Source organism: Asterias rubens, chromosome 11, assembly GCF_902459465.1.
Source record: "Asterias rubens chromosome 11, eAstRub1.3, whole genome shotgun sequence".
NCBI lineage: Eukaryota > Metazoa > Echinodermata > Asteroidea > Forcipulatida > Asteriidae > Asterias > Asterias rubens.
Window position 1 is genome coordinate 9,672,244 of NC_047072.1, and position 138,667 is coordinate 9,810,910.

Sequence of the window (138,667 nt, forward strand, 5' to 3'; positions counted from 1 at the left end):
TACGTAAAGGCTTGAAACTAAAATACATTTCATATGTTTGTGTACACTGTTGAAAGGTCAGTGGTTCTTATAAGCATAAGGTACGAATTAATACTCGAAACACAAAAGTGGTGGAAGGGGGGAGTGACCTTTACGCAAGCGGAAGGCGCACTGTGACTTTGCTCATGTTGCGGATATCCTGAATTATGGTTCAAGTTGTTCCAAAAGTGGGTGGAGGGTTTCTGAACGACAGATTGATAGTAGCCTTGTCGAAACTACGGCTTGTTTGCTTGGACTATGGATAAGGCTTGCGAAACCTGCTTGAAGCGCGGTGCACATAGTGCACGTTTCACAATAACTGATTGGAGCCTGAAGCCGGAGCTCACTGCCTCGACCGTTGGTTTCGAAGGCACGTGATTATGATTCCCTATCGAATGTTGGCTCCGGACGCGTCATTTGTTTTCACTTTGCAAGCTGTGATAATATATCCACATATAAAGTCATGGAAATTCTGCTGTACATGTTGTAGTCATGGGTCCAGACATTAATTGTATCTCATACACAAATTGTTGAAGAATGATATTTCTTATGACACAAAAAGTTGCCAAGTACGGCAAAGACTCAAAATGGGAACTGCACCATGTTAAAAGGTCTGCACTCAGGCGGTTGAAAGTGCTCGATCTAAGGCACCATTTTCCCATCGTGCTCGGTCGGGAGTAAATTCCTTGGTTTGAAAACTGGCGCCCAAAAGACCACTTCTTGCTTTGAGTGAAATTGTCTTCGAGTCATAACGAAATTTAAGCTTTGCTATATGCATGATCAGGGCCTAATTTCATCGAGCTGTTTATAAATAAGCACAAGAATAAGCAAAATATGCTATTCCAAAATAATGTTTCCAGCCAAACTACCATGTCACTAAAAAAGTTGTCCAGATTGTGACTGGCATCCTGCCCTTTATTGCTAAAAAGCAGCGATTTTTTGAAGCAGTATTTTGTGCTTATGCAGTGCTGTGAAATTTGGTCCAGGCCTCCAGGGCAACTGTAATTTCAGACCCGGCCTTTTTGATGAGTGATGTTGACACGTAGTAAAAAAATATACAGCAAAAAAAAAAAAAAAAAAAAAAAAAAACGAGATTTGGCCTTTTGTTTATTTTTAGTTTGACTGTACGCACTAACAATAGAGAGAGGGAGAGAGAGAGAGACCTTAGAGGAAATTGCCTGAAGCAGAATTGCAGAAGGCTCTCTGTTTAACTTTGCTGATTTGTAAAGCAATTTTAAAACTTCCGATGTCGAGCGCCTCTAGGCCAAAAGGTCATCACTCTCTCTCAAAAGGCTCAACACAAAAAGTTAATAATATTTTTTAGCGATAACCTTTTTTAATTGGACTACGTTTTGTTTGGTGTGTGTGTTCTTTCATGTCACTGTGGTGCAGTGGTTAGACTGCAGGACTTGCAGTTGCAGGTTGTGGGTTCACATCCTACCAAGCTAACCACTGATTTAAAGGCAGTGGACAGTGGATAAATAATTATTATCAGCATAAAACCTCACTTGGTAACGATTAATGGGGAGAGGTTGATAGTATAAAACATTGTGAGAAACGGCTCCCTATGAAGTGCCATAGTTTTCGAGAAAGAAGTAATTTTCCACGAATTCGATTTCGAGACCTCATATTTAGAACTTGAGGTCTCGAAATACACCATCTAAACGCACACAACTTCGTGTATGCCACAAACAAAGCACTAGTAAAATACAAACTGTTTGTAGGTGGTTGATGTCAATGTAAGATGATGTTGACTCTCGGCAAAATACAATTTAACTGACAAGGCTGTTTTCTTCTTTCATTATTATCTCGCAACTTTGATGACCGATTGAGCTCAATTTTTCACTGGTTAGTTATTTTATGCATATGTTGAGATACACCACTGTGAAGGCAATTACCAATAGTGTCCACTGCCTTTAAACCAATGACGTCATCCTTCATTCCCGTAGGCCTTTTATCTCAACTGACCCTCAGCACACTAAAAAAGGTCAGAAGTTTGACCCGGAACCGGATCCATTGTGCCTGGCCCAATTCTGGGTCAGTTTGACCCGGAATCTGCGTCAAACTGATCAAGAAATGGGTCAAGACGCAGAATCTGAGTTTAAATCCCCTTTTTGTAAAACTACTTTCCGTGTCATTAGCTCGAGTCCCAGAGCTGGTTTTGGACCCCAAGTCCGCGGGTCATCTTATCCTACTCGTGAGTTTTTATAATGAAAGGATCAGGACCTTTTTGATAAGGGCACACAGTCCAATCATACAGTGCTCATCATTAGACTGTCTGGGTGCACAAGGTAGTGACTATCCTGGCCTTGGATATCCTTGAGAGAACCGTCCAAGAACGTCTCCAGACACCTCGTGGTACAACGTTTTAATTTTGGAAAACAGTGCGTTGCGGATGTACTATGCTGGCAACGAATTGAGACATTAATTTTCACGAAACGTATGGCCTGATCACATTTTGACGAAGAACTAAAAGTGAATACTTGGTGCAAATGGGTTTTTTTTTCTAGAAAGGTGCATTCCTTCCTTAAGGCATTGTTATGAAACCGAGGCTGAGAGGACAAATTCGACCCCATCTTCGATAAAGGATCCAGTGCACCATGGAACACCAGGGAGCACAGACGATGAGGGCAGCATTGTGGGCTTATAGGCAGAGCCGTGCTGAGAATCGTTTTATCTTTCTTTTTGTACCATGAATCAAACATGAGTTGATTTTCTGTGCGTCTGTGCACGCTGCAGTTATTGAATTATCATTTTCCCTCAATTTTTATACTGCCCGCCGACAATAGTTACGTAGTGTTTGCGGGTAGAAAATACTAAATAAATCGGCGACACCATTAATTGGATACAACAATTTGTAGATTAGGCCACGCCTAGTCCATACCTCTGTAGGCCTTTGTAGTCGAAGCTTAATTTTACCCGCAGGGAAATATTTGGGTGCGGGGGGGGGGGGGGGGTTATAGCCCGTCCCCATGGGATATTATACGGAACCAGTCTTGCATTCTGCCTTTAAAATATCTGTTTTCTTAATTGATTCTCAATTAAGTAAATGAGTTAGCTGCACCTGTAAGCTAGGCCTATCTAAAAAGAAGATGATGAAAAACAGCAATATTATGGCATGCATCATCGAGTGACCCACTCCCCCCCCCCACCCTCCCCCTCCTAACACCCCTATATTTTTCGGCAGTTCGACACCAAAAAAATGAGGCTGGTGTTTCTGCCAATCTGTTTTTTTTTTCTCGTAAATTAGTTCTTTGTTTTCAATTAGCTCTCTCTCTCTCTTATTATGTAAAGAAAAAAAATTCACACTCAAACACCACCGACCTAATGGACTCATGAGGGCGCCTTGACGAAAGACTATTGTCTTTTTTTCCAGCCGTCCGACTGGTGCAGTGTCAACAATGTCAGAAGCTCTACTTCCTTAGCGCAAAACAGACCCATTTTACAAGGCCCCGTGAACCCAGAACCCCGGGGTCAGACAGCTAGCGGTTCGAAGGAGCTTCCTGTGATTGGTAAAACGGAAATATGAAATCATCTACAGACGAGGAAGGACAGCAAAGCGGCTCAACAAAGAACGATACTGAAAACAACATGGCGGCCACCATAGCTTCATTACAGCGGGAGCACATGGAGTATAGAAACACTTCGAAGGACGAGGCAAAGGGGGAGGGGTGTTCCTCCTCCAGGCCTGGGGTAGCTGAGGCAGGGAGGAGGCCCTCAGCGGGTGATATTCCGTACGAGGACTTACCGAAAGCACTTATTGCCACAAATGTACCTGATGCAGTTTTCTTGGATGCACAGAAAAAGGTTAGAAAATATTAAAATATTGATTTTTTATTTTTTTTAGTAAAAAAAATCTTTTTTTTTTTGGGGGGGGCCAATTTTTTATTTTGTTTTTTAGCATTGTTAAATAATGTATTAATAATAATATTTTTAATAAAATAAAGGGAAAGATTGATGTCTCCTGCAACAACCTTGTCACTAATTTTGGATAACTTTCCGTAGGGCGCCACCACCTTTTCACTCATTTTTACAAAAAGGGATATCTCATTGAGGTTAATTAGATACAACATATACAATATTATTTCATATCACATGAAAAAGTGGTGGCGCCATAAGGAAACTTTTCCCTAATCTATTTTTTGAGTAAACTAAAAATTATAGAAAATAATTGTTATGGAAAATAATTTTTTCATTATTTCATACATATTCATATCATTAATCATAACAAACAAAAAAGTGTTGGCAGGATACAAACATTTTTCCACTCACTGATTGAAGTGCTGACAACAAACCAGTAGGGCATTGCCATTCATTGCAACACAACTGCAACTGGTCGTCCCTCATTTTGTTGAGGGTGCCTTTTTATTAATGATATTTCTTGCACTTTGGTTGTCATGGTTGTATTTTGGCTAGCATTATCATCAGTAATTTGATGATTGCAAATTATTTAAAACTGGTGGTTGTAATAATGATTTGCAGTGGAGGCTGCCCATCCTTTGCCAACCGGCTGGTTGACAAAACGGATAACTTTCCGTATGGCGCCACCACTTTTTCACTCATTTTTACAAAAAGGGATATCTCATTGAGGTAAATTAGATACTAATTTACTATATTATTTCATATAGAATGAAAAAGTGGTGGCGCCGTACGGAAACTTTTCCGACAAAACTTCAGTTGTTGTGATGATGGTTTAATTAATTGATTGTATTGGTTTTTCAGCCTTCCTGTAAAAAGCAAGGTTATTCAATTCAAGAATACATTTATTTCCATACTCTCATAAAGGAATAACAACAGTTACATGTATGGAGTAAAGCAAAACATATCTTTAAGTAAGAGTAAACATAAATAAATAAATAGAGTACGGGGCCGTTTTGGTAAGCATAAGCTTGTAAAAAAAAAGGCCAGACAGACAAGAAAACAAGACAACCAGACAGACAGACAATACAAACAGACAAATGACGTTTTCATCTGGGTACAAATTCGTTAAATACAACAACAAAAAGGGATGTTTAAAAATGTACATACCACCTGACTCTGAGCCTTTGGCCCTATCTGATTTGTAGCTAAAGCTACACCTGTGTTGGTATGGTAATACTTCAGGAATGACAATCCAACAATATAGATGTAGCTGTAGACTCCTAGCTGTAGCCTCTGATTTGGTTAATGGCCTTTTTCCCCATTGAATTTATTAATAATCACCTTGTTGACAATTTGAATCTTACCCTTCCTCAAACCCTGCAGAAATCCTTTGAAGACCTCTTCTGTGCGTTTGGTGAGAACGTCCACTTTGTCTACCTGTCCAGCTTCAGGAGGGTCCGGATCGGCTACGAGACTCCGGAGCAGGTGGTTCGAGCAAGAATAGGAATGCACAAGAAAGAAATATACGGCACAACTCTCAGTTTATACTTCTTACAGGTTCGTGAACAAAGGAGGTTAATAGGGGATGGGGGTGGGGGATTTCATGGCTCATTCCGACTGGATAGTTCATGGAGCTTACAGAGGCAGTAAGCCACTAACTTAACATTTGCAAGCTAGATTGAATAATAACTGGTACAATGACTTGTTTAGTCAAAGTTCACGCTTACATTTGAACTCCCCAGACTACTATGTCACATGGTTCGGGCAAGCTTTCAGTTTATACTTCTTACAGGTTCGTGAACAAAGGAGGTTAAAAGGGGATGGGGTGGGGGATTTTGTGGCTTTTTCTGTCTTATTAGTTCATGTGGGTAACAGTGGCAGTAAGCCACTGAATTGCAAGTGCATTTGTGAGTAAGATTTGGGTAATGTTTGGTAAAATGACTTGCTTGTTTGGTTACAAGTTGCATGTAGGTGAGGTTTACAGTAACACTATGTGTGTAAATCTCTTTTGACAATTGCTTGTTTGGTTACAAGTTGCATGTAGGTGAGGTTTACAGTAACACTATGTGTGTAAATCTCTTTTGACAATTGCTTGTTTGGTTACAAGTTGCATGTAGGTGAGGTTTACAGTAACACTATGTGTGTAAATCTCTTTTGACAATTGCTTGTTTGGTTACAAGTTGCATGTAGGTGAGGTTTACAGTAACACTATGTGTGTAAATCTCTTTTGACAATTGTTGGTTCTGAGAAGAACCGGTGGTTTTCTGACCCAACTCTACTCAAAAGAGATTTATGCATGACATGGTACATGTAGGCCTTCTACCGCAAATCTCACCTAATTATACTCCCACCATACAAAGTTTTAAATCCTACTTAGTCAAAAGTTCATATGAATTCATCAGACTGTAGGGAAAGTTGCTATGTCACATGGTTCGGGGCAAGCCCTGTATAGGAACCTCCAGTTGGGCAAACTGAGATTCCTTGGCTTAACCAGAATAAATGAAATGAAATAAAATAATGTTATCTTGTGTTTCCAACAGCCCGTCAAACTATCCAACAGTTCATCACTGGAGCCGCCCATACCAACCAAGCAGCACCTTCTGTCTCCACCAGCATCACCGCCAGTCGGCTGGGAGCCAAAGCAAGAATCTGAACCAGTCATTGACTATGATGTCCTGGCAGCATTGGCTAGTCTAGCACCAGGTGAGCCTTCGTTTATACTTACCGAGGTGTTTTTAAAGTCTGTAGATTCTTTCCTGAGAGCTTGTCTTGCTATTTATTCTACTGACGCAGAGTAGATTTCTGAAATTGGCAGACTACTCCGTGGCAGGTAAATAAATAGCAAGAAAGGTTCTTAAAGACACTGGACACTATTGGTAATTGTCAAAGACCAGTCTTCTCTCTTGGTGTATCTCAACATATGCATAAAATAACAAACCTGTGAAAATTTGAGCTCGATTGGTTGTTGGAGTTGCGACATAACTATGAAAGAAAAAAAACACCCTTATCACACGAAGTTGTGTGCTTTCAGATGCTTGATTTCGAGACCTCAAATTCTAAACTTGAGGTCTCGAAATCAAATTCGTGGAAAATTCAATCAATCAATATACATTTATTAAAATTACTTCTTTCTCGAAAACTACGCCACTTCAGAGGGAGCCGTTTCTCACAATGTTATACTATCAACCTCTCCCCATCGTTACCAAGTGAGGTTTTATGTTGATAATTATTTTGAATAATTACCAATAGTGTCCACTGCCTTTAAAGAACAAAATCTACACAGCAAAGTAGATTTTAAAAAAACCAAGGTGTTACTGCAAACTGAATATCTGTACATTGATTGATTGATACCTTACCATGTACATGTAGTGCCTTAAAATCACAGGTCCATTTCACATACTGATATTTTAATGCTTTGTTTTGACAATCCTCTTTATACTATTACAGGTTTTAGCAATTTTTATTTACCACATAATGTTTTCCTTTTATTAATTTCAGGTGCATCGATCAAAGTGCTTATTGGTTGTTGTTTTCTGAATGTTGACATGAAATAAATGTATCTGAAATAAGAATAAGAAATTTGACAGTGATTTATGTCACTTTCTTAACTATGTTGTATGCTTTCTTTAGGCAATGATAATGATAAATGTATTTCTGTGACCCTATATCATAATAATTATGCATTTGTTATGGCTGAAAAGTTTGATGTGTTTTGATCGTTCCACTGCATTTGTACCTTAATTTCTCCACAGGTTTTGGGAAAGCATTGTATATAATACAGTGTGTTTTATCTCATCACATTGTATGGCCAAATTAAATTTACTCTGTTTTTTTCCTTGCTGCATTAACGTGGCTAACCCTTCTGTTTGAAAAAAAATCAGTTGTGCAGTGAACTGTTATAGGCAATGTGTTCTTGCGTACGCAGAGTTGTGGGAAAGAACTTTACCACACAATGGAACAAAGGTCCACACAACGTTTTTCTTTGTTAAATTGGGTCCCCCACACATGCCACAACGGGGTTCTTTAGAACAAAAAAGGGAATAATAGAACTTAACAATATCAAGTTCTCACAACTCTGTGTGCAAAATGTGTGTGTGCTATATTACATGTACATAAAGTTGTTTTTGCATAGGCCTACAGTATGTAACTTCCGCGTTTTTTTTATTAACCATGGTATTTACAATTTAAAACTGTTGGTGATTCAACTTTTAATCGCAAAGTATGTGCACTTCTTACTGTTTTTAAATGTTGTTTTCAATCTTTCAAATTAGGCCTATGTATTAATGTAGCAGTGCACAGCCACAATCATGGGTACACTTTTTGTTACAGAGAGACCAAATAAATACCGGTAAACTCTTTGCAACAGCAGCTAAATTGTATTTGACAAACTTCGGCACTTTTTATTCATCATTGACACAGGATCAATATCTTATAAATACATGTAACACTGATTTTTCAAAAGTTGAGAAAAAAAAGTGAACCTATAACATGTATGATTGTACAGTAGCTGGACAGAGCATCTTGTGGGACAGTTAACCACCCCCGCTTTGCACCCAAACCTCTGTAATAATCCAGAATATTTCTCTATACCGTTACCACTTCAGGTGAAGCTCATGAACTCCACGCGGCGGACGACAACAAACCCGGAATCTTCGTCCTCCCCTGTGAGGATCCGCCCCCAAAGGGAGCAGCAGCCAGAGGGCCCAAGATGAAAATACAACACACCAGAAGACCAGAGCCAAGTTAATCACCCAAAAAAATATTCTGAAATAATGTGCGTTTTTAATTTTAACAATAGTAATATTTATTCATTATTTAACTAAATGTTGAATCAGGTATTCACAACTTATTGTCATATTGGAGAGAGATCCAATGTCTGCCCTGTGTACTTCATCGTTGGAGGCACCCTGTAACTTGGTCCGAGGCTAACTGAACATGATCAGGGGCCAATTTCATAGAGCTGCTAAGCACAAAAATCTGCTTAGCATGACATTTTTCCGTTGATAAAAACAGTATTACATGTACCAACCAAATTTCCGCGTGATTTTCAGGATAAGCAAACAACAGCTGAAAACCAGTAACAAGCAATATGCAACAAATGGAAACTTGGTTGGTAATCCTGTTTTATCAAGGAAGAAATTTCATGCTAAGCAAATTTGTGTGCTTAGCAGCTCTTTGAAATTGGGCCCTGAGCACACTGATCGAAATGTTGAGTTGTCACAACTCTGGTTCTATACAGAACCAAATTGTGGTGTTGTCACTTATGTTGATGCCACGTAGGGGTCATCAGGCCTGGAGTTTCATCTTTGATAGGGCAAGGCCATCTGAAAGTCTTTGGAAAACTTTTAAAGGGGCACCAAATTCAAGACCGGAGGCCATGGCCTTCTGTAATTCCAGGCCTTGGTCGTGGTATTCAGGGATTGAATTGACCTGCATGTATATCACCTTCTGTTAACCCTGATAGATACATGTATACGTGTAACTTTGGATTTGTTTTCACTAGTCGTGTCTTCTGAGGCTATTGTGTAATGATTTTGTATCCGTAAATTGAGAGTGACTGAGCGTACCCACTTTGCTTGTACAGACTCCAGTGTTTACCACAAGTCTATACGAAGAGCAGTGGCAAACTTCCTTATAATACAAAGAAGTTTTAAAAGTTAAAAATGTACAACAAGTGTATGCTAGCCTCGGAGGCCAATAGTGGAAGTCATTCATTTTATGTTACCAGTCCACAGATTGCGTTTTCAGAAACGTATAATGTACTGTTTCTTCTGATGGTACCACCCAGTTGTACCCATTCAGAAGCCGGCAATGTAGTATCCCTTTTGATGGTACCACCCAGTTGTACCCACAAAGAAGCCGGCAATGTAGTACCCCTTCTGATGTTAGTACCCAGTTGTACCCATTTAGAAGCCAGCAATGTATTACTCCCTCTGAGGGTAGGCACCCATTTGTACCCATTCAAAAGCTGGCAATGTACATTTGTAGTATCCCCGTCTAATGGTAGTACCCAATTTTACGCATTTATAAGCCTGCAAAGTAGTATCCCTCTAAGGTAGTATCCACTCCATCGTTTTAATATATCAAAAGCCTACAAATATACATCTTGGTAGCACTCGATTCAGAAGGCAGCAGTGTATGTACAAACAAAAAAACAACCACATTGATTTAGAAGCCCTATGCACTGTAATATCCCTTCTGATTGTAGCACCCATTTGTACCCACCATTCATAAGCCTAAATGTTTGTACCCATTTAGAAGCCTACTACATATGCTTCATTTATCTCTTCTGTCTGTAGCACCCATGCCTATCCTTCAGAATCCTTCAATGTTTACAAGATCCTCTCTGATAACACCCAGTAGTGTCCCTCAGAAGCTTAAAACAAATCTTTTTTATAATACATGTAGTACATGTACCCGATTGCACCCGTTTGGAAGTCTACAATGCACTATCCCCTCTGATGGTTGCACCCAACTGTACCTTTCAGACGCCTAAAACATTGTATTCTTTCTGATGCTAGCACCCAGTTGTACCCTATCTGAGGCATACAATGTACTATCCCCTCTGATGGTTGCACCCAACTGTACCTTTCAGAAGCCTAAAACATTGTATTCTTTCTGATGCTAGCACCCAGTTGTACCCTATCTGAGGCATACAATGTACTATCCCCTCTGATGGTTGCACCCAACTGTACCTTTCAGAAGCCTAAAACATTGTATTCTTTTTGATGCTAGCACCCAGTTCAAGTACCCTATCTGAGGCATACAATGTGCAATATGATACATGTACCTCCAGAAGCCTAAAACATTGTGTACCTTCTGATGATACATTAGCACCCATTTGTACCTTTTAAGAAGCGTACAATGTTTTACCTCCTCTGGTGGTAAGACCTGATTGTACCCGCACTGACTGATGTCTACGAATCTGTCTCTCTTAGCACCCAATTGTACCATTTCAGATTCCTGCAATAACTACCTTCTTGTATCCTAATTGGAGAATCCAACATGCACATAATCCGGTAGCATGGTCTTTTTGTCACAAAATATTGTCACAAAATGTTTAAATTATATATACTACCTATTTTCTAAAGTGATAGTAAATGGTGACCTCATTATGTTTGTTCTCGGGTCATCTCGAAAACAAAACCTTTATTTTACTTTATTTAACTGTCACAACAGGACAGCAGAACTTTAAAATTAGGCCTACAAATTTAACATTTCTTGAGGTTGCAGTGCTAGTCACTTTTGAGGGTTTCAGTGACAGAAAGATACAATCAAGAAAGTACTCTAAAACTGTTCAGGGACAACAAATATATTGTGTCACAACTGCAAAATCATGTTCCTGCATTCAAAATATTTTAAGGAGCGTATTCTTTTGAAAAATTTCACAAATATTTAAAGGGTTTTCTGTGCATACAGGAACCAGTAAGAACTCACTTCCAGTCAGTTTCCGTGGAACTGTCAATTTTGCCGTCCAATGTCATTAACAAGTATGATTGTTAATAAGCCATTTTGTAATAAATAAAAAATTGCTTTCTTCAAGCATTGCTATTCAGTCAATTTTGTAAGAAATCCAAAATCTTCTCCATCATCAATCTTTGACTATGTACCATAACACTGGTGAAGTGAGTGTAGGCTTGCTTATTCAAATGCATTTTTTATTTATTCTTGTTTTGTGTAATGCAAATATTTCTTGTTGAAAGTTTTGTTGAGCATGAGTGAGATATTAACTATTGGTGCCAGTTGTTCGATTGTGTTTGTTTAGCAAGCATTCACATGACTTCTTAAAACACACATTTACCAACATCCCTTGTTTTTAAAGGGACAGGTAGGTTAAAGGTCACGATTGTTCATTCACTAAAGACTTCTACTTATGTACTTGCAGCACTTTCTGTGAGTGAGAATTATGATATCGCCATATTTTAGCAAGGGTACTCGGTTATGTAATCCTTTTTACACTTCACATCATTAACATGGTCTGAATAAAGGAATCAATGTGTGGTGAAGAGGTTTTCAACTTGTGGTTTAAACCCAAGCCTGGTTCTTGATAATTTTACCGAGACAAAGTCGAGGTAAATCATCAAGAACCAGGCATCGGCGGGTTTAAAGCACTAGTTGAAAACCAATTCAACACACTTTGATTCCCATTCATAAATAATACCTTTTCGGTCCAAAAACATCAACACTTTTGGTCAAAGTATGAAATAAATGCAAAAATTATAATTGTTCAATGATTTCTTTCAACACAACACCCCTCCAGCTATGAAATGGTAAGGCCCTCCATGCCCTCGGGTAAACAACTGCTTATAAGGGAATGCTGTGGGCGTCGCGCGTATCGCGTGATGTGGCACAACTGTCCCGGCCATTGCTCTCGACCAATAGGAATGAAGAAACTGTCTTATAAGCAAAGGTGCAAGCTCGCGTGTCACGCCCATGTTTCAACACTTTTTACTGGTCATAAACAAAGGTTTATACACGCGCTCTCCACCAATAGGAATAGCGACACTGTCTGAGGTATTTATGAATCTCTGTTAAAAAATAACAAGGGTTATGGTTTATGTTTTAACAAGGATAGCTTTCACACAGCTATTTTTTGTTTACTTCGATGTGATTGTAGTCGATGAAAGGGCCTATAGTTTTGTATATGATGCTTGTTCTTTTTATCTCAGCCAAATACACATACTTGTGTACTGTCTTTTTCTTTGTCTTAGATTTTCTGTGAACACTATTAAAGGCCAGTGTTCATAGTCCTAGTCCTAGATGCATGTATATTATGCTCTCATTTATTGCAATTGTCTGCCAAAGCAATCGTCTACTTATACATGTAAGTTGTCCACCGTACTGGCAATTTATTTTATAATTTTGATAAAGAGTTTGCAATTTCTGTTTGTTAAATACATATGAATTGTGATGTAATGTAATGAAAGTAAATGTAAAGCTATTATATGTAAATATGAATAATTTGCGGTAGTTGTCCTTTATTTACCTTTTGGCATGCAGAGGGTCTGTGGTATTGGACTCAAGTTCTTATAGCTGAATCATGGGAGTGGGGGTTTGATTCCTAGTCATGGCACTTGAATCCTTGAGCGAGACACTTAAAACCATAATTGTTTCTCTTAACCAAGGTGTATAGTAACTGGGAACCCGTGAGAGCTGAGACAGTATTGTGTTGGACTTATAAGCAGCTTGTTAGGCTGGTGGGTTTTTAATTCTGTAGACAAAGAGGAGAACCGGTTTTAGATGGCATAATTTGTGGTGTTGAGGCGAGTGTGTAAGTCCCTGTAGGTAACCCTGCCATCAACTTCACCAAACTCTTCCTAACTTAGGATTATTCAACTTCACCAAACTCTTCCTAACTTAGGATTATTCAACTTCACCAAACTCTTCCTAACTAAGGATTATTCTTAGAACTTGGGACGAGTTCAGTCCCGTATCCGAAAACGTTAGGATGCATTGAACGCCATCTAAGTTAGAACGAGTTACTCGTCCCAACTCGCGATAGGATTAATCCTAGCGTTTCGTGTATCGGCTGCTCGAGACTAGAGGGCCTATAGTCGTATGTTGGCCAAGTCAAAGCCCAGGACTATTGCCCTTAGAGTCGGTCAAGTTGTACAAGTAACTGTCTTTGTTTCATGGGGCTTTGCCCTCGGATCATCAGAAGGGAGTCTGGGAAATAATCTGAATTGTAACCCCCAGAAATGCCAACTGTCCCTGATTATGGACACTGTTTTCCTGTGTTGTTGAATGTACATATGTAATTCTAAATATCTCCCGTGATTGGTGAACAACAAATCATGATTACGAGAAGCAATGGACCCTTCCCATGAAATATGCTAATTACATTCACGCATGCGTACAGACCCTGTTGGTTGGCAAACGCCATAGAGTTGTGCACTAAGCAGATGCGCAATCGCGTCTGCGTTAAAGCACCCATTAGCCATGTACAAAACGACGCGTTCCCTCATTTTGCCAACCAAAACGTTAGTGCACACGCGCTATGTGCAATTTACATATTTCATGGGAAGCTATGAACACCTCTAGGTTGATCCTGGGGTGGATTTCTCTAAGAGGGAAGAATAGTCTTGGGTGGATTTCACAAAGAGTTAAGACTAGTCTTATCTCGAGTTAGGACGAGTTACTAGTCCTAACTTAGAACTAGCTGTACGTTTTTTATATCTCTAACTAGTCCTAACTCTTTGTGAAATCGATCCCCTATCTCCTAACTTAGGACTAGGATTTTTATCCCCCAGGCAAAGGGCCATTCTGGACCTAGGTGGTGTAGAGGGTTTGGATAGTTCAGTGGGGATTCTTCGCCTGTGCCCAATTTCGTAGAGCTGCTTTTAGCACAAAAAGTAGCTAAGCTTAACAAAATTATGCTAACCAGGATAAGGTTACCAGCTAAACTACCATGTTACATGTACAATTTGTGACTGGTGTCCTGCTCATTTCTGCAGACAATTGTTAAGCTATATTTTTCTGCTTAACCAGCTCTGTGAAATTGGGCCAAGTCCGAGGATAGAGCAATGCTCATGTACCTTAGATCTTCCATTGTGATATGGAGTCTATTCTGACATGTACAGGAGGTGCAAGCTTTGTTCGGGGGTGGGGGGGGGGGATTGGCAATGATTGTGGGGGGGGGGGGTCTCATCCTCTTGACAAAGGGTTAGCTATCCAGGGCCTGACTTTATAGAGCTGCTTATAAGCAGACAATATTGCTTAATAATTGTTTGCTTGGCATTTGATGATGACATTACTATTCTGCAGTTGATATTGTGCATTTGGTTTGATCAGTTTGCAGTAGACGCAGATTGCAGAAAAACCAAAACATGTATCAGGACCCAATTTCTCAAGAGCTGATTAAGCACAAATATAAGCTAAGCAAAACAATTATGCTAACCAGAATAAGGTTACCAGCCAAAATACTATGTCACATGTACAATTAGTGACTGGTATGATGCTCATTCTTGCTAAGCACTGATTCTTTAAACGGTATTTTCTGCTCGAGCACTATAAAATTGGGCCCAGAGAGGACTAACTTTTGAAAAATGTACAATGTAAAGTAGTGTTTAAGAACATGACCACAATCTGGAATACATGTGCTGTAATGATGCATATATATATGCCATTTCCACCTAAGTTGTTGTGTCAAGTGATATATATTGATTTTTTAATTGTGCTTTGGTCATGTTGGTCAGTTGGTAGAGTAGTTGTAAACTTGAAATCTAGTTGAAATCTCAATGTCATAGACCCAAAGAGCTGCTAAAACAACCGATTTTGTGCTTAACTTACACACACGAAAAGGCATGCTAACCTTCCGATGCTTACTGTATGAAAATTAATGACGTCACAATACAAATCCATGGTGAATGCGCAAGATGGCCGCCTAACTTTCTTGTACCCTGTGAAATACGTTTACACCTTAGCAATTTTGTTCTGCTACAGTAAGCACAACAATTTGTTTACTGTTAAGCAGCTCTATATGCAACCGGGCCCTGATGATCCCACCCCCTCCTCATTGACTCTGTCTTACGATTGGTTGTTGATTTTCACTTTTGCATTGCGCAAGTATAAGACTACCATGCACCACCACAACAGTACCAGCTTATTGGCAAAATATTTAAGTTGAGTTCTTAGTAATAAGTATGACAGACAACTCTATTTAAAAAGGAACTGGTATGGACACTATTGGTAATTACTCAAAATAATTATTAGCATAAAACCTTTCTTGATTTTGGGTAATGGGGAGAGGTTGATAGTATAAAACATTGTGAGAATCAGCTCCCTCTGAAGTGACGTAGTTTTCTAGAAAGAAGTAATTTTCCACGAATTTGATTTCGTGACCTCAGATTTAGAATTTGAGGTCTCGAAATCAAGCATCTGAAAGCACACAAATTCGTGTGACCATGGTGCGACAAGGGTGTTGTTTTCTTTCATTAATATCTCGCAACTTCGACGACCGATTGAGCTCAAATTTTCACAGGTTTGTTATTTTATGCATATGTTGAGATACACCAACTGTGAAGACTAGTCTTTGAAAATTACCAATAGTGTCCAGTGTCTTTAAAAGTCCTTCTAAAATTCGTGTAAATATATATACTTTCTTGAATGTTTCCCACTGAACAGCAATTTTGTGCACACCAGTACTTATAATTTCACTGTCTCTCACAGGGCTCGGGAAAGTAACGAGTATACAGTGCTCTATGGGTAAAACACAAACTAATATTTTATCTCAATGCAAATTTCCATCTATTAGTTTTACATTATTACTGACTTTCCATGTATGCTGTTTATACTACCAACCATATATCGTTGTAGACAATTATCAGTGGTTTCGGTGTAATATGCGTTTGGAAAAAAATCATACAAAAGTTTGGAAAAATCGATGGCAGACCCTTTAAACCAGAGCAGTAGATAAGCCAAGGTTGAGAAAAAAAGGCTCTTTGTCTCATCGATAAAAAAAAAACAAGATGGAGGTCTGATAGAAAAATGTCCATACCGTAACCCAGGGCAATGATGTAAATATAGTGATTACTGTGCAATAGCAATCCAATGATGATAACACAGATGTTTAAATGTATGTACAAGTTACATTATGTGATATTTATTATTTATACAGTGTATTTCCAAATAAATTATGTATTCAGATGGACATGTGTTAAAACCGATCGTGTGCATTTTTTTAATGCATGTATTTAGTTGTGACTTACAGTGGCAGACGAATGGCTTTTTTGCCGTTAGTAGGTAACCTGGCAATTTTCGAGATTCCAAGGCATATTTTTTGCTCTAGAACTTCTGTACAACTTGACTCGTCTCCCATGTAACAGGACATCAGGTTGGCTCGTGGTTTCTTTACCAGTGCCTTTTCCCTCTGTGGACCCCGGTTCGAATCCCACTTTAGACGGGAGCCTTGCATGTGAAATGGGTTTTCAGCCCCTACCTGGGCCAAATTTCATAAAGCTCTTAAGCAGATAACTTTGCTTAGCAAATATCTTTGCTAAGCAAGAATTGAGTGGAAAACAAGTTGCAGCAATGTAAACTGTTATGGTATTTTGGCTAATAACCTATTTCTGCTAAGCAATATATTTCTGTGCTTAGCAAGTTTTTATTCTTACAGTGCTTTACGAAATGGACCCTGATTGTGTGGGTTTCACCATTGGGGTTCTCCTCCAAAATCTAAAACTTAGAGGTAGTGGACACTATTGGTAATTACTCAAAATAATTATTAGCATAAAACCTCACTTGGTAATGAGTTAAGGGGAGCACATAAAACATTGTGAGAAACGGCTCCCTCTGAAGTGACGTAGTTTTCGAGAAAGAAGTAATTTTCCACGAATTTGATTTCGAGACCTCAAGTTTAGAATTTGAGGTCTTGAAATCACAAGTATCTGAAAGCACACAACTTCGTGTGACAAGGGTGTTTTTTCATTCATTATTATCCCGCAACTCCGATGACCAATTGAGCTCAAATTTTCACAAGTTTGTTATTTTATGCATATGTTGAGATGCACCAAGTGAGAAGACTTGTCTTTGGCAAATACCAATTGTGTACACTTTAACATTAATAATAACATTCCAAAATTGTTGAGTTATTTACATGTCATTATGGTCGATGTAGAATAGCGCAGTCAGCATAGTTTAAACCCTTTGACAAATTAAAAATCAAAACTGACACAAGATACAATATAAAAATGAAAACATTTTAATTCAGTCATAACGTGGGTTTTCGCTTTTACACATGTACATTACACAGAATGTACACTCATGTATGTTCACAGACAGTGTTCTTTACCATGTTTTTATCGACATGCAACACTGTTTTTGTCTTCTTCTGCATTGTTTAAAACAAAATTTCAGTGACTGCAAAAAATGAATATACCCTTCCCATGCATTGCACATCGCACCTGCGCACTAACACTACTGGTTGACACATGAGGGACCATTGCGTCATGGGCTAATGGTGGCATTACGCGTACGCATTTGTGCGTCTGCTTTGTGTACAAATTTATGTCGTTTGCCAAATAGTGTTTGTACGCATGTTTGAATGTAATGAGGTTCGTGGAAAAGGCTAAATAGGTTTTAAACTATAACATTTGAGAAAATTGCAACAAAGTTCGTACATTTGATATACAACAAATAATAATTCATAATTCATTAGTTATCGGTAAAGCGACCACTGTCCTCTCTCAGAACCATTTAAAGCACTGATATGTGTACTGCCCTCGATCAAGTCTAATGTCTTACAAGGCAATCAGTTCTAAGCAGTCTACATGAAATAAGGCAAACAAATAAAGTCAAGTCCGTCTAGAGCCAATATGGCTCATTTAGCCAGAGTTTAAATCCGGTTTCGTTGGCATTTAACAACTGAGAATATCTTTCAATTCTGGACAGGATACCAGTCCATCTCACCGGTACCCAGTTGTCCAACACCCTAGACCGCTCGGCCACGACACCCATGGCATAGCGTTCGCTGCATGTGTGTGTGGGGGGGGGGGGGGGGGGGTCGGCAATTATTTTGAGGATGAGGGGGGGGGGGGGCTAGTGCTCCTTTTTACCTCCATGGTCTACCAATAACTTATCTTTGTTCAGGTTGTTAGTTGTGCTTAGATTTTTTACAAATCTTAAATCTTGACCTTATGTTTCACCCAAATTAGAGTTATGAATCAAAAGAACTGGACCCTATTTCATAAAGCTGTTAATCAGAAAACACTGCTGGAAAAATTTCTTTTCTAAGTGAAAATTTAGTGGGCCACCAGCAATGTTCCTTATGGGTAAAGGGAAGATTTCTAGCACCCCCCCCCCCAGCTACTCTGTACCCCTGAGCTAAGCTTTGAAGATTCGGTGAAGATGGGCAATAATGGTATTCACATTTGAAGTACTACATGTACATGTAGAACACAATTCATGGATATGCACCATAGTAAAGAAACCAGTTCTTCAAACATGTCAACTGAAGTAATTAGTTTAACTATGTCTATTATTACCGTAAACTTACTCTCCTAATTAATCTATGATTTGAATTGCAATACATTTTATACCAACCAGACATTGTAACATACACTGACCAGTCTACACAACCAAAGAAAAAGGAAAAGTTGTAGGTGACATAAAATGTGGCATGTTTAATAATACAATGGCTGTGAGAAAAATGTTGCTGTAGAGGAAGTTGTGTTTAGGTCTTAGTACATGTCTGTATCAATAGTTATCTTGCCTGACCATTGATACATTTTACATTTCTTACTTAAAAGCGAAAAACAATTTAATACTCATTCAATTTTGGTGAATTTTCAGAGCAGATGCAAATATCACTTCAATAGATTATAATTTTGCATCCGGAATAAAAAAAATATTATTTGTCTTTCACCCTTCACACTGAAGTGTATTAAGCACTGTATACTAACTATGTAGGGGTTCAAACGCACAACCACTGCCCACAACTAAAGTACAAAGTATCCAGTACTTAAAGGGAAGGTACATGTTTGGTAATTACTCAAAACAAATATTATCATAAAACCTTACTTGGTAACGAGTAATGGAGAGCTGTTGATAGTATAAAACATTGTGAGAAACGGCTCCCTCTGAAGTAGCAAAGTTTTGAGAAAGAGGTAATTTCTCACTGAAATAGCCAAAAGTCTTTTTATTCCTACCTGAAAGCACACAAAGTCGTTCAACAAGGGTGTTTTTTCTTTCATCATTTTCTCGCAACTTCGATGACCAATGAGCCCAAATTTTCACAGGCTTGTTATTTTATGCTTATGTTAGGATACACCAAGTGAGAAAACTGGTCTTTGACAATTACTAAATTTATACTTTCCCTTTAATACACTTCAGTGTAAGGGCAATAGCCAACCAAATTAAAAGCATTGCAAGAATTTGACGGCTATTTTTGCTCTTGTAGTGTTGCCTTTGTCCAGTCTTGAGCTATTGAGCTTGACCATTGTGTGTCTGGTGTTGTCCGTCAACCTCACAGTGTGTGTTGATAGCATAGAGTTATATATAAGAACTAGAGGGCGCACTGGTGATGCTTCTTGCACAAACGCGACGGGACCGCAAGGAGACACGCGACGGGACCGCAAGGAGACACGCGACGGGACCGCAAGGAGACACGCGCGCGCCATTCTGTACGCGCGTTGAATATGAAACACACGTTGGAGTTTGCTGTTTTGTCAACTTACAAAATGGCCGCACAAACACACGCTGTGCGATGCCTGTTTTGTCAACTTAGAAAATGGCTGCATGCGCGCATGCCGGGTCACGTATACATGTATGGGCCAGTGCGCCCTCTAGTACTTATACAGTGTATATAACTCTATGGTTGGTAGGGTCTGGTCATAAGGCCAGACCTCCTGTCCTTGCTGCCCTCTCCGTCATGCCGTCAGGCTCGGCGTTCAAGACAGACTCATCGTTCCTTCTTCAAGATTTCCTAACCCTAGACTTTCCCCATCTTGAGATCATGGATGTGTTTCAAGTTGGTGGCCACAACCAAAAGAAGCCAATTTGTATGTAGAATTTTCACCAGGACTGACTTTTGATTGCAACCACCTGAACACACACCCCTAGTTTGGCTGTCAAACCAGGACTACTTTGTCCTCATAACTTTGCTTCCCGAAATCTTCCAGAACTCATTCACTAGTTTTGTCCGATTTTGAACGACTCTTAACAGCCGAAATAGTATGTTTACAAAATATCCAAAGACTTTGGTGTTCTAGCACCATGTTTGGAGTTCTGAATGATTCGGAAAGGAACAATTTTGAGGTTACGATTTATAATCCTGAACAACTGTGCAAGGTTATTATAACTTTGTCAAGACCAAATGCAGCAATTTTAAGTAAACTGTATAAAGACAAACAACCACATTTTAAACAAACTCCTGTCTTTTGTAATAATCTTGCTCCCAGCCTGCTATTGCAACACAACCATACATAGTAAAGCTCAATGATGGCACCAGTCTTTTTGTTTTAAAACAATCTTCATTTTAATTTCAATAGAAGTGAGGGTACCACCACATTGGTGTAGGTAAACCTGTCTATCAAATTAATGTACAGTATTCAAATTAATATTTTCAATTCAAATGTACAAATCAACATGGTGTTGATTTAGTCCTCGAACATTAATGTTTCCTGTTATTTTCTTTTTCAAAATTGTCAGCACCTATTTTACTGTGGCGATAGAGCCACCAAAGTGGTATTTTTTTCAAAAATACTAATAGTACTTCCAGGGTTCTTCCTTTAAGCGACCTTTTTGAAAAGCAGATTATCATGGCCGGTGTGATTTCAAAAAGTCCATAAAATATTTGTTCAACAAAAATCGACAAAAATTTATATCAGCGAGGGCATTTCCCTTTAAACGTTTGTGAAAATACATTTATTCTTATTCGCCAGAAATTGCATGGGCGCACAAGCTGCATGAAGAAATACTATTGAATGAATTAGATAAGACCAAGTCTTGTTCCGATAGTGCGCGGTCCAAGACAAACTGTAAAAATTTGATTTCAAATAATGTTCTCAGAAACAGAATAATTCAAACACAGACATTCAAATTTTTAACTTGTCCATAACACACTCATCTCAACTAACCACAACAACGAAATTTTGACTTTTTGTTGTTTAATACTCAAAACTACAAAGTTTCCCGAAGGAGAAAAATGATACTACTCAGTGCTTATGGCAACTTTCTCAGTCTTATTATGGATGGATTCAGTGCCATTCTCCTCCACAATATCAGAGTCTTGGGATTCATTTGGTTTGGTCAAGAGCCCCACTTCAGTGTCCCCATTATTAGACAGGATTTGAAGGCTCTTAAGTGGGGAGAGTTCGGGGCCTAGTTTAAAACCTGTATTATTGACAGGTTCTGGAGAGTTAGTTCCTGGCGAGAGGCTTTGATTAGGGGACTCTGGTGATTGATTATTCGGTGAATGTTTTGTCTGGGACAGAGTTTGGTTATTCGGGCCGGACGGCTCGTCTACGAAGCCGTCGTTTCCGCCCTCATAATCTTCGTCCTCGCTACTACCCGTGTCATAGTCAACAACTGAGAGGCTGCAGTTAGTAGGCAGCTTTTTGGCAGTCACCTTTACCTCCGAGAACTGAGCCAGTAGAGCCCCTTTACCCGCACCCTGGCTCTCGGACACAACCTTTCCAATCCCTGGTTGGTTGTCAACTGTACTTTTGCTAACCTCAAGTGAGCAGGCTATATCATTGTCTTGGTTCTTAGTTGAGATGTCTGGCACCTCTGGGTTTTTAGTTGAGGACTCTTCTGTCCCCTTATTACCTGGAGAGTCTTTATCCCCAAGATCATTACTACCTGAGGACTCTAAAGATGTTTGATCAGTATTTTGGATATTGTCACCTGGGGTAGGATCAACCCCTAGATTTTGAGAGGTCTGACCGTGATCAAGAGTTGTGGCATTTGTACCCTCATTTGACCCATCTGTCAAGGACTCACAAGAAGCAACTGGGCTAGTCAACTCACCGGCAAAATTACTTTGTTTGGCCTCTACCGTGAGCACCTCATTCTCCCTACTTGATGTATCATTCTTACATTTTGGCGAGTCAATTTCCATCTGCTCCTCTTCCGGCTGCGGTTTCTCCCAGCGATCCTGTAGTTCTTGGTTTTCCTTGTGCAAGGCATCTCGCGGCTCTGCACCCGATTCCTGGTGCGACATCATCTCCTCCTCTTGTAGCTGTGGCGGCCGGCGGTGTGTTTCCGATTCCTCGTAGCTGAACGTCCTATCCTGCTCTTTGATGATCTTAGTAGTCCTCTCTGTCTCCTCCTCAGGAGTTCTGCTGGCAATCTCATGCTCTTCCTCAGTGGAGACGTTGGTCTCAGCTGTCCTTTCATCCTGTTGATTGCCTTCCTCAACTGTCTCCATCTCATCCGGACTCCACAGCCGATGGTCCTTGTCGTCTGAACCATCGACAATGCCTTCTTCCTCGCCGGCTCCTTGAGTCCTATCCCCTTCTGGAGTCCTTTCTACTTCAGGAGTCTTGTTTCCCACAACCTCAATTTGAGGCGGGCTGGACTGGGCAGGACTTAAGAGAGCAGAAACGATACCTTCTTCTGCAAAAGGTGATTCTGGCTGTTTCATCTGCTGTGCTGCTGCTGGCTGTTGCTGCTGCACTACCTGTTCATGCACCTGGTGTTCAGTTGGACCTTGGTCTGTGTTCACAGGCTCGGCCTGTACGACCTTGAGGGAAGCCAAGTCCTCCTTGGCCTCTTTCAGCTGCTGCTGGAGCGCACAGATAGTGCTTTGCATACCCTCCACCTCCTCGTCTAGCTGGATCACAAACTCGTTCAGCTCTGTAACAAAGTAAAGAGATTACAGAAGTTTTAAACTTAGATGTCAATATGGAAATATAAATGTATTGAACAATACAACTTGATAAGAACAAAGAACAGCCGTTTCTGAAGCATCGTTCAAAATGGCAACTTCCTGCAGCAAAACAAAACAAAAACAACAACAACAAATGAAAGCAATAGTTTCTAAATGTGAAATATAGAAGAATTCCTTTTTAGATCCAAACCGGACCTTCTTCAGAGGCATAGACAAGTTGTAGATAAAAACAATGCATTGTCTCCAATCACAATAAAAACCAATTGGTCAAACATTGGTCATTCTGAATCGCCACTTACTTCAGCACCTTTGGTATTATTTTTTTGGCTTGAAAATTGCAGTAGCTGAGTCCAGAGTCATGACAGTTGCCACATACTCAGGATAGTTATTTGCACACACAAATGGAACATAAAACTCACCATCTTGGCTGGCCTTCAGTTCCTCACTGTACTTTTTCTGCAGTGCCAGCTCAGCTTCCAGCTGTGCGGTACGGCCTGTTGAGACTTGCTTGCCCAGTTCCTGGTTTTCTTGAATCAAGATGCGGCATTTGGACATCAGACGTTTCCCTGTTTGGCTGCAACATGGACAGACAGACACAAGACATTCAAACATGGTGTTATTTGAAAGGCAATTTCAATAAAAAGAAGTCATATTACAAAGTACATGTAAATATTTCACAAGTGTTAGTTTGAAGAACTGTATGCAAAACAAATGTGACACTGCAGAGGGACCCATTTAATAAGCAAAGCTTGTAGGCAACGGTCCCTTACGACACATGCATTATGCATTGAGAACCATAACTTTGATAGGTGAACCATGGCGCCTCCATGCTGTATACCGATCATATCGTGTGTAAACATTAGGATTGTGCACATTGACGACCGCAGTACAATCATGCCAAACACTCATCACTATATCCTGCACAACAATTTGTAAATGCTCATCGGCCCATCACAGCAGTCTTGGATGAGATCGGTGGGGACAGACTAACGCTGGCTGAACACAAGAGAATATTCACCAGGACAGGGTTTTCTTCTGAAGACGATCAAAGCATACTGATCGAAACGTTGTGCTGTGAACCACCAGTTCTTTACAGAACGGACACTTCTCAAAAGAGAGAGTATCACAAACCTCTCCTAGTTAAATTTCCACCATGCAAAGTTTCAAATCCAACTCAAAAGTGTTCACTGTCAAACTCCAGACCCGACTAACCTGTCCGGAGTGAACTTCCAGGCGGCCATGTCGTCCGTGGCTTGCTGGAGCTTCTTGCTCTTCTCCTCCAGCTGATTCCGCATCCGCTGGAATAAGAGATTGAGGGCGGGGTCCAGGAGAGCTGAGCGGAGCTGGGAAGCTCCGGGGGTGTTCCCTTTGGTGAGCTCGCCGAGTTGGTTCTAGACATCGGAGAGAAAAAAATAACTGTCTTAGACAACATAGGTTATAGGGTTGGTACACCATTTTTAAAGATTTGTGTAAATTACCACCCCCCCCACACTGTATCTTGATAGTTAAAAACCTCAGCTGAAATTCCAAGACTATTCAAATATATTGACATCTCAAATTTGAAATATTGTGGTGTTCTCTCCATAATTTCCAAGAGAATCATTGGTATAAAAAAACAAACCAACAAAAAAACACCAGTGATCAACACAAGTAAAACAAGTGATCACAAGAATTGAACTTACAGCGACTTCTTGGAGGTCTTGCTCTTTCCTAGTGAGCTGCATCAGGAGAACCTTCTCCTTCCTGTTGGCTTCAGCCTGTTGTTGCTTCAGACGCTCTTCAAGTTCATTCTGGGGGCCTTAATGACAAACACAAGCATTTAACTCTACCATCGGCTGATCAGTATTCTCTATAATCGACCCCTTGCATACGACGTCACATTCAAACAGCGCCCTCAACGAGGTCAAAAGAAAGAGCCATCTTTGGCTGAGAGATGAGCGTGGCGTGAATGGTTCCATTGTTTGACCCCAGCGATAACGGTCTTTTGCAAGGGGTCTATTGGCACTACAGAATGCCAGCCTGCATATTTAATAATGTGATGACCACACTTAAGTAGTACATAATTATTTCTGTGTAGTCAACCCATCACTCAATCAACATCATCAGTTGATGATTCTAAATGCTTTCTTGATGTACCATAAATTCCTAATGGTGTCAATTGACTTCAGAGTCCCAAACATCGGGTATTAAATGAATTTTGCGATAGCCTTTTGGGCAGCAATACCATAAAACTTTACAACACACTTAAAGGCAGTGGACACTACTGGTAATTACTCACAATAATTATTAGCATAAAACCTTTCTTGGTTACAAGTAATGGGGAGAGGTTGATGGTATAAAACATTGTGAGAAACGGCTCCCTCTGAAGTGCCATAGTTTTCGAGAAAGAAGTCATTTTCCACGAATTTGATTTCGAGACCTAAGATTTAGAACTTGAGGTCGCGAAATCAACCATCTAAACGCACACAACTTCGTGTGACAAGGGTGTTTTTTTCTTTCATTATTATCTCGCAAGTTCGATGACCGATTCAGCTCAAATTTTCACAGGTTTGTTATGTTATTGCATATGTTGAGATACACCAACTGTTGAAGGCTAGTCTTTGACAATTACCAATAGTGTCCACTGCCTTTAAACAATGGACAACACAGTTTTAATTAGTTATGAAACAATTCGAGATGCATTGTGCATCTGTTTCTACAGCACCATTTCGTTTAACCCCCCATCACAAAAAGGTTTGAGTGATGAGAACTACATGTATGCAAATGCGCATCTTACCACTTGTGCAATTTCCATCCAGTTTGCTCAACAAGGACGCAATGTAGGATTCTTGTTTCTTGTTCTCAGCGATCAATTGCTCCCTCGACGCCTCCAGCAATCCGTCCCCACCAAGACGCATCTGCAATGATTTAATTTTGATAAAAAAAAAAAAAAAAGGTCAGATTCAAGGATGATGACTTACTGGCAGGCTTACCGTCCTCTTCACCAAATAATTTTTTGCCAAAATTCCATAAAGCTGCATTTGAGCATAAAAAGCAGCCAAGCACACCAATATAAACACTTAGAATCTGGTTTAGAATTTAGAATTAAACCTAAACCAGAATCAAGCTACTCAGACAAAATACCATTTCACGTTATTTGATTGTTATCAGTGAGCAGTGTGTATTGAAATTTAAAAATTCAAGTTGAGTTAAAAATACAACAATTATCATGACTGACTTACAAAAAAATGTATTGGACATGAATAGTTGTACAGAGTTTTTCAGCTCTCCATTACCCCCTAAAAGGAATACAAAAAATTACATTGCTTTGCTGAGAAGTTTAAACAATTCTTTTAAAAGAGGAATAAATTTCATTTGATATAGATATTGAGGTATTTTAATACACAACAAATTTTAACCCCAAAACATGGACAAATTTATTCTTACCCGTTTGGCTGGAGGATCTTCTTCAGACATTATTCTTCACCTATATTAAAAGAGAAGGGAAAACATGTACTACAAGAACTAAACTTAGTAAAGCGAGTGGTGAATACAGTATACCCCCTTTTCACTCGTGGTTTGGTCCAGGGTTCAGTTCCTACCCATGGAGAATTTGGACTAGTCCAGGTCAGTGATTTGTGAACATTGCTGTTCCTAACAATCATGCACATTCTTTCCAACTAGGTTTATTGTTGTCTATGTTGGTCCAGTCAATTTGAACATTACTTTAGAATTCTCTTTTGTTACAACCCAAAGCTTGTTCATTCAGACATTCAGCCCAGTCGTACTAACTAGCTTGACAATAGTTTAGACCTTTGCAATGAAATTCCACTAGTTCTTTGTTTCACAGGCCTGTCCAAGGATTGGTGGGCTGACATGGTGAGTTGGTTATGTTGGGTGTGGCAAAGGCTACTATGATGTGGGTTTTGTGTGGAGGGCTGGCCACTTGTGGTTTGGTGAGCGTGCCGTGAATGGATGGTATTTGTGCTCCACATGGCCAGAAGCAAACAAGAGTAAGTGCACTTAAAATCATTTGAGGTCTTTTTAGGCAATATTTTAAACTGCAAAGTGTAATTTTGTACTACCACCACTGTTTCTGTACTTGACTCACAAGCTCATTTAAAAAAAAATTATTTCTTCATTCTATTGATCGTTTCCACCTGTAAATTTAGTATTTTTTCCAGATTGTTCAAGGACCTTTGATTAGAAGTGAAATCGTTTCATTTTGATAATTCTTTTTTGAACAGTTCCAATGATGAAACCGCATGAAAAGTCGTACCACCTCGCACAACTCTGGACCAATCATAAACATGATAAACTGATGTTAAAAAGAGGGAAATAAGAGCCCACCAAGGCAGACTAAGTCACATGTTAGCTAGGACTCGAAGGTGGTGTGTCTTGGGTGTCTTTTCCCGTTTTAAATTTGGACACCCTGTTTTATCTGTCATTTCCCATGTTGTAAACTTAATTAACATTGTGTGAGAGAACAATTTGGACACCCAGTTTTCAAATTTCCAGCAAATTTTGTTTGATGGCCCCTCAATCAACCAAATCCTGGCTATAAAAGTAAAACCTTGATCCATTTTAATCCAATGACTTTTCAGCACGCGCACACAAAATCACATGTTGATGTCAAATCTTTGTTATTATTATTTAAAACAACTCTAAGAAGTACATGTAGCTCAAACTACGTGCACTTCTTTTTGCTAACCAAACCAGCGTTTTTTTGCAATTATTATGATTATTTTAACTTATAGGCTTGCATGAAAAGTGCCTCACAGATAAATAGGTAAACAGCTCTACTTTAGCATTTACAAACTGGGCCCAGCTAAATGAGAGGAATAGATTTTAGGAAATTGAATCACTCAGCTCAGCTCAGCTGAGAGTTGGTTGGGTCGGGATTCCATTTTCCAGACTATTCACTTCCAGAATCCATTTCATAAACAAACAATTCATCATCATGTTCATTGAACATACAACAAAAAGTGATACAGTATTTATTGATCATGTATAAAATAGATGGCTGATCAACGACACACGGTCAACTATGCGATTACAATTTTAGCAAGCCATTCAGCGCGAACAACAGCACTGCGGATATGGCGGAATACCACCATTTTAATTAAAATGGCCGCCAATTGTATTTTACCGTGGAATTTTCTGCGCACAAAGTGAATCACGTTAAATTATTGCCTCAATTTACAGATGCAATCTCGTAGAGTAGCATTCAATTTCTCACCCCTGTAACGCCCTGTTTCCCTTAAATGAAAATCTCGTACCTTTTCTTGCACCTCGGTACCTAGAAAATGCGCAAATAAGTGATTATCTACGGATCTTTTCGTTGTCCATGGCTGCAGAGTAACATGTGCACTACTTATATTAAGGTGAAAAATTGTTTACTCCAATAATTCACACAGTATTAAATGATGACGCCCTGAATTTAATTGCCGCGAGAGGGCGGACTACTCGAGGTCGTCGAACGCTGTTTAAACTAGTCTTGGTTCAATACGTTACATGGAACAGAACGTGAATTATACTTCCCCCAAGTAGGTCTATTATAATTGATTACATCATGGAGGCTTAGCACTAGCTATGATTACGTGATATTATTGTTATTGACCCGGAAGACTTCAATGTTTTCCTCTGAATCAAGTTTATCTCAGGTAACCGAACGAAGTTGCAAAACCGATAAGAGCATATCAAATTTTTTGATTAAATTTTGAGAAAATAACTAGGTTGCAAAACCCTACTTCTCAACCAACATGTAACAAAACCGCTGAAGGCCTAAACTTTTGTCTTATATTATCTTGTCTTGTTGAGCTATTAGCTTCATTTATTAAAATAACAATCACAAAACAACCGAAAAACAACAACAACAACAACAACTTCAACAAAACATCCACATGTGATTTTTGTATGACTAGAAATCGATAAGAAACATAGAAATAAAATAAATCAAAGGCCAAATAGGCTATTAATTTACATTTAGCGTGACATATCACGATATTTGTTCCAATATTTTTTTTTAATTGATACTCCGTTTATTTAACACTCAAACACAAAACAACACTTGAATGGAATTCCCAACAGATAAATCCCAGAACAAGAAACTACCCCAAAAACATGATGGGAGGAAACTTTTTGTTAAATTTATTGATTTATTTCTGAACTTAATAATACTTTAACACAATGAAAAAAATGTACGCGTTTATTTTTTGAACTCACCCTCCCTTTTTCCGACTAAGGCATACTAACTGATCTATAATGAGTGGCACGGTCGGAACATGCACATGAATCCCATTAATGATTATTTTTGTTTGTTTAAACTTTGTTGTTCACAGACACTGCTGACCTTTAGCTGGAACTGGTACAAAGAACACTCCAAAAAATACTTAGTAAAAACAACACTAATAACTATTCATTATTTTTATGAGACATTTGATATAAGTTAGTCAAAATCATGTTTCAAAATTAGTGCTGTTTTGTTTTGTTTTGACTAATAATAATCCCAGGTAAAATCCAAACTAACATACGCTTTAGTAAATAATGGCTAAAAAAGAAGAAAAAAAAATAGGCATATAGGGTCCTACTTACAAAACCATCTCATCCGTGAAGGGCCTACTTGGGCTTCTTTTTGGATGGCAGATTTCTTGTATATCTGTTGCCAGCTAGGTTAAACCTGATTATGTTACGTAAGACCATTGGAGGAAGAACGACCAAAGAATTAAATTGTAAGGGCCTTGTCACACGAGGCAACGTTTGCAGGCAACTTCGAGGCAACCAGCTGCAGAGCACATAATTTTATACTACACGATCACTTTGGTAGCACACGAGTCCATTTTAAAACATTGTCTTACGATCCACAGAAGAACAATGCCTTTTCTTCTTGGAGATTGCCTGGAACTGGTTGCCCGTAAATTGCCTCGTGTGGCATGGCCCTTAGATTTAAAATGAAAGCAACTAATACACACTGTAGTGAAATAATTGTAGAGCCTGACTCAGAGGCATGGCATTATATCAGGGGAATTCCCTTCTTTGTGTTGAGCAATGCGCGCCTCTTTCATAACCGCCGACTCGCCACTCTGATCACAGCAGAACATTGTCATCTCAGTCAGCGCCGAGTCCGGTCCACCTCAGCCTAAATTTTCGGGGAAGGTGAGAATTTCCTTTTCTTTTTTTATTCTATACCTTCGTCAGCATTTTATTCTGTCCCTGTTTCAACAGAGTGCTAAACTTCACGCAATCCATGTTGGTTAGCACCAAGCGATTGTCTGATGTATATAATTTCCAATCAGAAATTCAACCTTGCAATTGTGACGAAACAAATTAATAAACTTGGCAACCACACTTGGCTTTTTTACAAAATAATTTGCTATTGCCGACTGAAAACAATAAATGCATACACGGATGGAAGTGGTTGCCCCAGAAGCAAACAAGGTTGACAGTTGGTTTATGAGGACACATTTTGGTTAAATGGGATACAATTATTATTGCTCGGTAAATTGAAGGTCAACCAACATTTTGTCAGTTCACTTAACAAAGGAGTAAACCATATCATGCCTTTTATATTTCTTTTTTCTTTTATTCATTTGTATCATTATACATTTCTGTTAATTTTATTAGTACCGTGAACTTGAGGCAATATAATAAGGTTTAATAGTGTTTATTAACAATTTCACAAAAATGATTTATTTTATACATCCCCCCCCCCCAAAAAAAAATAGTGTTTATTCGATTTACCTTTCTCTAACAAAGATTATCAAACTAGGAGATAAAACGTCGTTGTGTTTAATCAGACCATTACACGACAAATTTTCTCAAAATCATGGCACATAAAGTTTTACATAAACATAGTTCACTGAACAAAATTATATCGTTTGTTCAATTATTCTTTCTCTTTCGAATATTATACAAGACTACACGTCATTGTATTTTAGAACATTCATGAGGGGCCTACAAGAAGAAAACAAAATTCTCAATCATGGCATGACACAATTCTACCAAAATAATAGTTCACTGAACAAAATTATATTGTTTGTTCAATTATTCCTTCTCTATTCAAGATTATACAAACCGGGTGACTCAAACGTCATTGTAACTAGAGCAGTGCAAGAACTGCAAGAGTCGTGGGTTCGAATCCCACCCGAGTAACATGCCCGTGATATTTTTTTCACAGGACTCGGGAAAGTACTGAGTACACAGTGCTAACACACATCTGTGTATGGGTAAAAACCAAAATTAATATTCTTTATCCCCGATGCAAATTTAACATCTATTATAACAAATGGGGTGTTTTTGTACAAAAATATATTCATATTAGTATTTATAATATTATCGCCAAAGTATAAAACACTAAGAAACTTGTAATGGACAGTTGATGGGAATGAGTGAATTGGAAGACAATTTTATTGAACTTAAAGCCATTGCACAACACCGGTAAACAGTATTATCCAAGGCCAACACTTCTCATTTCACAACTTATATATATAATATAACAAACCTGTCATCAGAGTCGGGAGAAAATGACGGGAAAACCCACCATTTGTTTCCGCACGTTTCATAACATATTTTAAAAATAAATCCGTAATTCTCGATTTCGAGAATTAATATTGTTTTACTGTTTTTCTCAAAAATTAAAGCATTTCATGGAGTAATGTTTCAAGAGAAGTCTTTCACCACTACCTTCTGTAAACCCTGTAAGTTATTTGTAAATTTGTGAACTTGTTTTTTCTTCTTTCTGTACCGAAAGGGTCCAATGGCTTTAAAAGGAGGAATACCAACTGGTATGCCACCAATTTTACACGTATCTACTCTAAAGTGTACCATGTTGTAAAGTTCATTGCTCCTTTTGTGACAACCTCACAACCTCAAAAGTAGAACACCTTTTTTTATGTTTAAAACTAAACATATGAACACTACAAATTCATTACAATTGGTCTATTATTTTGTATTTCTCTAGTAGATATGCTCAAGATTTCATTAATTTGTATTACGCCTGTTGAGATTTACATTACAATATCTTAAAACTGTTAACTCAAGGCATTTAGGGTGATTTACTCCAGAAGTTAATTACCATAAAACTTACTTGGTAAAAAAGGGCAAAGGAGAGATATTGACATTATAAAACATTATTACAATCCAGAGAAAGAGGTGTAGTTTTTCACTTATAAATTTTCAAGTTGATGAAAGGCCAGTATATCATGTCTTTCAATGGCGTAAGAGTGCCATACCACACTCTAAGCTAATGAGAGGTGTAATGGCAAATATTTTAATGTCCCCGAGGAATTCGAGGGGATATACATTACCTCAATGCATAGAGCAAGGAACAGAATGTAAGTGGATGACAGTTGAAAGTCTCTCACATTTTATTACCCTCTTACTTTTCTTTATGGATAAGAGTACCATACCTCACTCTTATAGTTGATGAGAATCGGCAAAAATGTGCTATCATCCTCTAACGCCTTACGAGATGTTCAAGTGCTTTAACAGCACTGTATTATGTTGATGAGTGACGAAGTGTCTGATGTTCGATCATCCTGAGATGTTTTTAAAGGGATAGATTGCTGTACCTCAATCTTTGGTGATGTCAGGTAAAGTGGCAAGTGTTTTATCATCATCCTCCGACGTCTTTTGAGGGGTTCGAGTGCTATATAAACCTCACTCCAAGGTGATGAGAGTTTAAGCGCCTGATGTTCTTTCATTGTGAGATGTCTCTAAAGGGTTAGAGTGCTGTTCTTCTCTCTCAGATGACTCAATGTCAAGTAGCCAGTGTTTTATTATCCTGTGGTCACTCTGGTGTCTTTCAAGGGGTTTAAGTGCTATATACCTCACTCTAAGTTGACGAGAGTTAAAGTGCCTAATGCTCTATCACTTTGAGGGTTAGAGTGCCATACCCCACTCTAAGATGATTCAAGGTCAAGCAGCAAGTGTTTTATCAACCTCTGGTGTCTTTCAAGGGGCTCAAGTACTAAGGCTTGAGCTTCCACATGGCGCTCGACTTGACGAAGTACTATACTTACTGCAAGTTGATGAGAGGCAAAGTGTCTGAGATTCTAATATTTTCAGATGTCTCTAAAGGGTTAGAGTGCTATTCCTAAGTCTTAGATGAGTGTTTTAATATTCTCTGGTGTCTTTCGACGGGTTCAGGTGCTATATACCTCACTCTAAGTTAATAAGAGGTGAGGTGTCTGAGGTTCTAGTATCTTCATCGGGTTTAGAATTGACAGACCCATACTGACTTCCTGGCCGACTGTTAATCTCTCCTATGGTGAATATGGGTCCACTTCTAACCCGTGGGCTTCTTGTGGGCTCCTGGGATGGGGATCTTTTGCGAGTTACCTTTAAAAGAAAAAAAGAAAGATGTATACAATAATTTAATCAGAAAGAGAACAGGACCCAATTTCATAGCTCTGCTCACCCCTGAATTCTGCGCTTACGATCACGATTCCCCGCTTAAGTGCAAGCGCCAAATTTCTGCGCTAGCCTTGTAAGCATCTGTCATTCACAACCATGTGTGGATGAGACTGAACTATAAAATAGTATGCAGGTTGAAGGGCACTATTTGTAATTACTCAAAAAAATTATTAGCCTAAAACCTTATTTGGTAACGAGTAATGGGGAGCTGTTGATAGTATAAAACATTGTGAGAAACGGCTACCTCTTAAGTAAAGTAGTTTGCGAGAAAGAAGTAATGTTCCACGAATTTGATTGCGAGACCTCAGATTTAGAATTTGAGGTCTCGAAATCAAGCATCTGAAAGCACCGTACAACTTCTTGTGACAAGGGTGTTTTTTCTTTCATTATTATCTCGCAACTTCGATGACCAATTGAGCTCAAATTTTCACAGGTTTGGTATTTTATGCATTTATGTTGAGATACAGCAAGTGAGAAGACTGGTCTTTGACAATGTTACCAATAGTGTCCAGTGTCTTTAAGCACAACAAAATAGCAGAACAAGTTAAACTGTCAAACGGAAACAATCTACCTACCCCTGCTTCTATCTGTCCTAAGTCTTGATGGACAGACAGTTGGCGAGCCAACTTTGCCCGAGCTACTCGCACTCGGCGGTGAACATCTACGAACTCGTCTGTCTCATCCACAATCTCTTCTTGGAGGAGCTCCTCTATGATGTCTTCTAGAGTGATGATGCCAATTATCGCCTGCAGAGAAACAATCAGTATTAAAGGATACTTTCAGTTAATAATAATAACCTGGCATTTATAGAGCGCTTGTTGAAGAGGTTCAAAAGTACTAGGATGAAGAAAAAAAATGAAGAAACAAAATTGCCCAAAATAAAAATTACTTTCAAATATGCTTTCATCTCTATCATCTATTTCCACTCGACTGTTTTTGTTACACCAGTTTAACTGTTTATGTTTGTAGTGTTGTCATTTTAGCCTTTGAGAAAGACTCAGCTAAGGTAAAAAAAACTTGCAATTATACCATACATTTAGGTCATTACCTGGGATGAATTCCTAAGATACCCAGAACACAATGAAGGCACAATAGGACGTGGGGGGGGGGGGGTCGGATTACACAATACATGTACCAACAAAACATGAAGCACCTAATGGTACTATGTAGATTGGGTAGAATGAATGCAGAAAAGCATTATATAAAAAAAAGAAATTGTAAAAGGATCTTTCAGTGTCTTTACCCGTAAGAAAACATTACATACATGAACAATTGCTCATAGGGAAATCCCTATCATTATTGTTTGGTGTTTAGGTTGTACTTTCAGTTTGAATCAGTGTCATTTGCCTTTAAAGGCAAAGTATACCCTTAATTTTTGGAGCAGTTTGATTGTTTCAATCGTATATTGAAGATGAAGATGTATACAACAAAATATACCGTACATATTTTACCAAAGGGATGAGAAACATCTTAAAGGTTTTATACACGCTTGGTAGAGCTGACAAAATGGTCACAGACATTGTCCATGTTTTGTGTGATCAACCATTTCTACGTGAAATAAAAAGACCGCTGAAATATGGTCTGAATCCATTTTGTGAGTTGGGAGAAAATAGTGAAAATCCATATACAAATTCAGCATTTAGACTTGTTGTCCTTTACTTTGGTTGTAACATCCGAGAAAAAGAAAAAAAAAAAGGTCCAGTTTTCTTGAAGTATGACTTCTTGAATATGACTTTTTTTCAAAAGGAAATTATTTCACACATGAAATGTTCTAGAATGAAATTTATAATCAGTAAGCTTTCAGAGTAAAATTGAACAATGACGTTTTTTTTATCCATATCACCACCTTTAACTAGCCTGTAGGACTACTATGTATGCGGCATTGATCGTCGAAAGAATGTGTTTGAGTACATACATTACAAAGACCTGAATAGCACCACTATTCAAGTGCATTCAGTCTAGCTATTTTGCAATACTCTGGACTTTCCCCCGTCAGAAATAATATGTACTGTCACATTTTATATACTATTTTTATCTTTATGTATTTTTTTTTAATGAGAAAGTACCTCAGAGCTCAGGGTGAACTGCAATAATTTCACTAGCCTCCTCATTGTCAAGACATTTGCAGCCAAGGGAAGGCAGAACACAACAGATTGCCGTTGACATTGCTTAAAAATCCCTCCTACCTTCCGCAGTTTTGCCATTGAGTAAAATAAACTTTTTTGTAATTAAACCAGTCGACAGCAGGGTTTCTCTGTACTGTGATGCAATGGTCTGCAGAGGTTTTTTTCATCAGATGATGTTACATTGAAGGCTGATTATAATGTGGATCTATCAAACATTCTTCAAACTAGTTGGATTATATTGACTGTTCATATTTCACGACAGCATTGGTTCATACATGTACAGTGACAAACAAGCAGCTCAGCAGAACAAGAGACTTTACCAGATTTAGTGCTGACTAGTATTCAAAGAAGATTCAACAAGACGATTGAAATATCTTTACTTGCCCTGCCTTGTGTCGACACAGCACTGTCAACATCTTCTCCGTCTGGTGAACTCTGACCCGAGGGGTTCATCATTGACGAGGACACCGCGGCCATGTGACACTTGCCGGTCTGCATCTCATTGAGTAGATCGTAGAGGGGCATACGGCTGGGCACAGCAGGGAGGCTACGGCCATGCTTCTTGAAGATCTCCTCCACGGTGAGCGTGATGTTTGGGTCCAGCTGGAGTAGCGTCTTGACTAGTAGGATACCGACAATGTTGTCTCTCTCGCCGTCGTAAACCGGTAAGCGGGAGTACGGACCTTTCACTAAAACCTGCGAGGAAATCAAGTTTGTTAGTCTTAGTCTTAGTGGGGTGTCGTCGCCGAGTGGATAAGAGCACCGAACTCAAGCTCCGATACTTCTGTTCAGCAGAGTGCGGGTTCTCATCACGGTCATGACACTTGTGTCCCTGAGCAAGACCCTTAAATATAATTGCTTCTCTCCACCCAGGGGTAAATGGGTACCTGTGAGGGCAGAGATGGTTCTTGTGATTGGTTTAGCCGAGTAGCGCATATATTGCGCACAGGCTGTATACTCCCCAGGGAACTGAGATGGTTTAAGAAATGATTTAAGGCCCAGTGACCAGGGGTAATAATGTCGGAAGCGCTTTGAGACAGATGTGAAAAGCGCTATATAAAAACAGGTTATTATTATTATTATTAGTTGGTGAATCCCAGGGGTCGATAGTCATAACTAAGGACTAGTCCTAGAGATAATAAAAATGTAAGGCTAGGTCCTAACTCGAGATAAGACTAGTCCAAAATTCTTTTTGAAATCCACCCCAGCCGTTTATTTTCCCATTCGTCTATCAGGTAAATTGAACACTCTGAACGTCACCTCGAGAGTTGAAGTTTTATCGAAAACACTCAAAGCAGTTAACATTTGTATACTTTCTTAGGCCTTGAATTTGGTCTAAAAGGGGCACAGCAAATTCTCTCTGGTAATGGGGCACTTTGTTAAGGAAATAATGTCTACTTTTATTTGACTTTGCAAAGGGCACCAAAACAAAAGCACAGGGCAACCACGGGTGCACTGGCTGACTTCGAGGCCTGCTATCCTCTTACTTACTCTTTGTATACAGTCGGCATCCATCTTGCTTTTGATGTCCAACATGAAAACGCTCTCCAGTGGCATATGCGCATCCTCAACAACCTTGTTGCGCATGCTGAGGGCGCCCTGTATAATCAGTACCTCGTCCAATGTCAATGGTTCTTCGTTTTGGTCTTGTTTCTCTTGGTGTATACTTACTAAGGCTCCAAGCTCTGTAAATCCAATCAATCAATCAATCAGAAGGAATTTACATATAGCATTAAAATCAACCAAAGTTGTTCAAAGGCGCTCAAGACAGTTGGATGAAATTAATGTTGATACACTTGTTTGAATAGAAAACATTTGAGGAGTTTCTAGAAAATGTGAATAGTGTTAGCATCCTTAATGTGGTTAGGGAGAGTGTTCCATTCTTTTGGTCCAAAACAGGAGAGTGAGCGATCTGCAAATGACACAGCGATCTAAGCTGTCTGCGTTGTGGTTGTAAATACATCAATAGCTTTGTTATGTTTTTATTTGTTTGTGAGAGATTACCTAACATCACAAGGCCCGACAGCCACTTTAAGGCGAGGACTACACTTATAACTGATTTGGGCTGTCGACCCAAATCAACTGCCACCAAGGGCATGTTGCTCCAATGGGAGCCTGGCTGGTGGGGCAGAATGCATTCCCTTCCCAACTTTTTGTTGCAGGATGAAATAGTTTAGTCATCATTTGAAACTACAGTAGATGATACATGTATTGAATGGTCAGACAGTAGGAGGGTTGACTGTGTACTGTGTAGACGCATTCACCACATGTAACCAATAGCAGGTTGGCATAGTGGTGGACCATTCTAAATCACAGGAGATGATATTGAATGGTCAGACAGTAGGAGGGTTGACTGTGTACTGTGTGGATGTGTTTCCTTCAAAACAGCAGTAACTTAAATGGTCAGACAGTGGGAGGGTTAAAAAACTTTACTTTCAGACTAGGTTTGATAACGTTGCTTTAAATTTAATTAAACAAAAAAATGAACAATGAAGCTCCTTATGAACAATGAAGCTCACCTGCTCTTCTGAAGAACGTTCCACTTTCTTTTCCGAGGAGACAATCTAAGACTTTGGAGATTGGCCAAGCCACTGGGAAGAAAAGAACCATCAGCAGGATCACCAATCTATTTATAATATATACACAAAGTAAAACACTTAGACAGAGTACAGTATAATGTGTATTATTTACACAGGCAGTCAGCAGCCCTTATGGTTTGTGCATTATCCAGTTAAGTCCACTGCTTGGAAAAGGAATTACATGGAGATAACAGGTGTTAGTTGAAAAGGGATGTGTTATTCTAGCCTAATTCTTTAATGGAGCTCCCAGATAGGGAAAACCTTAAGACTTACGGTGATAACGTGGCACCGATTGCGAGTCCATGGCGGGTGCAAATTGCCTGAGGGAACACTCTGTAAAAGAAGGAAAAAATGAAATAATGAACAACATTTTTGTACATTAGATAGGTCTTTCATTTTGATTTCTGACAACCTTTTTGTATGGGCAGCCTTGAAAATCACAAATTTTACAACTCAGTTGGCACAACGTTGCCCTCATGTGTTAATATTTAGTCAGTCGATTTGGTTCTCTATGGTCTTGGTTAGTTTCTTACCTACATCATATACATGTACCCAAATGTGGACACTGGTAAGATTTACCCATTGGAATTATTACCTATGGTCTTGATTAAAATATTAATCCAAACACGGCTTCAAAACCAATAAATCAACCCTGCATTATTAACAAACCTGTTGTTACATTTTCTAATTTTACTAAGATCCTTCCCCCTCAACCCAAAGACAACCACACCCCCTTGTAACATGCATTTTGCACAATGCAAAAGTTAAGTATACACCCTACTTATATTGGCCTTTTTTTTCTTTCTTTTTTACAGGTTAAAGATTTAAACCTTTGAAGATTTCCTACAAAACAAAGCAAATGCATATCAAAGGTAATTTGAAACAATTTCTCATTTTGTCAACATTACAACCCAAATATTTTGTTTGCATTTTTTGTAACAAACAAATAAATAGTTTAAACAATATTAGCCCACATTTTTACTTCAAATATTTTGGGCAAAGACATTCCTACATTTAATATGTTTGGGCAAGGCTAATTTTCATTTTACAAAGTGTGTTTTTCTTGTAAAATCTTTGTATGTAAGAATTTGGAAGCACAAAGTCCAAGACCAAGATCAAGTCCAAGACCAGGGCCAAGAGAGGCTGTTGGCCTCTTGAGACTCAGAGCAGATCCTTGTCATGTCTTGTCTTAGTGGATACTGCACCAACAACCGTTTTCAGGGGTCACCCAGTCAGGGTCGGTTGTATGCATGGATTTGCCAACCATGCCAGAAACGCACCAGGGTGAACCCGTTTTCTTTTAAAATGATAAGGTGTAACTGGGTTCTTTTCAGAACCACCCCATTTAGAGATTATCATAACACGGTGTTACCGCAAACCTTTCTATATTGTTACTGGATTGTTTTGCATGCATTAGACAACACATACATTTAGGCTATGCGGCTTTACATAAGTGGTTATGTGTCTTGCTTAAGAACACGTGTCAAAACCAGGACTCAAACCCACACTCTGCTGTTCAGAACACCAGAGCTTGAGTCCAGTGTGCTTGACCACTCGACCCCAACACACCACTGGCTTAAAACAATGTACCAATGTGTCCACTATTCAGTTTTAATACTCACTCCCCGAATAACAGCACAGCAGTGACAGAAACACTAATGGCAATGATAGGGTCAGTCACTCGATCCAAAAAGATGGGCATGGATTCCACGGCCGCTGCATTGGCAAGTAGTAATGTGACCAGTAACAGGTGGTGTCGAGACACGATCGGCGTGATGCGCTTGGCGTACTTTTGCTCCTGAGGTTTACCGCCCTCGGCCAGGACGCGTAGACTCAGGATGTCTAAGGACAGGAGACCCATGGTCAGACCAGACATCAGCCCTTGGGGGGGAAAAAGAATAATGGTTATAAGAGTAGTCTGGACCTTCATCATGGGGAAGCATCTGTTTTTTCTCCTGTTCCAATCAATGTAACCCAAACTAAGGCTAGAATGTAAACAGACAAGGCCCTTATTTTTTTAAAGGCAGTGGACACTGTTGGTAATTACTCAAAACAATTATCAGCATAAAACCTCACTTGGTAACGAGTAATGGGTAGAGGTTGATAGTATAAAACATTGTGAGAAACGGCTCCCTCTGAAGTGACATAGTTTTCGAGAAATAAGTTATTTTCCACGAATTTGATTTCGATTTCAAACCTCGCTCTTACCCCCGATGAGTCACTTTTCCTTGTGTTTACTACATTTACCTGATAAAAGAGTTTTGAATGTGTACTCTTTGGGCTGCGGACTCCGATTAAGCGGGCATTCTAACAGCTACAAATTCATTGTGATGCACTACTCCAAACTTCCAATGGGTCATTTTTGCGCGATGTTGACCAACATTCTTCAATTTTATCAGTATTATTCTATAAAGAAATTGCGCATGTTTTTTTTAAGTTGGCACAAAATATTTACCAGCAAATAGAACCAGAGCACAATATGTTCCGATGTAGATCCAGAACAATTGGTCGTGAATAGTGAGTGGGGCCTCTGGCTCTTTGAATGTTGTGCCATTGCATATGATGGTCTCTGGGTCCACCAACGTGCAGTTAATGAAGTCTCCTTCAAACATGATGTCTTAAGTTTTGCTCTGCAAAAAACAAACAATTTGTGGCATAAGAAGCTTTCCATGTGAAAAAGATGAGAATTGCTTATATGAAACAGTAAACTTGCGAATACATTAAAGGCCAAGTCACACTGCAACGTTAACGAAAACAATAACGATCGCGATGCAAAGAGAGCGCATTCTAATGGTTGAAATGCTCCACGCAGAAAAGGCCCACGCTCTTCATTCAACCAATCGAGGGTGTGCATTCTCATTGATGATCTCGTTATCTGTGTGACCGAAACGCTAGGATTGATCCTATCTAGAGTTACTCGTCCTAACTTGGTTTGCATGCTACAGTGCAGGGTTGGGACCTGTCCTAGTACTAGTACATGTTGCCTACATTATATTGTAGGCCCGAAGAATAGACCTTATGCATTGACGTCATCCAGCCGCCATCTTTGAGGTCAAACGGTGACGAAACAATCGAAACGCACATAGATTGGCCAATGAACCAGCTCCTTTTGACCTCAATGCGGGGGCGCCGTACTGAAATGACGTCATGTGCATAAGGTCTATAATCTTAAGTTAGGAATAGTTTGGTGAAATCGACCGCTTGCCTTTATTATAATTATAGATATATGTAAGCTAATTATGTGAGGAATGATGTTTAAAACACATTTTTTACAAGTGACAATAAAACAATAATTATTAATAAAAACAATAATAATGTAATTTTTTTTTAATAATGTCACTGAAAACTCACTATAATATTAGAAAAAGAATCATACTCGACAAATTTCCCCTTTTTGTTGATTGTTTTCAGTTAAATTTAATGTTCCGGATTCCTATCAATCAAACAACAAACGAAGTCAAAATTTGTGGCTGAAGTATTAATACTAATAAAATAGGATGGATCCTGTATGATGAGTAATGACCGAGTGAAAAAGTGGTGGCAGGCAGGATATGGAAATCTTTCCAAAAGTGAAAAGTAACTTTTGTCATAGTTATTACCTGGAGGAAGGTTATTACGTACTTGATTATTTGTAATAATATGCAAAGCGATCCGGAACTGGTAGTGGCAGTACATGATAGTGATCCGGATTTGTTTATCAACAAAGTTGATTATAAATTAACAACCTGATTGTGATTGTGATGATCATGATGCTGAACATGATCGAGTCGAGATGGGTGCTTTTGTATTTTAAACTATCAAATTCAGAAATGGTAAAAACAAAAATACTTACGTGTTTAGGTAACTAAATGTTTCAACCAAATCGATGAGTTAACCTTATCTTAGCCTTTTTAATTGTACTTAATACTAGATAGGCAAGGCAAGGCAAGCCAAGCCAAGGAAGTTGTGTGTTTTTAGCGGTCGATCCCCCACACACAGTTTACCGTTTTGGCATAGTGTAAATGAGGAAGCGCGCCCTCACTTGGCGGAAAACTTTGAGAACAAAAATAACGGGGGACCAGGCAGGCTTTTGGCGGTGGTAGCGACGGGGCCGAGCCGGGCACCAACGATCAAAGAAATTAGGCCGTGTCCGAAACGCGTTTTTTTTCCTAGGACGAACGTGGGCAATTGACATAAAATGGGCGTGTTTTCGCAAGAAAAACACTCTCGCGCATGCACGAACTTTAGTGATGACCGCAAGGGACCTTGGGCCACTGGTGGTGGTAATGGAATGAACCAGTGTACCTCTATGATGTATCCCAACATGCATAAGATATCAACCAACCTGTGAAAAAAAAACATTATTTTTGTTGCATAATTTTGTGTGCTCCAGATGCATAAGTGTTGTTTGTAATGCAGTGTACTATTAAATTTCATCAAAAAACATTAGCGACCACAACCGTTCATTATGACTGTCAGTCTATTTTCATAATTGCCCTCCCTCCCCCTCCCAACCATATCCAAATGCAGTTTATCGGTCAATCAAGACCTGGCAATGAAAGCAAGCGCGACGCATTTTTATGGACAAAAGGTAGAATTATACAAAAATACGCAGTTTTACATTTTTTACCTGTTTACCTGTAGATTCGGGCTCTGCATAATGAATGCTAAATGAAGCCTTATAAAACGCCCATCCATATTCACACAAAACTTACTGCAAAAGTACTGAATGCAATGGAAGTAGCGAAGTCAAATGTGAGAGCAGAAGAGAATGAACTTAATATTTCCATATATCCTGTGGTGAACATCCTGCAAAACTGTACATGTCAATGTTTTTGGTGAGGTACTCATCAATGCCATTTTTGAAGATGTTAGTTGAATGAGAATGAACAACTGCAGCTGGTAGTTTGTTCCAAACATTACAGACTCTCTGTGTGAAGTTGTTCTGACGAATTCTGGTAGTACTACGTTCCTTGTTTATCTTCAGATCATGGCCCCTTAGACCCTTTACATTTCTTGACATGTCAAATAGCTTATCTGGATGGACATCCTGGAACCCATGCATCACTTTGAAAACTTGAATGAGGTCACCCCGCAATCTTCTGTAGGCAAGTGTTGGGAGATCGAGGAGTAGCAGCCTTGTTTCATATGGCAATTCCCTTAAAGATGGAACAATTTTGGTTGCCCTCCGTTGCACCTTTTCTAACTTGTTAATGTCTCTCTTCAAGTAGGGGCACCAAACGCTGTTGGCGTACTCCAGATGTGGGCGAACCATGGTCTTGTACAATGCCTTGAAAGTCTCCTCATCCATGTAGTCAAAGGTCCGTTTTATTACACCTAGAATTCGAGTCGCCTTGTTTGCTATTGCTCCAATGTGCTTACTGAAAGTTAGTGACTTGTCAAACAGGACACCAAGATCCTTTTCGTCGTCCATTTCTTTCAAATTTCTGGAGTGGTTTCCTTCTGTCATGGTGTAAGTGACTCTGTACATGGTACTAAATATATACATGTACATTGTATATGTAACATGTGTACATGTATGCGTGTATGTGTACATGTTTAATATGCGTGAGTGTATTTCCACAACTATTATTACGTCGAAGTACGCATGTGCATGGGAAAATGTATAGTTAACTACGCCCATTTATGTAAACTGCCCACGTTTGTCCTAGGAAAAAAAAAAGCGTCCGGCGTGGCGACTTCGGCTACAGCTGCGGCTAGATCGCGCGTCTTCAACACTGCTGGTGTAGTAGTCTTGGTGCAAGACGTTTCTCGTTTCCCTTTTCACGCACACCGCGGCCAATTTACCAACAGCGCCCGCACCGACTCAATCCGCACCGACTCACGTGACTTAGTTCACTCACCGCTCGGTGAGTGAACTAAGTCACGTGAGTCGGTGCGGATTGAGTCGGTGCGGGCGCTGTTGGTAAATTGGCCGCGGTGTGCGTGAAAAGGGAAACGAGAAACGTCTTGCACCAAGGAAGACTACTGGTGTAGACGCGCTGATACGTAGCTAGCTGGAGCTGTAGGGGACTTCACCCAGTTGCGACATCAACAATTTCGAAATCGTTTAGTAACCGAGTGTTTTTTGTTTTGAACAACAACCAGTTTTGTGGTAACGGTAGAGGCAATACTGCATCTACAGACGTAGAAACGGTCCTCCAAACTGACTAGAAACATCATGATTGGTGAGTTTTTCGTGAGAGATGTGGACTAGCCGGCGCGGTGTGCTTATCCCACACAATGCACGTTCCGTTCCGCCCGCCATTGGTTGGTGCTGACGTCATTTGATATATGTAAACAATGAAAATCATCAGACAAGTCAGGCACATATTTTTTATGCGTGAATGTTTTAAGGCTATGTGGTGCAGTTGCGGTTGAGTGCCTATAATATAACTAGTAATGGGAAGCAGGAAATAGTGTTAGTGTCACTGGCCAGTCACAGGACGTCCTGTTTTCAAGGTGTGCCTTGAAATGTCGTGGCTAATCTTTTATTTAAGTATTTTTACCACTCTGTTACCCACTGGAGTGTTAGTGTTGGTGCGCGATGTAAACGGTCGCACCATAATAAACATGGAGGTAGCATTAGATTAGAGAACCTCCATGGTCGCACTAAATACCGACAACTCACGACTCCTCACGACAACAATTTTTAAATGCACTTTAACAGAACATTTGAACGTATTTCAACCTATGTGCAGAAGAGTCATATGCATCTAACTAAATCACTTTCAAACTTTTGAAAAATTGTAGTTTTTAACTGTTAGGTGTTTTTAACCCGAATTTAGTAACGAACGGAAATATTCGCCATGTTGTCTTTCGACGTACTTGACAGACTATTACACCGCAGGGGGCGAGGTAATTTCATAGGGCTGAGTTTTATTGTTTTCGTTTTGGTTTTAGCTGCTGATTTTTTTCTTTCTTGTTAGTAACTAAGCCGCCACTCTGGAATTCAAAGTTAAAAGGGGAAACTTAAATAATTTTATAATATTGTTTTAAACTCCATGAACATTAAAAAAAAAAAGGTAAATAATCATCTTGCATAAAAAATGTATCACCCCTGCGGTAATAGCATCGTCCAAGTGTGTCCAAAGACAACATGGCGGATATTACCATTCGTTACTAAATTCGGGTAAAAAACACTTTTTTTACAATTAAATATATAATTTTTTTTAACAGTTTGAAAATGATTTCGGTGCATATGACTCTTGTGCATACATTTAACGGTTGACTCATGTTCAAATGTTCTGTTAAAGTGCATTTAAAAATTATTGTCGTGAGTTGTCGTGAGGGGTCGTGAGTTGTTGGTATTTAGTGCGACCCCTATGGTATATTTAATACTAGTACTACTAGTATTTTAATACTAGATATTATTTCTGTTATTTTTGTTGCCAAGACTCCCTTGACTAAAACTTTGAAACACGTAAGGCCCCACTGGTTAGTTGCACTTTGTAAAACAAAAAAAGGTACAAAAATATGTCATAATGATGAGGCCATATTAAAAAAATTGCCCACCGAAACAGTTTCATCAAACACTTTTTCAATTCACAATTAAATGATGATCAAATCATGTGACTGAACATTCTGCTGAACATTCTGCTGAACATTCTGGAAAAAAGTATGGTTTAAAGAAGCCAAGTGCCTTATATAATTTTCTAACAATCTGGAATCTGGAGAGTTGTTGTTGTAACCCTCATGATCATTATCATTCATTAGCCTATATTAAAATTTAAACATCGGCTTGGTGATTCATTTCACTGTTTATTTATAATACACTTTTTTTATAAATATACAATTAGTCATAAATTCAATTCACTTTATTATCAATTCGAAACAATTAGACAAAACACAAGGTAGTGAATAAAGAATTTAAATACTTGTTCCACCCATACAAAAAGCTATTGAATTGATCGTGGGTCAAATGTTGTTTACAATTACATTGCATTCAATTGTACGACCTTGTGAATACTTCTGGCTACAATACTATTATTCAGATGCCCAACTGCCTGACTGGAGGAAAACAATAGTCCATGTATTGGTTAATAAGCCTTAACAAAAAAGGGCGTTTTCATTGCATATGGTACCTTACACTTGTAGGTTGTAGGGCCCACTTGTTTTCTTTCATTACACTTATTTTTAACAATCAATATAGATTGGTTGGAACACGAATAGATTTGTTACAGTTAGCCTATCTCTGATGAAAATGCATTTAGGGCAATTCCATGGTCAGTCGCATTACACTTTTCTGTGTCATTTCTTGATGTTGGTGCTTGTACATGTAGTTCCACTAGGTTTATAGACTGAGTGATTTGTACTTGACACCCAAGGCTTTGAAGTGGTGATATTAGAAATGTTGTGGGCTATGTGCTCTGGATGTGATAGCGTTGTAAACAGCGTCAGGAGGTGCATTACTAAAAGGACATAGACAAAATACACTAGTCACAAAAAAAAGTTTCCTCAAACTAAAAAACTTTCAAAAGTTTCACTATAAGTTTGTAATCCACACAACTCTTTAACATGTGTATGAGTATTCAACAGGATACTTATAAATGGTCATTAACTTGAACTGTTATGATAGGTACATTTTTGTATACATGTACACATGGCAGAACCATGGTCAGTCACATACCATTTTCCAGTTAATTTAGCCAAGCCTACATGGAGCTCAGGCTGAATTTGGCAAAACTGGGTTCGCCCAGTACTTAAGCAGCATGCAGCATCAGAGTCCAGCATTCTCCAGAAGACGATCAGAGCATACTGATCGAAACGTCGAGTTAATCCAACGGTTCTTTTCAGAACCACCCCAACTCATTGAGAGATTGTTATTACATGGTGTTACCGCAACCTTTATATATCTTACTTCCACCATGCAAAGTTTCAAATCCTACAAAACTGGGTTCATTCCTTGTCAACAACTAAAATAAATTGATTTCGTATGTTAGCTATAACTTCTATGTGGAAAGAAAGTTGTGTCAAAAATTTGATTTTATTTGTGTCATGTCCCTGTTTGCTTGGAATTGCCCGTTTTTCAGCTCATGGTCCAATCTTTGCAAAAAATACCAGGTCATCTGGCAATTTGACATTTTAACTTGATCTGATTTGATTTGTGTGTTTTGTGTGCCTACGTACATAATGTACGGTAGTCATATTTATAACAACAACATCCAATGTTTTTATCTTCTTTCAGAATGTTCTCTTCCTCGACTGCTGCAAGTGTTTCTTAGCTATCGTGATGGAAAAGGGAATTCTCTCTGTTGATGAAGCTACACATTGTGAATCTTCATGCTTAATACGTCTTTCAAAATGTAGGGAAACGCAGAGTGTGTGACAATGAATTTGAATTTGATGTAGGGAAACGCAGTCAAACACAGTAACAAATAAGTTTCATTCATTTGGGGGGGGGGGGGGGGGGGGCGGGGGGATGGGCTCGTAATCAAAACATGCGTTGGTATTATTCATGTATTTCATTCTGGACGGGAATAATGCTAATTTATAATATTGTATGCTGGTAATCAGACCCGTATCCTCTCCCACAAAGCTCACTAATTGTCAAAGCCCCAACATCCAATCCATTCTCCCAACACCGGTAGTGCCACCCCATCGCCCAACACTACCCCAACCCCAACAACCAACCCAACCCCAACAGCAAACCCACACTCACAACACCTCAGTGCCACACCATCGCCCAACACCACCCCAACCCCAACAGCCAACCCACAGACACCTTAGTGCCACCCCATCGCCCAACACCACCTCAACCCCAACAGCAAACCCACACTCACAACAGTGCCACACCATCGCCCAACACCAACCATCGCCCAACACCACCCTAACCCCAACAGCCAACCCACAGACACCTTAGTGCCACCCCATCGCCCAACACCACCTCAACCCCAACAGCAAACCCACACTCACAACACCTCAGTGCCACACCATCGCCCAACACCATCGAAAAACTATTCGAATATCCGGTTAATTTCGGGTAGGTAACCGATTACCAAAATTTAACTATTCGCCCAGCTCTACTGACCATGTACTACTCTGAGTCCCACAACCAAACTCATCCAACCTCCGAATAACTCCGAATACCATCCAAGTGCCACTCTATTACCCAATCCCAATAAACAATCCAACCTTTCAACACCCTCTTGGTTTTACTCCATCACTCACCACTCACCAACCCCCACAACTAACACGAACCTCCCCAACACAATCCAATTCTCAGTGAATGAATATTTCAATTTTCTTTTTACAGTTTGGGAGGAGTTTGAATCTACATCTGATATAATAATAATCGGGTTTGATATTACTCTACCGCAAAGTGGAAAGAGCAGAAATTCCCAAACACTGAGTGAAGGGATTCCTACAGTGAGTGAAGAGATTCGAACCTGGAGAGAAAAACAACGGAAATTACCAGAACAATTTGTTTTTTTCTTCTCTTTCTTGGTTCTCCTTTTACGGTTGAGATCTGCTGTACTTGAGAAAGCCCTTAAGCTCTACAATCCAGTGTTACAGCGATGCTCAAGTGACATTCACTGTCTCTCGCCATTAGGAAGTTTTTCGTGGATCATTGAACATTAAACAACTTGTAAAGCAAAGTGTAAAAAGTTTTATTTGAATTCGCTTTGTAGATATAAGAACATATTAAAATAGACACCAATTAACTGCAGGCACATGTCATGTAAATAACGCACACGCATAAGAATTTTACACGGCTGCTCTTATATTATTCAAACATTCATAAATATTTTTTGCGATTCATCATTGTAAAAACAAAAGTAAATATGTTGTCATATCATGACGAAGTGGACAAAGCGTCTTCGATATATAATGATGCACGGAAGAAGCTTCAGTGTTTTAAGGATATAACAGCAGAGTCCCTGCAAGTGAAAAAAGAAGAAACAACGAGTCGCCTTCAGAATCTGTTAAAAATGAGTGAAAATGAAAATAATGTCATCATCAACAAAGATAATGGTATTATGAATATATCAATAAGTGGAAGCAACAACTCATTGGTAGTGGTCGACAGCAAAGGGGCTAAGAAGCCCCTTTCTAACACGTATGTTACCCCTCCTGGAATGGAACAGGAGGTACTGAGAAGGGCAACCTTCAAAACATGGCCGCACAGCGCCCCTGTGTCTGCTGGAGCACTTGCACGCGCTGGATTCTTCTATAAGGGTTCGGAGGACAAGGTCGAGTGTTTTGCTTGCCGGGGGCAGATCAGGGAGTGGGAGTATAGCGACACTGCTATGGGAGAGCACAAGAAGCACTTCCCTAAATGCCCTTTCGTCCGTGATATAAACTACAAGAATGTTCCTATTGATGCGTCAAATCCACTGTCGGGTTCAACAGAACAGCGGTCACAGGAAAAAGCAGCTGGGCTCTTTAACGCCGGCCAGAGTGAAACCAAGAAGAATCAAACAGGGAAGAAAGCATCTGGGAAGCCATCCAAGGCCGATGGCTTTGAGGAGAATAAGAAAACACACCAAGGAAAGCCGACACGACAACCGACAATGGACTCGGCAGAACATGAAACAAAGCTGACTTTCCGAAGTGAGTACAAGCGTCTTCTGTCTTTTCAAAACTGGCCAAGAGACAGCCCCGTGGTCCCGAGGGACCTGGCAAAGGCTGGCTTCTACTCTTTGGAGAAGGAAGACGTCGTCCAATGTTTTGCCTGCTTCGGGAAGATCAACCGATGGGAACAAGGAGACGATGCTCAAAAAGAGCACGAGAAGCATTACCCGAGCTGCCCGTTTGTGTTGGGGTTTGATGTGAAAAACGAACCCATCTCGGAATTGCAGAGAGTCCAAGCAGAATCCATGAACTATCGATTTCCATCAGAATTTGAGCCTGCATTGCAGAGATTTGCTAAGCACATGGAACCAGCCCTTCCTCAGACGGCCAAGGTGAGGAGCAAGTGGGTTGAAGGAGCCTCTGCTAAGGAGCCTGTAGTTCCACAGCCCAAGTTCCCCCTGTACACTGGAGAGAACAAAAGGCTGTCGACATTTGACGTGGGTTGGCCTGGAGTGAGAGGAATCACACCCCATAATCTTGCCAGAGCTGGCTTCTTCTACACAGGTAAATACACACCTCGCCGTCAGACTGATTACACATTAAACGGACATTTATATTGCGCAATGATACTCAATGAGTACAAATAATAATCAACTCTTTCAGTCCCCACTTTTTTGTTTGCACTTGAACCTGAAATGCCCAGCTTTTTTTTTTTTTTTTTTTTTTTTTTTTTCAAAGTAAACAAATAAGTGTTTCTAACCAAAAAAAAACACACAGATCCTGCAGATTTGTGGGTTTTTTTCCGGTCAGAGTCAATGGTATTTCTTTAGTGATGCCCTCTTCTGATAAAATGTATTATGGGTTGTACACTGTACAAGTACAATTGTGTACACAATGTGTACAAAACAAAATTGTATTAAAATGTGCAATCCCATGGGAACAATCTTTCGCGCCTAGACTATTTCCGACTTTTGAGACGCTCCTTATAAGATTTATCATTGAAAATGAGTCCAAAGTCCCAAGTGTATCGCACTAAACTTATGAAGTCCTTGCAACCTTCTGATTGGCTTCAAGTTTTTCTGACTCAAATTGTATTTTCGACTATTTTAAACAGTCAAATGCTAGCGTGCTATCTAAGCTGACACAATGCCAAAGAAAGTTACATTTTTGCTTTTTGTCAATTTCTTCCATTTGTTGCTGGAAGTAAAATCACACATTGTGCAGCGACATCGTACAAGTGCATATGTAACACCACTTTACATTTTGCAATCTTAACAACAGGCGAGGGCGACAGCACCAAGTGTTTTTACTGCGGTGGTGGCCTGAAGAACTGGGAGTCAACAGACGAACCATGGACAGAACACGCCAAGTGGTTTCCAGCGTGTGCCTGGTTGGTGCAGCAGAGGGGGCAAACATTCGTCACCTATGTCATACGCAACTTCCCTGTGGATTTTGCTCTTGTTCAAAGGACGCTTGCAAATAAGGTAAGTCATTAAGTGTAAAACCTTGCTGAAAATGACTGCACACTTCCATTGTGCCTTCCTTCAGAAACATTTTTTTGGTGTGTTCAGGGCAAACAATTTTGGCCCTGCTTACCGTAAGCTAAGAATCTGCACTGTTTCTAGTATGAAACATTGTGAGAAATGACTCCCTCTGAAGTAACGTAGTTTTTAAAAAAGAGGAGATTTCTCACTCAAGTATTTGAAACTGAGAAAGACTTCAAGCTTAAAGTCTTTCTTAGGCATCTGAACGCACACAAATTTGTGCAAGAAGGGTGTTTTTTTGGTCATCATTTCCTTGCAACTGCGTTGACCATTAGAACCCAAATGTTCACAGGTTTGTTATTTTATGCAATTATGTTGGGGTACGCCACATGAAAATAGTGGTCTTTGACAAATACTGAACTTGTCTGGGGTGGCTTTCACGAAACTCTAGGACTGATCCTATCTCGAGTTGGGACGAGCTACTTACAGTGTAGGATGGGTTCAATGCATCCTAAGTTCTATGAATACAGAACCTAACTTGCCCTATTGTAAGTCCTATGATTAATCCTAAGTTACGAAGAGTTTGGTGAAATCGACGGCAGTGCCTTTAAGTTCCACTTCATTATCTTCTCATCATGTAGGAGAGACAGGAGGCTCGATCGGCGCTCAAACCCAAGACACCAGCCCCTCCAACAGCGGCAGCGGCCCGTCACTTTTCTTCATCTGCCTCTGCACACCAGGAACCGGAGGAGGAAGCAGGGGTACGTTTCAAACAACCGAGGGTCAACAAGCCGAGCATCAAGAAACAGTCACCTCTTGGTAAGCATTTGGTTTGCTTATGTGTTAAAATAAGATCGCCTCGAGTAATAAACTCAGGGCCAAGTTTCATGGTACCAAATTGTTTATATCAAAATTTACATTGGATATCTTTTTTTGTTTTTTAATGTGAGGATACAATATTTAAGAATTTTGAATAATTAGATTTTTTTATATATTTTTGTTTGTTATACCAATGTTTTATAAGTATAGTCTTCGTTGGCGCAGTGCTCTCATTTACGACTTGTGCTAGACTTGCTGAATCTATTGGGACCTTCATCCTACATCCACTTTTCCCATCTCAGTTAACTTCAGAAGTCTGGTTCACGTTTAAGGCTTGGTTTTATTACCAAAAAGGTACAACCACAATATCTATAATAATAATAATAGGTATTTAGAAACGCTCCCCATAGAAAACTATATCACAGCGCTTACAAAAACTGAAAAATAAAAAACCAAATATCTATGTGCCATGAGATCTAATTTGCTTTTTGTTTTTCATTCGCATGAACTAATAGATACAGCAATGAGTGGCCGAGTAACAACTCGTGTTCTTGAAATGGGCTACGACCCTCACTTTGTTAAGAAAGTCGTGAGGCACCGACTGCAGACACGCGGGGTAGAATTCGATACGACAAATGACTTGCTGGAAGCCGTTTGGCAGGCGGAAGAAAGCGGAATGACGTTACCATCTTCAGACGATGAGGAACCAGCCGGAGGAACCGTCGAGAAATTCATGAGTGAGATGCCAGAGAAGAAAAGGCAGAGCGGCCACAGGGAGGAAGAGCTTGAACGACTCTCGGAACAGATGGAAGAAATTCAGATTAGAGCGGGTCCAACGGGGGCCTCACCTGAGAATAGAGGCAGGACGAATAGAGTCTTGGAACGTCAAATGTCTCGTAAGTGCTTGTGTGCAACCTTTTTTGGGTAATCACTCTTAAAATTAACGGAACATGTTGCATTGGATTGGTTGAGTTGGTCTTTGAAAAGAGCTTAAAACCATTGTTATGAAATTTGTATCTGTCTAACCATATGCATTTTATAACAAATAGTTTTAAACTGTTTTCATAGACCAACTCGCCCAATGAAAGGCAACGTGTCCCTTTAATGGCAATAAAAAATGACTTGGTTAGGAGTACAAGAGCTTTCAGACTAGAATTAAACAAAGTTTTTTGGCCTTTCCAATCCCGTAAAATTTAAGGTTCATGGTTTGCAGTTAAATTGAAAGTGTTAAATGGCATTGATGTCTTTTTGTTGCTCTTGTAAACGATTCTGTGACATTTGAAACAATTATTAAGTTAGTTTTATACTCATTATGCTCAGTTGCAATTCAAAATTGGTGAATGTATTGACGTTTTTAAGCGTCATCTGAAGACCTAAATGTACCCTTTGAGGCAATTGTTTTAGTTAATGGAATATAGGTTTCGTGTAAACTGTTAGTGCAGAATTGAATGACGGTATCTTCACTGGCTGTCAATATTTGCGTTGAACTTCCTTGAACATATTTTTGTAATTGTCTTTTTTTTAAATTGTATTCTTCGGAAACCCTCTGTACTGTAATGTTGCAATTTGGTAATTGCTTTTTACCTTTGTATTTAGGGCATTCAGGCCATTCTGGAAACTTGGTGCTTTATAAATATCTTTCTTTTATTATTATTATTAATGTTTGGTTTTTTTTCCCTGTTTTTTTGCCTTCACAGCTACACAATTCGAAGAAGAAATCGAGAGACTTCGGGATGAGAAGTTGTGCAAAGTATGTATGGATGAAGATGCCAACACGATTCTCATGCCCTGCAATCACTTTGTTTTGTGCAGCTCTTGCTCGGAATTACTCAGAGATTGCCCAATATGCCGGAAGCCAATCAGAGAAGTTGTAAGGGTTTATAAGTCGTAAGGTGTGACTGCCTTGGCAGTTACGTAAACCTTTAGGGCCAGTTCATACTCGCTGCGAGCACACACCCGACAATGCGGGTCTTGTTTTAGCTGGATAATAATTAGTCGCTGTTTTCACGAAGAGCCACATATGTCCATTTGCTTGATTGAGATTTACATTTTGCAATGTGCTTCGCTTAAAACTGCAAAATCTGCAGTTTAAAAATAATATACAGAATCCTCATATGAATCTGTATCTGTTTAAGCTATCCATTGACTTGCTACACCTTGAAATGTATTCGCTAATTAGGGAATATATTTCAAGACCGCCATAGTAATTATCAAGTATCAAACAGAGGAAAGTGACTGGGTAACAACTTTTAAATAGTTTGAGTTTGAACAGAGGAAGGGGACCGCCCAACATAGGGCTGGATAGCTCAGTTGGTAGAGCGCCGGTGCGTTAATCCGGAGGTCGTTGGTTCAAGTCCTGCTCCAGTCAATTTTTCTTTGTTCAAATGCATAGTAATAAGTAGCAATCTGTCATAATTGGCTTTTTGTGAAACCTTAAAAAAAAGATTTTTCCCTACATTTTTCTGTTGCAATTTTTAACAATGCATTTCGTGTGCTTGTGGCTCCTCATGAAAAGGCCCCGTCCTGTATCAGAATGAAAAACAAAAAATCTGCTAAAGATATGAAGCTCACTTTGTGGAAACGGTAAAAAAATTGTATACAAACATGCCATATAATTGACAAGTACATGTATAATAAACTTACACGTATACACACACACGTATTGGACTGTTGTAATAATAATATGAATAAAACAGCATTTGTATATTACATTCTGGATCACAGACCCCCTCGAGGCACTTTACAATTTTAAAAAGCTATAATATTTGCAAAGATTCACTGCAGACAAAATTAACGGGTCAGTTGTATAAACATATTTAAATGTAAAACACAAAAACTATAGTAAAGAAAAAATGGCTCCACTCAAAACCTGGCCAGAAAAGTAACAAGCTTAGAGTTTTAATTTTTGTTTTTACCCATACACCGATGTTCGTTAGCACTGGAGCAGTGTCTTACAGTACTTAAGTGTCTTACTAGAAATACCGAGATTGCCCGGTAGCTAGAGGCAGTACTGAGTATACCTGTGCTAACACATCGATGTATGGGTTCAGCTTGGGCGATATCGATTTATTTTATTCACGATATATCGCCGACAATATATCGCAATATTTGATATAATCGCGATTAATGAAATTTGACATCATCAGTCTTCAAACTCCAAGTGAAAGTTGTAGAAGAGACAGTCATAGCTTAAGAGAGGTGTTCTAATGACCTATTCTTCTGCTTTTACTCCAAACCTATGGGGTGCAAGATGTCTCAGCTAGCAAATACATCGCGATATTTAATCGATATCGCGATATATTGCGATATATCGCGATATATCGATATTTCGATTAAAACCAAATCCATCCGATATCGAAATCAGTTCCAAATTAATATCGCGATATTCGATAATATCGTGATATCGCCCAAGCTTAGTATGGGTAAAAACCAAAATTAGTATTCTTTATCCCTGATGCAAATTTAACATCTATTATATAAACTTAGTGTTATATACTCGATACACTAGAAAACTTAGAGATAACTCACTGCTATTGTATTCAAAGAGTTTGTAAAGTGGTTGAAAGTTCTTTTTATCCTTTCAATCTTAGCTTCGACAACATGTTCTGACGAGCCGATGTTAAATAAAGCTACACAAACTCATGTAAAAAATGTAATCGATGCTTTCTTAACCCTTTTGTCCACAGATTAATTTAAAAACAAAACAAAAAAGGCCATGTTCAAAACAAAACAAAAAAGAGCATGTTCAAACGTGTTTTTCTCAAAATATCGTAATAGCACCCTCTGTTGAATACACACCAAACGAAAGTTCAACAATCGCTCCTAACAACCGAATGAGGGGGTATATGTTTATGGGGGTTGTAGTTTTTAAGTTATGACCGTTTTGACATGTTTTGGTGGTCGTTGGCGACTGGCTTGTGCACCAAAGGTTTTTTGGGGCACAATAGTCAGTTTTCAAAATTATTTGTTCTGGTGGAATTGGTGGGTTAGACTGAATTAACTCTTAATAAAAAAACTATTAATAGTGTATCATCATGTATAAAGAGCTTCATACGCTTTGTTTGTACGAGTTTCACAAATGTTGTGCCGTCTTGTAAAGATTGAAAGATGCTTGATTTAGGGTTGTTGCTGCTAACCTTCTCCACGGATTAAATTGGTTACATCCAATACGTATTCTAGATTATCAAAAAACACATATTTTACGATTGCTAACACTTACTTATACTATTTAGGTTATACCCCAGTTGCGTAACCAGGCATTTTCACGAAGGGGTTGGGGGTAAACAGGAGCACAAAGACCTAATTTGTTGTTGATGTGACACCGCCTCAACCTGGGATTTCGCCCTTCATAATTAGAGAGTGTACATACTTAGTTAGGTTGCTTTGTGAAGTTTGGATTTTGCATGCTCAACCACTCGCTCTTCTCAACCATCCAAAGGTTTTGAATGGTGAATTGTTGAAACATTCACCCACTGCAGGCAGTTAGGGTGGCTTAAGTGAATCAACTCTTCTGGAGGTTGTATGGTTCCTATAGGGAGTAGTGGTGCTTATTAGATGAGTAGGGTTTTAAATATTGTATACCTCGGGACATTATTTTTTCAAACCGCTTCTTAGTTAATAAGGCCTCCGGCTCCGGGCTTCATTGGATGAATGACAAATTTTACAAATCAATGCAGAGCCCAAGCCGGAGCTGAAAGCCCAAGCCGGAGCTGAAAACCCAAGCCGGAGCTGAAAGCCCAAGCCGGAGCTGAAAGCCCAAGCCGGAGCTGAAAGCCCAAGCCAGAGCTGAAAGCCCAAGCCAGAGCTGAAAGCCCAAGCCAGAGCTGAAAGCCCAAGCCAGAGCTGAAAGCCCAAGCCGGAGCTGAAAGCCCAAGCCGGAGCTGAAAGCCCAAGCCGGAGCTGAAAGCCCAAGCCGGAGCTGAAAACCCAAGCCGGAGCTGAAAGCCCAAGCCGGAGCTGAAAGCCCAAGCCGGAGCTGAAAGCCCAAGCCGGAGCTGAAAGCCCAAGCCGGAGCTGAAAGCCCAAGCCGGAGCTGAAAGCCCAAGCCCAGGGCCCAATTTCCTAGAGATGCTTACAAGAAAATCTTGCTCAGAAATTAGTAGGATACCGGTCGCAAATTCTACAAGTGACATGGTATTTTAATTGGCTGGTTACCTTACTCTGGTAAGCATAATTCTGTTTCGCTTAGCTTATACATGTATTTGTGTGCTTTAGCAGCACTTTGTAATTCATAGAGTTGCTTAAGCACAACCAAATTATGCTTACCGGAATAAGGTTACCAGCCAAAATACTGTGTCATATTCACCATATCTGATTGGGATCCTGCTAGTTTTTGCTAAGCACAACATTTGTTAGCAAGAGTGTGTGCTTAAGCAGCTCTATGAAATTGGGCCCCAGTTTGGGAAGCAAGGCCTTAGTAAAGCTTTAGCCTGCGTGCTGTTGACATTGTGTCTTATTCCTCTGCTATAGATGCAAGTGCAAGAAAGATAATAGCCAAAATTTATGCTAGATAGCTAAATGTTTCATCTTTTTTTCTTTAAACTAATTTGAAATTTTAGGATTATTTGGGATTATTTACCTTTAAGAGTTAACATTTTCTGTGGACACAAAATGCTTGATAGAATCGACCAATGATATAATTGCATTTTTGATCATATTATGAGTGTTATTTTAGATCGGAACAATTTTGTTGTATTACTTTAAAACGAATGGAAGGCAAAATTCACATACTTTGACCTGGGCACTTTCTATTCGATAGTTTGTCTTTGGAAGAAAAGGAAGAATTTACACTTTGTTGCACTAGTTGTTTCGTGCAGGAATAAAAACAAAATATTGCTAGAAAACTATAATCTTCTTGTTCAGTGTTTTTCTTTTCAACCCGATTCCCCCTTTTAAGAGTAGATATTACTAAGAACTAAAAAAACAAAACATGTGAACCCTTATACCAGGGTGGAGGTCTGCAGTGCCGCAGGTGACCTCACTCGCAATCGACCTTTAAACACATTTGGCTGTTTGGGCTGGCTGCCTAGGATCAAGCTGTTTTCGGCCTGCCCACAGGATTGCTCAGGATCGAGTTGTTTGGGCCGTTCAGGATAAAGTTGTTTGGGCCGTTCAGGATCAAGTTGTTTGGACGGCCCAGGATTGGGCTGTTGGGGGCTGCCCTGGACAAGGCTTTTGGGGCTGCCAAAGATTGGGCTGCCCAGGATTGGGAGGTTTTGGCTGACCAGGATTGGGCTGGGGCCGCCTAAGATTGGGCTGTTGAGGGCTGCCCAGGAATGGGCAGCTGGGGGCTGCCCTGGACAAGGCTGCTGGGGCCGCCTTAGATTGGGCTGCTGGAGCTGCCCAGGATTAGGCAGTTGGGTCTGCCCAGGATTGGGCTGCTGGGGTCTGCTCTGGATTGGGCTGCCCAGGATTGGGCTGTTTGGGCTGCCCAGGATTGGGCTGTTTGGGCTGTGGGCTGCCCAGGATTGGGCTGCCCAGGATTGTGCTGTTTGGGCTGCCCAGGATTGGGCTGCTGGGGTCTGCCCAGGATTGGGCTGTTTGGGCTGCCCAGGATTGGGCTGTTTGGGCAGCCCAGGATTGGGCTGCTGGGGTCTGCCCAGGATTGGGCTGTTTGGGCTGCCCAGGATTGGGCTGTTTGGGCTGCCCAGGATTGGGCTGCTGGGGTCTGCCCAGGATTGGGCTGTTTGGGCTGCCCAGGATTGGGCTGCTGGGGTCTGCTCAGGATTGGGCTGCTGGGGTCTGCTCAGGATTGGGCTGTTTGGGCTGCCCAGGATTGGGCTGTTTGGGCTGCCCAGGATTGGGCTGTTTGGGCTGCCGCAGGTTTTGTATCTCAACAAAAGGTATATGTCCGGTTTAACAGATACTAAATTTAACTTTAGTTGCCTTTACCACTGCTTACCGACAGCAAACGTGTCCGTGTTAAAAAATACATACTTAAAAATGCACAAGGTGTGTACATTGTTTAGCTTCATTGCGTTTATTGAAACCTTACGATACAAAATGAGAACAGGAATGTTAAAATGTTAAAATGTGTCAGCGCAGCAAGGTCGTACAACTCAATTCTGCAACCAATTTATATCTCGTGTAGAAACTGATGCGTGTTATAATGCCTTATCTCGGCATCTTTTGACTTGGTGCGTACATCCAGGTTATTTTAAGAGAAATATGGCCTTTCTAAAATGCAGGTTTTACAAAAACAATATTGCTATGACCATTTCGCACCAACACAAGGAATTTTGAAAAACTGTGAAACTCATACAACAACCATTTCATAACCAACATAGGACATTTTTTAGTGAAAGAACAAAACATGGTTTATGTTACAGATTTTGTGGCCATTTATATCAAGCTTATTTTGACCACGGTCGGCTATTGAAATAAGAAACTTAGGCCTCAACTTCTTAACTTTGACAGTGTTTCTGATGGAAATATTTCATTGAATGGTTGTCAAACTTTATAATCAGCGAGTCGTTATAATGAAATCATTTCATAGCTGAGATAGACTCTGCTAGGGACGAAACAACAGGCACTTAACTATTTAAATATTTATACCACAGCTTATTTTGCTCGGTAAGCAGTTTACAACAGCTAAAAATCTATTCATTTTTGTTTTATTATAGCAGAATTGTCATTTGTCTTTTAATGAAACTGATGCTCACATTTTTAAGATGATAGCGTTGAAATGATCGCATGGAAACAACCACTAACGATGTTTCATAACTTCAACAGCTCTCCAGTGGTTTTTACTAATATTAAGATTTTATGGTCAGTAACTTGTGACAGAATTTCCAAATGTACACCTCTAGCTTTAAACAAAATACTGCTCCGTTAGTTGACTAAACATAAGGTTAATCCTAACCCTTCAGGAAATCTGGCCTAATGGCAGAATGGTTCGTGGTTCGACTTAGCCAGGTAGTTAGGGGAGAGGGTATTTGACGTTATCCCGAATGTTGTTCTCATTCTGTCTTTTCCAGAGCTCCCAGTCTTTCCAATAGCGGAGGGTGAGAGTAGTGCCAGGTGGAGTACAACCAATCGGCTTCCGGGAAGCCGAGGTTGTCCTTGTGGAGCTTGATAAGCGCAGAGCGAAGTTCCGTGGCGCGGCGCAGCGATTTGGCAAACGCATCGGCCTGGAACTCGAAACGTCTACACAGAACGGTCATGCAGAATGATAGCACCTGAGAAAAAGAAAAGAATGATTGGAAACTTTGTTAATAGCAAAGGGTTTAACAATGCGTTGCTTTAAAATCATATAGGATTGTTTTATTGCTTTATTCTGGTTGTGGTGCCAAGGACTCTCAGAGAAGTGAACCTAATCACTGCACTAGGCAAGAATAACCCAGGGGGAGATAAGACAAGGAAGGAAGTTTTAAGTTTCAGTTGTGGGATGAAAACCTTGAAAAACTCTACTGTGCAATCTGGAGCATTCTGAATGGTTTTCTCTTGATGTTTTTTGGTAAACTTAAAAATAATGAAACAAAAATAATTCCTACTTATCATTATTTTGTTTGTGTTTATTAGGCAGAATATGCCTGTTTTTAAAGGCGATTCCTGCTGAACTCTTTTCTCACAATATTTTTTTGGTAATCTTATAATCTGATTGAAATTTTACCTCGTTGTACGGTGAGAACACAAACTGAAAGATGATGACAAGACCAATGAGGGTGGGCTGGCTGGCGTAAAATCCAAACGCCTCAAATAGTTCTTTCTTCTCAATCAGCAGACCAAAGAGAAACAAGCACAGGAACAGATTCACCTGAAAACAGAAAAATAAAAATACTGTACTAGGTTTCAATCTATAAATCGCTTGAGCGCTTTATCACACGCCTAGGGGCTTATCAAAGTGCTCAGTATTTTGTCCAGCGAGATATCTATATATCGCTATAGTGCTTTATCACACACCTACATGTAGGGGCTTATCAAAGTGCTCAGTATTTTGCCCAGCGAGGTATGTAGAGCTCAATTTTTGAAGTGTGAGACGTATTCCTTTATAGTATCATGTAATGGTTAACAAGGTGCAGTGGCACAATATGCTACCAATCCGATCAGACCAGGAACACCGGGGCGAACAAGATAATGACAAGATAATCTTACCTGACTTATGACAAGGTTCTTGAGATTATGACTCAGCTTCCAGTGGCCGAGTTCATGCGCCAAGACAGCCAAGACTTCCTTGTTGTTACAACCCGTCTTCTTCTTCTTCTCATCCTTGGCTGGCTCGCCAGCCTCATCCGGCTTCTTTACCTCCTCCTCTGGCTTCTGACTCTCCTTGGGTTGGTCTGGTTCCTCAGAAGTCAGGCTGGCCTCTGCCTCTTTAGCTTTGTCCTGTTGAATATTCATGAGTTATGGAAATGAGAAGGATTACTCGGTCACTGTGGTCCAGTGGTTAGACTGAAGGTTTTGCAATCGCAAGGTTGTGGGTTCGAGTCCTACCAAGCTAACCGCTGATTTAACAACGACTACCTTGAGTGTTGTCAAACAGTTTACTGAAGCACAATTTCTTTATTTGTGCAATTCATAATCATAGATGTTAAACCAATGTTCGTATGAGAGAGCTTGGCTGTTGCCAGTTACATGTAGGTTTCTTTATTCCCTAATATGGGAGCTTTGCCGAGTTCCCTTAATGGGAAGATAATCTAAACAAACTTTGTAAATTAACATTCAACCTACCTCCTCCTTGTTCACAGGGGTGTAGTCCTCCAGTAGAGTGTCAAACAGTACGATGCGCTTACTCTTGAAGAAGCCATAGAAGTAGGCATTGCTATGTGACGACCTCTTGGAACCTAAAACAGGTAATAAGCAAGAGGGTATAGTCTCAGAAATCAGACATTTTGACGGATTTTCAGAATTTAAAATGGACATTTAGAGAATTTGATGCTAGCCTTCTACTATTTAATTGTTGCGATACCTGCTGCTAAAACATTTGATTCAAATTGCCTCTAGCAACTGGGTTACCTCGGTGGTCTAGTGGTAAGTTATCTACGCCAGAAATGCAAAGAGTAAGGGTAAAACAAAAAGTTGATATAACCTTCTACAACATAGAGCTTGTAGAGCGGAAACGATATACTCTGTGCCAGCTCCTCTATCTTGGTCCTCAGCTCTCCCTCGGGAAGGGGGGTGAACTTATCAAACAGGGGAGCGATGTAGTCCGCATATATTGTGATCATTATCTGAAAGATAAAACAATAATAACTTTAATAATAACTTTCGATTTATATAGCGCCTAATAACTAACACTTAATTCTCTAAGCGCTTTTCTCTAAGAAACTGGGCCTTGAGTTCTACATCTTGTTGGGGGATGAAAATAATTGTCACTGGGTTCTTTTATGCTTGTCACACAACACACGGGAACTACGACCCTATGTCCCATCCAATGGACGAAGCAACTACGCTTGTAAGTGTATTGTTCAATGGCACAATTGTCATGACTGGGACCTGAATGGCCACATTCATTTTCCTCTGGTAAGGGTCACTTCTATATGGAAAATGTGAATTTGTATTGGAACCTTGCAGAGGGCACCACAGGAAAAACGCAGGGCACTATGGCAATTCTTGTGGGTGCCATAAGTTCTGGTTATGAATATTATTTATACAATGTCCTCTCTATTTAAAAAAGTTTGCGTCCTGCCTTGTCTTGTATATTTGGTTTGCGGTAACACCATGTGTGTATCTACTTGTCAGGTAGACTTGTTCTTAGGGAACTGTCTTGCTTTATTCTACTGCCGCTAAATAGATAATCAGAGGTTCGGGAGACTTCTCAGTTCTGAAAAGAACTGTCCTGCTTTTTAATATTACCAGTGCGGATGGTATAGAAATAGACTGGACTACTACTTTAGCTTATAGGATCGTAATTAAGTGAACTATCGCAGAGTCAGTTCTTGCTTACCAAGGACACAGCAAAAGCGAAAGCCCAGGCATAGATGAAGAAATACTGTCCACCCATCTGGATGATGTAGAGAAGGCCAGCTGTGATTGGGGCCATCAGGGCTTGGGATACCAGGAACATCTTAATCTGGTCCTTGACAAAGAATCCTACTGTCTGCAGGTAGAAAAACAAATTGAATATCCCTTTAACCAGGGTCCGATTTCATGGCTTTGTTTACCGTAACATGTACATTAGCAAATGGTCTGTCAAGCGTATTTCACGGGTAAGCAGACAAACTTTGCCTGTGCGCACTTACAAGAGCGGCTCCAGCTATTAGCGAGTTGTATAACAGCAGTTGGGCATGAGTAGGTACACACATTCAAACTGGGTACCTTTAACAAAAGAGGACGATAGGGTCCACGGTTCGGGAAAGGTCTACAGTTGGAAAACGCGTACAAAACCAATGGGAGCTGTTGCCAAAAGTATTTATAAACAAAAGAGGGACAAAAGGGGGTCCATGGTTGCAGGCGTATACACACTTGTATGCAGGGGTGAGCGTGGTAATGTTTCTAGTAATGTCTTGCTCCTAGACTTCACCTGTTTGTTGAAACCATGTTTCTCCTCCAGGACAAAGGTGCTGTACAACGTCCATGGGAGACCGACAAAAGTACCATACACAGAGGTAAGCAGCAAGAACGCTAAAGACTGGACGATCTAAACAAAAGAAAATCATAGTTAATTCACAAATTAGAAATGCCAACCACAACACATTACAACAGTGGTTACTTTGTTGAGAACAATTCTGACATTTTGATGTCATGGACAGTTTTAAGGGGAAGATGTTTGGTATTATATCACTCTATAAAATGTTGGCGTATAGGAAACTTTTGATTAGAAGCCTACACCAGCGTTCGATAGTTTTGTTATAAAGCATTTTGAGAAACATTTCACTTCAAAGTATGTAATTACATGTATAAAAAAGATTTTTATCCCTTGAACTTTGAATCTGAGAAGCATTACTGCAGTAACGTTTCTCAGATAAGGTATTCTTATTGGGGATTATTTTTCCTGGCTGGACTTATTCCCTTCGGATTTTACGTTGATATTTCATTAACGTGACCACCGTTTGACATAAAATTTTCACAGGCTAGTTTTCTTGTTTATATAATAAACTTTTGTATAGGATTAAAACAACTGAACGGTTCCAAAACCACAGACCTACATAAGATGTATACTTTGCGCCTTTAAACCATTTCCCTATGCAGAACTTACTTGATATTCTGGGCCATAGCTGAAGTATCCAAGAACATTTCCAGCTACTCCCCACATGTATGGAATACCCCCAAAAAGCAGAATGGCCTGCATAAGAATATGAAACAAGTTTAGAGATACACACTCAATCAAATAGATTACAAATTTCTATGCTCTGACATCCAAATGGTCCAACACGCCTATTTTCCTAATCCTAATCCTAGCGAATAAACCATAACATAGGGTTTTCAGGTCTGGAAGTTCATCTTTGAAATTTGCATTTTTAGCAAAGGGTACTTCCATTTGAATATCTTGAAGTTTATGTGAACCTGTTGAAGGCGCACGCACCAAGGCAAAGACCAAGGCCAAGGCAAAAGAGACCAGCCGTCGATTTCACCAAACTCTTCCTAACTTAGGTTAATCTTAGGACTTAGGATGAGTTCAGTTCCGTATCCATAGACGTTATTACGCATTGAATCCAATCCTAAGTTAGGAAGGGTTACTCGTCCTAACTCGACATAGGATTGATCCTAGCGTTTCGTGAAATCGGCTGCAGGGCCTCCATGTAATAACAGGCCTGGGTCTTCGGAACAAAAGACTTTCGAAATACGGGGGTGTAAGAATATAGAGCATGCAGTCGCTCATATGTTTTACTGCTTCTGCAGCTGAAACAACTTTGTTGTACACCGCTGGCGAGGCCTTGTCTTCTATTCTATTTCTTTAAAGAACTTTAAAATTATAGAAAACTCATGGATAACTCACAGAAGATTCCAATTGTGAAAAGACTCCATGCCAGAAGCCAAAGGAGCTCTTGTCAAGCTGGTAGACACGAGCCTTCTCAAATGTCTCATGGTCGAGGGTGTCACGCAACGGGGCTGGAACCTGCTTGGTGTTTCGATACACTTGCCTCTGGAAATGGGATTGAAAAGAGAAAACACTTTTGAATTTGAATCCAGTCTTGACTTTGATTTAACTGTTTGCTATTCCAACATTTGGGCCTTTGCTTTCAATCAAAGATGGCAAAATAATTTGCTAAAATGACAACTGATTTCTGAAATAATGTTTTTGGATTGACTGGATGAGCTACATGTACACGTAGTCCTTTTGTACAAATTACAGTTTGACGATTGTATCACCAACCAGACAGTGTTTTTAAAGACCAGCGAATGAAGATGATGATGATGAACTGCAACTTGTGCAAGCATGGGAACAATCTTAAACTACTTTTATATAATAATTAAAGTAATAAACTTATAAAATCATACGTAATTAGTATTACATTATAATAATCCAACTAACTAATTTGCAAACTCTCGGAGTCTGGCTATGCAGCTACATTGTGTAGTTCAGTAGGTGTGACGTAAAACTACTCTCGAGTGAGATAGGTTGGGGCATTGGGCATGTTAGGGATAGGCATCAGGGAGGAAATGGAGGTTGGGGAGACCACATTGCTGTTCTGGGCTGGGGAGGAGGTCAAAGGGCAAGAGGACAGAGGAGAGGGGAGCCGGAGGTGGAGCTGGAATCAAGGAGGGGTCTGATCATCCTGAAGTTCTACGGCATACGCATCCAATTTGAATCTATTGATACTCTTCCTTATTTAAAATAGTTTCATTGGAAGAGATTTTCCTTTTGATAAAGGGAAAGAAACAATCTTTCAACCATTTGACAACCGTCTGACAGTGGGAAAGGGCGCCACCAATCAGTTAACTTTTTACACAATCTTGCTTCATCATCATTCATAAAAAACGGAGGGAAAGTGGTGCCATATTGCACGTTTTTCATCCATATGGTTTTCACTCACCTGTCTGAACGATAAGTACGATTCCCATAGGTACACCACCCAGAAGAAAACGAAGATCGCCTGGAAGATCGTCTTAGGATCAACAGCATAGACCTCTTCAGCAGTGACTTCCATCTCAACCGTGTCAACAAAACGAACCTCACTTTTTCTTGAAAGAAAGGGTTTCTACTTTCGGACGATTGAGGGCGCACCAACATTCAATGCATATTTTTTTCGCTGGTACTACCAGACCAGATCCGTTTATTAGTGTACAAAAAAAACGTTTTGTGCGCGCACCAGCCGAAGAAAAAGATGTCAGCCCACATACGACAGTAAAAAAAGTTTAGACTAGTATAGGAAAACGTGTGAAATTGCTTTTTAATGTAACGTAATAAGTTTGATTTTTATCAAAATTATATATTGAATAGTACACATTCAGCAGTGTGTTATCTATATTGTGTGTAGGGATATGGCGAGCAAACAGAAACAACGCACGAAAGGCAACAAACGGGTACGTACAGACATGATCACGGAAAAGTTTCCGTATGGCGCCACCACTTTTTCATTCGATATGAAATAATATTGTATTTAATTAACCTCAATGAGATATCCCTTTTTGTAAAAATGAGTGAAAAAGTGGTGGCGCCATACGGAAAGTTACCCATGATCACTATTGGACAGTGAACAGAACATGTTCGAACGAAAGTGGATATTATTAAATATTATTATACACTTACTGACTCAGTGTAGCCGCCCCCCCCCCCCCCCCCCCCCCCGGTCCCACGTTGTACCACAATGGTCCAGTGTCAAGCAAAATGGAAAAGTTTGTGTATCCTGCCACCACTTTTTCATTCGTTATGAAATAAATAAAATAGTAGGCCTGTCTCATTTTTAGTTTACTCAACTCAACAAATCAAATTCAAACTTCAAAAGTCTAATGTTAATTGAGATATTCCTTTTTTTCTTTTGTAAAAATGAATAAAAAATTGGGGATTTGGTCAAATTGGTGGCAGGATACAGATAAACACCACCCACAGTTGCACCACTTTCATGACTTTTTGCTGATCATTGCCATTATTGGTCTGTGTCAAATCCACATGCTTCTCTCGTTCAATCTTGTAAAGAATAATTTTTCCAAATTGTTCCTTTCACCAGCCATCCAGTAGTGGGCGTGCAGCAGAGCTCCTGGCACGAGATGGAAGCGGTGGAGCAACAGCGTCCGGATTCATCGGCTTCGGAACAATGTCAGGTGACCTTGGTTATGTTCCTGCTGCCCAATCACTGAGTCTGGAATCGGATCAGGACTCCTCGTTGGAGTCCGACTTCCGTATGGCCCTGAGGAAGCTGACCAAGAGAGATGTGGTTACCAAACTCAAGGTAGGAGATGTGGTCAAATATTCATTATAAAATAATAATAATCAGTTTTTACGTAGTACTTTATACACCCAAAGGGCGTCTCAAAGCGCTTATAACATACAGTTTTTCCTAGAAGGTATGTGGGACTACGTTTGAGTCATGAGATCTACTCCTTGCACTATGCAATGGTTTACAAGGTGCTGTGTATGTTGCAAAAAACACCAGGGTAAACCCCTTCTCTTTTCGATAAGTGCACTGGGTTCTTACTATAAGAGATGTGGTTACAAAACTCAAGGTATTTTAAACTTTGCATGGTGGAAGTGTTTAACTAAGAGAGGTTTGAGATAACAGCATGTGAATATCTCTTTTGAGTAGTGTTGGTTCTGAGAAGGATCGGTGGTTAACAACTCAACAATTCGATCAGTGTGCTTTGATCGTCTTCACTCAACGTTTCTATCAGTATGCTGGGGCACCCTAAGAGGAATATGTAAAATTCTACTGTAGCATTTCAAAGGCAGTGACCAGGGGGCATGGAGAAAATGTCCTTCCTTGCCTAAGTGAAGTAATGGGCCGCTGATAACCACAAGCCCATAGTTATTTTTGGTAATGAAACTAAGGCCGTGTCCGAAACGACGACTTCGGCTACAGCTACGGCTAGATCGCGCGCGTCTGCTATTCTTCAACACTGGTAGACGCGCTGATCTAGACGTAGCTGTAGCCGAAGTCATCGTGTCGGACACGGCCTAAGGATGCCTCGTACAAGTTAATAGAGGCAACATGGCGGCAGAGTAATGGCGTCAGTGGTCTCTGTGTAAATTCCCTCTCTACAGCACAGTTCATCAAATTATTAATTTTGTTTTCAGGCCATACAGGAGTTTGGTTTATTGTGCAAAGAGAAGGACGCTGATGCAGTTAAGGGCACTCTGCCTCACTGGCCAAGGATCTACAGTAGACTATCAACAGTAAGTACAGTCCTTCTGCAGCTAAGGACATTTCACTGTGGGGCTCAAATTTAGGGGGGGGGGGAAACCCTCAAGACTGATTTATGTAGATCCCTAAGGGTGTACAAGGTTTTCAAGGTGCTGTGGCGCACTATTCAGCCACTGCTAGAAACATCCCATCCAAAAGGACGATACAATAATGGTTAAGTGTCTTGCTCAAGGACACAAGTGTCGTGACCAGTGCTCGAACCCACACTCTGAATGATCAGATACCTCCATAAGTTCAATAAGATTACAAAATATATCAAATAATAAAGCACAAGGGAAACTGATTGGGTCATTTTTTGTTCAAAAGATTTGGTGTTGAACAAAGACACTTTGATTTTTCTATGTTTAACACCAAATCATTTAGAATAAATATCAAAAAACTTCATCACAGTTAAAAGCAGCCTTTACAAGTCCTGTAAGAAACCTTCAAAGAGGTCAACAAGAATCCAGCAACAGTTTTAAAGTTATCCACCCTAATTTGGGCTTTATCAGGATCATGACAAGAGAGTTCGTGAGGCCACACAGCAAGCATTCGAGCAGCTCATTCTCCGAGTTCGTCGTAACTTAGCACCCCAGCTTCGCGCCTTGATGGGCTGTTGGCTACTCTCTCAGTGCGATACGTACGCCCCCGCTGCTCTGTCTGCGAGGGCAGCCTTTCAGAGCGCCTTTCCGCAGGGCAAGCAGGGAGAAGCTGTCGCCTTCTGCAAGACGGAGGTCCTGAGGGTAAGGAATCTCATTAGAGCTGCCAGCTCTCCCTGATTCTATAGAAAAAATCCCTGAAAATAAAACAATCTTTCCATGACCTGATGAATTTTTTTTACAATCTCCCCTGGTGCCTGAGTGTGGAAAATTTGTTCCGTCTTATTTTGAATGTAGTTCTAAATATCTCCCTGATAGATGCACAAACTCTCCCTGATTGCAAGATGCAGATGTCGGCCCCTCTGAATAACATGAATATCAATAAGTAAACCCTCTTACTATCAATCATGTTAGTGTGCTTCCCGAGATAACCAACTCATATCTCACTATGTCAGACTTACATGTAGTATCGGTGAAATCTTCTTCGTGGTAAAATTATCAAGGAGCAGGCATTTGCCTGTTTAATCCACAAGTTTAAAACCTCCTCCCACACTTCGATTCTCTTAGTTAATCTATCATCACTCCCTCCAGTCGACCAACATACCTTTATTTCAATTTATTTGTAGTACTTGGAAGATAACCTTTTTAAGGAGACACAAGCTTCTTTAAGTGATCCACGGTAAGTTGACATTTTCTAATGTCTTGAATTCTGATGTCGTTTTGAGCTTTAAAAACTACTGCCATATGGACACTCCAGAAAAATTCTAAAATCTGTACCTGCAGTGGTTATCAGAAAGTGGAAGTACCAGATACTTCCTCATTTTTCGAGATCGGAGGTTTTCAGCCTTTTTTTGTCAGCAAAGACTCTTATTATTAAACACAATGCTGATGATCCAACACTTCAGGCACTTGACTTGGGCAAGCTGGGGTATTTCCAGCCCTGGCACAAATTATATCCCAAAATGACTTTGACCATGAAATGCTTCCCAGGTCCTTCACACCGGAGGAGCAAGAGGAGAGGTACACCCGCTTGCTGACCTGTTCTCTCTTAGCTCTTGGAGAGTTTGCGACTTTGCTTCCAGAGAAGGAACTGCCCTCTGTCCAGGACGTGCTGTCATCCATCGTAGCGGAGGCAAAGTTTTGGAAACTTGCCAAGAACAAATCACCACAGGTAATTTATGGAAATGGAAATGGAGTGTGGGAAATGAGAAATTGTGCTTTCAGAGAAAACAAAACTACTGACACATTAAAGCTGCATTAAAGGAAGAGGCTAAAATAATACATCCTTTTCATCTGGCGACTTACACCTGTTATCTCTGTGTGATTAATTTTACAAACGGTAGCCTTAATTGAATCATGCACAAACCATTAGGGCTGCTGACTGCTCTAGGCGAATGACCCAAGTAATTCAATGTTTAACAAACCAGTGTACAATTCATTTTAATTTTGTTTTGTTTTGAGAATCTCTATTTTAAGGTTTATTTTTAAGCCTTGTTTTTTTCTCCCACAGCTGAGAAATGCCATGTACTCAGTCCTCGGTAGCCTGATCCAAAATACGCCCTCTATAGCCGAAGGTGAACTAGCCCGAGTTTCTACTACCTTGCTAGGGAGTCTTGATGAATCAGACCCCCTAACTGTACAGTGTCTTTGGGAATCGGTGCTGTTCGTCATTTCAACATTTCCAGTAAGTTTGATTCATTTTGTTTTTACACAGCTCCCAGTATCATTTGCCAGTGAGTTGGATGCTGTTGAATGGTCAGACAGTATGAGGGTTGACTAGGATTATGGACAGTATGATATCATGTTTCAGGCTGGCATAGTTTATCCATCATTCAAACAGAAAGTGAATGATATTGAAGGGTCAAATAGTGGGAGGGTTAACTCTGTATTGTGTAGATACAACCACCACATGATATCATTTATTGTAGACTGCTATAGTTTGTTTAGCATTCAAAACTTCAATGGATTATATTTAAATGGTCAAACAGTAGGAGGGCTTAAATGTGTATCTTTGCCCCCTCGCATATTAAAGTAGCGTACATGTACATAAGAATCCACGATTCCTAGATTGTTTGAATTATTGTGAGACTTGTAATAATACCCCACATTTACAAGCACATGTACATACTTAACAAATATTTAAGAGAACAAATGAAAAACAGCAGTGGGGTGCCCAGGAGAGCATAAAAGTTAAAAAAATAACTATCGCCAAAAGGCGTATTTCTCCTAGGGTCAGTACAAAACTAAGTAAGGCCGTTTTGGAATCGGCGGCTACGGCTACGGCTATGCCTGTTGCTAAGGGATGATGCTAAGGGCCCACTAAACTTCAACACACCATGACTTGGAAAGTAAGCCGTAGTCTTTATAGCTGTAGCTGCCAATTCAAACATTGCCTTATATTGTCTCTCGTCTTGTGAACTACAGAATTGTTGGATGCATGTTAACATGAGGAAAGCCGTCCTTCCTAAGCTGTGGGTAATGCTGAGAAATGGAGGCTCTGGAAGTGCTACTGTTATATACCCTAATCTGCTTCCTCTACTCAGTCATATACCAGCTGAGGTCATCGGAACGGGAGTTGAATTCTATCAGGAACTCTTCGGCAACCTCAAAGAAGGGTGAGCAGACATCAGAATTTTCCATGATGTAATTTACTGACTTCCATTCTTGAAAACTCTGCATTCCATTTTTAACCGGTGTTATCTTTTAAAAATTTACTTGATAACAACGGTGCTAATTCACAGTAAAAAACATAATAAATATGACACAACTTCTCATTTGTCTTCCGCTTGCTGACTTACACACTGGAACTGAGCGTGTGCGAGGGTTTAATAGATATTCATAAATACCTCAGACAGTTTCGCTATTCCTATTGGTGGAGAGCGCGTCACGTGGGTGTGTATAAACCTTTGTTTATGACCAGTAAAAAGTGTTAAAACATGGGCGTGACACGCGAGCTTGCACCTGTTCTTATAAGACAGTTTCTTCATTCCTATTGGTCGAGAGCAACGGCTGAAACAGTTGTGCCAAATCACGCGATACGCGCGATGCGCACAACATTCCCTTATAAGGAGTTGTTTACCCTAGGGCGGCAGAGGGCTTTACCATTGCATAGCTGGAGGGGTGTTGTGTTGAAAGAAATCATTGAACAATTATAATTTTTGCATTTATTTTACTTTTGACTAAAAAGTGTTAATGTTTTTGACCAAAAAGGTATTCATGAATGGGAATCCAAGTGTGTTGAATCGGTTTTCAACTAGTGGTTTAAACCCGTCGAGGCCTGGTTCTTGATAATTTACCTCCACTTGTCTCGGTTAAATGATCAAGAACCAGGCCTCGTTGGGATTAAACCACTAGTTGAAAACCTCTTCACCACACATTGAATCCCTTATTCAGTGCTTTTCATCGGTGTAAATAATATCCAAGGAATAATGTTTGGTTTTTAATAAAGGTTGGGATCATCATCAGCGAGGCACAGTTCCAGTGAATACGGTGCTGTTGTCAAGGCATACATGGAGTGTTTACGATACGCCATCTCTCAGACCATCACCGAGGGCGCTGTTACCGATTGTCAGACTGTGCAGAACTACCTCATACAGGATCAGGTAGGTTGATCAACCCTCAATGAAACGTTAACCAGGGCTGGAATTACACAGAGGCAAATGAGAAACCTGCACTGCCATAGTTTGGATAAAAGTTTAGAGTCAATTTAGAAATCCAACAATTATTTTAAAGCCGATATACACTTTCGGAACAGAAAACAAAATAAATGTTCACAGATTTACAAATAACTTACTGGGTTTACAGAAGGTAATGGTGAAAGACTTCTCTTGAAATATTATTCCATGAAATGCATTTACTTTTTGAGAAAACGTTAAAACAATATCAATTCTCGATATCGAGAATTCTCGTTCTCGAGAATTACGGATTTATTTTAAACAAATGTCATGATAAGGCGAACCGTGCGGAAACAAGGGTGGGTTTTCTCCCAACTCCGACGAGCCTAAATTTTCACAGGTTTGTTATTTTATATGTAAGTTGTGATACACGAAGTGTGGGCCTTTACACAATACTGTTACCGAAAGTGTCCAATGGCTTTAAGCCAGATGGAAATATATGTATAATGGCATGTTTTTTAATTTCTCCACTCAAAGCTGATGCTGTTCATTGTTCAATCAATAACTGAAGAAGGAACTCATCTAGCATCAACCTCACTGTTCGTCCAGACCTCCAAGCTACTCTCACATCTTCGTAAGCAGCTCAGCACAAACACCACCTCAGCTCGACATATCCTGGACATTTTCTGGGAAAGTCTCGGAAGTATCTGCAGCGAGCACGTCTCTCTGGCTGATGCTGATGCAACGTCCGGTAGATCTCTTGAGAAGATCTCAATGCTACTTACACAACTCGTGTCGCAAGAGAAGCTACAGAAGGCCAAAATGACCAAGAAGTTAAGCGTGTCTTTCTCCGTTGACGAAGGTAGCGGGCAGTGTCTACCAGTAGAGCAAAAGTCCAAATTAGCTCGGCGACCAACTTCAGCAGATCATCCGGATTTAATGCATCTGGTGAGGAGTCTTGTTAAGAGTAGCTGTTCAGCTGCACAAGGCGGTTCCATTGTGCATCTAAGATTTATGGAAAGGATATTTGACACTTTCCAGCAACCAGAGGTGTTCGCAGAGCTTCTTGGGATGCAGGAAAACGAAGGAGTGAAGGTTGGTGAGACAAAACAAACTCCAGAGGTGGAAATTACCAAATCAGAAACAGAGAGTGCTCAGTCACATGAAGGGGAGACTTCAAAATTGGTGTCAGAAGCTGGAGCTGTTCTCCTGAGGTGTTTCAGACAGATTCTGTTGCCTTGGGTCCAGTCGGCGGAAACTTCTTCATCTGGGTCTAAGGACGATACTGTGTATCATGTCGTTAACATCGTTGAGACAACACTCCATTGCTGTGAGGATGACACGTCCAAAAGAACAATGCTAGATGAGTTTTGTAAAGGGACAAGAAGGCCACAGACGTTGCATCACCTGATCAAAAAGGTGAGAATTACATTGGAGTAAATTTACTAATCAAAGTAGATATACATGTACACACATGGTGTAACTGCAAACTGAATATACAACTATATAATAATACTACGATGTTCGGAAACGACCTTGGTAATGTACACGTACCGCATTTTGAAGTTGTTGCTTCCTTACTAAGAACTTTTGTCAACTTCAGTTTCTAATTTCTTCGCACTATTTTTAGTAGAAACAACTACTTTACTGTCCTTGTGGACCAGCCGACCTTTTGACTTGCTCATCACTGTTTTTCACTTGCATTTAGTGATCGCTATTAAATGTTGAAATCTGAAATATTATACATAATAATTTTTGTTCGCGATAAAATCTTCAGACACTACACACCTCCCATGACCCAGCCATCACTTCCTGGCTGAAGTCGCCCATTTTTGGTGAGAAGCTCCTGGAGCTGTCTGACCAGCTCTGCTCTCAAGCTCTTGATGGCCAGACGGACGGCTCATCATCCCAGAGCTGGGGCCTGATCAACTTAGGACTGTCTGTCCAGCACGATGAAGGTATGTGGATGTAAAAGATGCACAACTTTTGGGTTTGAGCTGTGAGTGACGCCAATATTTTGCTAAGCACAATGTGGCTATGCCAGATTTGCCTAGGTGAAAATGGTGACGATACATAGGTCGATGTGGCTGGCTGCCAAGAGATGCCATTTTATGCCTTCGTCTCAACCACCTTGTAGTCACGTCTTCTGCATAGAGTTTCTCAGTTTGCGAGTAAGGATGACTAGCCTCCAGAATGATTATTAAACTTTTTATTAAACAGAACCAGCAGTTCATGCCAGCTATGCTGAAAAGATCCTGGGCAAGTTCACGGCTACCTTACTTAGATCAAAGGTCAAGGTGGAGGGCAACGAGCAGAGGGTTCACAACTGCATCAGTTTTATCTGTGACGTCGCGACCAATTTCTTCAGTGTGGTCAAGGTAGAGCTCAATTTTGTATCAAATTGTTTTCTTTTTGTTTGAGAGTGTGAATGTAAAGTCTTTTGACCATACAACTGGTTGTGATCAAATCATTATTACATCATAAAGAAACAAGTCTATGCTACTGCAACTTCTTTGGGGCAAGTAAAGTGCGCTTTGCAGATAGCGGTGAAATAAAAAAACATGTGCCATAACATGTGCCATGTTACAAGCCTTACATGCAAAACATGGTGTGTGTGCAAACAAGCATGCAAATTTCAATAGAGGGCAGTTTACTCTTCAAAAAAACTGTTCATAAGTTACTACATGTAGGTTTCTAGGTTAATACAGAACATCAGGGATGAATCACTTGTTTTCACTCACTGCTGAAGTTGATGTAATGTTTTTATTCTCTGGGTGTATTTTTGTGTAAATCCGCAACTATTTTAAAAGTAGTAATTTAATGTCGTTGTATTGTAATTTTTAAATTGTAAACTTTGTAGCAATTTTGCCCCTGGAATACATACACATTGTAGTAATAATAATAATAATAATAACAATGTCAAATTTGGTTGTAATTTGTGTAGGGCTGTCTGCTGATTACGTCAGCAGAGGACCTCCTGCTTGCGCTCTTCCAACTTGGCTCAAAAGAGGCTACACAGTTTCCAGGTAATTATGTTTTAGATTGTTTCGATTTGGAATTAGGCTGTTACCAGGGCCCAATTTCATAAAGCTGTTAAGCAGAAAATACTGCTTAGCAAATTTCTTTGCTAAAAAAAAAGTTTAGTGGGGCACAGTTGCATGTATGTAAACTTTGTTGATTTTTTTGCTGGTAACCAGTTTCTCCTAAAGGGAAGGTACACGTTTGGTAATTGTCAAAGACCAGTCTTCTCACTTGGTGTATCTCAACATATGCATAAAATAACAAACCTTTACAAATTTGAGCTCTTTTGGTCATCGAAATTGCGAGATAATGATGAGAGACAAAACACCCTTGTAGGCAGACTTGTGTGCTTTCAGATAGGAATAAAAGACTTCCAGCGAGAAGTCTTTTATTATTTTAGTGAGAAATTACCTCTTTCTCAAAATCTATGCTACCTCAGAGGGAGCCCTTTTTCACTATGTTTTATACTATCAACAGCTCTCCAATGCTCGTTACCAAGACAGTTTTTAAGTTAATATTTGTTTTTGGTAATTACCAAACATGTACCTTCCCTTAAGCAAGATTTTTCTGTGCTTAGCAAGTTTATATGCTTACAGGACGGCTTTATGAAACTGGGCCCTTTTTATCAAACATGCTGTTGTGTTGTTCTAAATATATCCATTTGAGAAGTATTTAAAGTGTCAATTGTTTTTTTCCTCTCCCCTTCATTGACACAGAAGGGCTGCAGCAGAAAGTCTTATCAGCCTGGACGATAGGGGCGGAGTCACTGATCAAACAGACGGGGGGTTTCCTGAAGGATGAAGGCTTCCTATGCAAGGCTGCGGCGTGGATAAAGAACTGCCTTGCCCAAGGTCCACATACCATACACAGGTACTGTACATGAAGTTGTTACTATTAAAGCCATCATACACTTTCGGAACAGAAGAAAATATAAAAGTTCACAGATTTACAAATTACTTACAGGGTTTACAGAAGGTAACGGTGAAACACTTCTCTTGAAATATTATTCCATGAAATGCTTTACTTTTTGAGAAAACAATTATCAATTCTCGATACGGATTTATTTTAAACACATGTCATGACACGGCGAAACGTGCGTAAACGAGGGTGGGTTTTCCCGTTATTTTCTCCTGACTCCGATGACCAATTGAGCCTAAATTTTCACAGGTTTGTTATTTTATATATAAGTTGTGATACACAAAGTGTGGGACATGGACAATACTGTTTACTGAAAGTGTCCAATGGCTTTAAAGAGGGGCTCCAAGGTCAGATTCAGTATCGTAAGTGATCCACTAATTTTCCAATAGAAAAAGCCCTTATGAAAAATAGGGGACACATTACAAGTCTTCAACCATATGTTAAAGCATTGTAAAGTGTCACTGCGTTTAATACCGGTCAAGTCCAACTTTTGTCAAAATCAAAATACGTTCAGTGACGTCACATAATTCCATGTATCTGCAATGCTTGCTGCACTATTGTGACTTGACTGCGCACTCTGCTTGCGCACAACGCACGACTGACACATGGGATTTGCGTCCTTATTGGTATAGAGAGAAAAAGTATATCTTGGCATGGAGTTAAACAACTAGTTTTGAATGATTCAACCTGCCGATGAAAACCAGAGCTTTTGCCCAATAGTACAGGTCTGGAAAATTTCTAGTGTTGTAACTTTCGATTGATTGATTGATTTTTTGTTGCAGTATTAATTTGTTAGCCAAGCCAGCCGTGACACTCTGTGACATCATATTAAGAAGCCTGCCGTCAATCATGGACCCAGATGCCCCTGGTACGGATGATGAAGACACACCGGGCTCTGACTCTGACTCCCCAAGTATCGCCGAGAGCTTCTTGAACCTTCTGGTTCCCACCGAGACAGAATGGAACCAAAGCCTCAATATGCCAAGTCAGGTTTGTTACCCCAAAGAATTTAAATCCTTGCTTTTAAAGGCACTGGACACTATTGGTAATTACTCAAAATAATTGTTAGCGTAAAAACGTACTTGGTAACAAGCAATGGAGAGCTGTTGATAGTACACAACATTGTGAGAAACGGCTCCCTCTGAAGTAACATAGTTTTCGAGAAAGAAGTAATTTTCCACTAAAATATTTGAATTTCATTTCGAGACCTCAGATTTAGATTTTGAGGTCCCGAAATCAAGCATCTGAAAGCACAAAACTTTGTGTGACAAAAGTATTTGTTCTTCCCATAATATCTCGCAACTTCGACGACCAATTGAGTTCAAATTTTCACAGGTTTGGCATTTTGTGCATGTGTTGAGATACACCATGTGAGAAGACTGGTCTTTGACAATGACCAAAGGTATCCAGAGTCTTTAAAACAGAGTGAAACAAAAACATCCCTTTGTCGTCCAGCTCCCTATTAGTAAATGTATTTTTTCTTTTGAAATTGAATTTGAATTTTACAAACTTCTTGAGCCGAAGGTCAAATACATTACAATTTTTAAAAGGCACACCTAAATATCAAAAATAAATAATATAAAAGTCAGAAGTCATATATTTGTTAACTGCTGTATAGCCAGGGATCACACCCAAGTTGACCTGGACAGCCAGGGGATCACCAACTTATTTTGTTGTTCTTTCACAGTGGATGGCATCATTGTTTCTAGACGAGACCTTAACTTTCACTGCTCTTCCAGAGCTAACCCAAGCTGACCCCATCGTCATGCCGACTGGTCTGGTCCAATCTGCATTCGTGGCTGCTCTTCTCAGCCATCCGGAAAGGGTCAACGAAGGAGAACTGAAAGAAGTGACGGACACAGTGGGCGGAGCCGGCGTCAATCAGGAGGAGTCTTCAGGATGTTTTGCTTTGCTACCATTACCGTGGAGATATGATATCATAGCTCCACTGCTCGCAAGGATGCTGTATAGTTTACAGTGGTGTAAAGGAACGATGGGATTGAATGCAGTGACCAGACAGGTTGGTTTGCATTGGGTTTTGAAAACAAAACAGATAATAAGGTATTTTTCAAATAAGTGGCTATGGCTGCTGATGCACTTTGCTCACCGAGTCGTCATGCGTTAAAACACAGGCTTCCAGTGGCAGCATGCTCAGTACAACAGCAGCTGTAGCCATAGCTAGTTAGTCGGTTGACACTATAGGAGTGCAGTGTTTGGTTTGGATGTATATGCAGACAAATTTACCCAAAGCTAATAGTGTCATAGAATTGTGTCCATTATATCTCAAAATGGCTTATTGGTTTCTTTGTAAAGAGATGTTTGTTTAATATTCAAAACGGGTTACCCAGCCCAATATGAAACTTATTACTAATAGGTGGCAGCACACTTTCCTTGTTCTCATAGGCCTTTTTTCGAATCCACGGCTTCTGCTTTGGACTCGGCTTCAGGCTCCGTTCTTTCGTCTGAAGCCCAAAGTGTGTTCGTAAAGCACGCTCTATTGTCAAAACAATCTGGCGCCGTGGTTTCAAAAAGGGCCATAGTGTCCCGTTAACAATCCCTAAAAGTGCCCTCTTGCTTTGTGATGTGTGAAGGATTAATGACTAGTTCTGTACTGGTTGTAAAAGAAACCACCCTGCATTGTCAATTATTTTACAAATCTTTTGTTTTTTAGATTCCAGTTGAGAGTCTCCTTGTAGCGGCACCGTCCTACTGTTCTCAGGTTGCCATGGCGATCGATTCAACACTGGAAAGCTTGTGGAAAAGCCTGACCGGCGAGAACTGGAAGGCGTTGGTGAAAGAGACTTTAGAAATGTGAGTAGTGTAGAATTTCAGTCATTCAATTTTAGTCATTCCAAATAACTGAACAAAAAATAAAGAAGGCATACTTTATGTGATCTGTTTGCGCTTTGCATAATCTTCATCAAAAATATATTTTGACACCGTCTAAAAAATACAAATACACGTGACAATTTTTTTTTTTTTAAGAAAATTCTGCTTTAACACTAAATAATGTCCTTTCCCTCCGAGTAGGTCTTTGGTAGATGGGCGCCTATGGTCCTCTTCATTAACTTATCTACTTAGCTGCCATTCAAGACATCAAGGCAAACATCAGGAACTAGACGTGTTACAGATTGCTCAGGGAATGGACAGGTAACTTTTAATGAGAGCCTCCAAGTTTAAATATGGATATGTGATCTGCTAATTTAATAGGAAATTGCAAGTCACTAACCTCTTGCTAAAGCGGTGTAAAATGCCATTGTATTTGGTACCCTTCAAAATCCAAAAAACATTTGATGATTGCATTTGTAAAATTAGTTGTCTGTATTTCTTTGTACAGAGAATTTCAAGTTTATTCCTGTACTTTGAAGATATTCAATGGACCCTTCCCATGAAATATGCTAATTACATTCACGCATGCGTACAGACCATGTTGGTTGGCAAACACCATAGAGTTGTGCACTAAGCAGACGTGCAATCGCGTGTGCGTCACGCACCCATTAGCCGTGTACAAAACAGCATGATTTTCCCTCATTTTGCCAACCAAAACATAGTGCGCATGTGCTACGTGCAATTTACATATTTCATGAGAAGGGTCTATTGAAACTGCATTGATTTATACTTTTCACTGGTGCACGCCAAGTTTCAAATTTTGCTCTTGTGTCCTTGAGAGATATTTTTTAATGATTGCCTTCTCCTGCAGATGTGACATTAAGCCATAGGTCCTGATACTATCATTGGTAGGGCATACATAAAAGAACCCAGAACGGTTATCTTGGCTCACATAGCAGGCACCCAACGGTTTCCCTAGGCTTGCGAGCCTAGGTTTCTTTAACAGAATTATATAATAAAAAAGTTCTCAATGTTTCACTTTCACAGATTCTCTGTGCTGTGGTTGTCTGCTATACATACCCTGGAGGCTGCCATACCTTACCTCAGCAAGGAGCAGACGTTGCAGCTGTTGGAGATAAACACAGCCAAGCTGCTGTCAGCCAAGGAAGAGATGTTGGTACATGTTGACGGTATGTAGTCAACTGTTCAAAACTTGAAAATACCCTGAATTCTGAACACCAGTTTTGTCCTGACTTACTCCTGACTCCAGAGATCATAAGAATAAACTATCAATAATAGTAGTAAGCTTGTGGGTACAACCGTGTAATGATTCTCTTTTGAGGGAGTGTTGGCTCTTTTGAGGGAGTGTTGGCTCTTTTGAGGGAGTGTTGGCTCTGAAAAGAGCCGTTTTGGTCTTGACGTTTTGAACAGTATACTCTGCTCCTCTTCAGGAGACGTTTATTCTGTATCCTTCACACCATGCACGCGTTACTCACCCTAACTCAAGATAAGACGAGTTCTAACTATTTGTGAAATTGACCACTGTGCCTTTAAATACTAACGGGTGGATAATTATTTCCAGGTGGCCTTGGTAGCATGTCCGTAGTGACGGCCATCCTCAGACATCCTGATACCTTTGACAGCGTCAATCACTCCAGTATGATGGCTGGATGTATCAATCAACTCGTGCAATGGAGACAGGATTATGCAGACTCGTTCCTCTTTGGCTGGTAAGAATCTTTAAAAAAATTCCTCCTTGGAAAAAAGAAAAAAGAACGAGATTAGAGGCATTGCATGGTGAGGTATCAATATATATTTTGTTTGTGGTAACACCATTTGTATATCTACTTGCCAGGTAGAGTTTGTTCATTTGAGAAATTCTCTTGGTTTATATTCTACTGCCACAAAGTAGATTTTCGGAATTCGGGAGACTTCTCAGTTCTGAAAAGAACTGTCCTGCTTTTTAACAACTACTTGGGCGAAAGGTAGAAAATCGGCCGGGACTACTATATAGCTTAAGTGGATTGAGGGGACTTCTCGTTATTGTCGTGGGGGAGAAGAGGTTAACCGTGGTATTTCTGGTTCATCAGCAAGCACCCATGTTTACAGGTTTCCCTAGGCTTTGGAGCTACAGTGATTAAGCTCACTTACAATGTATGAGACATTCTTGAATTCATTACTAGAAAATTTATAACAATATAATCAAAGTTTCGCATTGACCATTCTCACTGCATGCAGTGCACTTGCGGGCACCTATCCTGTCCGCCACTTTAGGAGTCAAGAAATGAACGTTTCTTTATGGTGTTTCTGTTTGCAGTGACATCAATGAAGCGGTTGTCTTGGATGATGTATTCCTAAACATAAAGATGATGCAGCTGATGAGGCTGGCTATTGAGAAGTTACCCACAGCCCTGAGCGAACAGCACTGGGACTTTGTGCTGTGCTCGATTGTAGCTTGGATTCAGGTGAGATTAGTGGCCTGATGTGTAAAGCCAACAATGCCTCGTCACGTGGACTTTACACGCGCACATGCAGAATTTCCCAGCTAACTTGTGGAATATGCTTAATGTAATCGCAGTTTTCCTTGCCTTTGTAAGCGCCATAAGAGCCATGTAATTGAGCCCCATAAAGCAGTTAAGCAAAGAAAAATGCTCATGTATTTGCTATGCTAAGCAAAAAAAGAGTGTAATCTTGATGGAATTTTGGCTGGTAACCAGGTTCTGCTAAGCAATACTTTTCAGTGCTTAGCAAGGTTTTGTTTTGCTTACAGACATGACAGACTTTATGACATTTGGCCCAGGTCTGATTGAGAATTGAAATAGCACTGTAATCCCACGCTGTTGTATTGCTGATTAAAGTCCCGGAGTAAGGACTGATGGCTCAGTGACTTACCTCCAGGGCCCTATCAGAGAGCTGCTTACGCAGCCAATATTGCTTAACGAATTTCTGCTACGCAAAAAGGAGCAAGATACCAGTCATAAATAGTGCAAGTAACATGATATTTTGGCTGGTAACCTTATTTTGGTAAGCATAATTATTTGGTGCTTAGCTACCTTTTGTTAAGTTTAGCCCTAAGGTTGACTTTGAAGTGGCCTTGTGACGTTAAGCGATATCTCAAAATCTTATCTTTATTTTACTTGTCTTTATTACAGACTTGTAGTCAGAGTATCAAATTTGCCCAACCATCACCCCTGATTGCCACCTTCTACTGTGTAACCTTTGACCTCTTGACCTCTGCTGCGACCTTACTTGGCAGTCGTTCCGGCAGTGTGACCTTGCCATCCAACCTGTACACAGAGTGGAGAGAGTTCTACAGTGATGGCATCTTCTTGTTGATGTTGCCCATGTTTGTTACTATTGTGGGTGAGTGATTTGTCTGTATATGGTTTGGGGGTAGCTTTATAAAAAAGTGGCTTCTTCCTGCAAGGTCTTGTGGAGCTACTTTCTGATGTATGAGACCTATTGCTTTTTATAGCACTATCAAACCAGGAGCACCGTGGCAAAGCCCTTCTCTTAGATATAAGTGTACTGGGTTCTTTTACGTGCATTAAACATTGCACTGGACCTTCGACTTTACATTCCTTCCATAGAGTGAATCAAGTGTCTTCCTTATGGACACAAGTGTCAAGACTGGGACTCAAGCCCAAACTCTGCTGAGATTGTAAAATAGAGCTGCTTTTTAAATAGAGCTGCTAACTGCAGAATTCTGTGCTTATGGCTTAAAAAAAACTATGTGGCTTGCAGGGGAATGTAAGCAGAAAACCGTGTGGTAAGCAGCGTTATGAAATTGGGCCCAGATAATCTCTGATCAGTCATAATGGCTCATTGGTTTCTCACCATAATAATAAAAAATAATAATGAAAATTTATGAGGCGCCGGTATCCGCCATGACTGACGCTCATGGCGCACTAACAAAAAGAAAAGAAAGAAAAGAAAAGAACAACAAATTAATCACAAAAACGTGAGGAAAACAGGTGGGTTTTTAAGCAGGATTTAAATACAGTCAATGAAGAATACGTACGAATTTCAAGGGGTAGATTGTTCCAGAGTTTGGGAGCAGCATGTGAAAAGGACCGATCTCCCCAAGAGTGACTGGTGCGGGGGACAGTCAGTTGCAGGGCGCTGCTTGAACGAAGGCTACGTGACGGTAGATGTCGATTGATGATGTCTGTCATGTAGTCCGGTGAATTTCCTTGAAGTGACTGGAAAACGAGAATGAGGATTTTGAAGGCGATGCGATCGATGATGGGAAGCCAGTGGAGGGACTTTAAGACGGGTGTGATATGGGTGGAGCGTCTGGTTAAGGTGATGAGGCGAGCAGTTGCATTTTGTAGGCATTGAAGTTTGTTTATTTGGTGTTGTGGGAGGTTATACAGTAGGGAATTGCAGAAATCTAAGCGAGATGTAATAAATGCATGGACTGATTGTGACACTGCTTCTATCTGATTGACGTGGGACATGTGGGAGTCAAAGGTGATACCAAGGTTGCGACATTTATTGGAAGGATAGATGTGACAGTGCCTTTCACCTTATATGATATTTTACATTAAGATGCTTTGCCAACTGTTAAATTCAGATTGAGATGTTTCATTCTGACTTGATATTCTTTTTATACTCAGAGAGGACAGACTTGAATGAACTGACAGTCCATAGTCATTGTCTACTCCAGTCGGCCGCAGACGCCGTCGTCAGCATGCCAGCCGAACAGGTGAAGAAACACACGCTTACATCCAAGGCTTTAGCGTCTGGAGCGAAGACTAAGTCAAGGGACAAGGTTCAAGCTAGCGCTGATCCCAACGCGGCTGAGGGCAAGATGCAGATCTTGCTGGAGCGACTGTGTCCAATGCTGATCAAGACGGATAGATCGGCTAAACTGGCTGCCTTTCAGCTTCTTGAAAAGTAAGTCAGTGGCCAAGTCAAATTCTTTCAACCTGAAAATTCAACAGCCTTTCGCTGCTCCGTTTGGGGATGTTTAAAAAAGGTCTGTAAAAGTGAGTATTTAGACATGACCTGTTGTCACACAGAAACCCTGTTGTTTTGTTTTGTAATGCATATTCAGTTGCTGACATGAATATTGATGAGCTGATATGAATATTGATGACCTGTAAACCGGAGTACGAATAATGTATCATTAAACCAACACCTGATCCAGCAATGCCATGGTTGATTGTAGCTGAGCAGGTAATGACAATAGGTAGCAGTGCTTGAAGAATGGTTTAGTTGGGGTTTACTTTTTATAAACAAATGGACTGGCAATGAGGTAGTCTTGGTGCAAGACGTTTCTCGTTCCCTTTTCACGCACACCGCGGCCAATTCACCGACAGTGCGCGCACCGACTCACCTGACTTATAGTCAACTCACCGCCCAGGAGAAACGTCTTGGTCCGTGTGCATGTTTGAGTTATGTGACCTCACATACATATTCAACGTGTGGGTCAACAAAATACTACGCACGCGCACAACTGGAAACAGACAAGCCGGCCAGCCTGGAATGTTGCATGCACCCGATGTGTCGAATAAAAGCCTCGCTGCATCATGCTACGGCGGGAACCCGGGGAAATACACACCATGTTCGTTTTGTTGCGCATGCAAAGGCGATCACTGATCTTTATGTTATTATTAATTAGAGATCAGCGGTTGCGATCGATTGTTAGAGGGAAGAAATTGTCAGTCAATGAAAAAATACTATAACAATATTGCTGACCGCATCGGCAAGACTCGAGGAGTCGAGTGTTTTATTTGCAGATGAGAGAACTTGTAACTTGTATGGGTATATTTGCACATTATTTCGAAAATAAAGAAAGATATCCTGCATGGCTATCGGCACTTAACTATAAAGCACAGTTGATCACAATCGTTCGCCAGGAAGCCTGGCTGTTTCTGGATGCGTTGCACCGAAGATGTACAGATACCAGACTTTGGGAAATTATGCTGATACTGCTACGTGAGAGTTATGCAGGCCTAGCGCAGCACGGCATGATTGGAATGTGCTCGGAATTTCCCGAGCGATCAGCACACGGGCCAAGACGTTTCTCCGGGGCAGTGAGTGGACTATAAGTCAGGTGAGTCGGTGCGCGCGCTGTCGGTGAATTGGCCGCGGTGTGCGTGAAAAGGGAACGAGAAACGTCTTGCACCAAGACTAGCAATGAGGTCGCCAGTGCACTTTTGGGGATACCGCGTGACTGTTAGTGTAAGTGACAAGAAGAGGCAATAGTACAAAAAGATGGAACAAAAATGCACGTTTAATGAAATGGTGTGAATAATTAATGCAGCGTGACCTCCTATCAAATGACAAGGATCTACTTGGTTGTCAATGTTAAAATTGGTTGATAATCTTGTTTAAATAGAGTGATGGATGAAATTGCCAGAGCAGATGAAGAGCATCTTAGAGACAATGACGATAAAGACAAGAGGGAGGAGGAATCATCAATGTAAGAGCCTTATGTCTTGTAGTAATTTGTGGTTGATTAATTTATAATGTATAAACTCCATATGCATGATGTTCAGATGGCTTCACACGTCATATTTCAGACTGTGTTCTTTCTATATGTGGCTTTAACATAGGGAGTGAAATCTAAGCCAGAGCAGGAGGAGCTGGTGGTAGTGCCTAGCATTTGATTAACCCTCAGTCTCTAAGCCAGAGCAGGAGGAGCTGGTGGTAGTGCCTAGCATTTGATTGACCCTCAGTCTCTAAGCCAGAGCAGGAGGAGCTGGTGGTTGTGCCTAGCATTTGATTAAGGCCGTGTCCGAAACGGCGACTTCGGCTACAGCTACTGCTAGATCGCGGGCGTCTGCCTATTCTTCAACACTGACAGACGCGCTGATCTAGACGTAGCTGTAGCCGAAGTCGTCGTTTCGGACACGGCCTAACCCTCAGTCTCACAAACTCTCTAAACTCTCCTCACTAGGAAATCTTCATCAATTTTGTTCACCCACCCTTCAACCAATAAGGACTGCTACAAATTTTCCTTTGTTCCAAGAACACTCGTTGAATGGAACCGACTACCAGTATGTATAAGAGAAGCTCCTTCAATTGACCCCATTCAAGACTAGGCTAGATACAAATGACCACTTTCATAAGGGGAGCTCATCACTAGTTGTTGTCCACTCGCCACACCACACCTGCAACTTCTATATCCTGTGAGGAGTTTGTTGCAGTATTCGACAGATACAGATACAGATACAGATGATGTTGTCTGATTTCGAAGGACTGAGAAAAAGAGGGTAGTGAGTTTGAGGGTTGCGTGTGGGCAAGTGGGCCTAGGGAGTACATGCTAAATCAATATTTTACATTCATTTTCAAAAAGAGTTTGTACATTTTGTTTATACTTTGGTTGATGCTTGTTTTTTTTCCTCAAACAGTCCTCCCCCAGAGCAGCTGAAGAACATCCTAGACTCTGCTTCAGCCTTCATGGAAGCAATCCTCACTGACGTCCAAGTGGGTGAATGCTTAACCCTGGATCCCAGTAGCACCGGGTACTATCAGAGCATGTCTAGTGTCTTGACTTACCTGCTTGTATGGAGACTATACCTCAAGATATTCAAGTCTGCTTCTGCTGAGGTAAAGAGGATTGGGGTACCCTTGTAGCACTTTGTGGCCGATCGATTGAATGCTTTAAAATGCAGGCCTGTGAAATTTCCGCTTTAAGCATGCTCACTTGACAATCATTCTTAGTGATCATGTAGTGTTTCAGCTCTTTTTTTGAGGGTCATCTTACTGGAAAATGTTATCAAGAGTACGAGGGTCAATTTGGCATGCTGAAACAGTTTCATTGACGCAGTTTATGACACTCATTAACCTATGACCTCTCTGCAATTCAAATATGGATGTTCAAGTTTGACGTCCAACTGTTTTTTAGTGAGTGACCCGCCTTTGACCTACATGTAGGCCATAGCTGCTTAATAAAAAAGACCCCTCACCTGACTGAACAAAACTTTGTTGACCTTTGACCTGTATGCAGGTCAGAGCCGAGTACGCAAACTACCTTCGTCTGACTGGCGGGGTACCAACCTTGATGATGAACCTCTTCAGACTGATGCCCGACCCACCGGTAACCAGTCTAGTAGTGGACCAGAGTGTGAAGGGAAGTGCACCACGGAGTATGTTTGGTACTACACCAGTAATGAAGGCTAAAGGTAACACATGCTGAAGACTTGTCATACTTATACATGTACTTTTCATTCAAATATAATTTGAAGTCATTAACTTTTGACCTGAGCTTTTATTATGCCTACTTGTTCTTTATTTCGCAGGTTTTTGGTAGATGCTTTGTTTTTGTACTGTCTGATTTTTTGTCCTGTTTCCATGTTAATTTTCTGATTCTTCTTGCTGTCTTTTCTCTTACTTGTTCTGTACTTTGTATGATTACCCGGTATCAAAGGTTTTAGGATGATCGGGTCATTGAGGAGGATGGAGCCACTCCTCATCCATTGAAAAGTCCCATTTGATCAGCGTCTCAAATAGCCTCTCCTAATTCAAAATTGTAAACAAGGGTGCTTGATTTGTGAACACGAAACACCGTGGTGACCCCCTGTTGTCCACGATAAGACCAACAGCTAAACGTCACACATACTTGTAAAGGACAAAGATATTATGGTAAAGCACACAAGTGCCACTACAGGGACTCAATTCTTTACCCTGCTGATCGGAAACACCAGAGTTTGAGTGTGGTGCTCTTAACCGCTTGGCCACTACACATCAATGGTGGGCCATGTTAACTGTAAATTTTTAAAATTTCTTTTTTAGGTATTTTCCCCAGCCAGGAGGAGATCCACCACCAGGCCTGTGCATTATATTCCACTACCCTGGAAGATCTACCGGCCATGGTCCGTCAGTGGTGGACCAGCCAGGATAAAAAGATTGCTCCCATTGTTGACAGGTAAAACTCATAAATCAAATTATTTTAAGTAGAAATTTCTAGAGTTTCTTAAATAAGCACAATGAATTTATGCTTACCAGAATAGGGTTACCAGCCATAATACCATGTCAAGTGTACCATCAATGATTGTTATACCTCGGTAACAAATTGTGAAGTTTTATTGGTCGAGAACAGGTGATGCAGGTGATACAAAGACGCATGTTCTATGGCTCCATAGCGCAGAGGGTAACATGAGTTTTGTTAACCGGTGAACGATACCTTGATCGTTGCCACCTTTGGTCAATTTCTAGTGCTTTGTACGAAACAGCCGCAGGTTCGAGGGAACAACCATTCATCTGCTTATTAAACTATGCATACTCCGTCTTAATAATGTTTGAAGATGACAACAGAATTTCGAGAAACGGAATAATAATGTTACCAAGGTATAACAAAACAATTGTTGCACGCTGTGACGGAGGTCCATGTTTGAAAGAGCAATAAAATTAACTGTATATATGCAATCTTCTTCTGTCAGGTTTACCACGAAGTACGCAAGCCCCCTTCTCTGCACCCAAGAGGTTCAGGATGTCCAGACCGCCACGCAGACCTTCGAGAACATGACCGTCAAGGCGCGCTCAGCAACGCGCGAGGTCATCGCGACGTACACGATGCAGGATCTCTCCATGGATCTGACAGTGCGAATCCCGGCCAATCATCCGCTCGGGATTATCACCGTGGACAGCGAGAAGAAAGTCGGTGTTGGGACGACCCAGTGGAGGAACTGGACGCTACAGCTGTCAACGTTTCTGCGAAATCAGGTGAGAACTTTAATCATTAGAAGCTTTTGTGTTTCCACCAAAATAATAATAATAATAACAACATTTTATGGAGCGAATATATCCACAAAAGTGCTCAGGGCGCTATTACAAAGAAACGCAAACAAAAAATTACAAAGAACAGATTAATTCAAAAAGAACGGATCTATTGACATGAGGTGTGTTTTGAGAGATGTTTTGAAAGAGTGAATAGAAGTGGATAGATAGCTTAGATTGTAGAAGGCCAGGTCGTTGATTCAAATCCCACTCCAGTAAATTTTTCTTTGTTCAACCTAAAACCATTTAAAAATGTACTCAGTCAGTTTTCCCTGTGATTTTCATGTATAACTTGATCTCTGTAAAAATTTTGTTTGATTTTTGCCCAATAACTGATTAACGTCACAGCTGGAATTGATCAGAAGTTGTTTACATATTTTCCAACTTTATGACACTTTTTAACAAAGGCATTTATGAATTGCAATTAAAGATTAGTGAATTGGTCTTAAACGGCCTTTAAAACCTTCCAGTGTCTTGCTTGTGCAATAAAGGACCTTGCCTGTAAATTGGTCCTTAATTGCATGGCCACGACCCTGGTGATAGCGATTTGAATATTTCTTTTATTCAACCATTGAATAAAATAAAATAATAAATAAATTAATTATACCTCGTTGCCTACTTTTTTATCTGTTATTAAATACCTCACCATGTACCACTTCAAATCCCTTATGCAGAACGGAAGTATCATGGATGGCCTGACGTTGTGGAAACGGAACGTGGACAAACGCTTTGAAGGTGTGGAGGATTGTATGATTTGTTTCTCAGTCATCCATGGTTCCAATTGCTCCCTGCCCAAGCTACAATGTAAAACCTGTAAGAAACGCTACCACTCCGCATGTCTGGTAAGTTGGATCAACTATAATAATAAACAATAATAATTTATTTTTAATATAGCGTCTTACATAAAAAATCTCAAAACGCTGTACAGTATTCTTACATATTATACACTTTAAGTTAAAAAGAGTAAGCAAAGTACAGCAAAATTACATTGTACAATAAGAAGGACATAAACAAACAATGTCATACACCAGTACGAGACAATCAATAATATTACACCACAGAAAAGGCAATGAAAAATATGCAAAAAAAACTGAAAGATAATGTCTTTTAAAAAGAAATGTTTTTTAATTTTATTATAACTATATTATAATTTATAGCAAAGGGCCCTCTTTCCATCTTTTAATCATGTACATTTCCGGAAAAATTCCATTAAAGAAGAATAAAACTTGGAAACTATTCATCCTTCTCACCAATAATATTGCAATAATATGAGTTTACTTTGAATTACATGGGTCAAAATCAGGCAGCCGTTTCTCACAATGTTTTATACTATTAACAGCTCTCCATTGCTCATTACCGTGCAAGTTTTTAAGCTTACAACTGTTTTGAGTAGTTGCCAATAGTACAAGGCCTTTAGAGAATTTCTGAGTCTTGGGTAAACTCGGAAACTATTAATAGTTTTTAATATTAGGTGTGTTTGCATTGAATTTCTTGGGTCATTAAACTTAATGGATGAGCAGTTAATTTGCCTAGGGCATTCAGCAGCCCTTCTGGTTTGTGTATGACTCAACTAAGTCCACTGTTTGGAAAAGGAAGTACATGGAGATACCAGGTGTGAGTTGTCAGACGAAAAGGATTTGTCTTTTTGGCCTCTTCCTTTAGTGGAGCATTCCCGTAATGATTGCTTTTCTATACACTTCTTATTGCAGTACAAATGGTTTAGTACCAGTAACCAGTCTACATGTCCACTCTGCCGGAGTCCATTCTAGCCGCAGTCAAGTCTTGGTGCTGACCATTATCGCTACTACTCAAGGTAACCTAATCACGCACGTTGACCAGCCACTGGACATCATTCAACTGCTCGGAGCTGTGTATGGTGGCACATTTAAATGTACATGACTGTGCAAATCAATCGCTTTCTGTCTTGGTAACATTTTCCAATGAGTTGATCGACATTTTGGAAACCACTGAATATGGTTTTTCTTTTGAAAATACTTGCAACAATGGAACCCTGACTTGATAAAGGAAAGGTGACAGATTCTCTTTTTAAGCTCAGAGATTTGATGTTTTCGTTTTCGTTTAAAAAAAATATGGGTAGGCACTCACCATTAGTCACGCAACCTTGGCCGGATGAGCCAAGACACAGGCAAGACAACAAAGATTCTTGTAGTAAGCACAGAGATTTGATGTTGTCCTGTGAGAAAATTTAAGTAGAGGCACCTACTTTGATTCATAGAATCTTGGCTGTGAGCCACGGCCATGATAATCCACCGTGATGTGCTGGAATTACGGAACGCTCCGACTTGCCTCCTATTTCAGCGGAAATGATAAACAATAGTGGCAGGCAGTCCATTCTTCTATACCACATCTGAACAACAACAACAGGATAAAGGTCTGGAATCAGGGATTGCTCGTAACAACCTACAGAAAAGGGACTTTACGAGGCATGATTGCCAGTCCCTGGTGTCCCTGTTTGTACGGGTGAATTGAAGAGTAGCATGGTATATGTAGCTGCCTGCATGCGCACACTGCTTTATTGAATGTGCAGCTAGATACTTCCGTCAGCCGTCCAGGTTCCCAACATAAAATTAAGGGGGCTCTGTAGTTGTTGCAGTTGAACTTATAATAATAATAATAACGGAAACTTACATAGCGCCAAAGTCCGCCTAAAAGACGCTCAAAAAAATCTTCCACCGTAGGCAAAAAAAAATTTGGCAGATATACTCAGCAACCGATGTGAAGTCGTTATCAATGGGAGATTTTGGAACGCTAGGTGGCAGCAGACTCACCAGGTAAATGTTCATTGTGTTAGTATAGTTCTAAACATGTACGTTCATTTCCAAGAACAATGGATTTACCTGTTAAGTCTGCTGCCACCTTGTTTGCCCAAAAGTCTTTCATCGAAGTAGACATGTACATGAGCTAAAAATTATTTAATTTTTAGCTGTCACATCTTGACTTAACGTGCTAATATAAATTGCCTGCATGTAAACTTTACCTCATTACCTTGTAACTTTAAAAAGTACTACTCATTTAATGTTTTACTGCAAAATCTCTCCGTTGTTAATTTCAAAATCCCTTTGGGGAGGCATCAGGCAATTCCTTTGTTTCTCATGCTACATTGACCTCAGGGATCGACCACAGGGTGTGAAGAACACATTGTATTACTTTTTGAAAGTTGTCAATTGTAATTGCAAATTTACACAAGGGCCCAATTTCATTAAGCTTGTAAGCAAAACATTTTGCTAAGCATAAACATTTTTTTGCTTAGCTAGCAGAAACAGGTGATCCGCCAATGCTACATCAAGATTACATTGAATGCACCCAAGTCGTTTTTTCGCTCAGCAAAGAAATTTCCTCAGCAGTATTCGCTGTAAAACAGCTTTATGAAATTGGGCCCTGATCATACCTAGGATTATCATATCTGATATGACACACAATAGTATTTTGAAAACCCATGTTTATTATTATTATTATGTTGGTCGAAGTCGCAAACAGATGTTGTGAATTTTTATGGTTAATTATTGTACATACATACACATCTTTAATGTGGGAATGAAACATCTGTTACTTACTCTTGATCATGAGAACATTTAAACGCATTAAGTATGTCAATAGGCTTACCGCTGTGTGTTATCAAAAAAATTGATAATCTCATTGCACGTACAGATAAGCTTGTAATCTGTTTCAACGAACAGGTTTTGTTGACCAGGGCCCAATTACTTAAAGCCTGTAAGCACGAAAAGTTGCTTAGCACGAAATTTCTTCCTTGATAAAAACAAGATTATCAACCAAACTTGAATTAGTTGCATACATGTATTGCTTGGTACATGTATTCAGCTGTTGTTTGCTTACATGTATCCTAAAATACATGTGGAAGTTTGGGTTGGTAAGCCTGATTTTATCAAGGAAGAAATTTCATGCTAAGCAAAGTTTTGTGCTTACAGGCTTTCTGAAATTGGCCCCAGTAATTTTACTTGCTCACAGAAGTTCAACTTGTGTAAGCTGGGGGGGGGGGTGAACACTTCTCGTGAATTGTTAAATGGACGTGCAATGTACAGACTCAATAATCAATGTAGAAAAATCTCTTCAAAGGCAGAAAGGATACAATAAAATGAAATAAATCTTTATCACACGACTCTTGATTGTTTTAATGATAAATTTACAGTGATGAGAAGTTTTAAAATTTCATCTGAATTCAGACCCTTTTTTAGTCAACATGGTGAAGAAAATTAACAGCTATTTTACCAACTTACACGAATACAAAAATCCTGCTCTTTGATCTACTTCTCTAGTGTTGAGGATGCTGTTTCTTACAACTTTGGTGAAATCTTAACTCCAGGGTTACCAAAAGGTAGAAGTACATGTACATGTACCATCATTTCAATTACATGTACATGTACATGTATTCTCAACTCTGTTTTAAAAGTTCTAGGTTTACTCTGTTAAGAATGTTTTTATGGTACAGTGTATTTTGGCATGTTATATAGACATGAGATTCTTCCTACTTTAGTCTAATTTCCGGTTTGTTTGCCCTTAAAAATATCAGACAATTTGTGATTTACATGTATATAGCCTGAAGAAAAGTCTATAAAAGCCTCCACAATGTGTACATATATGTAGATAACATGCAGCTTTTTTACTTGATAAAATTGTTTTACTTTCTTTTAAGGACTAAATATCATGCCATGGCACAATTTCATAGAGCTGCTCAAGCTGAACATTTTTGCAGGACAGTGTTCTGCTTAGCAGAAATGCGCAGAATACCAGTCACAAATTGTACTTGTGACATGGTGTTTTTGGCTGGTAACTTTATTCTGGTAAGCATACATGTAATTTTGTTGTATTCATCAGCTATTTTGTGTGCTTAAAGACACTGGGCACTATTGGTAATTGTCAAAGACCAGTCTTCTCACTTGGTGTATCTCAACATATTCATCAAATAACAAACTTGTGAAAGTTTGAGCTAAATGGGTCGTCAAAGTTGCGAGATAATAATGGAAGAAAAAGAACCCTTATCACGCGAAGTTAAATGCCTTCAGATGCTTGATTTCAGGACCTCAAAATCTAATTCTGAGGTCTCGAAACCAAATACGTGGAAAATTACTTCTTTCTCAAAAACTATGTTTCTTCAGAATATCAACGCCTGAGGTAAGACCATATCGATTGAATAAACGCATTTATATAACACCCAAGCAGATCCTTGCCATTTGATTGGAGGATTGTCCGTCACGTGATAGCAAATAAAAGTACCATTGCACGCTGAGTCACTCACCGTGCTTTTTCGTTCCATCCGAAAAGTACCATTGCACGCTGGCAGCGTGCAATGGTACTTTTCGGATGGAACGAAAAAGCTGAGTAAAAACATCACTGCGTGCGCGTGTCTTTGGTAACGCAGCAGGTGTTACTGCAAGAAGGCATAGTAAAATTACTAGCATTCGGCTTCTACAGTTGAAATTGTTTATTTTGAAAGTTGTATCTTTCAATCAAAATGACAAAGATCTACTTGGATGTTATATAAAACAAATAATGAATGTTTTTCATTCGTGCAATGGTGCGAATATGTTCATTCGTTGAAAGCTGGAATGTTCCATTCAACTCGGCTCCGCCTCGTTGAATAGAACATTCCCTCTTTCAACTCATGAACATATTCGCACCATTGCACTCATAAACATTCATTATGTGTATAATAATTCATTTTGGTTTTGACCCATTATAGCACTGATGTGTGTTAGCACTGTAAACTTGTTACTTTCCCCAGTTTCCCCTGTGAACAAAAACACCACAGGCATTTTACTCGGGCATCAGTTGGGATATGTACGATTTTTTTCACAGAACTCGGGAAAGTATCTGTATCTGTTCGGTACTGCACACAAACTCCACTATCGGGATATCAATGGTGCTGAGTATACATTGCTAACACACATCGTTGTATATGGGTAAGTAAAAACCGAAATGAATATTCTATTAAAGCATATAATCTGATTGTGTAATTAATTAATTAGGAGTATTAATGTTGTTTGCTCGTCCCATGACTCAAGAGAAGGTAGTATTAACAACTAATCACCTATAATACCCACTTTACTTACTAAAGATATAATCTCCAGTACATTGCATAGAAACTGAGTTGGTGATGCAATTGCATTTTTAACACTTGCTCCACAAAAGAGGCGTCACAAAGTCTCTGTAGAATCGAAAGTGGAGACAGTCCACTGGTGTTCTTTTTAGAGTTTCACTCTATCAAGGTATGGTATAGTAACAAGTGAAATTCTATATTTGGTGTGCGGTATAACACTATGTGTGTGTCTACTCTGCCAGGTAGAGTTTGTTCTTTAGAGAACAGTCTTGCTGTATATTCTACTACTGTTGAGTAGATTTTGCTAGTGAAAAACAAGTGAAATTGCATTGCAGGTAGCCTTGGCTGTAGAATCTATATCCAACAGTTCGATTAAGGCAGTGGACACTATTGGTAATTACTCAAAATAATTATCATCATGAAACCTTTCTTGAATACGAGTAATGGGGAGAGGTTGATAGTATAAAACATTGTGAGAAACAGCTCCCTCTGAAGTGGCGTATAGTTTTTGAGAAAGAAGTAACTTTCCACGAATTTGATTTTGAGACAATGGCTGAAGTATAAAACAAGTTTTTTTTCTCTCTTGTTTCACAGATTGAGTCCGTCACCACACAACGTGAAAATGGCAACAACACTTAATCTTCCAGTTTTCCTCGCACTAGCAGCTCTCAGCAGTCTCCTTGCCAATGCCGAGCTTAACACCATCGTCTTCACCCCAACGCAAGAAGGCACTCAAGCCTGCCTGATAATCATACCTGGTGCGGAGATCTCCGGTGGGCGGTACAAGCCGTTAGCAGAAGCCATACAGGCCTCCTCACCTCTACAGCTATGGATTGGAATAACCTCTGGGTACAGGAGGGACACCCCGAACCCCTTGGAGCTGACGACTGCAATTGATCTTGCCCTGTCTGATCTGAGGGCTGCTGGGATGGGCATCTTTGTGCCGGTGTTTATGGCGGGACATTCTCTGGGAGGTAGGTTTTCGTTGTTTTGTTTTCTTGTTTGTTTTGTTAATAAGCTAGCATGGGTGCGTTTTATTTGTATTAGCCAATAAGTAACTTGCCATTGATTGATCACTTGCCATTGATCAAAACAGTTGTTGTATACAGTCGCAAAAGTTTTTTCTATAAATTTGTGGTCGAACAAAGAAATGTTGACTAGAGTGAGATTTGAATCTGTGGTCTCCAGATTAACGCAGCGGAGCTCTAAATTATGTAAAACATCCCTAGTCGGTTTCACTTGTGGTCTTGGTTCCATCTAGCCAATTTACTTGAGACGAGCGTGTATCTGCATCTTCTTTCAGCGTCTTTACCATAAGCCATATTGAGATATGATGGACACGCTCGTATGACACTATTAGGTTTGGGTAAATTTGTCTGTGTAACCCAAACCAAACAGTGCCCTCATATGGTGTCCACCATACCCTGATACTCAAAAAGGCTAATGTTCTTGATTGGCCTCCCTATTGGTAATACAAATTACTCAAAATAATTATTAACATAGAACCTTACTTGGTAACAAGTAATGAGAAGCTGTTGATAGTATACACAATTGTGAGAAACGGCTCCCTCTGAAGTAACGTAGTTTTAAAAAAAAAGAATTTTGATTTTGAATCCACGAATTCGATTTCGTGACCTCAGAATTAGATTTTGAGGTCTTGAAATTAAGCATCTGAAAGCACACAACTTCACAAGGGTACTGTTCACAGGTTTGTTATTTTATGCATTTGATGAGATACACCAAGTGAGAAGACTGGTCTTTGACAATTACCAATAGTGTCAAGTGTCTTTAATACTTCATAAAACAAAAGCTACAAACAGCATATTATTTCTTTGTCTAGGCGTATTTGGACAGGACTATGCGGCAAGCAATGCTAACCGAGTGGCTGGAATTCTCTTATGGGGCTCTTACCTTACCGGTGCTAATCGAGACCTGGCTTCATACCCTGTACCTGTGGCCCAAATATCAGGTGAACTGGATGGCTTGACACGCGTCACAAGGTTCATTGATACTTACAGGTATGTCTGCGATGTATTTTAAAGAGAAAAAAAATACTACACAACGGAAAAGCCCCATTTAAAGATTAGTTCATTTTTCGCTAAACAACTCTGAAAGTATCCATCTTTTTCACTGAGTGGGTGTGTTCACGTTGAATTACTTACATGTAAGTTATTAAACTTAATGTTTGAGTGGTTAATCTGACTGGGGCAGTCAGCAGCCCTCCTGGTTTGTGCATGATCCAATTATATAATAGATGTTAAATTTTCATCGGGGATAAAGAATATTATTTGTTGTTTTTTTACCCATACACCGATGTGTGTTAGCACTGTATTCTCAGTACTTTCCCGAGTCCTGTGAAAAAATATCACAAGCATATTACTGGGGTGGGATTTGAACCCACGACCCTTGCAATTCTAGAGCAGTGTCTTACCAACTAGACTACCGAGATTGCCCGGTTATAGCTAGAGGCAGTTTAAATCTTATGTTTTGGCAGCGAATACCGCAACGATCTATATAATAGATGTTAAATTTGCATCGGGGATAAAGAATATTAACTAATGGAACGACTTAATAAATGATCCAATTAAGTCCATTGTTTGGAAAAGGAACTACATGGAGACACCAGGTGTGAGTTGCCAGATAAAAAGGAACTGTTATTTAAGCCCCTTTATGTAATGGAGCTTTCCTGTTATAATGACATTAATACCTGTGGGATACCTTTTTGATGATACTCGTACTTGTACATGGCTAGCAAAATACTTGTACTTGATGTCCATACTCAATACTACTCTGAAAACGTATTCTGACTCCGATATGGTTAAATTACTACTTCTAATTTTGCTTCCTTACATGCAATGCAAGGAGTAGAAGAATGTAGCTCTGGGACACATCAATTTGAAGTTGTCTTTGATGTGTTCATGTTTAGAAGATAGTTATCATAACAAATTCATATTAAGGTCGCCTTCAAATAAGTAAAGAACTTCTAGACCAGTGTTAGTGTTAGAAATTTACCTCATAAACAGCGACAAAGTCCCCGCAATTGTTTTTGTAACTTTTACATTTCAGTGAAATGGAAGCATTAGAGAAGACCACACCAGGATCAAACCTTCGCAAACCGGTCATCATTCTGGAAGGGCTCAACCACGGCCAGTTTGCGTCTGGAGACATGCCCCCGAACGTAGTGACCAATGACATTAAGTCCAATCTGACCTTTGCACAGGCGCATGATTTGATTGGTCGAGTATCTAGTGACTTCATCACGATTACTTTGGAGGCGGAGCTCAATGCTACGGGGAGGGTGTTGAAGGCTGTTGAGGATACTGGGATATTTCTTGAGCCGTTGATGGAAGCAAAGACTGTGGAAGCTGACGGAAGCTGGATTTCTCGTGGTCAGGTAAGAAATATCACATTTACATGTGTATTATTTTTTTGATTTTAGGGAATTAATGTATTGCTTTTGGTTATACCCTTCACGGATGTGTGTATAGCATCGAATTGAGTTTGAGAGTATTTTAGTTTAACTGTTTGTTTTTGGACCCCCTTCACTAAATGCATGTAAGAAAAGTTTTCAAGAAAACAGTGGACCTTGCTTGCCAGTTTGCACTGCATTGTGGCTAAAACAAAAGAAATGTTTCTGAACAATAACTCAAGAATGCGATTAATCTCAGCGGGGCATTTGTGTTTGTCAATACACCATTCTAGTTCTCATTTTTTTTTTTTTTAACAGATGACTAACATATTTCAATCTATATCGTGAGAGACACCATTAAAAGCAATACCCTGGAATTTTGTTGTAATAAAAAAAAAAAAACTTAAGTCAGTGTCTAGTCGAGTTTGAGTGACGAGTCACCAGAGACTGGTTCCAGTCTGAGTTTGAGTCTTTTGCCAGTGGGCGTGTGCCGAGAGGTTAAGTTCACTCACCTGGACTCTCGCTTTGGTGTTTTTGATCAGTGGGGTGTGGGTTCGAGCCCTGGTCTTGACACCTGTAGCCTTAGCTAGACACATAACCATAATTGCTTCGTCTTTCGAATGTAGCGTAAAGCCTTAGGTCCAGTGTGTTGTGTAATGCACGTAAAAGAACCCAGTTACATTTGTTGCTACGAGAAGGGGCTGCCGAGTGCTGCACTTTCTTGAAACAAAATCACAGTCACTTATCTTTTTAAAATTTAATTTGATTTGTTCTAGGAAGCAATCATCAATGTGCCATCAGATCTAGCTAAACGCCTCGTCGTCAAATGCGACCCCTACACCAATCAGCGTGACTTTGCACAATCCAAACCCTCCGTCACCAAGGAATCCACAGGGATCGTTACAACGAAAGCCAAATCAAAAGCCAACGCTCCAAGGAACCTTGGGGATGTTTCACTGACTCCAAACTCTGCGTTTGAGATCGCAGCTAAGATGAAGAGACAGGAAGCCGTGAATGAGATACTCGGAGGACCTCGGTATAATGACACAGTCACATGTAAAGAGATCAACATGGTACGTGTAATCATACTGAGGGCCTTGTCGCATGAGGCAACTTTTACAGGCAACTTGGAGGCAACCAATTCAGTGAATGCTACAGGACCACTTTGGTAGCATTTAAGCAATTTTTCAATAAAGTCCCCAGAATTTTATTTAATACTTTAGATTAAAAAAAAAAAAAAAAAAAACACTAAAATATTACATTTAGGAATCCAGACAAGAGAACGGTTGGAGAAAATCTCCGCTGGACAGACAAAAACAAAAACGACAGACGCTAAACAAAGTTTTGATAAAAAGGCAAATTAAATAAATGGAGTAGGGGTTAAAAGCTGATAAAAAAAAGTATGTGAACAAATAAAATGTGAATGGATTCTCTTCTTGGAGACTGCCTGGAACTGGTTGCCTGTAAACTGCTTCGTCTGACATGACCATTATAGAGGCTATCTCAGCTGTAAAGAGATCATCATGGTACGTGTAATTACCCCTTAATCCCTTTCCACTCTACTCTATTTCTCTGGGGTTGCCCCCGGGGAAGAAAAAGCTCTCTCACTGTTACTGCGCTCTAATACTAAACTGGAATCATTCCAGAACTGCCTAAAATCCTACTCTTCTGAGAACAGTTTCCCACAGACTGCTCTTTCGTCAAACACGTACAGTCTTTTTTTGTTTATAAACTGATTTCTTAAGCGCATTGAGAGCTCCTTTGGTCCTAAAATTCGCTATGTAAGACACTTCGCAAAAACAATAAAAAGGGAGGTTTTGTCTAAAAATCTTACTCTAAAGTTTAGTTTTAATATTTTATTCCCCCCACACTCGATCTTAGATGGCACTGAAGTGGGCCGAGGGTGTAGCATCCTCTGCAGCACTGAGTCGCTACGCAACCCAAGGGAGGCAGATGAAGTTCAATTCAGACATTGCTACTTTTACTGGTTCTAGCTGGCTTGATGAGAAGCTACGTCTGACCTACAATACTAATGGTGATGTTGTGGTAAGCACCTGCTTTATTCGCTTGAGTCTTACCTAATAAGTAAAAATGTCCTTAATGTTTTTGAGTCCCTTTTTTAGACACTTTTTTTCAAAAAAAATCTGAAAACGGTGTCAAAGGGAACAAAGTTAATAAAAGCTGATTACGCCCTACATGTAATTGGTAGAGGCTTCAAAAATCAAAAGAAAATAATAAAATGATGGAGGACTGCATGGTTATTTAATCGTACTTGTAAACAAAGGCCTAGAACTTTACCACGTAAATGATAAAGTTCAAACAGTGAGCCCCACTGTAGTGGCAAACTGTTGGATGTATGTGCTGTCACGGTGCTCATTCACGTCGGAAGGCAGCACGATGATTGACGGTCTGCACCGGGCGCGAACGTGGCGTAAATGACTCTGACTTTCTGATTTCAGACGAAAAATATTACATTCCTAATATATAATAAAACAAGAGCAGCTTGGGTCAGCATCAAGACCTGTGTTTCACTAATCATTTCCAAGCCATCCCTCTCCATTTCAGCAGTCGATTTCACAAAAACTCTTCCTAACTTAAGACTAAGGACAAGTTAAGTTAGGACGAGTTACTCGTCCTAACTCGAGATAAGACGAGTCCTAACTCTTTGTGAAATTAACGGCTGGAATTGTAGACCAAGTCCAAATAGAACATCTTCTTCTACTTTTGTTTCTTTCAGGTAACATCAGTCTCCCTACTAACATCCGTCAGCTTCCCCTTCCAGAGCATTGCTGGCATGCAGTATTGCAAGCTGTTGTCTCCGTATCGCGCCTTGGAATGGATCTATGTGGACAGTCTGCGCCCATACTAATCCCTAGGTGATTATTAATCGACGATTTATCGGTCAAGAATCTTCTTACTTAGCTTAATAAGGAAATCATAGTTTTGCATTTTGGTTGTCTTTTTGTGGTTTTTTTTTTGTGCCAGGAGTGTCATCCTTAACCGACATGGTGCACTGGAAGTTTTCAATATATTATTAATATTGTTAAAACACCGAGTCTTCTCACTTCTGTTGCCTAAAGGAGATTTGCGAGTGTTTTCAAATTCAGCTCATATTGGTTCTTGTCTTTTGCAAAAATTTCCAGTCCTGTTAATACTGTATTATTGGTATTACTTTGAAGCAGAAAAATATTGCTCAACACATTTATTCTCCAATCTATATTATGAGAAGAAACACTTTATGTCTCAAGACATTTTCTTTGTCATATTTCTTCTGAGCAAGATATGACTGAGACTTACATATGTCCTCGTGGAATCAATGACAACAATTAGCTTCTGTAAATCTGTGCAGCATTTATTAAATACTTTGGTTGTAATAGTGATCTCAACCTACTAATAGGAGACTTTCCAACGCTAGGTGGCAGCAGACATACCGGGTAAATTTCCATTGTTTACGTAGTTCTGAACATGCACATAATTCTGAGAACAATGGATTTACCCGGTAAGTCTGCTGCCCTCTATCGTCCCAGAAAGTCTCCCATTATAAATAAAATACAAATTTGTTAGAAATGGTCAAAGTGTATGTTTATAAAAGACTATACCTGATGAAGAGTGGATTCCTGAATACAACATACATGAAGTGGGAACATGTTTACATGCGTCACAAAATGAGAATTTTCCCTCATAAAGGCAGTTTTATTTTTATCATTAGGGAATGTTTTACCTACAAACTTTATGTAGTAGATGTTAATTTGGGCATCAGGGATAAAGATATTGCTTGGTTTTTGCCCCTACATTAATGTGTTTAAAGCACAGTATACTCAGTACTGTGAAAAAAAGTCCACAGGCACGTCGCTCGGGTGGGATTCGAACCAATGACCTTTGCCATGCTAGGGCAGATGTCTTATCACTTGACCACCGAGCTAGCCCGGTGGTTGGAGGCAGTCTTACCGATGTAAAGGCAAAACCCTCAAAAATTAACTGTGTTTGTAAATAAACATGTTACATATCTATGAATACAACTTACAATATTTTGTTGGATAAATACAATCTGTTCAAAAATATACAAACAGAACTGAATTTTTGTTAGTACAAAATTGAAAAAAAAAAATCATAGAAAGTGATAGTATAACCAGACAGATTGTGGATAAAACAAACGAAACAAAATCATTCATTTAAACATCATTGCTATGTTTGAGTAAACTAATCTTAGAAACAAAATATCAAGGAAATCCTTATTTATTGACACAATGCTTAAAAAAGAAACTACATCATTGGTATAGTTTTCACTTTTGTTGGCAAAATGTGGATGAAAGGTCAAAAGTGGATGAAACCAAATAAGCTGATTTGCAAAAACAAACTTAGATTACAAAAATTGTTGGAAAATTGAAAAGCATACTCTCAGGACCTCCATGTACATGACTTATGGACACTGCTTGTAAAGCAATGTGCTGACATTGTACATGTACCACTGGGGCGTTGCAACCAAACAGGTCCGGGGCTGCAGGGTTTTAAAGGCACTGGACACTATTGGTAATTACTCAAAATAATTAATAGCATAAAACCTTACTTGGTGACGAGTAATGGGGAGAGGTTGATAGTATAAAACATTGTGAGAACTGGCTACCTCTGAAGTGACATAGTTTTCGAGAAAGAAGTAATTTTCCACGAATTTGATTTTGTGACCTCAGATTTAGAATTTGAGGTCTTGAAATCAACCATCTAAATGCACACAACTTTGTGTGACAAGGGTGTTTTTTCTTTCATTATTATCTCACAACTTCGACGGCCAAAATTGAGCTCAAATTTTCACAGATTTGTTATTTTATGCATATGTTGGGATACACCAAGTGAGAACACTGGTCTTTGACAATTACCAATAGTGTCCAGAAAGGGTTTAAGAAATGAAATAGAAGACCCAATGACCGCGTTGTTATTGTTCACCATGGGCCATGAGCGTAAAAACTGGTGGATTACTGATGCTTTATATCCAGTATTAAAAAGTATTACAACATTAATCATAGTCCTAGTAATGAAGGTTATAATGCGATTACATAAAATTATTCAAAACATTACCCCAAAAAAAGTTAGTACCAAAAATAACAAAATTTATCATTTGATACCCATTCAAATGGTTTGGAATATTTAGTGATGATTTGGACTTGCAATTATTGCGCTTACAAACAATAGTTGTGAACTCAAACTACCTAGCAACAGCAAAAGCAACAACAAAACAGGTCTGATTGCCAAATTATATTTATCCTTGGAAGCCCATGCTTTTGTGTTTCTGTCTAACGTCCATGTGAGAAAGGACCTCTGGCACCGAATATACCTCCTGGGCCCCATATCAAAGTAGAAATTGTTTATCAACAATTTCCTGCTTAGCAGAACTGAGCAGGAAACCCGTCATAAAAGGTACACCAGACATGGTACTTTGGCTGGTAACCTTATTTTGGTCTGCATAATTTAGTTGTGCTTAGCTGAAACTTTGTGCTTAAGCACCAAAAGTAGCTAAGCACAAAACAGCTTTGCTTGTCACATGGTATCCTGCTTATTTCTGCTTAGCAGAACAATGTATAGTGATGAAATTGGGCACTGAATACAACTGATTAACCCTCCTACTCTTTATGCCATTTCCAGTGACCACCAGTTTATAAAAAACGTTGAACCGCACGGTTTATGAATGGTAGCACTTGGTGTGTTTTGTTGAGATGCATTTACCATACTGCTGCCAAATAGGAGGCAAGCATAGTTTATCTTTCATTCAAAACCATAGTGGATGATCTTGAATGATCAGGAATTAGGTGGGTTTAACTAGTCGAAAAAACAAATTAATCTGTTGGCTAGCCCAGTAGGTGTGATGATTATTTGGCTTCCTGGGAAAGGTCTTTAAGATCTACACAACGTTGAGGAGGTGTAGAGCTAAGGAAATGTTGCAGCCAATCAGAGTGAAGAGTGCAAAATACCCATAGGCTCCATTCAAACGCTTTGCTGGATCTATAAAAGAATTAGGAGAACAAATAATCAATGAGGTCTTTCAGACACACTACTAAAGTACCTGAACTCTTGGTTCAAGCCGACGGTTTAACTCATTGTTCAACCAAATTGAGTTAAACTCATGGTTCTCTAAGACAGAATCAGGTTTATCCCCGAAAAGTTAGACCGTCGAGCTGGAGAATGTACCTTTTAACACTACACGTGTGGACAGAATAAAAATGACATAATGCACCCCCGTCCTAAAATTGAACCATTTATGGTTTAACTTTAATCTGCTGTCTGAACACAGCCAGGTAAGTTAAACACTGTTTTATGACTAGTACAGATAAAGCACTCAACACTTATTTGTATGCTATTCAAGCTGTTGGCTTTTCTAGAATTACCTAAACTCCTTAGAAGTATGCAGCCCCAGGAATGAAAATCAGTAATTCTTATTAGAATACTTTGTAAGACCAAGAAAATGTTGACAACTTTTGTTGCTCATTTATAAAACATTGTTGATTAATTTTGGTAAGGACATGTTTACAACTCGAAAAGTAATTGGTTACAAATAAGCAATACTGGTTATTTACCTCCAGTGTAGTAACCCAGTGCATACGAGATGCGACTGACGACCCAAACAACTCCACAAATGGCCGAGATACGCTAGTTTGGGATGGAAGAAAAACAAATTATAGTCACTTCATTGTTTTTGTGCTCGTATATTTCTGAATATTTTCAATCTGAAATTTCACTGATTACGAAGTTCATTCCATCTAAAACGCTGTCAGAGTTGAGAAAGGACGTGCACAACAAAACTTGTGACTTAAACAAACATCAGACAGTTTTGTTGTTACTATATGTACATGTTTGACTGAAACTTGGTATTATGATCTCTGAATTATGTACAATTTTCACATGTTGTCTGGATTGTGTTTAGTATACAGATCTCGGTGGGAATTAGTTTACTCTCCCAAAAACCAACGATGTGTTTATTTGTTTAAAGGAACACGTTGCCTTGGATCGGTGGAGTTGGTCTTTGAAAAGCGTATGTAACCGTTTGTTATAAAATACATGGTTAGAAAGGTGTTAAAAAAGTAGAATACAATGATCCAAACACACTTGCCTTGAAATTGCGTGGTTTTCCTTTTACTTTGCGAACTAACACGGTTGGCCATTTATGGGAGTCAAAAATTTGACTCCCATAAATGGCCGACCGTGTTTGTCGACGAGGTAAAAGGAAAACCACGCAATTTCGAGTGATACTTGTGTGGATCATTATATTCTACTTTTAAAACATCTTTCTAATCATATGCATTCTATAACAAACAGTTACATACGCTTTTCAAAGACCAACTCCACCGATCCAAGGCAACGTGTGCCTTTAAACTTTAGCTTTATAAACAATTACTCCACTGTTGACTGTTCTGAAGGTCAATGTAGGATCAATTGGAACCTGCCTGATTAAATTTCCATCCGGAGGGAAACCCAAGGTAACTCCAGCGGAAAGCAGCAGGGACATCCTAGTTGCATAGTGCAATGCAATGTCAAGTTTTAGACTTGTTTCATATACATGTATCAAGTTTTGGATTGGTGTAAAACAGAACTCGACCAGAAAAACTGAAGACATCAAACTGAACTTACAGGATGTATTCGAGTGAGGCTTCCGGAAACGCCATTGTAATAAAGCTGTTATGAGCTGCATGGGGGATCTGAGACAAGCAAATGGTCAACTTGTTGAGGTTTCGATCAGTATGGTCCGACTGTCTTCAGGGGAAGGGATGTCCTCATGAAGACAATCAGAACATCCTGATCACAACGTCAGTTGTTGAACAAACTGGTCCTACTCAGAGCCACCTTAACTCATAGGAAACTTATGATGTCTCCGCAAACCTCACTTGATTGTATCTTCACTATGCAAAGTTTCACATTCTACTTACTGGATGTTGAAGACCACCAAGGAGCAATAAGACAAGGAAGAACTGCAAAACTTCCAATCTGTGAACAAGACATAATGAATGTCGGAGCAATTAATACAATCATTAGATACACAACAGTATTGATATACCCACGCGTACATCCTTACGGACTGTGAAAGGGGGGGGGGGGGGGGGGACACACCCTGTTTCAGCCCAGGAGGATTTGGCAAGTTGAGTTTAGTTTGATACATTGTGTACATGTAGCCTAAATTGGTTAAGTGTAGCCCTCACCTTGAAGTGGTAGCGGCCTTGTGATGTTTTTGTTAGGCGACCTCTCATTACAAAAAAACTAACAATATTAATCTCAGCTCTAACCCCCGACCCCCCCCCCCTCACCTCCTTAGGTGTAAGAGACATGACCAAGGACTACAACTATATGGGCTCTGTCCTTATCACTTCAAATGAAGAATTCAATTTGAGAAGCAAATTTTCAAAACTAAGTCAATTTCTAAAAGAATTGAACCAATTTGAACTTACGTATTTTGATGAGCTCTTTGGATGCAGTTAAAGATTGGATCCTTATCACTGTACATGTCCGGATACTGAAAAAGGAAAAAAACTTTTATTGAGTTTGGGCAATTACATCATCCCTACATCATCTTTGCATGGCCCAAACCATGAAAACACCTGATGTTAAAAGTATTTTTTGTCTTCTTCAAAACCTTTTGGAATGCTGTGTATCACTTGAAAAATGAAAAGGAATTTTATAAAAATATTTATAATCAACGAGCTTTCCTTTCAGATTGAAATTAGTTTTTTTTTTCTCTACGGTAACCACAAATCTTGAACTTTGTGTTTAAGTTTAAAAACAAAACTGATAAAAAATTAGGTAAACCATTTTTCTTTATACACTTTTCAAACATAAGACTGTATGCAAACAAGTTTTGGGAAAGTTTCTGTATCCTGCCACCACTTTTTCATATTTTTGTTTATGAAATAAAAAATAAGTATAATATTTACTCACTAAGAGATTCTTATTTCAAAATTGGGTGGTGGCAGGATATAGAAAGCTTTCCACCAGGGCCCAACTTCGAGACGAAAGGCACAAAAGTAAGCACAAAAAAACTTGCTAAGCACAGAAAACTGTTGATTTAACCAGAAACATGTTACCAGCCAAACTTGCATTAAGTTAACACTGTTGTCACTGGTGCCCTACTAATTTTTTGCTTAGCAAAGAACTTTGTCAAGCAACTTTATTAAATTGTGCCCTGCGTACACCGACACATTTTTGGACATTTTGCCATCGATTTAAATGCACAAAACTTGGGCATTATTGAGTCAACTTTCCGCTTGCTAGTACTAAATTGTGCTTATAAAAAAAACATAGCCCAGTCATACCTACGGAAAGTTATCCGGAGCGAGTCACACCCCTACCCGAAAGAGGGGGTCGAGTGTTTAGGCTAGCGCTTATCGCAACCATGCAACCAACGCTAAAAAAGCGCATGAAAATGCAAAGTCATGCTCACCTTCACGCTGTACTTCTTGCGAGCACCGCCGACTTTGAAGCCCATCCAATTGACGACAACCCAACTGAACAGCACTGCGAGTACAACATACCCGTACTCTTGGGGCAAAATTTCAGTTATTGCTGCCATATTTTAGTTAAGACAATAGTTGATTGTTAAACAAGAACTTGTCAATTGAGACGCGGTGTGGGTCTTTGATCTGCTTTGGTTCCGATGCACCTGTTCTCGACCTTTGACCTAACGGTGTGCGATATCGCAATTGACCGGAGGTATAGAGCGCCAAAAGGGGCAAAATGTGTGGTAAGTGAATTTTATTAGATATTGTTATTATTTGGTGTTTTCTGGGAACTATTGGTTTGTGAATACAAATGTTCATCATCTTGAACGAATAACGGCTTATGGTGTAGCGGGGTGGGGAGCCTTGCCCCTTAATGAGGTAGAAAACAAACCTCGAAAAGAATTTATGGCCGGATGCATCATCCCTCCATTTGTTCTTGTATAGCCCCCTACCGAGAGTGGCCTTCAGCCGTGTAGGCTGGGTAGCCTTGTCCTTCTCCAACCAGCAACCACACATTCGATAATAAAAAATATTTTTTTAACACCAACCACACATTCGAAAAGGAAAACATTTTTTTTAACCAACCACACATTTGCGAAAAAAACTTATTTGGACACCAAACACACATTCGAAAATAAAAATATCTGTTGACACCAACCACACATCGATAATAACAAGATTTTTTGACACCAACCACACATTCGAAAATAACATATTTTTTTGACACAACCACTCATTCGTAAATAACAATATTTTTTTTAGACCAACCACATATTCGAAAATTTAAAAAATTGGACACCAACCACGCAATCGAAAATTGATTTTTTTGGACACCAACAAACTATTTGAAAATAAATTATATTTGACACCATACCACACATTCGAAAATAAAATTGTTTTTTGACACCAACCACACATTTGAAAATAACAATATTTTTTGACACAACCACTCATTCGTAAATACACAATATTTTTTTACACAACCACACAATCGAAAATTAAATTATTTTTTGACACCAATCACAAATTCGAAAATAAATTCGTAAATACAAAATGTTTTTGTACACAACCACACAATCGAAAATAAAAATATGTTTTGACACCAACCACACTTCCGCAAAAAAGGTATTATTTTTTGACACCATACCACACATTTGAAAATAAAATTGTTTTTTGACACCAACCGCATATTTGAAAATAAAAATATTTTTTGACACCAACCACATATTATTAAAAACAAAAAACATCACACCAACCACACATTCGAAAAAGATAATATTTTGGACACCAACCACACATTCGCAAATAACAATATTTTTTGACACAACCACTCATTCCAAAATAACAATATTTGTTGACACAAACCACACAATCAAACAAGATATTGTTGACACCAACCACACATTCGAAAATAAAATTATTTTGTTGACACCAACCACACATTCAAAAATAAAAATAATTTTTGACACCAACAAACTATTCGAAAATAAAAATATACTTTGACACAACCACTCATTCCAAAATAACAATATTTGTTGACACAAACCACACATTTCGAAAATAAAAATATTTTTCACACAACCACAGATTCGACAATGAATTTTTTTTGGACATCAATCACACATTCGAATAAAAATACTTTTGACAACCAAAAACGAATGTTCATTTAACGTTATTTTATTAACCAAAAGTGAACTAACCATTAATACCAAAAACAAACGTTGATTAAACGTTATTTTATCAAACATATATTAACCAACCATAAGAACCAACAACGAACATTGATTAAACGTTATTTTATTAACCAAAAGTGAACTAACCATTAATACTAAAAACAAACGTTGATTAAACGTTCATTTATCAACCAAATATTAACCAACCATAAGAACCACCAATGAACATTGATTAAACGTTATTTTATTAACCAAAAGTGAACCAACCATTAATACCAAAACAAACATTGATTAAACGTTCATTTATCAACCAAATATTAACCAACCATAAGAACCAACAACGAACATTGATTAAACGTTATTTTATTAACCAAAAGTGAACCAACCATTAATACCAAAAACAAACGTTGTTTAAACGTTCATTTATCAACCAAATATTAACCAACCATAAGAACCAACAACGAACATTGATTAAACGTTATTTTATTAACCAAAAGTGAACCAACAATTTATACGAAAAACAAACGTTCTTTAAACGTTCATTTATCAAAAAAATATTAACCAACATAAGAACCAACAACGAACATTGATTAAACGTTATTTTATTAACCAAAAGTGAACGAACCATTATAAGGCAGTGGACACTATTGGTAATTGTCAAAGACTAGCCTTCACAGTTGGTGTATCTCAACATATGCATAAAATAACAAACCTGTGAAAATTTGAGCTCAATCGGTCGTCGAAATTGCGAGATAACAATGAAAGAAAAAACACCCTTGTCACACAAAGTTGTGTGCGTTTAGATGGTTGATTTCGAGACCTCAAATTCTAAATCTGAGGTCTCGAAATCAAAATCATGGAAAATTACTTCTTTCTCGAAAACTATGGCACTTCAGAGGGATCCGTTTCTCACAATGTTTTATACCATCAACCTCTCCCCATTACTCATCACAAAGAAAGGTTTTATGCTAATAATTGTTTTGAGTAATTACCAATAGTGTCTACTGCCTTTAATACCAAAAACAAACGTTGATTAAAGGTTATTTTATCAACCAGATATTAACCAACAATAAGAACCAACAACGAACATTGATTAAACGTTATTTTATTAACCAAAAGTGAGCCAACCATTAATACCCAAAACCAACGTTGATAAAAGGTTATTTTACTAACCAGATTTTAACCAACCATAATAACCAACAACAAAAATCCCTGCTTATCCGCGGAATACACTTGACGTGAGCGCGGAATCACTGCTCGAAGTGTTCGCTGCACAGCGCTGAAAAAGACGTCGGACCGGACGTCTATTGCTCTTGTGAGTCTGACTTTCGCGGCCCACAACCGCCAAAACTTGGGATCTGCATGAAACAAAGTCTGCCTCGATTGACGTCACAAAAGGGGTAGGCGGAGTCACCCCCCAAACAACTTTTCTATTTTGTTAACTTATAAATCGTGACAAACAATTACTAAAACAGTTATTTTATTGTTCATAAGCATATACTCTTATGTTTGAAAGAAAAACAAAATATATTTCCAGGTATCATTAAAGTCACCTGGAAGTGGTATTTTGTCAAAATAAAGCTTTTGTCACTAAAATATGTGTTTTGATGAGTGGAATATGAATAAACAATTAACTAAGGTTTAAAAAAATTAGTTTCTATGTTATTGACAACTTTGAAAGAAAAAAAACGACCCGAGAGGGCGCTGTTCGTGACGTCAATCGAGGCGCGATGAATCGCATGCAGTGCCAACACAACATAGTGACGCTTGCATGCCCTCAAAGTTGAAACAATACCTGATTTGTTTTCACGTTAGGCAAATGCTCATTTAGGTTCGTTACGTCTTTCAGGTACCTTCTTCGACTTCCCCACTAGCTGGAAAAATTATTGGGATGCGTCATGTTTTAGAAAAGAACTTTTCTCTTCATGTTAAAATGTGCAGTGTATTGCGGATTCGATCGAGGCAAAGTCTTCCTCGATTGACGTCAAAAAAGGGGTTGGCGGAGTCACCCCCACACAACTTTATTTAATTTTTTAAACATATAAATCGTTAAAAACAATTACTCAAAAAAATTATTTTATTGTTCAGGAACATAATTATACTCTAATGTTTGTGAAAAAGAAAAAATTCTATTTCCAGGTGACTATAACCTTCCCTTTATCGGGAAGTCTAGTCTGTCTTGTGTATCCGTTTTCTGTCTTCTGTATAGTACTTTCTGTTGTTTGTCTGTCAATAGGTTAAAAAAAGCCTCTGCCTTAACCTAATTGTTGTCGTAATTTCAGCTTCTTTAAAAATATCTTTAAGTGTCTAAATCATTGTGAACTTTGTTAACATGTGTAACCGTACGGGCAGCAATAAAAATAAATGTGTAAATGAAATTAATATTAGTGCACTTTAATGTCTAATTATCGACGCTCTTAAGGCTCCGAGTGGAGTACCAGACTACGATTGGCATGAGAATTTTTAAATAACCGTTAAAATGCAAAGTTCCCGCCGCTCCCCTGCGACCACCCTCCCACTGCGGGCACTCCGTATCAATATCTCCACCAACTCCATCGACAACTTGCTTGAAGTTCCAATTATTGGCCTCGAACGCAACCGATAGATAATTCACTTCGTCGGGTGTGAAGACACCGTTCTGATCCATCTTCAGGAGGACGAAGAACTCTTGGTCGAGAGGTAACTCCGTGTGATGGCAAGACGTTAACTGTCCTGCTTCTGTGATGTTGATTATTGGAGGCAGATCTCCACCTTTAAAGACGCAGATTACGTCCATAGTTGCGGTGTATGCCTGTAACATGAAATAATGATCATCATTAGAACTCTGTTTTTTCCCTCGTTTTTTTTATTCTAAATCTTCATTCAATCAAATTGGAAATAAGACCGAAATGAGTTCTCATCCTCATAGCTTGCTCAGCCATTGACGGTTGACTGTTCAAAATATATTTCAGTTCATAGTTTTGGAGTAGTTTGGAAAAAAAGGTCAATTCGAATTGAATCAAATTGAATTGACTTGACAGTTTTGTGAAAAGGGTTCAAATGGAATGTGCCTAAACTATTGGTGGGCAATTGAATATTGACCAAATAATATTCTCATTCCTCATTTCTTTAAAGCCATTGGACTTCGACACTTTCGGTAAACAGTAATGTCCAAGGCCCACACTTCGTGTATCACAACTTCTATATAAAATAACAAACCTGTGAAAATTAAGGCTCAATCGGTCATCGGAGTCGGGAGAAAATAACGGAAAAACCCACCCTTGTTTCCGCACGTTTCGCCGTGTCATGACATGTGTTAAAAATAAATCCGTAATTCTCGCTATCGAGAATTGATATTGTTTTAATGTTTTCTCAAAAAGTAAAGCTTTTCATGGAATAAAATTTCAAGAGAAGTCTTTCACCATTATCTTCTGTAAACCCTGTAAGTTAATTGTAAATCTGTGAACTTTTGTTTAGTTTTCTGTACCGAAATTGTCCAATGGCTTGAAGAAGTTACTTGAGTGGCTTGAGTTACTTTTTTAACTGGGAGCCAACCAAACAGCCCCAGTAAACAGGTTCTTCAAAACCACAATTCATCACCTACCGCGGTATCAGCTGGTTCGTCAAGCATCGGGTAATGTGCGGTTACATAACCATAGACAGCAATGTTCGCCTCTTGTGTCTGCTGTGCCACTGTCATCTCCTCCCAGTTGGGTACTGAACAAGCTTGAACAGAGTAGCTACCGGCTATTAACAGGAGAAGGGCGACAAGTTGGGAGTGCGTCATGTTGCTATCCTTGCCTGATGGTTGAAATCATTTGGTACAATTAAGAATAGGTTTTCCCGGCCAATTTCAGCAAAAGATCATTTTATTTCATTAACATGCGTCTAAATGCATTTAGTTTTTATGAGTTAAACGCACTCAATTTCTAGATTTCATAGAAAAACCTACGGAAAAATTTAGATATGTACGAAAGCCCATCATCAGTGCCCTCTTCATTCTCGAATGAAGTTATTTTCTACTTTTAATCGATAAATGCATTGAAAATATAATTAAAATGCTTTGTGACAATATCAATAAATTGAGACTTTAAACAAATGCATTGGAAATATAAATAGCTGCATTGAAAACATATTCGATCCTCCATAATTATGGCAAACTTTGTACAAACATTTTTTGATAGCGCCCTCCTTTGAATCCTCCTCCTCAGCCCGTGTTAATTTCCCATAGGGGGAGTGAACTCCGGCGGACAGAATTCCCTGGGACACCGGTTTTATTTGTTACATAATCATTATAGGATTTGAGGCATTGCACGGTGAGGTGTCAATGTATATTTGGTTTGCGGTAACAACATGTGTGTATCTACTTGCCAGGTAGAGTTGTTCTTAGGGAACTGTCTTGCTTTATTCTACTGCCGTGGAGTAGATAATCGGAGGTTCGGGAGACTTCTCAGTTCTGAAAAGAACTGTCTTGCTTTTAACTATTACCGGGGCGGATGGTATAAAAATTAGACTGGACTACTACTTTAGCTTATAGGATCGTAATTAACTGTACTGCCGCGGAGTCAGTTCTGAAATTGGTCTCAACGTTTCGACTAGCTAGAATAAAGCAAGACAGTTCCCTAAGAACAACTCTACCTGGCAAGTAGATACACACATGGTGTTACCGCAAAACAAATATACACATAATCATTAAAATACATTACCAAAGGCAACGACTGGTTAAAGCAAGAGTTGCGTTCTTTTACGGATCGGTTTTCACCCTAGTGTAGTGTAGCCGTGCTGGAAGTCGTTAAATCTCGTTGGATGTAAACGGCACTGGAATAATTATGATCGACATGTAGACCGGATTGTTAGTGTGGGAATGGCCCTGAGTGGTACCAGTGTGCTGTTGTTGTTGATTCTGATCTATTCGTGAATAGACATTTTCCATTGTTGATAACAAACAAGCCAAGCTGATTGGTATGGACCGCCGCGCAGTGGGCCAGGTCAAGGTCAAACTGCGCCAAAATAGGCAACTGGTGGTTGTTTCAAAAATCAGTACTTCCATTTTGTTATTATTCTTAATAGTCCAGGGGTATGTACAAAGAAAGACTAATGAAAAAATCTCTTCAAAATTCGGGTTATGACTTTATTTAGACACAAAATGGTAAAAAAAGTGCGGCAAAACCGTTGAACTTAATGGGTATTTTAACTTGCTGCCCTGAACAGCTCATAAAAGATAATGCCATAAAACCGTGTCGATGGTTGTTTATAGTCTATATTTCATGAAAGTTGTATTAATAATTAGTTTAATTTCTGTTTACTGTTTGAAAAGGTCTGATAAATCCCATAAAATGTCTCTCGATTTTCATTCATTTCAATCAGAGACATAAGAAATATAAAATGCCGCCTATTGCCCCTTTAATTCTAACTTTTTTTCAGTAGCCTGAACCTTCAGAAACAGTCTAAAACCAAATTTGGTTGCGACTTTTTGCGACTTTGGAAATTATTCAATTTTGAAGTTGTAAACCCCTGTGATAAACGCCTGTTTTGCCTCAACCACCTGTAATGACTCGTGCGTGTGGCAACGGTCATATTTCTCTGTTTAGCATCAAAGAAAGACCACCATTTATGAGTACCGCTTTTAGAAACCCTTATGAAAACATGAAAACACTTTACATCGCAAAAATTTGTTTACAAACTGTTTCTTTGATATGCTTACGTTTAATTGAAGAAAAAAAAATTAACAAAACGCATATAATAGAAGTTATTAAACTCTTGCCGACCAATCACGATTCAGGACTATGATGACGTCATAGACCTTTAAAACCATGACCATCAAATTGTACGTATCAGAAAATCCCTTACAACAAACTTTCCATCATAAATATGTTTAAATATAATTTTCATCAAAAATATGTTGAGATATAATTTTTGCGCACTTTGATTCAATGGGAGACTTTCTGGGACGATAGAGGGCAGCAGACTTACCGGGTAAATCTATTGTTCCCAGAATTATGCGCATGTTCAGAACTACGTAAACAATGGAAATTTACCCGGTATGTCTGCTGCCACCTAGCTTTGGAAAGTCTCCTATTCTGGCCCACTGTGCGCCGATTGCCGTATTTCAAGGGAAGTCTTTCACCATTACCTTCTGTAAACCCTATGAGTTATTTGTAAATCTGTGAACTTTATATTTTTGTTCTGTTCAGAAAGTGTCCAGTGGCTTTAAGAGATATTGTACCCCAACCTCAACATTCTGAGAAAATACATCCCGCGATTGGTTATAACACTATTATTTTGAATGTGCAACCAGGGGCCCAGTCTAAATGGGGATAGCCTTGGAGTTCGGGTGAGATAGTCGACCATTGGTTGATTTTGCCTGGTATCCAGGATGTATTAAATGCAGTGGTTGACAAATGCATCGCCACCCGAAATCACTGGTTCCGCAACAAAGACAGGTAGTTGCGGAACCAGTGATTTCGGGTGGCGAATAAACTAAAAAATATAACTGTATGATGTAACCACATGATTATAATGAATGCTGGAACCGAACGTTGGAACTGCATGTTGTGAGTGAATCATACAATTTCCAACCGAATAAATGGAACCACACTGAAGCCGCTTTACGAAACCGCAATATATGAAACCCCCCATGATTAAAAAAATCCAATCCCCTTGAAAAATAAAATAAAACAAAAGCTCTTTTTAGAAACAATTAACACTTGCTAATTGGTAATCTAAATCACAATCAAGAGTTGTATGAATTAATGAGAACATAAAAGAGAGTTCAAACAAGTCATTTTAAAGTTTCAAATTTGCAGGGGTAACAATTTTATTGAGGAAACTTCTACTTATTACTACATCAATTGACCAGGGCCCAATTTTATAGAGCTCTTAAAGACGCTGGACACTATTGGTAACTGTCAAAGACTAGTCTTCACAGTTGGTGTATCTACAATAACAAACCTGTGAAAATTTTAGCTTTTTGTGTTTTTGTGTTTTTTTTCAAGATGACAGACTTATCTTTAAGTTTTAATTTTCGCCTTACCTAATGGCTATCATTTTGGGGATTTCCTTTTGAGATTGTTTTTTTTTTATTTTTTTTTTATTTTTAATTTAATTAATTCCCTTGTTTTCCTTATTTCGTGAAAATGTCACGCTAAAGTGATTTTATATATTTGTTTCGGTGTATATACTAGAATATTTATTTAATGTTCGTTTTTGCTATTTAATAGCAATATTTAGTATGCTTCTTTATTAATGTGGATTAAGTGATGTATGTTGTCGTTTGTAGAATAAACGGAGTAGAATAAATCCAATCGAGAAAAAAAAAAAAAAAAAGAGAGTTCAAACAAGTCATTTTAAAGTTTTAAATTTGCAGGGGTAACAATTTTATGGAGGAAACTTCTACTTATTACTACATCAATTGACCAGGGCCCAATTTTATAGAGCTCTTAAAGACGCTGGACACTATTGGTAACTGCCAAAGACTAGTCTTCACAGTTGGTGTATCTACAATAACAAACCTGTGAAAATTTTAGCTCAATCGGTCGTCGAAGGTGCGAGATACAAATGAAAGAAAAAACACATTTGTAACGAAGTTGTGTGCTTTCATGCTTGATTTCGAGACCTCAAATTCTAAATCTGAGGTCTCAAAATCAAATTCGTGGAAAATTACTTCTCTCTCTAAAACTACAATACTTGCGCTTAGAAACGTTATTAAGCGCGGTATAAATTTGTATTATTGCTATTATTATGAATACTTCAGAGGGACCCGTTTCTCACAATGTTTTATACTATCAACCTCTCCCCCATCACTCATTACCAAGAAAGGTTTTATGCTAATAATTATTTTGAGTAATCACCAATAGTGTCCATCCTTTATAAGCACAACAATTTTCTTAGCATGAAATTTCTTCCTTGAAGAACAGGATTAAGACCAAATTTCCATTTATATTGCATATTGCTTGTTACTGGTATTCAGCTATCAATTGCTTAACCTGAAAATCACGTGAAGTTTGGTTGGTAATCCTGTTTTTGTCAAGGAAGAAATTTCATGCTAAGCAAATGTTTGTGTTTAAGAGCTCTATATGAAATTTGGCCCAGTTCTTTATTTTGGCCGGAGCAGACGATAATGTCTTGCAGCATGTAAATTATAGAAATGTCGTCACGCAACACGTGAACACGCCTGCGCCTTGGGCCTGGGTGTTTTTACAAGATGGCGTCATCATGCTTTAATTAAAAAGGTGAGAATTCTTTTTGTAAACACAAATTTATGGATAATTATCAGTCAATACCACTTGGAAAGATATTAAAATTAATTATTTGTTATTCGAGATGAACCTAGTCCATGTTTTTGCGGTCCAAGTTGGCTGTCAAAACCAAAAACTTGCTATTTGAAAAACGATCCGCGCAAGCATACATGGCCTAGGGTCATTCCATGTCAGACCAACGCACTTTTTTACCTCATGTCTTCCGATTTTGATAAAAATTGCTGTGCTTGTAGGTCCTAATGAGCAATGAATGCACACCAATTTTCAGCCCGATCGGACTTTCCATGTGGTCAGGGCAGAAACCACTAAAATCTGACATTTTTAGGGTAAAATACCACCTTTTTGGTAAAAATATGTCATAACCATGTCAATTTTTATCACATATATGCAAGTTTGGTATCAAATTTATGAGAATTGCATGCTCAAATCAATGCTTTCATCAAAAATAAATTTTCTGAAATGTAGATCACTGTAATATGTTATCGTGACCTTTGACCCCGTTTTTGAAATAATGTATCATTCCAAAAATCAACGAAATAAAAATCATTTGATAGAGCATGTCTTCCTCTATCAGAATACACTAAGAAACAGTTGAGCTCTAAAATACCACCTTTTTGGTAAAAATATGTCATAACCATGTCAATTTTTATCACATATATGCAAGTTTGGTATCAAATTGATGAGAATTGCATGCTCAAATCAATGCTTTCATCAAAAATAAATTTTCTGAAATGTAGATCACTGTAATATGTTATCGTGACCTTTGACCCCGTTTTTGAAATAATGTATCATTCCAAAAATCAACGAAATAAAAATCATTTGATAGAGCATGTCTTCCTCTATCAGAATACACTAAGAAACAGTTGGGCTCTTCAAAATGTACAAGTTTATGACTTTTTTTGTACAAGTCACTATGATCTTTAATATGTTATCGTGACCTTTGACCCAATTTTTGAAATAACGCATCATTCCAAAAGTCAATGAAATGAAAATCACTTGATAGAGCATGTCATCCTCTATCAGAATCCACTAAGAAACAACTGGGCTCTTCAAAATTTACAACTTAAAGACTATTTTTGTACAGTTGGTAGGTTACAAATTAGTCAATTTATACATGTACTTTACTTTCTAAATAAATAAAAATAAAAACTTTACAAAGTTACTAAAATTGTTATTGGTTTGGGATTTTTTCATGTTGAGGGCTGATGTGGTCTAACCTGAATCATACTTTAAAATACCAGCAGTGACGCACCTAAGATTTAATTTGGGTTGTGGGTGGAGGGGGTGGGGGGGGAGGGCATTTTTCCGAAACAAAATTCTTTTCAAGATGGTAAACAAAAAATGTCACCATGCTGCAACTCTGACTTCATCGGAAGGTTAGCATGCCGTTTCGTGTGCTATACGGTTAAATGGAAATCGCAAAATCTGCTGCTGAGCAGCTCTATTAAAATGGGCACTGAAGTCAGAGTTGCAGCATGGTGAACAAATTGTTCTTGAGGATTTCTCAGAAAGTTACTATGCATTAATTTGTTGTTCAAGATTCATCACAGGGGGGTTAAAGTAAGACTGCATAAGTTTGTGGTCTACTGAAGAAAGGCAGACAGCTTCTCCATCTCAACCTTGATGTAATCTCTAACTGGGATCACTAATAATCACAGTGGTGCACCCGAAAGGGGGGGGGGGAGTGGGGAACGATGGGTCTGGGGGATTGATCCCAGCCCCTCCAAGGTATTCAATTTGTTTGTTTGATTTGTTTTGATTTTTTGTTTTACAATCTTCGAAAGAAATCTTTGGGGAAAATATGGTCCACTCCCAAAAAATAATAAATCCTGGGTGTGTCACTGCTGATAGTTTAAATTCTGATTCTGGTTAAACCACATCAGCCCTCAACAAGAAACAAATCACAAACCATGAACACTTTAAGTAACTTTAGAAACAGAAGAGTGAGGTTTGTTGGTGGATTTATTATGTAAAGTATATAAATTGACTAGTTTGTGACCTAACAACTGTACAAAAATGGTAATAAAATTGTAAATTTTGAAGAGCCCAGTTGTTTCTTGGTTGATTGTGATAGAGGAAAACATGTTCTACCAAGTGATTTTTATTTTGTTGATTTTTGGAATGATGCATTGTTTCACAAATTGGGTCAAAGGTCACGATAACATATTAAAGATCACGGTACTTGTACAAAAATAGTCATAAAGTTGTAAATTTTGAAGAGCCCAACTGTTTCTTAGTGGATTCTGATAGAGGAAGACATGCTCTATCAAGAGATTTTTATTTCATTGATTTTTGGAATGATACATTATTTCAAAACTGGGTCAAAGGTCACGATAACATATTAAAGATTACAGTGACCTACATTTCAGAAAATTTATTTTTGACAAAAGAACTGATTTGAGCATGCAATTCTCATCATTTTGATACCAAATTTGCATATATGTGATGAGAATTGACATGGTTATGACATATTTTTACCAAAAAGGTGGTATTTTACCCTAAAAATGTCAGATTTTAGTGGTTTCTGCCCTGACCACATGGTAAGTCCGATCGGGCTAAAAATTGCTGTGCATTCATTGCTCATAAGGACCTACAATCACAGCAATTTTTATCAAAATCGGAAGACATGAGGTAAAAAAGTGCGTTGGTCTGACTGTCCAAATTCAAACAAATAAACAAAAACAACAATTATTTTAGACAACAGCGCGCTATGGATGTAGGTAAATGTCGATAAAACTGAAAAGGCGGGTGAGCCCTCTAGGGATAACACACTTTATGAAAACCTTCCGAATCCTGCGATGACTTTTTCACTAATTTTTACAAAAAAGAATATATCATTATCATAGGTAAATTAGATACATTATTTTATTCATAACAAATGAAAAAGTGGTTTTGTGCCTGCCCTCAAAAAGGTTACCCTTGTGATGAGGAGGATGCTGGTTATTTTAATATTTTTTTGCTGAAGTTCTATTGGGATAATTGAGTGATGGTTTGGGTGGGTAGAGGGGTGCTGGCAGTTGTGTTTTTTTTGGCAAATGGGAGGGGGAGGGGTTTAAACATTAAATACACTGTGGTGCTTGACAATAGTGTAAGTGGGACTCAGTATTTTTCTCAGTATATGTTTAGTGATAAGATAGTGAGTGTTAATGTGTTTGTTGACCCCTTAGCTCCCCCCAGGTGTCGCTTTTTAATGCCCGATAACATGAGTAGGGGTGCAACTCTTATTTCCTTTTTTAACACTTTGTTTGTAACGTAGTCGGAGAAAGAAGTAATTTTCCATGCATTTGGTTTCGAGACCTCAGATTTAAAATTTGAGGTCTCGAAATTAAGCATATGAAAGCACATAACTTTGTGTGACAAGGGTGTTTTTTTTTCTTGCATTATTTCTTGCAAATTCGACGACCGATTGAGCTCAAATTTTCAGAGGTTTGTTATTTTATGCATATAATCTATGTGTTGAGAAACACCAACTGTGAAGGCTAGTCTCTGACAATTACCAGTGTCTTTAACACACTATAGGTGTCTATGGGTGGGTTTGATTGTGCAAAAACAGACTAACCCCTACAGAGGCCCCCGGAATGTGGTTTAAAATGGCTTATAACACTCTCTTTTTCTATCTCTCTTTCACTCAATATTTAAGACAATCTTTTCATCCCCTGTTCTAGGCCTTATATCTCACGCCTTATCATTGAGAAAAAGTTACTGTCACTGTGTTTTAAAAATATAGTTTGTCTTTTTTGGTACACACTAAAATTCATTCTCACATCTCAGATTCACAAGTTTTGATATCTTGGTCCAAAGGCATTCTTACACACCTCTCCTGGTTATGCTTAGTTCAGTTTCAAATTTACAAACTTGATAACTCTTCTTTGGTTCTCGACATTGAATGCTTACCTCCTCCAAACCATCGGAGAAAATTAAATATCTTACCTGCTATAAGAGATGTTAAATTTGCATTTTTGTTTTACCTACCCATTTAGCGATGTGTGTTAGCACTGTATATTCAGTACTTTCCTGAGTCCTGTGAAAAATATCACAGGCATGTTACTCTGGTGGGGATTCGAACCCACGACCCTTGCAATTGTAGAGCAGTGTTAAGGACACTGGAAACTAATGGTAATTGACAATTTTATTTTACCCATACACCAATGTGTGTTAGCACTGTATACTCGGTACTTAATTTCCTGAGTCCTGTGAAAAAAACATAGGATTCAAACTGCCTCTAGCTACGGGGCAACCTCAGTAGTCTAGTTGGTAAAACACTGCTCTAGAATTGCAAGGGTCGTGGGTTCGAATCCCACCCGAGTAATATGCGTGTGATTTTCTTTTTCAAAACTCAGGAAAGTACTGAGTATGCAGTGCTCACACACAGCGGTGTATGGGTAAAAAAAATAATAATAATCTTATTTACCTGCTGTTGCTCTGACCTTCAGTTGTTTCCATTTGTTTACACCTCCCTGTAGTGACCCCCCCCCTCAAATGTTGCAAGTTTCAGTTGAATGACATAATTATAGTATTTCCAGTTCATGCTAAGTATGGACCCATTATCTAGAATATTGTTTTTCTTGTCATTTCAGATGGAATCACTGTGTGGTCATGAGGCTACAAAGATCACATGGAGATGTGGATGCTCTTGGACCTGGATACCACAGGCCAAACTGCATCTGCTGAAATACTGCTCAATACTTGTTACATTTGCAGTTTAAGTCAATTGAGCAGGGTTGTCAGTCACATGGACGCTTTACACAAACCATGGAACCTATGGAGGACAGAGCAATAATGGTTAGGTGTCTTGCTGAAGGACACAAGGAGCAAGACAGGGACTCGAACCCGTTCTCTGCTGATCTCAGAGCCTGAGCCATCGACTGAAAACTCAAGATTACTCAAAGTTTATACTAAGAGTTCATGGCTGGGAATGCCGTCAACAGGTGAGTTTTCCTTCTCTATCTCAATGGACCAATCCATTTTGCCCCACCTACCAGAACAATGGCTATTTCATCGATGCCTTAGTGCATGCACCTTGCTCTGCCCAAGAGGCAGCAGTTCGAATGCCAGTCAACTCTGCCGCCCCCACCCCTCCAGCAAAGTCGTCCACTATAAAGTCGCCCACTACAAAGTAACCCCACTAGCAAAGTCGACCACTCACTTACAAAGTCGCCCCCCACAAAGTCAACCCCAAGACAATATTATGGTCCTGATCTAAAATGCTACAAAAATGAATTTTTTTCTAAATCGATAGATTGAGTCAAACTTGGTCATCTATGGTGAGTATTCTGTTACAGGCAGTGGACACTATTGGTTATTACTCAAAATAATTATTAGCATAAAACCTTACTTGGTGACGAGTAATGGGGAGAGGTTGATAATACAAAACGTTGTGAGAAACGGCTCCCTCTGAAGTGACATAGTTTTCGAAAAGAAGGAGTAATTTTCCACAAATTTGATTTCGATACCTCAGATTTAGAATTTGAGGTCTCAAAATCAACCATCTAATAAAAGCACACAACTTCGTGTGACAAGGGTGTTTTTTCTCTTTACATTATTATGTCGCACCTTCGACGACCAATTGAGTTCAAATTTTCACAGGTTTGTTATTTTATGCTTATGTTGAGATACACCTAATACTTAAGAGGACTGGTCTTTGATAATTACCAATAGTGTCCAGTGTCTTTAAGTCACATTTGTTTTAATAAGTATCTGTTTTTATCCTTTTTGACTGCAGTGCGTGTTGATGAGCCATTGGAGGAGACTGAGCCTCTTCACCATACTCATCAATGTCATCGTAGCCTGGATATTCTGCGACAGCCCTGGACGATGGTTGTTCAGTACCTGTCAAGAAGGGTTGAGTTGAAATGAACAGGAAACCAGGAAAGTGAGCAATGTCAGCACCAGCCTGAACGCACTGTATCATGTCATCATACAAAGACCTTATGCCTAAATGTCAATAGGTGAGTTTACATTATTTAGTTTTGTTCACAGCGATAAACTATTCTAGAAGTGCAAGTTTGATAAGCGTACAATTTCATTTGATACTTGAACTCCATTCATTGGTATTAACACAAATCAATGTTACGGGTGTTCGGTATGATAAAGTATTGCTGATGCAACCCAACCCGTTTTATTGCATTCTAGGAAACCTACTAAACGTGCAACCTTTGATTGGTCACTGACAACCTTGAAACTTTGTTAGGCATTTTAAGAGAATGGTTTGAAGATTCTTAGTGTTAGAATCCACACAAACCAAAAATGCTACCAAGCAATCTCTTGATCTAATGCATACTTTTTGTATTCCATGTTTGGTGTTTTGCTCATATCATACAGCGATAATGTCAAAATCAGCCTACAACTGTGAAATTCACTGATCTTTCAATGACTTGTAAGTCCATCTCTGAAAGAGAGGATCAAAATGTGTTCTATTTTATGTCAATTAACTTGATTATTATTGCAGCCATCTTTCTACCATAATGGGTGAGTTTGTTTACAAGTTAGAGTGTACATTGTCCAGTAATATAGTGAAAAAAAATATATCAGTTGAAATATTGTACGTGCAGTTCATTCAAAAGGAGTGTCTATTTTACAGGCATGAGAATCTTCCTGTTTAAACAGGAATTCCTGTTTTTTCCTTTTCAAATTTGTGGTCGTCGAGTTCAGTGTGAATTTGATATTAAATTTGGGGGTGTTTTGTAGGGGGTATACAGTCTTGGTTCCAAGAAGTTCCAGTTGTTGTGTAGTCAGGAAAACCTAATCGCTATCTAAACTGCTATCACCTCATGGACATGCATTTTTAGCGTTCAATTTTTCAGATTTTTTTGGGTACGAAATAGATTTCCTGTTTTTTCATCATCGCCCATTCTCATGCCTGATTTTAGTAAATACCATGTTGACGCCGCAATCCTTAATCATGCAGTTGATAGGCACAATAGTGTAACTATACTGATTTGAAAGAGGGTCTTAATAAGTTTTGAGTCTGCTGCTAAGTTACACAAGTCATAGCATTTCTTAGGAAAAAAACAACAAAGTTGAAGCTCAGTATACATGGAACAATTCAATGGGAAAGTCCTAACACTATTATTGATCCATGTTGAGGCAGACCATTTAATGTTATGCAATATTTAAAAAAAGATAAATCATTGGGTTGTTGTATCTCAAAAAAAAACTAAAAATAAAAACTACTGCTTTTGCGACATATGTAACCAGTACTGAGCCCACTGAAAATCCAGTGATTGGAGTTGAGGATGGATTTAACGTTTTGCTCAACATGGTCAACTAAAAATACACAAGATATACTTCTTGACAAATATTTACTGGCCCTCACACTTAAACTACTGGCCTTGGATCTGTGGTCTTGTGTATAACTTGAGCCCTGAATTATTTGTGTCTTTATAAATTCTGGGTGTCATCATAGACATCAACATTTTCCACAAGTTTCAGGTGATAAAATATTGAAGTTTCGAATGACACTTATTATCAAAAGGACAATTTTACCAAATTACAGTTTTCAATTTTTATGAACAGCTACATATTGATTTGCCATTTTTCACAATAAAAACAGTGCAGTTGGAGTAAAAAAGGAATAGTCTGTGTTGTTAGTTTTGACGATGCGACACTTTTCATAACCTAGAGATAGCGAAGTGTTTACAACTACATATTTTCGTTGGTTTATACACGACGTGCTGCACACAGACCTCGTTCGCACCGTTATCACGAAGATACACTTGTATCATCAGATTTTAATGATTAGAATAACATCAGTCTTACATGATTTAAGATCTTCGCCTTTATACTTGATAAAGTATAAACTGAAAACAGTGTCTGAAAACAGTGTCTGCAAACAAAGGTTTCCAAAAATAGTTTAACCCTTTCAGGCACAATTTATTTTAGTGATAATTTGATCATAACATGGACACATAAAATACCTTACTTATTTTTAGCAAAAGGCGAAACACCCCCCCACCCGAACAATTATTTTTCCAAAGGGATTTTAACCTTTCCCGAGCGACCGGCTACAATTTAAAACTGTAGAGGATGGTTTACTTCTTTGCTAGCTCAGGGCTGTATACTCCCCAGGAGCTAAGAAACATTAAAGGAATGTCATGAGTCGAACCTAATGTAAATGTTATGTTAAGTATGCCTGTCTGAAACCAAACTTTATTTGGGATGACCTAGCGACACCCCTCATCTATTTGGTTAGGCACGACTCTGGCACGCCTCTCTGAAACGGGTGTCAGAGCATCTTTTTCAAGTTCTGGTGGTTAAGTCATAAGAGTGTTGGTTTGAATCCCAATCATGGCACTTGAGTCCTAAAGCAAGATGCTTTACTATAACTGCTTCTCTTCACCCAGGGGTATATATGGGTACCTGCGAGGGTAGAGGTTGATATTGTGTATGAATAAAACTCTTCCCCATTGGGCAGCTCAGGGCTGAATCATCCCCAGGAAGCTGAGAAACATTAAAGGATTGTTATTGGCCAAATGACCAGGGTACTATATACAGCGCGTTGATACGTTACTATGAAAGGCTCTATATAAGAACTAGTTAGTATTATTTGGTATTGTTTTGTATAAACCAATTACCATGATTTGGATTTGGTAGATAGGTCAAAATTTTGACACCACACGTTGTCTTCTATCTATCATCATTCTGACCCTCTGTAGTAGTAGACTCATCAGTTGCATTTCTCAGATCACTTGTCCAACTGAGTCCATTTGTATAAACCAGTGATACAAATCCCCTGATGCTGTCCCTTCTATTAAACCCCAGCTACAGACCCATGTTCTATCTAGATCTTCTTTCTCATGTTGGTCTGGCTGGAACTCAAGTCCCTGTTGTCTTATTATAAAAAACTTCTGCAATGTTGTTACTTTTTTTGTAAGTATAAGTTATTTCCAACCACCATCTGGCCTCTAAATAACCCATGGCACCCACCGCAAATGCCATGGTACCCTGTGTCTCTGCAAGGTTCCAATACAAACTTACAATTTCCCCATAGAAGTGCCCCTTACTAGAGGAAAAATGCCCCTAACTAGAGGAAAAATGCGGTGCCCCTTCCAGATCAGTGTTCAAGACTTGAGAGACAATTTATCATGGATTTAAAATGACGCACCTGTTGATCTATCTGACACAAATGTTGGTCGATTCAAGCAGTTGAAAAAAATAGTCATGTGATGCAGAACAACAAACAGAAAATTTTGCATCATTCTTAGAGTAATTATCATGATCAAGTCGTCAGTGAATGATTGTGAGACAAATATTTAAGAACTTCTACATGAATGGTGAGGCACTATTTGCCTTCAACCGTCACCACCCTTCTTAGTCCTTCTAGATCTCATAGAATGGTGAGGCATACTTTGCCCTCAACCGTCACCACCACCAAAACTTCTTCTTTCTAGATCGCAAAGAATGGTGAGGCACTACTTTGCCTTCAACCATCACACCACACTCCCTAGTCCTTCTAGATCTCATAGAATGGTGAGGCACTACTTTGCCCTCAACCGTCACCACCACCCTTCTTAGTCCTTCTACATCTCATTGAATGGTGAGGAACTACTTTGCCCTCAACTGTCACCACCACAAACACTTATTCTTGCTAGATCTCATAGAATGGTGAGGCACTATTTGCCTTCAACTGTCACCACCACCCTTAGTCCTTCTAGATCTCATAGAATGGTGAGGCACTACTTTGCCCTAAACCGTCACCACCACCCTTCCTAGTCCTTATAGACCTCATAGAGAAGGTGAGGCAATACTCTGCCCTCAACCGTCACACCCACCAATACATTCTAGATCTAATAGAATGTTGAGACACTACTTTGCCCTCAACCGCCACCACCACCACCACCACCCTTCCTAGTCCTTGTAGATCTCATAGATAGGTGAGGCACAACTTTGCCCTAAACCGTCACCACCACCCTTCCTAGTCCTTATAGACCTCATAGAGAAGGTGAGGCAATACTCTGCCCTCAACCGTCACACCCACCAATACATTCTAGATCTGATAGAATGTTGAGGCACTACTTTGCCCTCAACCGCCACCACCACCACCACCACCACCCTCCCGTGTCCTTCTAGATCTCATAGAATGGTGAGGCACAACTTTGCCCTAAACCCGTCACCACCCTTCCTAGTCCTTATAGACCTCATAGAGAAGGTTAGGCAATACTCTGCCCTCAACCGTCACCCCCACCAATACATTCTAGATCTCATAGAGCGTTGAGGCACTACTTTGCCCTCAACTGCCACCACCACCACCACCACCCTTCCTAGTCCTTCTAGATCTCATAGATAGGTGAGGCACAACTTTGCCATCAACCGTCACCACCACCTAAACTTCTTCATTATAAATCACATATAATGTTTAGGCACTACTTTCAGCAATCTACCTTCACCACCACCTGTACTTCTTCCATCTAGATCTCACAGAATCTTGAGGCACATTACAAGTCTATTCCAACCTTCACATCTGCCTCCATACACATAATGCCAATAGCTGTACATGTACATGTAGACTCTGTACAGATTCTTATTTCCTGCGGATGGAATTAAAGGAAGAAAACTTGCTCTGTGACTAAGTAATAGTTTTAGTCATGAAAGCTTTTAACACAATCTTATAAGTACACACACACAAATAAAATTAAAGCTATAGAATATTTTTAAAAGGTAGCTTCTTTCAGAAACTATTGCTTTAAAAAAAGTCTGTATGCAATAATTATTTTAATATTTAAACGGCTGCTCTTATCCTTAAATTTGATCTTGAAATATGTTGAAAAAACAAATACACATGGCATTATTGTCAAACCTTTATTTTTACATCTTATTCAAAAGTTCTCTGTAGCTTTCAGCAATTACAATCAACCTTATTTGAGCATAATATGCTTCATCTAAAAAAAGAAGTTTTTATTTCTTCATGATAAGAGTTGGTCAAACATTTGTTCCATCACTCAGAGTAAGTTCTGGTATCACAAACTGAACCAATCTTAAGAATTACATTTTCATTTATACATTTATAACTTACATGGATACCTCAATTTTGAAATTGATGTAATGCGTCTAGTCAACAATTTATTCAGTCTAACTGTGTTCCTGTACTATTTATTTGGAATTATGTTAAGGACATGGTAGTTAGAATGCGTTATCTTAAACTAAAAACCCAGTATGGGTTAAATAAACAAAGGTTCTTATCAAAACTGATTTAAATTTGAAAGACGCCAAAAAAAAGGCTGAAAATAATGGTATTCATTTTAATCTTGTTTTCCTTTGAAATTGGCATAACACGGACACAGAACACAAGTTGTAATCAGTAAGTGACCTTTTGTGACAGATATGAACACTCATTTCAACTTTAGCGTTTAGTTTTTTTTCTTCTTACATTCTTCAAAGCTAGAGAATTGGAAGGAGTAGTCTCTTCCTGAAGCCATTGACATACCATGTCTTTAGTATATTTATCAAATTGTTATTTATTGTTCATGTAGTTTCATATGGTTTCATTACCATGCCAAGAACTCAGCAGCCACATGGCTATAGTAATTTGTCAGAATCTCTCCTCCAGTTAATTTAATTTGCAAAATCTACTGGAATCATACTGATCTCGCCATAAATTTCAGTAATCACTCGTTGACACTGGCTGCAATTTAACAAGAATGCTAGCATGCCATAAATAGTTCGTGAGTTGTTTACATAAACAAAAAGTTAATGTTACCAGACAGTTTCATTTATGAGGGATGGGGGTGGGGGGGGGGGGCCTTAGGGCTTACCAAAGAATTATTTTATTTTAATTTTTTTCTCGGGTTGGGGGATGCAACTCCACTGATACTTAATAATTATGCCCTTATTCAGGAAACAGTTCAAAATAGTTTAAAACAAAACGATTAGTACCGGCATTACTTAAATTAAATTCAATGCAATAAACCTCCACCTGGAAAAGAATACTCAGTCACTGCTAAAACTAAGACAGTAAAACTTAGACTTAAAGGCACCGGACACTATTGGTAATTACTCAAAATAATTCTTAGCAAAAAAACTTACTTGGTAACGAGCAAAGCAGAGTGGTTGATAGCACCCTGGTTGATAGTATAAAACATTGAAGTAACGTAGTTTTTGAGAAAGAAGTAATTTCTCACTAAAACATTTGAATTAAATTCGAGACCTCAACTGAGGTTTCAAATTCAAGCATCTGAAAGTAAACAACTTGTGCGACAAGGGTGTTTTTTCTTCCAGTATTCTCTCGCAACTGTGATGACCAATTGAGCTTAAGTTTTGACAGGTTTGTTATTATATGCATATGTTGAAATACACCAAGTGAGAGATGGTCTTTGACAATTACCAGAGGTGTCCAGTGTCTTTAAAATAAATAGATCAATAGTTTGTGAATTTCAACACATAAACAAATCAAGGACCTTAAAGCTAAAATGAAACAGTGTTGACTTCCTTCTGAAGAAACACTGTTGTCAATATTATGAACATTTGAAATGTTTGACTCAAACAACAGTTTTGGGTCATTTTTGGGGGGTGCTAAGCCTGCAGACAAACACTAGTTGTATTTCCAAACAAGGTGCTCCTTTAAGTTGTGTTTGTTATGACATAATTTGATTTGTTTATGTGATGGCATTCGTCTTATACAGTCTCTAAAAGTAAATGTACACTTTGGGAAATTTCAATTTCACAACAAGTGAAGAAACAGCTTATCAAAATGTCCTGGTTTCTTCTTTTAATGCTGATCAAAACTCCCCTTTTTGACTTTTCAAAATAAATCCCTTGTTTTAAATTATAAATACAATATTACCACTCTGCATTTATAATATCTATTGGTGAATGCATCTGCATAGTGCACACATGTATAGCTAGTTCTGTGCGAAGCTATCTTGCAGTTAATTGTGGTTGGAACTTGTATTGGGAAAATGTTACAAAAAGTGGGATGGTTTAAAGAAGTCAAGTCATTTTAAAGCACTATCCGTTCAATGCAGTCAAGTCAGTTACTCTAAAAGTTGGAGTTAGGAATAATTTCAATGTTTAGGACAAAATGATCTTGTCATGTACGAACTGGTAGTTTACCCAAAGTGTAAGTTTCCTGTTAGCCAAGTGAGTTACTCTAAAAGTTGGGTTTAAGAATAACTTCAATGTTTAGGATAAACAGATCTTGTCATACACAAACTGATAGTTCACCCAAAGTGTAAGTTTCATGTTAGTCAAGTGAGTTTTTCTAAAAGTTGGGTTAGGAATAACTTCAATGTTTAGGATAAACAGATCTTGTCATACACAAACTGATAGTTCACCCAAAGTGTAAGTTTCATGTTAGTCAAGTGAGTTTTTCTAAAAGTTGGGTTAGGAATAACTTCAATGTTTAGGATAAACAGATCTTGTCATACACAAACTGATAGTTCACCCAAAGTGTAAGTTTCATGTTAGTCAAGTGAGTTTTTCTAAAAGTTGGGTTAGGAATAACTTCAATGTTTAGGATAAACAGATCTTGGCATACAAAAACTGATAGTTTACCCAAAGTGTAAATTTTCTGTTTTTTCTTTCATGGCATGATTAGTACAGTGTAAGCAAACTGTTGTTAAATATTCATTATGAGCAAAAAGCATCCTTTGAAACTTTAACCCATGAGGTACATGTAGTTCTCCTGTAGTTTGTAAAAAAAAAGTTCCTTTGTTACAGCATTGAATTTTTGATATGACAGAACTGTGATGTTTTATCAACACATGGTGTTTCTTTCTAGCAATGGTTATCAGATGGTGATTGTGAAGGAGATAATTAGGCGAGTTGGTAGACTGCTTATGAAATTAGTGTACATAATGCGCAAGACGTAAGGCGTGGTCAACAGCTGGATTTGTTATCTTGCGGCGAGGGTCATCGGAAAAATTAGTCCACTTGTCTGTGAATAGACATAATAAAAAAGGAGGTACATGTATAAAGAGTACTGTAGTCAGAATAACTAGACTCCTGTATGAAAATAGTTCACGTTGTGAGGAAGATATACTATGTGTGGCAGTAACTGGGTTAGGATTCTTGCGGCGATGGTCATAAGAATAATTAATCCAACTTCTGGCTGCAGAAAAATTATAAATGGCTTAGATTCTCCTGACTAGAAAAAGGTCTAAAAGGAGATCAAGTTATAGTGTGGAATATAACTGGACTTGGATTCTTTGGCGGTGGCCATATGAATAATTGGTCCGACCTGCTTCACTCTATGTCTAAGACCCAACTGCACAGCAATTATCCAGCCTTTGCCTGACTGTTTGATAACCATTGCCTTAAATGTAAGTACAGCAAATGGTTTCTAACCAGACTCACTCCAGAAGTTCCAAATAGACTTGATTATAGAATTTGAGTTTTATTGAAGGAGAGTGGCACTTGAAGGTGCAATGCTCACATAATACCTCTTTTCCCAGACAAATATATCAGGAATGGGGTGAGATAGGATAATTTGAATGTGTAGGGAACACAAAATGTCTCATTTATAGTTGTCTCAACTAACTGTTGCCATTGTACTGTACATGCCATGAAAAATCATCAAATTTAGTTTTAAGTTTTGTAGTATAAAATATTTATAAATTTCCAATATTTTGGTAAAAAACTTCTAATTGAAAAGAATTCTGCTAAAACACAATTCCATATTTTCAAAAAGATAATACTATAATTCAAATTCTTTAGTGGAATGTAGAAGTTAACCCGCAGATTCTTAAACAAGTTTTTAGTGCTATCCTGGTCACATGCTGCTTTAGGGACTTTGTAAGGGTAGCGGGTAGCAGGAGCTACTTCAGGATTGACACTCCTGCCCACGCAATGTTACAGGTCCACTTTCCCTCGGTGGTTCCACCTGGTTGGGCCCCCATACCCGGGGTTAAGGGTATATTGAGAAACTCATGAGAAACTCATGGCAATAAAGACTTCATTGCTGAACTAATTGAAAGGCAGATAAACATTTCCAAAAACAAGGAACACAGACAGCTTGGAGAATATGGATCATCATTTAACCATTATCTGCTTCGACTACTCAGATTGGACATGGGTCAACTTCAAACCAGAAAACTGACACTATCGCCAAATAGTAAGATTCTGACAAGAACTTCATCCGAGTTTGTCTAAGGAAGTGTTCTAACCCAGGAAAAACTTGCCAATGATGCTGCAACTGATGCAGGGCAAGATATAAACCAATGGAGGATGTATGTTCCCATTGCTAACAGCCGATTGTTACAACATATTCATCAGTCCTGTCCTGCACCCAATCTAAGAACTGTTACCTGAAGAAACTTTTAACCAGAAGAATGGTAAACTGCAACTTGATGGTTTCATGGAGTGTTTAACCAACAACCAAATGAGACAAGAATGTGATGGACAAAAGGGTTTACACTCGGCTCTATCAACAGAACTGTAACATGAAATAGTATCAAAGAGTGGAGTCACATCAACTATAGCATCCTCATAAATGTCTTCGAAATACTGAGTAGGCTTCTACAAAAACTTCAAATGGATGGAATCACAACAAACATTGCCAACACAACCACTAACCACAGCCCTTCAGATCATGAGACTGGATGATTTCATGGAGTGGATTAGTGGTCAACAAAATGAACAGAACTGAAATGTAAATGGAGGATTGTTCCACTTCACATCAGAGACTGCTTTCCATCAAGATATATTCCTAAAATAATATTGTAAAAAGTTATTTAATGCATGTGACCAGCTGGCTGTTTAAGTTTGTTTTAAATTTCCCTTAATATTGAACTGGTTTAATCTTTAAATATTTCTTTTTAAAAGGGGAAGTGTGATAAACACCTATGTTCAAACTATGTTCAAAAAATATTAATAATGCTAATAATGGAGTGATGTAAATTGCATTATTGTCCATAAGATGCTCAAAGCAAAAGAAAATTGTTTTTAAGCCAAGCAGTAATGAAAGCATTTATATTTTTGTTCTACAGTCATCATGAGAACTTATTGTTATTTATAAATGCTACACGCTTCCAAATGGAAATTTCCAATAAAAAAAACTTCTGGACTAGCCTCGCAAGATTACGGGTCAATACACCCACCCTGTTTAATTTGTACTTCCCCCCTTAAAAGAAAAGAGAAATAACTAGACATTTGGACCCTTATATTGGATTTACAGGTAGACTGAATAATTGTGGTGACAGACAAAGCGCATATTTTTTGTGGATTTTAAAATTAATAATACTTTTGTCATTCATGGTTGAGGGAATTTATTTGTATTGGTTCGGTTTGTCCATAAATTACTGATTCAGAAACACTTTATTTAAAAAGGAAATCTAAGTTAGTACAAATTAGATTTGTACTAAGAGCATATAGATTAAATATTCATTCAGAATATTGATGCATTTAGGATAATCTACAAGTAGCCTAAGTAATTTTTTCTTGAAAAAAATTCAATGCCCCACAGTTCAAGAAATAACATCAACAAACATTGCATTCACATACTGTTGTTTTCAAATCATAATTTCTGTTAATTTCCTGTGGTGATACATTTCTTGCCCTTTATCTTTGTAGATGACAACCTGTAATCCACTTTCATTTCTTAAAACATTACCTGGATTTGATTTCCTGCCTCTTTTTAAATGTCCTGGTTTTCTTCTTATCTCCCAAATTGAAAGGTTTCTTTCTTTTTCTTCTGAACTCACTGACCTATTGATCATATTTAATTTCCAGTTACACGTGTTTCTCGAGTCACTGAGCTTTGATCACGTGTGGATGCTACATTGTAAATTGTATTGAGCTTTGATCATAGCAATAAATAATAATAACTATAAAGAGAATTTCACTGTAACCGTATCAATGCGCTGTACATTAGTGCCCTGGTCATTAGGCCAATACCAACCCTTTAATCTTTTTCAGCTTCCTGGGGAGTATATACAGCCCTGGGCTGCCCTATGGCGCTAGTGGCTTTTTTATATAGAATATCAACCTCTACCCTCCTCGCAGGTACCCATTTATACCCCTGGGTGAAGAGAAGCAATTCTAGAAAAGCATCTTACTCAAGGACGCAAGTGCCTTGACCGGGACTCGAACCCACACTCTGATAACTTAACCACCAGAACCTGAATGTGATGCTCTAAACCACTCATGATGACCTTATCATGTTGTTATCAAAGGGCTGAACAGATCCCTAGTGCAGCCAAATGTATGTTTGAACAAAACTGCATTTGAAGTTAAGCAATTTTTCTTTTAATTACTAGTTGATAGAGTATTCGCTATTAATCCTTGAAATTTTTAACAATTTAGGAGAGTAGAGATCCTGAATCATATAAATCTGTCTTCAATTTGGTCCAAAATAGTTAAATTAATTAGTAATTGTTTAATGAACAAAATTGTCCCTTTGTGAAAACTGTACAAAATCTAGTCTGTGTGAATCGCGTTGTGCATAAATGTTTTGACTGTTCGTGAAAACACAAAAGCCGCAGCACCCAATTTTCGCCCTGTCATAAAACATTTTAAGTCAAAGTTTTTGGCACTTTGTGAAACCCAAAAGCCAAAGCTTTCATGTTTGGCGATATGCCAGCCGTGATTTCAGTGCGGGCGCATGACAAACAAGTTTTAGCTGTTCATGAAACGCAATTCCAGGTTCTTCTTTTTCATCAACTTTGCTTTTTGCTACACAAATTTTAGGTCTATAACTTTGTAAATTGTTGGATACCGTCAACTAAATCCAAACCACCCAAGTCAAGTATTGTTATTGATTGTTTTTTTTGGGGGGGGCACTTTCGTGAAATTGTTGACAATTTTGTTGTTTTGGGATGTCACTGAGCTTTGATCATGTGTGGATGCCAGTTTGATTATTTTTTTATTTTATTAAAAAACATTTGATAACAATAAAAATTATGTCCAAATTACAATACAAAACAATTGTATAAAGATATAAAACTATTAAGCTTTGGAAAACTTGTTGGTCAGCACATTTTGAGCAAGTTTGTTAATCCTATCCATCCTTTATTCCAACCCCTCAGGTCCTTCAGATTGAGTTTTCTAGAAGATCCAAACAAAACATAATGAACTGACTCAACTTGGTCAAGGCTGAATAATCTGGACAATGTATGCTTGTTATAATGTTAGAATTTAGACTTGCATAGATAGGGGACTTTCAGGACGCTTGGTGGCAGCAGACTTACCAGGTAAAGTCCATGGTTCTCAGTAATGTGCGCATGCTCATAACTAAGTAAACAATGGAAATTTACCTGGGAAGTCTGGTGCCACCTAGCGTTCAAAAGTCTCCTATTTGTCTGATATTTTGTAATATGGATTACAGACCCGAGTGGAATTACATGTTTGATAGGGCAAAGCCATTTTGATTTTGAAAAAAAAAATTACAATGCACCAAATTAGTCAAGTCCAGGGGCCATTGCCTCTGTGGCCGCCTTGTAAAAATTTTTGATTCAAATCGCCCAAGGTAGGGTACAGGAAATGTTTATTCATCAATTGGATTTTAATCAATACAGTCTAAATCATTTAAATCGATATCATATGATTGCTGGAAGAACAGTCTTGAAAACAATGATACATGTTATGTCAAAGACCTCATATTGTGATGTAAATTGATCATTTGTGTCACCACTGACCATTTCCTTTCACAAGAACAGAAACTAGTGCTGTTGATGCTTGTGTAAAAATAAGAGACAATGTTTTTTTATAAGTGTTGCATGACACTTGTATACTGTGCCCTCCAGGCAGTAGATGTTAACTTTTTTTTAAAGTTCATCATTTCAAAAGAGCAAAATGACAAATATAAAAAGAACCGACGCGACTTCATCCTGTACCCTGCCTTTCAAAACTTTGATCAACAGGAAAATCTAATTCAATTACTGTATTTTGTTTGCAGCAGTGAGCCTGTGGTGTAGAGGAGACGGATGTGGATGGAACAATTCTTGATGTTTCAACTCACTTGCATGGATCTTCAGTGACGTCTGCAAAACAGCCTCCTCTAGTCTACCCTTAAACATCAAGGCAACGGGAACTTGTTGCAGAATGGTAGTAAAGAAATTGCAAATCCATGTCAATAGTAGGAGACTTTGTGGCCTCTTTGCACAACTTGAAGTACTGTCATGTTAAGCTCTGTGCAATGGGATTTCTTGTACAAACCAATTAGAGGTTCTTGATTCAATTACAGTCACACGTATCGACAGCAATGCTTGAACCAAAGTTTACCAGCAAGGAACATTATTGTCTACATTCTCAATGTCTCTCGTGTACTCTCATTGACATGGATTTGCTTAGAGCTATTTCTGATTCGAAACGAGGGGTATTTATGTCAACAAAATGCCAGGCACATGGCAGGAAAGGCCTTTGGGTATATAGTAGAATGGTTTGCCTAAGTTCAGATGCACTGTTGTAAACATTATCAGAAGAACCTTCCTGAGAACAACAAAACTTTCTTTCAACTGAAAATAAGTTTCTTTGAGACATTTAATAAAGTGTTTAATAATATCATCTTTTAAGAAATTGCAAAACCTCTAGTGACAATTGCATTAATCTTGTAATTTCTGTTCTGGCCAAGCAGAAGTTATAGGTCTGAAGTTATAGGATGTGGGCATCTGAACAACCGCAACATTTTTTAGTTGATAGGTTGTAACTCTGAACTTGGTGAAAAAAGGCTTCAATCAGTTTCTCCATGTGCCTGGTTATAAAGCCAAAGCGCGGCGCTCACTTCTATATTTCTCGCAAAGAAAATGTTTTCGGTTTGTGACAAATCCAATTGGAAACTGATGAAGAAACACAGTATTGTGAACATCTGCATGTTTGGAAATCATAGGTAGATGTAGGAGTAACCCTTAAACAAGTGCAAAACAGACTCTGAATGATGGATCACGAATGATGGAAATTTGTCCTCACATACAATTAGTATGCTCTAAACTGTTTCAATGCACTTTCAAAACACTTTCTCAGGAATGCAGCAGACATAGTTTAATTAGAATACTCTGTCAGTTGTCCAACTCTGTATTGGTAAAATTTAGTTCAAAGAGCTCTCTTTTTCATAGTGAGGATGCTGCGCTTTGGCTTTATATGAAAAACAAACTATTAAAATATGTTTAGGGATTCTTAAGATTGATGTATTATGAATAATAGTTTGCATGATCGAATAGTGAATATTATTTAAGCAATAATATTATTGTTTGATATTGAAATGTACACTGGCACATCATATGTAGGCTGATGATCTATAATTTAATGTATCCTTGTAAACTGTTGAATATGTAAAGATGCAGTCTAGTATAGCAACAACTCAATGAGCTTTCAGACACCCTGGATCACAATAATTCCCAAGCACACTGCAGTTGGGAATGAATTCCTTGCGTTGTGCATTTATACTGCCCACAGAGCATGAACCGTGTCAGAGCAAAACAAGCTTAAGAGTTGAACATTTTTTCCCAAATCACAAGCAACACTGATAGAGCACTACTTATCTGTGCAAAGTGTATGACCCCAGGTCATAGTGCATCAACGGACTTGGCCACTATGAGCCATAAACAAGCCTCAATCAGGACTTATGCTTAGCTAATTGCTTACAAGCAGCCATAATAAAGTCCTGCTATCAAACTCTCTTCTCTAAAGAGTTTTATGCATTCTTTAAAAGATGCAAGATCCCTCTGATTGAAGAATTATAAAGATGACACAGGATAACGCAGATTGCTGCAATTTCACTGCAATACTTCCATATTTACTGCAATGTTTTTCATTCCTGTCGTTGGGCTAAGTCAATGATGACACTGACATAAATGGGTTTTAAAAATTGAAGGTACACACACTTCCAAAACTTCAGCTT

General features: G+C 39.0%; 10 protein-coding genes across 13 annotated transcripts; 4 read left to right on the plus strand and 6 right to left on the minus strand.

The window, feature by feature from the left end:
* Positions 1–3,389: 3,389 nt before the first annotated feature.
* LOC117296811 (calcipressin-1-like) lies at positions 3,390–8,631 on the plus strand. Its single transcript, XM_033779874.1, has 4 exons — positions 3,390–3,825; positions 5,263–5,436; positions 6,420–6,582; positions 8,484–8,631. Exons 1-4 carry the CDS (start codon positions 3,544–3,546, stop codon positions 8,624–8,626), a joined length of 762 nt encoding a protein of 253 aa, XP_033635765.1. The 5' UTR covers positions 3,390–3,543; the 3' UTR covers positions 8,627–8,631.
* An 11,492-nt stretch (positions 8,632–20,123) lies between these two features.
* Positions 20,124–28,548, minus strand: LOC117296847 (actin cytoskeleton-regulatory complex protein PAN1-like). The gene is made up of 7 exons (XM_033779926.1): positions 28,465–28,548; positions 26,633–26,672; positions 25,983–26,103; positions 24,889–25,004; positions 24,419–24,597; positions 23,626–23,780; positions 20,124–23,172 (listed from the first exon to the last, which is right to left on the minus strand). The coding sequence occupies exons 2-7, from the start codon at positions 26,660–26,662 to the stop codon at positions 21,527–21,529; spliced, it is 2,247 nt and encodes a 748-aa protein (XP_033635817.1). The 5' UTR covers positions 26,663–26,672; positions 28,465–28,548; the 3' UTR covers positions 20,124–21,526.
* Positions 28,549–31,883: 3,335 nt separating this feature from the next.
* On the minus strand, positions 31,884–42,443 carry LOC117296850 (DUF21 domain-containing protein At4g14240-like). Its single transcript, XM_033779929.1, has 9 exons — positions 42,136–42,443; positions 40,759–40,933; positions 39,926–40,184; positions 38,577–38,636; positions 38,244–38,350; positions 37,216–37,409; positions 36,109–36,420; positions 34,174–34,344; positions 31,884–33,523 (listed from the first exon to the last, which is right to left on the minus strand). Exons 2-9 carry the CDS (start codon positions 40,913–40,915, stop codon positions 33,344–33,346), a joined length of 1,440 nt encoding a protein of 479 aa, XP_033635820.1. The 5' UTR covers positions 40,916–40,933; positions 42,136–42,443; the 3' UTR covers positions 31,884–33,343.
* Positions 36,375–55,152, plus strand: LOC117296849 (E3 ubiquitin-protein ligase XIAP-like). Of its 2 annotated transcripts, XM_033779928.1 has the most exons (8): positions 36,375–36,389; positions 39,119–39,175; positions 47,470–47,587; positions 48,538–50,360; positions 51,078–51,280; positions 51,922–52,099; positions 52,615–52,995; positions 53,797–55,152. In XM_033779928.1, the coding sequence occupies exons 4-8, from the start codon at positions 49,067–49,069 to the stop codon at positions 53,988–53,990; spliced, it is 2,250 nt and encodes a 749-aa protein (XP_033635819.1). In that variant the 5' UTR covers positions 36,375–36,389; positions 39,119–39,175; positions 47,470–47,587; positions 48,538–49,066; the 3' UTR covers positions 53,991–55,152. The 2 variants fall into 2 exon arrangements, with proteins under 2 accessions (XP_033635819.1, XP_033635818.1); XM_033779927.1 differs by lacking the exons at positions 36,375–36,389; positions 39,119–39,175 and adding an exon at positions 44,255–44,470.
* Positions 55,153–58,250: 3,098 nt separating this feature from the next.
* Positions 58,251–59,073, minus strand: LOC117296685 (circumsporozoite protein-like). Its single transcript, XM_033779716.1, has 2 exons — positions 59,001–59,073; positions 58,251–58,815 (listed from the first exon to the last, which is right to left on the minus strand). The coding sequence occupies exons 1-2, from the start codon at positions 59,071–59,073 to the stop codon at positions 58,448–58,450; spliced, it is 441 nt and encodes a 146-aa protein (XP_033635607.1). The 3' UTR covers positions 58,251–58,447.
* Positions 59,056–66,166, minus strand: LOC117296852 (CAAX prenyl protease 1 homolog). Its single transcript, XM_033779934.1, has 10 exons — positions 66,016–66,166; positions 64,977–65,123; positions 64,236–64,322; positions 63,561–63,677; positions 62,985–63,137; positions 62,127–62,268; positions 61,769–61,881; positions 61,193–61,423; positions 60,711–60,854; positions 59,056–60,276 (listed from the first exon to the last, which is right to left on the minus strand). Exons 1-10 carry the CDS (start codon positions 66,127–66,129, stop codon positions 60,058–60,060), a joined length of 1,467 nt encoding a protein of 488 aa, XP_033635825.1. The 5' UTR covers positions 66,130–66,166; the 3' UTR covers positions 59,056–60,057.
* A 143-nt stretch (positions 66,167–66,309) lies between these two features.
* Positions 66,310–93,159, plus strand: LOC117296851 (E3 ubiquitin-protein ligase listerin-like). Of its 3 annotated transcripts, none has more exons than XM_033779930.1 (30): positions 66,310–66,505; positions 67,150–67,371; positions 68,214–68,312; positions 68,832–69,062; positions 69,545–69,597; positions 69,909–70,089; positions 70,429–70,602; positions 71,343–71,533; positions 72,367–72,520; positions 73,070–73,951; positions 74,310–74,490; positions 74,753–74,910; positions 75,477–75,558; positions 76,270–76,423; positions 77,254–77,461; positions 78,159–78,491; positions 79,143–79,282; positions 79,502–79,621; positions 80,348–80,490; positions 80,883–81,030; positions 81,618–81,765; positions 82,453–82,663; positions 83,920–84,199; positions 85,647–85,730; positions 86,662–86,860; positions 87,261–87,435; positions 88,046–88,178; positions 88,693–88,975; positions 89,704–89,871; positions 90,739–93,159. In XM_033779930.1, the coding sequence occupies exons 1-30, from the start codon at positions 66,464–66,466 to the stop codon at positions 90,796–90,798; spliced, it is 5,637 nt and encodes a 1,878-aa protein (XP_033635821.1). In that variant the 5' UTR covers positions 66,310–66,463; the 3' UTR covers positions 90,799–93,159. The 3 variants fall into 3 exon arrangements, with proteins under 3 accessions (XP_033635821.1, XP_033635823.1, XP_033635824.1); XM_033779932.1 differs by having other exon boundaries at positions 76,273–76,423; XM_033779933.1 differs by lacking the exons at positions 85,647–85,730; positions 86,662–86,860; positions 87,261–87,435; ... (2 more) ...; positions 89,704–89,871; positions 90,739–93,159 and adding an exon at positions 84,360–84,427.
* Positions 93,160–95,423: 2,264 nt separating this feature from the next.
* LOC117296280 lies at positions 95,424–101,976 on the plus strand. The gene is made up of 7 exons (XM_033779121.1): positions 95,424–95,498; positions 95,700–96,079; positions 96,946–97,123; positions 98,172–98,499; positions 99,291–99,587; positions 100,396–100,560; positions 101,252–101,976. Exons 2-7 carry the CDS (start codon positions 95,728–95,730, stop codon positions 101,381–101,383), a joined length of 1,452 nt encoding a protein of 483 aa, XP_033635012.1. The 5' UTR covers positions 95,424–95,498; positions 95,700–95,727; the 3' UTR covers positions 101,384–101,976.
* Positions 101,977–104,061: 2,085 nt separating this feature from the next.
* LOC117296829 (microsomal glutathione S-transferase 3-like) lies at positions 104,062–108,144 on the minus strand. The gene is made up of 5 exons (XM_033779902.1): positions 107,933–108,144; positions 106,944–107,008; positions 106,428–106,485; positions 105,081–105,153; positions 104,062–104,508 (listed from the first exon to the last, which is right to left on the minus strand). The coding sequence occupies exons 1-5, from the start codon at positions 108,059–108,061 to the stop codon at positions 104,408–104,410; spliced, it is 426 nt and encodes a 141-aa protein (XP_033635793.1). The 5' UTR covers positions 108,062–108,144; the 3' UTR covers positions 104,062–104,407.
* A 3,590-nt stretch (positions 108,145–111,734) lies between these two features.
* LOC117296828 lies at positions 111,735–114,413 on the minus strand. The gene is made up of 3 exons (XM_033779901.1): positions 114,349–114,413; positions 113,247–113,443; positions 111,735–112,454 (listed from the first exon to the last, which is right to left on the minus strand). Exons 2-3 carry the CDS (start codon positions 113,427–113,429, stop codon positions 112,065–112,067), a joined length of 573 nt encoding a protein of 190 aa, XP_033635792.1. The 5' UTR covers positions 113,430–113,443; positions 114,349–114,413; the 3' UTR covers positions 111,735–112,064.
* Positions 114,414–138,667: the final 24,254 nt, after the last annotated feature.

Excerpts from the sequence above, each read along its gene's own strand:
- LOC117296811 (XM_033779874.1), top strand. The coding sequence starts at position 3,544 with ATGAAATCATCTACAGACGAGGAAGGACAGCAAAGCGGCTCAACAAAG. Across the intron at positions 3,826-5,262 it reads TCTTGGATGCACAGAAAAAG|AAATCCTTTGAAGACCTCTT; the intron begins GTTAGAAAATAT and ends CAAACCCTGCAG. Across the intron at positions 5,437-6,419 it reads TCAGTTTATACTTCTTACAG|CCCGTCAAACTATCCAACAG; the intron begins GTTCGTGAACAA and ends TGTTTCCAACAG.
- LOC117296847 (XM_033779926.1), bottom strand. The coding sequence starts at position 26,662 with ATGTCTGAAGAAGATCCTCCAGCCAAACGG. Across the intron at positions 25,005-25,982 it reads GGATGGAAATTGCACAAGTG|GCCCCCAGAATGAACTTGAA; the intron begins GTAAGATGCGCA and ends TTTGTCATTAAG. Across the intron at positions 23,781-24,418 it reads TGGAAGTTCACTCCGGACAG|CCAAACAGGGAAACGTCTGA; the intron begins GTTAGTCGGGTC and ends TCCATGTTGCAG.
- LOC117296850 (XM_033779929.1), bottom strand. The coding sequence starts at position 40,915 with ATGTTTGAAGGAGACTTCATTAACTGCACGTTGGTGGACCCAGAGACC. Across the intron at positions 38,637-39,925 it reads GCTGTGCTGTTATTCGGGGA|AGTGTTCCCTCAGGCAATTT; the intron begins GTGAGTATTAAA and ends CTTCTTTTACAG. Across the intron at positions 34,345-36,108 it reads CTGTGTCGACACAAGGCAGG|GCGATAATTGGCATCATCAC; the intron begins GCAAGTAAAGAT and ends GTTTCTCTGCAG.
- LOC117296849 (XM_033779928.1), top strand. The coding sequence starts at position 49,067 with ATGTTGTCATATCATGACGAAGTGGACAAAGCGTCTTCGATATATAAT. Across the intron at positions 50,361-51,077 it reads AGCTGGCTTCTTCTACACAG|GCGAGGGCGACAGCACCAAG; the intron begins GTAAATACACAC and ends TCTTAACAACAG. Across the intron at positions 52,100-52,614 it reads CAAGAAACAGTCACCTCTTG|ATACAGCAATGAGTGGCCGA; the intron begins GTAAGCATTTGG and ends ATGAACTAATAG.
- LOC117296685 (XM_033779716.1), bottom strand. The coding sequence starts at position 59,073 with ATGAAGCTAAACAATGTACACACCTTGTGCATTTTTAAGTATGTATTT. Across the intron at positions 58,816-59,000 it reads CACGGACACGTTTGCTGTCG|ACCCCAGCAGCCCAATCCTG; the intron begins GTAAGCAGTGGT and ends AATCCTGAGCAG.
- LOC117296852 (XM_033779934.1), bottom strand. The coding sequence starts at position 66,129 with ATGGAAGTCACTGCTGAAGAGGTCTATGCTGTTGATCCTAAGACGATC. Across the intron at positions 65,124-66,015 it reads CGTACTTATCGTTCAGACAG|AGGCAAGTGTATCGAAACAC; the intron begins GTGAGTGAAAAC and ends TCCCATTTCCAG. Across the intron at positions 61,424-61,768 it reads CCCCTGTGAACAAGGAGGAG|GACAAAGCTAAAGAGGCAGA; the intron begins GTAGGTTGAATG and ends AATATTCAACAG.
- LOC117296851 (XM_033779930.1), top strand. The coding sequence starts at position 66,464 with ATGGCGAGCAAACAGAAACAACGCACGAAAGGCAACAAACGG. Across the intron at positions 67,372-68,213 it reads ATGTGGTTACCAAACTCAAG|GCCATACAGGAGTTTGGTTT; the intron begins GTAGGAGATGTG and ends TTTTGTTTTCAG. Across the intron at positions 70,603-71,342 it reads TCGTCATTTCAACATTTCCA|AATTGTTGGATGCATGTTAA; the intron begins GTAAGTTTGATT and ends TGTGAACTACAG.
- LOC117296280 (XM_033779121.1), top strand. The coding sequence starts at position 95,728 with ATGGCAACAACACTTAATCTTCCAGTTTTCCTCGCACTAGCAGCTCTC. Across the intron at positions 97,124-98,171 it reads AGGTTCATTGATACTTACAG|TGAAATGGAAGCATTAGAGA; the intron begins GTATGTCTGCGA and ends TTTACATTTCAG. Across the intron at positions 100,561-101,251 it reads ATACTAATGGTGATGTTGTG|GTAACATCAGTCTCCCTACT; the intron begins GTAAGCACCTGC and ends TGTTTCTTTCAG.
- LOC117296829 (XM_033779902.1), bottom strand. The coding sequence starts at position 108,061 with ATGGCAGCAATAACTGAAATTTTGCCCCAAGAGTACGGGTATGTTGTA. Across the intron at positions 107,009-107,932 it reads GCAAGAAGTACAGCGTGAAG|TATCCGGACATGTACAGTGA; the intron begins GTGAGCATGACT and ends TTCCTTTTTCAG. Across the intron at positions 105,154-106,427 it reads TTGGTGGTCTTCAACATCCA|CGTATCTCGGCCATTTGTGG; the intron begins GTAAGTAGAATG and ends ATCCCAAACTAG.
- LOC117296828 (XM_033779901.1), bottom strand. The coding sequence starts at position 113,429 with ATGACGCACTCCCAACTTGTCGCCCTTCTCCTGTTAATAGCCGGTAGC. Across the intron at positions 112,455-113,246 it reads ACGAACCAGCTGATACCGCG|GCATACACCGCAACTATGGA; the intron begins GTAGGTGATGAA and ends TTCATGTTACAG.